Source organism: Cryptomeria japonica, chromosome 5 (assembly GCF_030272615.1).
Source record: "Cryptomeria japonica chromosome 5, Sugi_1.0, whole genome shotgun sequence".
NCBI lineage: Eukaryota > Viridiplantae > Streptophyta > Pinopsida > Cupressales > Cupressaceae > Cryptomeria > Cryptomeria japonica.
Genome location: NC_081409.1, coordinates 561,607,310 through 561,751,488, shown reverse-complemented (window position 1 = coordinate 561,751,488; position 144,179 = coordinate 561,607,310).

Genomic DNA, 144,179 nt, shown 5'->3' with positions numbered 1-144,179 from the left:
GTAATTACAAGTTTGGGCTTCATTTGCAGAGACAGAAGAACCCTTTTTATTTTGCAGATTTTGTGGTGGACCATGTGCATTCCCTCCACGGTCCCGATGACTTTTCTCCAAATTCATAGGGCAGATCTGTGTTAGTCTAATTAGCTTAGATTCAAAGTTATAACACAATCCTAAACTGGTAGCTCCTCATTTCACTCATTTCCTCTCTCTTTTCCACATAGTCAACAAGTCAACTTTCTCATTTACAAAAGAGGGTAAATCACACTTCAACCACTTGCAATCCACTCAGAATTCACATCCTTGTTTCCCTCAGATTTGGATCTAGAGGATTCAACCCCTCTTTTGAATGTAAAGTTCTTCCCATTTGAAAATCCTCCTAGTGGCTTCCTTTCTCTCTCCTAGGTGGGGAGTCACTAGGATCCAATTTTCCATTTTATAGGTTCAAATTGATGAAATATGTACTTGTGATATAAAAAAAGAAAATAGAATCATACCATACATAGATGTGTTGATTGAGTCTGATAAATAATCCTCTGATGAAGAGCATGATGTTCTAGATATGTTCATTGAATTAGTGAGTAGAGGGATGGAGAAGTGTTTAAAACAAAGTATACCATCATAGTCTATATTGTTAAAAGATTGGTGTAGAGTACACAATAAAAATCATCCTGAGGGCCAATGTTTCTTATGTCTAACCATTCTAGATAATATGAAAAGTAGAAGGACATGTTGACTCAAATTAGAACATTATTTGACACTGAAAAACTCTAAAATTGAAATTCAGGAAACACAGAAATGAAAAGAATATGAAAATGTTGAAATGTGTAAGGAATTACAAGAAGATAAAGTTGATGAGAGAAATATTAGAGAAACTAAAAGGGATGGATGTGACATGTGGACTTTAAATTTTGATGGATCAAAGTCTAAACAAGGTGTTGGAGTTGGAGTAGAGTTGATAAGTCCTAAAGGGAAATCTTCCTTAGTAGCATATAGACTCTAGTTTTAATGCACTCACAATATTACTGAATATGAGGCCTTGATACATGGTCTATTGTTAGCACTAAGAAAAGGTGTCAAGATATTGAAAGTGATGGAAGACTTTGATTTGGTTGTAAAGAAAGCAAGGAATCAATATGTGTGCAGGTACAAAAGATTATCGAGTTATAGGCACTGAGTTTGGGACTTGATATAAGGGTTTGATTTCTTTAATATTGACCAAGTCCCTAGAAAGTTTAATAAAAGAGTAGATGCTTTAGTTGTGGCTGCTAGTACTTTGGAACCATTGGAAACATCTAAACTAAGGAAATTTATAGTAGAGATGGTACATGTGCCTTCCATTCTAGATAATGTTACCAACCTACAAGTATTTGAGGATGACCATCACATCAAGGATTTTATCACCAATTCAGTATCTTTGAGGCATAGATTATAGATGAGACTGATCCTTGGGAAAAAGGACTAGAAGAAGGCTCTAGATATTCAAAAAGGAAATAATATTACTAAAGGTATAATAGAATTAGAGAGATTTGCCCAAAATAGAGGGAGATAAATGTGAACCATATAATCTAGGATCACCGGAAGACGTAAAAAATGTGTTAATTGGGAAAGTTTGTACTGAAGAGGAAAGAAAGGGCATAGTGCAAGCACTGAAATATTATGGGCATACCATCACATGGACTTGGGAAGACCTGAAGAAATATGATACATCCATCATAACTCATACTATTCCATTTAAATTTGACACAAAACCATTTTGACAAAAATAAAGACCAATCAATGCTCTTATAGAACCACTGATTCAGAAAGAAGTGTAGAAACTATTGTTAGCTTGGATTATATTCCCTGCTAGACATTCAACCTGGGTAGCCAATTTGGTTCTAGTCTAGAAGAACATGTTAGATAGTTCAATTAACCTGAAGACAACTGAGAGTGGGGGGGTGAATCAGTTGTCACCAAATTACCGGAACCTTAATAAATTAAAACTTTAATACCCGAACACATAAGATCAATATAGGAATACATAAACCAATTACTGAAATAGTGGATATACCAATTAAGCACAAACAAAAATTAGAGGATAGATACCAGCCACATGACACCAAGATTTGTATGCAGAAAACCCGATAAAGGGAGAAACTATGGTGGGAATCCTACCCACAGTCAGATAATACTTTATAGTAAGTATGTGTATAAATTTGTTAGTCAGTTCAAATAACCAGAAGACAACTAAGAGGGGGGGTGAATTAGTTGTCACAGATTAACGGAACCATAAGAAATTAAAACTTTAATACCGGAACCCAAAACATTAATACCAGAATGCTTAAACCAAATACTAGAATAACAGTTAAACCAATTAAGCATAAATAATAATCACAGAATAAATACCATCCACATGACACCAAGATTTATACGTGGAAAACCTAGTAAAGGGAAAAACCATGGTGGGAAGCCTACCCATAGTCAGATAATACTTTTGTAGTAAGTATGTGAAATACAATTGAGGGGCCTACACTTGTAGGAAGGCCAATAGCCTAGAGCGCACTGCACATCACAAAAGGAGTCTCACTGACTATAATAAATCCAGACTACAATCCGGAGAAGTCTTGAACTGCAAAAGATAGCATCTCCTATGCCTCAGTATAGTTCTCATTAAGCTCAATACCATAAGACTAAATCCTCTTACATAAACCAATTTGATCTCTAATGGTTGACCAAATCCTCTGCCTGAATGAAATTATATTATTCGCACATTACATATCTATTTCCCATTTCTATATCTCTACCATATGATCTACAATGAGATCTTGCATCATATATACAAACCCTCGGCCATAAAAAATCAGGTCGGCCACCAGACAATAAACTAATTACATAATTACAAAACATGTCAGCCTTAGGCCAAACAAATAATATCCAACACATAAGACATCCCAGAAACACATCGAGAGGTTCAATCTGCATGCTTCATTAAATTGGTCCATAACCTAGACCAATCGAGACCCAATATAGGTCCACATGCTACAACAATTATCTCCATTCGCCAAGTCTCGAACATGATCACCAACAAAATCTAAACAATCCACCAAAAGTTGTACCAACACCACTTATACAATTCATCAAAAGATCTTCATCAAAATATTTGCCGATGAAACCCTCGCCGGAACCAGAAACCAAGCTTCTAAGAAAACAGGATAGCATCCAATCACCAAACTAAAACCAACTTACTGAATATGAACATGAGTATCATTAATAAGCCAATTCCATAACCAAATCAGATTAGAGCCTACTAGATCATGTCTGATCCAAACCAACCAGAAACTACTCAACCTACCAAGACCAGAAGGGTATTGATAAAGCATCCAAATAGGTAGTGTTGGCATCAATGAAAAAACATCAATGCAACACATAATCAATTCTACCAAATGACCAACAATCTCCCCCTTTGACATTGATGGCAACACTAGATGTGAAATTCCATCTAAGTACCAAGAAATTCCAAACAAGTCTCCCCCAATGGAAGACAACCAGCAATCTCCCATGTACAAATGTAACAATGAAGTTATGAAATAAAGACCAAACTCCCCCTGTGAATGATATCTTTGTAAAGCTCTAAATTATACATATATCTCTCTCCCTTTCTTTTCCTTTTTCAAATCAAAATCTCTCCCCCTTTGACATCAATGCTAGAAATCTGACAAAAATATCAAAGCAAAAACATAAACTACTGAAACACAAAGTTGACTACTCCCCCTAAGAAGTAGCATCCCCACATCGGTGTCAGAATGAATAGTATCTCTGATAATACATATTAGACTGATTCCAAACCACATCAATCAGTTTTCTATCAGAGGGGCACAAAACCCTAATTTGTCTCTAAAGTACTCAAATGATTCCTTGGGCAAAGGTTTAGTGAAAATATTTGCAATTTGCTCTTTAGTGTTCACATAAACCAGTCTAACTTCATTTGCTTCCACCTTTTCCTTCAAAAAGTTGTACTTGATAGATATGTGCTTTGTCTTAGAATAAAATACCGAATTCTTTGATATATCAATAGTAGTAGAGTTATCACAGTAAATAAGTACCGGTCCATCACAATCCACCTTTATATCCTTCAACATTTGCTTCATCCATAAAACTTGTGTATAGTTAGTAGCAGCAACAACATACTCAGATTTAGCAGTAGATAAAGTACATGATTTTTTCTTTCTAATCCATGAAACCAACTTCTTTCGAAGAAAGAAAGCTCCACTGGAAGTACTTTTCCAGTCATCGACATCTCCGGCCCAATTAGCATATGTATATGCACATAAAGTAAAGTTATCATCCTTAGCGTACCACAAACCATATTCTAATGTACCTTGCAAGTATCTAAAAATCCTTTTCACTGCACTCTCATGGTTCTCTCTAGGATCACTTTGAAATCCTGATACAATACAAACAACATTCATTATGTCAGGCCTAGTCTGGGTCAAATAAAGCAGACCTCCAATCATAGATTTGTATCTTGTAGGATTTACTGGTGCAGAAACATCTTTCCTTGTCAATTTTTCACTTGTAGCCATAGGAGTACTTACCGGTTTAGAATCTCCCATACCAAATTTCTTCAACATTTTTTTAGCATACTTAGTTTGACAGATGAAAATACCTTTGTCAGTCTGAGTAATCTACAAACCTAAGAAATATTTCATCTCTCCAATCATAGACATTTCAAATTCTTTCTCCATATTCATAGAAAATTCCATGCATAAAATATCTTCACCTCCAAAAATAATGTCATCAATAAATACTTCAATAATCAGTATATCATCATCAGTGATTTTATAATATAAATTATTTCCAGCATTACCCTTAGTAAAACCAAGCTTCAAAAGATATTTATCCAACCTTGCATACCAAGCTCTAGGTGCTTGTTTTAATCCGCATAAAACTTTCCTTAACCGGCAAACCATGTTTGTATTGTCTGATAGAGAAAAACCACCAGGTTTCTCAATATAAACTTCCACATCAAGATCCCCATTCAAAAATGTGCACTTAACATCCATCTGATAAACCTTGTACTTCTTATGAGCAACATAGGCAAGAAATAATCTTACAGCTTCAATCCTAGCTATAGGTACAAAAGTCTCTCCATAATCAATTCCTTCCTTCTGAGAATATCCTTTAAAAACTAATCTATCCTTATTCCTTATAAATTGACCATCCTTATTCAATTTATTTCTACAAACTCATTTAGTTCCAATAACATTCTTATTTTTAGGCCAGGGAACCAAAGTCCATGTGTTATTTTTCTCAATCTGATCTAATTCTTCTTCCATAACTTTCAACCAATATTCATCTTTACATGCCTCAATTACTGATATTGGTTCAGCTTGTGAAATTAAACATACCTCATTAGTTGTCAGTATTCTTCTTGTCATTATTCCATTGTTCACATCCCTAATGATCTGATCTTTTGAATGATTCAATCTCACATACATAGGAGTCCTCTGACTCTCTATTCCTCTTCCCTCTTCTTCAATTACTGTAGAATTTTTTGATACTGTTGAAGTAACTATTTCAACACTCTATTCCGGTAAAGGTGCTACCGGTTTAGATATAATCATTTCCACTACCGATTCCTTCTCATAAACATTGATTTGACCTCTATTCATCTCATCTAGTTTGAAATTAGCCCTTTCCACAATCTCTTGTTATAACATCTATATGCCTTTCTTTCATTAGAATAACCAAGAAATATGCCTTCATCACGTCTAGGATCAAATTTTCCATTAATATCATCTCTCATGATATAACATTTACTACCAAATATTTTGAAATACTTAACTATAGATGTATTGCCAAACCATAATTCATAAGGTCTTATAGGTTTCTCCTTTGATATGTACTCTATTGAATGTATAAACCGTTGTGCTCACTGCTTCTCTCCAGTAGATATGAGGTAGAATAGCTTCCATCATCATTGTTGTAGCAACATACTAGATAGTTTTGTTCTTCCTTTCCACAACTCTATTCTGCTGAGGTGTCCAGGGAGCAGAAAATTGTCTCCTTATACCATGCTTCTTGCAAAAATTATTAAACTCACTGGATGTAAATTCTGTACCATGATTTGACCTCAAACATTTAATCTTCAATCCTGTCTCAGTTTCCACTTTAGCCTTAAAGATTTTAAACTTTTCAAATGCCTCAGATTTCTCCTTTAGAAAAGTTACTCACATCATTCTAGAATAATCATCAATGATTAGCATGAAATATCTATCACCTTGAAAACTTTTAACTCTACCAAGGTCACACAAATCAGTATGAATAAGATCAATAACATCATTAGATTTATCTTGTATACTCCTAAAAGAGTTTCTAACCTATTTACCCATTTGACATTCTTTACATACCAGATTATAGGGCTTCACAATCTTAGGTATATCTATAACTGCCTTGGTTGAACTAATCTTCACAATGCAATCAAAATTCACATGACACAACCTTTTATGCCATAGCCAACTCTCATCAATCTGTGTCATCAAACATGTCTTCTCACTAGATTTCAAATGAAATATATTACCTTATGTCTATGTACCGATTGCAATCTCCAAACTAGTTCTGTTAATGATTTTGCATTTTCCATCCTTGAACTATAATTGAAATCCCTTATCCATCAATTGTCCTACAATCAAAAGATTATGCCTTAAACCTTCAACATAATAAACATTATCAGTATTGTTCTTACCATCCAATGATATAGTTCCTATTCCTTTGATCATACATGCTTTGTCATCTCAAAATCTAACCAGCCTGCCATCATATTCTTGCAAAGATAGAAACTTTTCTTTATCTCTAGTCATATGATGTGAACAACCGATGTTAATTACCCTTTCATCCTTGTCTTCAATTTTAGCAGCATGTGCCTTCTCTTTAGGTACATTCTCTTCCAGTGCTAGAATATCTTTCTTGATAGCCAGGAACACCCATTGTCTAAACCACTAGCAGAGTCTTTTGTCAGTTCATCATCATAATCAGTAATGCCTTCCTTATCCTCTATGTAACATGATTTATCTTTATTTTTCTTGTACTTATACTTGTTCTGATATCCAGGGTTAGGCTTAAAAGATCTTCTAACTCTTTTTTCAAATCTTGAATTCCTTTCAAGACATCTACATGCAAAATGACAAATCTTATTACATGCAAAACACTTAAAAGGTGTTTTTCCTTCATACTTACTCCCTATGAGTCCTTTAGGTACTCTTCTAGCAAATAGTGCTTCAAGTTACTCAAATTATTCATCTTCTCTCTTCATATCATCCAATTCATTTTCATATAAATCTTTCCAACCTTGCTTACTGGTTGTTGATGTAGATGCATGAAAAGTAGGTTCAATCTTCACAACTCTAGAAGGTCCAAATTCTTCAAGCTCAAAAGCAGATAGTTTCCCAACCAAGGTATCTTTGTTGACCGATGTATTAGCCATTATTCTCAACTCATTAATAGTAGTAGCCTTCATCTTGTAAGTCAGTGGTAGGGCTCTCATAACTTTAGAAATAATTCCATCTTCACTTAGAGTTCCACCACAGCATTGAATTCCCATAACAATCTCATTTACCCTTTCCATGAACGTAGTAATCATTTCATCTTCTTCCATCTTTAGGTTTTTATATCTCACCTAGTAACCATCAAGTTTAGAAATCTTCACTATAGGGTTACCTTCATTAAGAGTCTCCAACTTATCCCATTTAGCCTTTCCAGATGATTTGTTGGTTAATATCATTATTTTTTGATCAGAAAGTGAACACAAGAGGGCTTCTCTTTCTCTACAATCATTATCAAGCTCCTTATCTAGGTGTGTTGGAGGAGGATTTCCAAATGCCAGATTATAAGGTGTGACACCATTCTGTGTGATCTCCCAAATCTCCTTGCCAAGACATCTCAGATGAGTCTCCATCTGAATCTTCCATATTGTGTAGTTTGTTCCATCAAGCCTAGGAATATCTCTCTAAAAAATAGCTCCAAATGAACTGGGTGAACTTGAACTATTAGTCACCATAGGATCTTCCTCAAGCAGTTAAGATTTCTGCAGAGAGGACCAAAGCTCTGACACCAATTGTTAGACAGTTCAAATAACTAGAAGACAACTAAGAGGGGAGCGGGGTGAATCAGTTGTCACAGATTACCGGAATCATAAGACATTAAAACTTTAATACTGGAAACCAAAACATTAATACCAGAATCCTTAAACCAAATAGTGGAATATCAGTTAAACCAATCTAGCATAAACAGTAATCATAAAATAAATACCATCCACATCACACCAAGATTTATACATGGAAAACTCGGTAAAGGGAAAAACCATGGTGGGAAGCCTACACACAGTCAGATAATACTTCTACAATAAGTATGTGAATTACAATTGAGGGCCCTACACTTGCAGGAAGACCAATAGCCTAGAGCACACTGCACATCACAAAAGGAGTCTCACTGACTACATACAAATTCAGACTACAATCTGGAGAAGTGTTGAACTACAAAAGATAACATCTCCTATGCCTGAGTACAGTTCTAGTTAAGCTCAATACCGAAGGACTAAATCCTCTTACATAAACCCAATTCGATCTCCAATGATTGAAAAAATCCTTTTCCTGAATGATATTACATTATTTGCACATTACATATCCATTTTCCATTCCTATATCTCTACCATATGATCTACAATGAGATCTTACATCATATATAAAAACCCTCAACCATAAACAATCAGGTTGACCACCACACAATAAACCAATTACATAATTACAAAACATGTTGACCTTATACCAAACAAATATTATCCAACACATAAGACATCCTGGAAACACATCGAGAGGTCCAATCCACATGCTACAACAATGATCTCCATGCATCAAGTATTGAACATGATCACCAACAATGTCTAGAAACTCCACCAGAAGCTACACCAACACCACTTATGCAATTCATCAAAGATCTTCATCAAAAGCTCTGCCGGTGAAACCCTCCCCGGAACTAGAAACCAAGATTCTAAGCAAATAGGATAGCATTTGATCACCAAACCAAAACCAACTTACTGAATATGAACATGAGTATCATGAATAATCCAATTCCATAACCAAATCATACCGGAGCCTACCGAATCATGTCAAATTTAAACCAACCAGAAACTACTCAACCTACCAGGACCAGAAGGGTGCCAAGAAAAGCATCCAAACATCTAGTGTTGGTATCAATGACAAAACATCAATGCAACACATAATAAATTCCACCAAACAACCAAGAAAATTGAGGGCCCTGAACTTGCAGGAAGGCCAACAACCTAGATCACACTGCTCATTACAAAAGGAGCCTCACTGACTACATAAAAATCTAGACTACAATCTGGAAGAAAGAGTGAACTACAATGATAGCATCTCCTATGCCTGAGTACAATTCTGGTTAAGAAAATTACCAGAGGACTTAATCCTCTTGCATAAACCCAACTCAATCACCAATGATCAACCAAATTCTCTGCATGAATGATTATTATATTATTTTCTCCAATATCATCCTATCATAGCCTACAATGAGATCTTACATCATATATATACAAACCCTCGACCATAAACAATAAGGTCAGCTACTAGATGATAAATCCTACTACATAAGTACAAAACATGTCTTCCTGAGACCAAAAAAATAATATCCAACCCATAAGCCATCCCAAAAACCCATCGAGAAGACCAACCAACATGTTACATTAAGCTGGTGCAAAACCTAGATACAACTGGACCCAATTTAGGTCCACAAACTCTAAAGCAATGATCCCAATCAGCTAAGTCTCGAACATGATCAACATCAACATCCTGAATCTCTACTAGAAGTTGCACCAATACCACTTATGCATAATATCAAAAGATCTTCAACAAATCTTTGCCGGTGAAACCCTCACCAAATCAACAAACCAGGCTTACTAGCATATAAGATAGCATCCGATCACCAAATCAAAATCAACTGATTGAACATGAATCTGAGTAGTATGAATAGAAGATCTAAGCCAATTCCATAAGTCAAAGCATACTAGAGTATACCAGATCATCATGATCTTACTAGCCAAGAACCAAACAACCTACCAGGACCAAAAGGATACCGGTAAAGCAGCCAAAGCAGCTAGTGTTGACATCAATGACAAAACAACAATGCAAAACATAATCAATTCCTCCAAATGGCCAATAGAATAATGGGGATATATGATTGTGTAGACTTTAGAAAATTGAATAGAGCCTCAAAGAAGTATACTTATCCATTACCATCTCTAGATGAGGTGTTGCAAGTTGTTAATGGTTTCCAAATGATGTCTTTTTTAGATGGATTTCCAAGGTATAATCAAGTTATGGTCGAAAAGTAGGATAGGCTAAAGACTGCATTCACTACTAAATGGGGAACATTTTCTTATGGGGAACATTTTCTTATAGGAGAATGCATTTCAGACTTATCAACATAAGGGCAACGTTTCAGTGATCTATGGATATTCTTTTCTAGGATTTAATAGGGAAGTACATCATATTATATATGGATGATCTTATAGTCTTTTTAAAGAATAGGGCAAAACACATACAAGATTTGAGAAAAGTTATAAAGAAATGTTAATAATATGGCGTATCATTGAATCCCAATAAATGTATGTTTGGAGTAACTGAAGAAAAGTTGTTTGGACACATAATTTTAGAGGCAAGGATATCCATCAATCCTGATAGGGTCAGTGCCCTGATGAAGTTACAACCTCCAAATAGTAAGAAAGAACTAAAATAATATTTTGGGAAGATCAATTTTTTTCTACAAATTTATAACAATTCCTTCCTTCTGAGAATATCCTTTACAAACCAATCTAGCTTTATTCCTCACAACTTGTCCATCTTCATTTAATTTAACCCTGAAAACCCATTTAGTTCCAATAACATTCTTATTTTTAGGTCTAGGAACTAAAATCCATGTGTTATTCAAGTTTATATTTGATCTAATTCTTCTTCCATAGCCTTCATCCAACACTCATCTTTACATGCTTCAATTACTGATACTGGTTCAACTTGAGAAATTAAACATACCTCATTAGCTCGCAATCTTCTTCTTGTCATCACTCCATTGTTCTTATCCCTAATGATCTGATCTTCTAAATGATTCAACCTTACATACTTAGGAGTCTTCTGAATATTTGTTCCTCTTTCCTATTCTTCGCTTATTGTTGAATTTTTTGATACTGCTAGAGTAACTAGTTCAACATTCTATTCTGGTAAAGGTGTTATCGTTTCAGTCTTGATAATTTCCACTGCTGATTCTTCCTCATAAATTCTAATTTGACTTCTATTCAGTTCATCCACCTTGACTTTAGTGCTCTCCACAAATCACTGCAATCTCTGGTTCTGATTAATTAAAAATAGGTTTTTGGTAGGAATCTGAACCTTGATTACATAGTAGGAAAAATAAAAAAGCATTAAAGTGACTAGAAATAACAGTGCCTCAACACCCATACAAAGATGAGATCCTAGAAAAACAAAAAGGGATCACAGTCAAAGAGAACAACACAAGACAACCAAAGGACAACACAAATACATCACCGAGACAGCACAAAGACAACACCAAGACAGCTAGATATTTCTTATAAGTTCTTCGGCATGAACCACCATCTACTTCATATTGACCGTAGAGTTCTTCATATCATCGAGCTCTTTTTCCTTGATGCCCACCTGTTTTTGGGTGTTGGTCCTTGTTCTCTTTTCATGACCTGTCTTCTCTATCTGTTCCTTCTCATCTTCCTTTCCTTTGATCTGAAATTTGTTTACCAGCATGTTAACATGATGAATAGTGGCCTTAAGGATCTGGAAATTTTGCTCAGCAATCTTCTTCACAGTTAACTCCATCTTATCTACTCTATTGACTAGGTCGTTCAAAAGACCTTTATCATCTCTGATTTCTTCCAGCTCCTTCACCTTCTTTTCTATTTCTAGAATTTTATTGACCATTGCCTCAATAGCTTCAGCCTTATTAATAGCCACCATTAATTCTTTGAAGTTCTCAGAGAGAGGCTTCTCACCTATGGTTTCCCTTTTGATCATATTGAGATCAGTCGCCAATTTCTTTCGCCATTTTGCTTATGACCTCACATAAACCCTTGATACTATCATTACCTATGGCTCCTTGGGAGACATTTTAATTGCCCCTATTGTTCTCCTGATCTTCATTCTACATTCTTTGTGTGTTTAGGTTCTCCCTGTACTCAGCTTCCTGCATTTCATCTTCCTCCTTACCCTTGTTCTTGTCCATTTTTTCAACCTCAGAGTCCTCATCAGAAGAAATAATAATCTTCCTTTTCACCTTATTTATCCCCTTACTGGTCTTCTTACTCATTTGGGTTTGCTTACCCATTCCCTTTCTCTTCTTACTCATTATGATTTTATCATCAAAAGACTCCTCCTCAAAGTCCGAGAGGTCAAAATCCACAACAGTTCCCTTGCTCTTTCCCTTGGTCTTCCCCATGTTGCTAAAATCTTTAAACTCACCCTCACTTTCAGAATAAAGATTGAACCCACTATCTTCACTTTCAGTTTCATCATCCTTAATTTGTTTTCCTTTGCTAATGGGTTTCTCAATAATTTTCCCTTTCAACATCTTATAAACTAAAACCATTAAACCCTAGTGCAGGGCATGATCTCTTTGAGAATCCTTCTACATTTCATGAATAGTATGATCCATAGAGCATGCAAGATGGTACAACAAGCTAACCTTATCACCATGGTGGAAGTGGTTGAGCAACACTAAGTGATTCCCATAGGCCCTTGTAAATATCCCATCCAGAGTAATGTAGTTGATAGTAGAAAATAACACAAACCTCCATGGCCTACAAATGTGCATAGGGGAATAGAAGGGATTATCAGCCTTAACCAATTTCCTTCTTTCTCCATATGTGACAGGAAACCTATCTGTGGCCTTGTTAGACACACTTCGATCTATATAAAATTTCATACCATCTTTCACCATACCCGTAGCTTCTGCAATGACATCCTCATCCACTTGCATCATCTGGGTGCCAACAAGAATCTTACCACTCTTCCAATTTTTTATGAAGTGCTTCATGACAGTAGGGTCTTTGCCACAAAGCCTTTCCATAAAAACATTCAAACCTCCATCTTGAAGAGTCTCTCATACTCCTTTGTTTTTCTTCCAATCTGAGCAAGAGGTCGGTTCAAACCTCTTTTTATTGCCCCCCATTTTATCCTTGAATTCCCAGTTCTTCCTTATCGCAACTTTGTTATTTTCTCTATGAAAAACCTAACAATTTTTTTATTGTTATGCCAAGCCACCCAGAATTCATGCCAAATAAATATGATATGACAGATAAAACAAGCCTCACCCCCGTTATGATCAATCCTATACAAGTGAGAATAAATCATTAGAGATTATTATTAGTTAAGACACGTTGTTTCATCTGGATCCGATCCAGTTCAATCAATGACTTCACCTCACACTTGAGATTACTCTCACCATAAAGGGTAATAATTTTGTCAGAGCTACAAGCCAGGTTGGCAACCCAGTCAGCATATTTGTTAGCTTCTCTATATGCATGTGTAAAAATACATATTTCAAAGGTTTTACTTATATCCTTAGCAGTTTCAATGGCATTGTGTATAGACCAAGAAGGAGGGAAAACATTATTCAAGCAGTTAATAATGTTCAGAGAATCTCCTTTAACCCACATGACTTTTGTGCAATTTGATTCTTTAGCAAGAACCAACCCCTAATAAGCAGCAATGGCCTCTGCAACATGATTGGTCTGGTGACCTATCATTAGAATAACATCTATATGCTTTGTTGTCATCATTAGAATAACAGGCAATGGCCTCTGCAATCTCTTGTTATAACATCTATATGCTTTTCTCTCATTAGAATAACCAATAAATATTCCTTCATCACATCTAGGATCAAATTTTCTAATGAAATCATCTTTCTTGAAATAATATTTACTACCAAAGATTCTGAAGTACTTAAGGTGTATTACCAAACCATAACTCATAAGGTGTCTTACCGGTTTCTCCTTTGATATGAACTATGTTGAATGTATAAACCATTGTGCTCACTTCTTCTCTCTAGTAGATATGAGGTAGATTAGCTTCCATCATCATGGTTCTAGCAACATCCAAGATAGTTATGTTCTTTCTTTCCACAACTCCATTCTGTTGAGGTGTCTGAGGAACAAAAAAATGTCTCTGTATGCCATGCTTCTCACAAAAGTTACTAAACTCACTGGATGTGAATTATCCACCATGATCTGACCTTAAGCACTTACTCTTCAAAGTTGTCTCAGTTTCAACCTTATCTTTAAATATTTTAAGCTTTTCAAAAGACTCAAATTTCTCCCTTAGAAAAGTAACCCACATCATTCTAGAATAATCATCAATGATTAGCATAAAATATATATCACCTTGAAATTTTTTAATTCTAGTAGGACCACAAAAATTAGTATGAATAAGATCAAGAACATCATTAGATTTGTCTTGTATACTCTTAAAAGATGTTCTGACCTATTTTCCCATTTGACATTCTTTACATACCAGATTATAGGGCTTCACAATCTTAGGTATATCTCTAGCTGCCTTAGTTGAACAGATCTTTACCATGCAATCACAATTCACATGACATAGCCTTTTATGTCAAATCCAACTCTCATCAATTTGTGCAATCAAACATCTCTTCTCACCAGAATTCAAATGAAATATATTACCTTTTTTTTGAGTATTGGTTCCAATCTCCAATCTAGATCTATTAATGATTTTGCATTTTCCATCCTTGAACTGTAATTGAAATCCCTTATCCACCAATTGTCCTACTCTTAAGAGATTATTGCTTAAATCTTGAATATAATAAACATTATCAGTGTTGTTCTTACCATCTAATTATATAGTTCCTCTTCCTTTGATCATGCATGCTTTGTCATCTCCAAATCTAACTAGACCGCCATCAAATTATGGCAAAGATAAAAACTTCCTTTTATTTCTAGTCATATAATGTGAACATCCACTGTCAATTACCCATTCATCCTTATCTTCAATTTTAGCAGCAAGGGCCTTCTCTATAGGTACATTCTCTTCCAGTATCAGATCATCTTTCTTAATAGCTAGGAACACCCATTCCTTTCCATTGTCGGGAGCACTAGAATAGTCTTGTGCTAGTTCATCACAGAATCACTCACACCTTCCTCATCCACAAAGTACCATGATTTATCTATGTTTTTCCTGTACTTATGCATGTTTTGATATCTAGGGTTAGGATTAAAAGATCTTCTAGCTCTTTCTTCAAATCTTGAATTCCTTTCAGGACATCTAGATGCAAAATGACCTATCTTATTACATGCAAAACACTTAAAAGGTGATTTTCCTTCATACTTACCTCCTACCAGTCCTTTAGGTACTCTTCTAGAAAATAAGGCTTCAAATTTATCAAACTCTTCATCTTCCCTTTTCATATCATCCAATTCCTTTGCATACAAAGCTTTCCAATCTTGCTTGCCAGTTGATGATGTAAATGCATGAAAAGCAGGTTCAAACTTCACAACTCCAGAAGGTCCAAATTCTTCAAGCTCAAAAATAGATAATTTCCCAACCAAGGTATCCCTATTGAAAGAGGTATCAGCCATTGTTCTCAATTCATTAATTGTAGTAGCCGTCATCTTCTAAGCCGGTGGTAAATCTCTCAAAACTTTAGAAACTATTTCATCTTCACTCAGAGATCCACCACGACATTCAATTCCCATAATAATTTCATTTACCCTTTCCATAAATGCAATAATCCTTTCATCTTCTTCCATATTCAAATTTTCATATCTCACCTGGTAACCATCAAGTTTAGCAATCTTAATAGTAGGTTCACATTCATTAAGAGTCTCCAACTTGTCCCATATAGCATTTTTTGATGATTTGTCAGTCAATCCCATTATATGCTAATCAGGAAGTGCACACAAGAGAGCTTCTCTAGATCTACAATCATTCTCAAGCTCCTTATCCAATTTTTCTGGAGGAGGATTACCAGATGCCAGATTAAAAGGAGTTATTCCTTTCTCTGTGATTTCACAAATTTCCTTACCAAGACATCTCTAATGAGTCTCTATCTGAATCTTCCATACTCTGTAATTTGTTCCATCAAGCCTAGGAATTTATCTCCGAAAGAAAGCTGTAGATGAACTAGATGAAGTTGAACTGTTAGTCACCATAGGATCTTCCTTAACTATTAAGCTTCTGTAGAGAGGACTAATCCTCTGATACTAATTGTTAGACAATTCAAATAACCGAAAGACAACTGAGAGGGGGGGTGAATCAGTTGTCACCAGATTACCAGAAGCTCAAGCAATTAAAACTTTAATACCAGAACACATAAGATCAATACCAGAATACATAAACTAATTACTGAAATAGAAGATATACCAATTAAGCACAAGCAACAATTAAAGACTAGATACCAACCACATGTAATGCCCCGCCAGAAACCCTAAAGGAAAACAATACAACTAGGCAACTAAAAGGATGTAATAATTTTTTTTTTTTAAAGATTAAGTGCATAATCATATCATAGCACGTTTAACAACACAATGGAAGTCTAACGTATTATTTCCTAAGGGTTACCAATGAAGACTAATTCGTAGATTATATTAATACTACGATTAATCCAATTGTTCAACTAATTAGGAAAATTAAATGCTTAAGATAAAATCTACACATACATCTAAATTCCTTAATGAAAGAATCAAAGTACTCCAATGCATTCCCTTTTACAATATCCATAAATACATGGTTTCCAATAATACCACGGATTACAAAGTTACAATATCAAGATTACATAAAAGTTTGATACAATGACCACTAGGTCTCAACTGAACAATGATCATGAACATGAGCTGTTACATGAACCGCGAACCTAGAAACACCAGCGAAGCCCTTCCTTGCCTGAAGATACATTCTAGAACATCTGATGAGAAGTTGCACTACCACCCAACCATGTGATCCCGAAATGGAACCACCCCACCGTGCTAGGAGATAGTAGAAAACCCTCAAGTAAGCAAAGTAAGATAAGTACGAAAGAACTACATGACTTCGCAAACATCCATGTGACTCAACTCACAAACACTAGTGACTTTAAGGAGAGAGTCTCATCGCATAGCTTAAGATGGATACCATGGTACAACCTCCATAGGTCCCAACCCCCATTCTGGGTTATCCTAGTACCCTCTCCTGAACCTTCAGTTCCAACTAAGTCTCATGTAGACCCTACCAATCCTTCCGTGAAGACAAGGTGGTAAGTTTACCATTCCAGCCCTACTCGTAACATTATGAGCCCTGTACTAGCACTCACATATGCAAAAGGTACATTATCTTAATTAATATTCATGTCACCCATCCCAAATCAATTATTAGGTTATCACTTTTTAACTGAATTTCAATGGGTTATCCTGTCATCCACTTCAGGCATGACCCCCGCTCGAAAGCCACTCTCTCTCATAGGGCACTACAGGAAAGGTCTCTCTCTGAGAACTCTATGGCGAAACAGATAGCCATACCTAATCCTGACAAATTACAGGTGAAGGATACACAATCACTAAGCCAAGATTGACCATTTGGAAAAAACACACAATGGCTCACATCAATAAGGTTATACAATAACACCTGACCAAGGAGATATAATAACATAGGACACAATGACAACTCAACCAGAATTGCAATAGAATTTAAACTTGACTGCAAACACCATTTACACAAGATCCTAATATAGGCAATCTTTCCTTAAAACAGTCAAATGCATAAATAGCTTGCAATTTAAGATTTCCAGAAAATAAGAATTACAACTATATTAATACAAATAAATCAATGTTATCATTTGTTGAGAAAAGAGGTAAATGAACCAGGACACATGGGAATATACAGAGCTTAGGCGATATAGACTTATAATTTTAAACCATAAGAAATGGATTGCACGTTAATGATTTCCTTTCATTATTTCCAAAAGATTAATAACACATATTTAGTAACAACTAACATATGCAGAATCATATATGAAATTGTTCATTATATATAAAGCTTCTAATTTCACACTTCCTTATTTCAAATAATAACAAAAATTAAAAGAGATTCCGACCTCTTTGTAAGCTTTAACTAGTTGAGAGACCTCTGGTGCACTTCCTCCAAATAGATCTACGCCTTCCTTGAACGCTTGCAAATCTATCTCCAATTTATCCTATCACTCTATTCTTAAAACAATTATCTTCCCTCTTTCTTCGATACTATAAGAGTATCTTCTCTATTCTCTCTCCTATTCTCTTCTTTCCTTCCAGAGTGTCTCATTTCTCCTTGCTTCAGAAAATCCCCCATCTTCCTATCTTCCATCTCTATTTATCCTAGTTTTTCCTACGATCTCTCCCCATTCAGAGGCTCGGTGATTGTCATTGATTTGGAGTCTATTACTTGAGTCTTTGTTTAACTCTTCTCTCATTTCCATGTCCAACAGAGATGGCCATTCTTAATACAAATTCTATTGTTCTCATGCATGATTTATCTATGCATTAGTTTCCTATTGTTGACTATCCTAGAATCATGGCACCACGTGCCTGTTATCTCATTACTTGCTGCAGCTATAGCCACCGATTGAGGTCTAATTCTAATGTGGATATACTAGTCGATTCTATTTCTATGTGGAATAAAGAGTTATCTATAGTTTAAGGTGTACTTCTTCTCTCATCACCGTGGATACTATAGAAGATTACTCACTCCATGGAGAGGTTGGCAAAGTGAAAGGTAATCACAAACACTTAAGTGTTTGTCTTTAGTGAGTTCCTTGTTTAAGCTACCAAGTCGATGGCCACGTTTCCATGTTGATACTACTCTTAGTTCTACATTTAGTTGATAGCCTTTGCATAGTTAAATGCCATAATCTCCATGATAAAACCTCTAAATTTTTGCATCTAACTAATGGTCTATTCCTATGTGCTAGGTTTGCATTAACCGATAGTTTATGCCTAGGTCTGAGTTAACCGATAGTCTAATCGGCCACCCAAATTGCCATGCAGCATAGTCACTATCTTATAACAACTAAACCGGCCACCTTTCTAATAAAATATATATAACATGCGACTATATTATAATTTGCAAAGTAAATATTAAACTTAAACATTTAAATAAATAATATAATATCATAATTTATGTAATGCGAATATTCATAAATACATTTTATGAATAATCATGTTTGTAGCATAAGACGATGATTGCATAAACTTAATTTAATTATTCTCCTCAAAATATATATGTATTTATGTGATTGATAGAATCAAAGTTATTAACTACCATGTATATCTAACTTGCATCAATATAAAAATAAAACGATCATTAAAATCCAATCATTCAACTTATAAATAATCATATTAAAAATAATCAATATAATTAAACGTTGAGCCATATTTACCTACTATATACATGTATATGATCGAGTCCTAGTATATATACATAAAATATGTACAAATATTGTTTAATTTTGAAAACCAAACATTAGTTATAGTTTCGGTGATTCACATATTTCTACACAAAAGACATTAAATCATAGTCACTTTTTAATTCACATTATTAACAGTTTTTCACTAAAATTTTAAAAAATAAAATTTCTAATATCATGCAGCTTGCAACTTAATTTAATAATTTCTTTTAATTAATTAAATTTATAATCTCAATGCATAAAATACATAATTCCCCAAACATACCAATAATGAGATAACTTCATAAATTTATTTAATTAATTAAAACCACTAAACACACAAACTGCACAAACCTCAAGCAAATACTCATAAAAGATCAAACAACAAAATACGAAGGCCGAACAAACTGATAGGATGACCAACTGATGACACTCACATGAGTGTAACTAAATAAAATAGGGTCAACTACTATATCCTCCACTTCCATCAAAAAATATAAGGCATGCTCAGACCTGTGAAGCCAGGTGGAGACGATACCCCGTACCTACCCGGTACTTGTACCTGCAATATCCTGCATCACCGAACCACACATGCATATATACAATATATAAAACATAGCATACACACCGATGAAGGAGAATCATGGCATTCCCTATCTCACCAAAATAAGTGAAGGAAAATCATCCCCTTGCATCCAATACACTCGCAGACACACAACCTATAATTCCACATTGCATAGATAAAGTAAAGTGTCAGTACATAGCAATAATCCATAAAATGCCATAAATCACAAGTACTGAAATACTGCAAATAAATTATGCATCCCATATCCAGATAAAGCATGAAATAATGTCATATAAGTCTAAATAACAAATCATGGTAATGTATCCATTGAAAACAACAAATAATAAAATATGAGTCCAAACAAGTAGGAGTAGTACATTCTCCCCCCCAAAACTAGGCTTACTCCTAGAAGCCTAAAAAAAATAAGAATACAACTCTCTCATCTTTGCTGCATCCTCCCAAGTTGCTGAGGTCTCATCATTTGGTTCCCATAGGACCCTTACCTGGTCAATGGTGCAACCCTTGAAGATCAAATCCTAAAGCTAAAGAATGCGCATGGGCTCCATGGAAAGCTGCCCATCCTCGACCTATAAAGAGTTCCAATCAAGAACATGTGTCACATCAGGATGATAAGGTCGAAGAACTAAAACATGAAAGACATCATGGATGTGGGATAGACTCAGTGGCAAGGCAAGATGGTAGGCAACAGGTCCTATCCTCTCAAGGATCTCAAAAGGGCTAACAAACCGAGGCGCCAACTTAGAACCCTTTCCATAACAGATTGGACTCTTCCGCAAACGCACTCTCAAAAACACATGGTCACCAATAGTAAACTGATGATCTATCCTATGAGCATTTGCATACTTCTTCTGCCTATCATGTGCCTCTACCAAATGCTCACGAATTCTCTCAACCTACTGCTCCATCTCTCGAACAATATCCGGTCCTATAAGAACCCTATCCTCTAGTCGATCCCAACTCAAAGGAGTGCGGAAAGGATGAACATATAATGCCTGAAAGGGGGACATACCTATTGAGCTATGATATCCATTGGTATAAGCAAGCTCCACTAGATAGATATAATCCTTCCAACATGACTGCTGGTCCATAACATACATGCGAAGCATGTCCTCCAAAACCTGATTCACTCTCTCTATCTGACCATTTGTCTCTAGGTGATAAGCTAAAATAAATTTCAACTGAGTCCCCAAAGTATGCTGAAGTGAGGTCCACAATGCTGAGGTAAAGACAAGATCTCTATTAGAGATGATCTACCTTGGAATCCCATGCAATCTAACTACGTCTTCCAAGAAGACTCGTGCCACCACTGCTGCCATATAGGAAGCTCAAATAGGAACAAAATGAGCAACCTTAGTCAGTTTGTCAACTATGACCATGATGGCATCATTACAACGTGAAGAGATAGGCAAACCAACAATTAAATCCATGGAAATGATATCCCATTTCCAATCCGGTATCAAATTAGGCTGTAAAAGCCCTGTTGGGTGTTGATGCTTTGCCTTCACTCACTGGCACTCTAAACACTTTGACACAAAATCAGAAAAGTCACATTTCATGCCAGCCCAATGATAAATTTGTCTAAGATCTGCGTGCATCTTCTTGACACCCGGATGTGCCGAATAAGGTGCATGATGGGCCTCAGTCATGATCAAGACATGAAGACCCTCCAAAGAAGGTACATAGATCTGTCCATGGTGACAAAGAAGTCCATTTGTCTCAAGATTATATCTAGAAAATCTACCCTCTAAAGGCCTTCTGAACTCTATCACGACTCTAACATCCTGATACCAAGTATCCTGAGGAAGAACTCTGAGAATCCTCTCTCTCAAGTCTACTCCAAGGGACAATGTTGAAACTTCATGCCGCCTATGACTCAAAGCATCTGCCACTACATTCTCTTTCCCCTAAATATAACAAACCTCAAAATCATTCTCATAGAGGAATTCCATCCATCTCTATTGTCTAGCATTCAAGTTTGGCTATGTGAAAATATACTGCAGACTGTGGTGATCACTATGTAGTTCAAACCGACGCCCCAATAGAAAATGTCACCATCTAACCAAAGCATGAACTACAGCTGCCAACTCTAAATCATGAACTAGATAGTTCAACTCGTGGTTCTTGAGTTTGTGAGACTCACAAGCAACCACACGTCCATCTTGCATAAGCACTGCACCTATACCTTCCAAAGAGGCATCTGTGCATACCATAAAATCTCTAGATGGATTAGGTTTTGCCAAAATCGGAGCACTGACAAGGAGTTCCTTGAAGGTATGAAAAGATGACACACACTGTTTTGACCAAACAAACTTCTTCCCTTTCCTCTGAAGAGAAATGATCGAGTGTCCTATCTGGGAAAAGCCCTAAACAAAGCGACGGTAATATCTAGCCAAACCCATAAAACTCTGAACTTCTACAATGTTGGTTGGCACTGGCCAATCAACAATGGCTTGGATCTTTGAAGGATCCACAGATACACCTTCTCCTAAAACTATATGACCAAGATAGTTCACCTTAGACTAGAAAAAGTCACACTTTGCCAAATTAGCATAAAGTTGATTCTCCCTCAAGCACTGCAATACGTGATGTAAGTGACCTTCATGTTCTTCCATAGTTCTAGAATAAATCAATATGTCATCCAAGAACACAAGGACAAAATGATCAAGGTAGGTGCAAAAAACCCCATTCATGAGGCTCAATAAAAATGAAGGCGCGTTCATCAACCCAAATGGCACCACTGTGAACTCATAGTGACCATAACGAGTACAAAATGTTGTCTTATGAATATCTGCATCTTAAATGCGCCACTGATGATATACAGATTTCAGGTCAATCTTAGAGAACACCTTGGCTCCCTTTACCTGATCGAAAAGATAATCTATACAAGGCAATGGATATCAATTCCAGATGGTTACCTTATTCAGCTATCGGTAATCAATGCATAACCGAAGAGAACCATCCTTCTTCTTAATGAAGATAACAGGCACACCCCAAGGAGAAACACTAGGACAAATGAATCCCTTGGCCAACAATTCCTCTAGCTGCAACTTCAACTCACTCAACTTCTGAGTAGTCATCCGATATGGAGCTCTTGAAATAGGTTCTGCACCAAGAACCAAATCAATGTGAAAGTCTATGTCTTGCTTCAGAGGCATGCCAGGAATATCCAATGGAAACACATCAGCATACTCTCGAAGAATAGGGTGACTATCAAGAGTGATTTCTCGACTCTCTGACTCATCCACGTTCTCAAGAGTAACTGCAAAAAGTTGACACCCTCTACGAATGCACCAATTAAGTTGCATAGTAGAGATCATACGTAAGGATATTGGTCTCTGAACTCCAATAATCTCCACTTTCTTACCAAGGTCATCTAAACACTCCACTGTCTTCTTGTGATAGTCTACATGAGCACTGTGAGAAGATAGCCAATCCATCCCCAACACAACTCCATAAGAACCCAAAGGAATGACTTGAAGGTCAACTAAAGTAACTATGGTTCCTAGATTCAACTCACAACTGGGAACAAAGGCATCTACAGAAACACAGACAACTATAGCCAACTCTACTTACCACCTATCCACCTGCTTAGAAGACACAAGTCCGCACCATTTTATAATAGACAAAGAAATGAAGGAATCCAAAGCACCGAAATCAAAAAGTATAGAGATAGGGATTCCAAGCAACATACTTGCTACCTCCATAACTATACCCTGATGATCAGCTTAGCGGTTATCCACCGCTGCAAACACTTTGTGGGACCTCCCTGCATCTCCCACTGTAGGATCTGATGCTACTGACCTCTAACTACCTATGTTGTGGAAATACTAAGGGCACTGCGCAGCTCTGTGACCAAACTGCCCACAAGAGAAGCAAGCTCCTCTATTACCTATCAGTCCACTAGACTGTTGAAAACTTCCCTGGCTAGGGGTGTGAGATGCACTTTGCGAGGATTGGCCTATAGGGCCCTGTTCGCCCCTCTACCAGTTCTTGTTCTTCTTATACTAAGCATTGCCACCCTTCTAGCCCTAGAATTATTTCAGTTTTCACGGTTGTTGTTGTTTTAGTCAACCCTTAGCGGGTGCCTAAGGAGTCCTAAATGGTGCAGCTGATTGGGACTGATTACCATGAGCTCTATTCCCACTAGAAGGTGCACTCCCTATCTACACACTCATCTAACCACCAAGTGCATGGCTAAGGTTTAGCTCTACCAATCTGGCCTTTGCCACGACTATCTCCATTGAAGTTGGCTCAAACACCCTAACACCTCCACTAATGCGGTCATTCAAACCCCTCAGGAAGTGTTGTACAAGCATAGCCTCATCATTACCAATCCCAACATACTACTTGAGCTCATAGAACCTGTGCTCATACTGGCCTACTATCATAACATACTAAAATAGAGCATGGAACTCATCTGCCCAAGTCTGCCTCCACTAGGGTGAGAGAAACCATGCCCTGAATCTCTCCAGAAATAGCTCCCATGTCATAGTGTTAATGTACACACTGATCTTCTCCTCCTCAAGTCTCCACCAGATTGAAGCAAAGTTTTTGAGACACATAATAGCACATCTTGCCTTTGTGTTGCTACTATATGGCAACATAGCGAAACACCAATCGAGACCGATAAGCCAAGTCTCTGCCTCAAGATCGATACCCATACCATCAAAGAAAGGAGGGTTGGACCTCATTAAGTCCTTTATGTGACCCAAAGAAGTTGGATCTCTGTTAACTTTAATCTCCCTCCTCCTGGGTGATCTCTCTCTCTCTCTCTCTCTCTCTCTCTCTCTCTCTCTTCTGGAACTGGCTGATCAACCTCAAGCCTGGGGCCTAATCTAGCAAGAACCTCCTGAAACATCTGTCTCAGCTCTTCCCTTTTGGGAACCTCTTCTTCTCCATGTTGTGAATCCTGTTGAACAGACTGTTCCAGGTCAACATTCACATGAGCAGGTGGTGGTGAAGGACTATGATGATCAAAACCACAGCCTCGTCCTCCACCTCTGCCTCCACCTCTGCCTCTATTGTGACCACCCATACGACCACCTCCCCTAGTTCTCCTAGCCCTAACCTAGCACTACAAAAGAGAAAACGGTTCAGATCTATGGCAAGGACAAACAAGGGAAACACAAACATTAAGACCTAAGCAAAAAGGTCAAGCTGAATAGGCACACTACAAACCCAGAGTACCCAGTGTTGAAACTTATGCTCTGATACCAAATGTAATGACCCACCAGAAACCCTAAAGGAAAATAATACAACGAGGTAACTAAAAGGGCATAATAATTTTTGGTTTTTTAAAGATTAAATGCATAATCCTATCATAGCATGTTTAACAACACAATGAAAGTCTAACGTATGATTTCCTAATGGTTACCAATGAAGATTAATTCGTACATTATATTAATATCATAGTTAATCCAATTGTTCATCTAATTAGGAAAATTAAATGCTTAAGATAAAATCTACACATACATGTAAATTCCTTAATGAAAGAATCAAAGTACTCCAATGCATTCCCTTTTACAATATCCATAAATACATGGTTTCCAATAATACCACGGATTACAAAGTTACAATATCAAGGTTACATAAAAGTTTGATACAATGACCACCAGGTCTCAACTGAACAATGATCATGAACATGAGCTGGTACATGAACCATGAACCCATAAACACCAATGAAGCCCTTCCTCACCTAGAGATACATTCCAGAACATCTGATGGGAAGTGGCACTACCACCCGACCATGTGATCCCGAAATAGAACCACCCCACCATGCTAGGAGATAGTAGAAAACCCTCAAGCAAGCAAAGTAAGATAAGTATGAAAGAACTACAAGACTCTGCAAACATCCATGTGACTCAACTCACAAACACTAGTGACTCTAATGAGAGAGTGTCATCGCATAGCTTAAGATGGATACCATGGTACAGCCTCCATAGGTCCCGACCCCCATTCTGGGTTATCCTGGTAACCTCTCTCGAACCTTCGGTTCCATGGCTCAAAGAGGAATAAAATGGTTACAAACCCATTTGAGAAAAATGAAACACAGAACTTGGAAAATCAGGTCTACGATTCTCAATTTAAACAAATAAAAAAAAAATTTCTAGACTCAATCAAAAATTTGTTAGATTTTTTTATTGGGTCCAACAAATTTTCTATTTTATTTATTATATATATACATGTGTATGTATGTATGTATGTATGTATGTATGTATATGTATATGTATATGTATATGCATATGTATATGTATATGTGTATGTATATGTATATGTATAGAGTTGTGTATTTGTATTTTACCCGATGATCAAATTAGTCATTTATTTAGTCATTTATAACTATGTTGCAAAAAATGACTAGAATTTGGTCATTTTTACTTCTCGTGACTAAAATTTTTAGTCACCTGATCATTTATTTGCCATATTTCTACTAGTGAACCTTTAGAAAGGCTCATTGTCTTACAAGATTCGAACAACAATCTGGATTACATGAACTGATGAAATAGCATCTCCTAATGCCTAATTACAGTTTCGGTTAATCACATATATTGAAACTCTACTCTTTCCAATTATTAACACTCTTTCTTATTCTTTCTTAGTTCTCCTCTATTATTGAAAAGATCAATTCAATGTTCACCACATAGATACATCTCACAAATGATTATTACATATATTTGAAATCATCAACCTATATTTTTGTTGGCAAGAGACATTGTATAAGTATAGATAAGTGTATGGGAGTTCTCATTGATGGAAACCTAGCTCAGAGATTCCATCCAGATTGTATAGATTCATCCTATCATAAGTATTAAGTCAAGTTTTGCTTGTCTAAAAGGCAGAACAGTATTTCATAGTATGAGAGTATCTTGAGTAGATATTCACTTTGGTTGAACATTTTCTTTGTGGTGCTACAGCTAGCTTGTTGGATATCTGGAGTAGCTTATTCCATAATCTTAGCATCTGGTGTTGTCTTTCATACATTATTGAAGATCCGGTATTCGACATTTCAAGAAGAACAGTGTTATTTGGCTGACTAGTGATGTAACACATTGTGAGGAATTATTGGAATTCTTTTGGAGATGGATTTTGTGTTCCAGGTTGCTTGGTTGACATGTGGGAAGTGTGTAGTCAATTTGTCTTGGTGCGCATATCCATTTGTGATCAGATTTCGTCGACACATCTTACATGTTTTATATTTTGTAGGTGTTCTTGAAGCTAGCTTCTTGGTGAGATTAATTTATGTTGCTGATATATATAAAATATTGGAAAGTCCATTTTGCATATTAGAGACTGTGCGAGTGTTGTGTATGTGTGCAGTTCCATGTGCGCAATTGAAGGTTTTTTTCTTTGGATTAAAGAAGATCAACATAACATAGTAATGAGTCTCAAAGCAGTGAGATAGTTGTATTTTGTGCTTAAATCAAAACTATCTCCGGAATTTATAGATGCTAATTTATAGTTCAATCTTGTTGTTACGTTTTATAATTCCTTTGTAAGGTAGTGAGCCTTTCAGGTTGTAGCCCTTAATGTAATTTGAGTAGTGAGCTCTAAAAAGTGTACCTAAATGCATGTACATTCCTATATAAAATTTTCACATACTTCTAACAGAGTATTATCTTACCGTAGGTAGGATTCTGACTGTGGTTTTCCCCTTGACCAAGTTTTCCACATATAAAATGTTGGTGTTATGGTGGTATTTTTGTGTGTGTTTTTATTATTCTTATCTCTCTTATTTATTTGCATTAAATGGTTTAAAGAATTGGTTAAGAAAGTTAAAGTTTCATAACACTGATTCACCACCCCCCCCCTATCAATGTTCATTGTTTCCAACAATTGGTATCAGAGCCTAGTTCCTTGGAGGAAGCCTAACAACTTGAGGAGGATCCAAGAAGGAGAATCAATGTTTTTTGGTAGTCTTAGAAAGTAGTTGGTTGTTGCTCTGAAGATCTTGATCATTCACAAAATCAGAACCGACAAGTGAAAGAAAATCTCAAAGATGCCGAAGAATACATTGAAACATTGAAAGATCAGTTGAACAAGTCAAGGGAAAAGAGAAAGGATCTTATTGATCAGCTTAAGCAGAAAGAAAGTCAAAGAATTGATGAATAAGTCTTGAAGGAGAATATGAAAGAATGTGATAGACTTGCTAAAGCCAATACAGTCTAGAAGAATGAAATGGAAACCACTGTGATAAGATTGACAAAAGAGATTGAAGAAAGGAAGAATAATGAGGATAAGCTTGCTTAGTCCCTGAAAGACAAATTTGAAGAATGTTGTAGACTCAAGAGTGAGAATGGACAACTGAATCTTGACTTGCAAGATGCAAGACAACATGACGAACATCTTGAAAGGCAAATCATTCTTTTTAGATATGATCATGATATTACAAATGAGTACAAGGATAAGTTCAGGGTCATCTCGACCAATCTTGATGAGATGCTTTCTAGTCAAAAGAATACTAATGATACAGAAGGTCTTGGATTTGAGAAAGGTGAAAGCTCCAAGTCAACACAATAGGAAAACAACTCAAGAAAGCCTCTGGTAAGACAACCTAATGCTCACAAATTCAATGGTAACTATTTTGTTTGTAATAAATTTGGTCATATGGCTAGTCAATACAAAAACAGAATGAACAATAATGGTCCATCTTTTATCGATCAACATTTCAAGTGAAATAAGTATGGTCATAAGGAAAATGTATGTAGAAGTGGGATGAATAACTTTCAGGATAGGAGATATGTTAAATGCTATGCTTGTGGAAGATTTGGATATATTGCTAATCAATGTAGATCAAGGAAAAATCAAGGAAATGTCAAACTTAATCAAAGGAACGATGTTGTTTGCTATAATTACAACAAATCCAGTCACATTGCTAAGTTTTGTAGAAGCAAGAGTGCAAACAAGAAGGCTCTAGAAGATAAGAATAAGAATGCAAAGTCTGATGAGAAGGGTCAAGCAAAATTTTAAGAGATCAGAGAGAAAATGAAGAAGACATGGGTGAGAAAGAGTAACTCAGATGCATGAAATGGATCCGTACTGAATTTAGGCACTACAAATTCCTCTGGGAATTAGATTATAGGCTCTAACTTAAGGGGAGTTTTGAGACCAATCCAATTCTCCTTGTTAGATGTTGGTTCTGGATGATTGAAAGTATGTTGGAAGCTATGATTTGTCAATGCAGATATTTAATGATGTATTTCGGAAATATTTGAACCAAACTGAAGGTTCACAGAAGAAAATTCTGTGAATGCAGGGTATCCAGAAGTGTTAGGGCTAAGAGAATTTATTATACCTAAAGGCTAGGTATGTGGTGGATAAAAAGTGACCCATCCTCACATTTCTCACTTTACATTCAAAGAGAGAAAGAAGTAGAGTGTGGTCAAGGTGATTCTTTGAGATTCTGAAGAAAAAAAGGGGATTTGTCGAATAGATCTTGCATCCGGTTGAAGATTGAAAAGGTATTTCTCTAAACTAAGAACTTTTTCAGTTTGAAACCTAAATTTTTGGATATGGCATCAACTGGTGTTGCGACCCCACTTGTAGTGTATGTAAATTAATGAAATCAACCAAACTTCAAGAAACACCCCTAAAATTCAATGGAAGACAATCCAAATAGGACATTTTCATCGGTCCCATATGGATTTTTACATGTGGGGGACATTAGGGTTTACTGTCACTATAATATTGAAGAACTAGGGAATGCCCAAATGTTGAAACTATACATAGATCATATGATTGATGGAATGGGAATCTTAAAACCAGAATTCAAAGCACTTGAGGAAAAGGGTTTCGCACAATTTGTGAATTTTCTAGTTTTTGATAAACCTGAGTGGGTTAGATATATCTTGAGCATAATGCATGATGAGCTCATGTGGCTTGACAAACCACACAAGATCGCGAAGATAGAAATCAAGGCGGTGACTTCTCTGAATTTGACTGGTGAATTAACTTATCTAAGAACTATGAAAAGCCAGACAGTAACAGATGTAATACCCTAAAATGGTCATCTAAACCATAGGCCCCTAATCTCGACTACATCACCAAGGTCCTAACCAAAGGCAAATTCAATCAATCATGAGCACCCAATTAATTAATTCTCAATCATCAATGTCACATGGCAAATAAATCATTCCATATTAATTAAATAATTATTTAATTAATTAATCATTCCAAGAAAATTATTTTAATGAATTATCCTATTTATCCAATTAAATATCCTAGCATATTTAACTAATAAATCAATTTTCCATTAAATCATTAAAAAGGGAATTAATGGGAAAAAAGGAATTAATTTAAAAAAGAATTAAAATTGAGAAAATAAATCAAAATGGAATTAAATTGAAAAATCTCAGAAAAGCAATTAAATCAATTGAATATCAAAATTGAACAAAATATGAGATAAATTAGTTTTTCTGATTTTACCTTAAAATTAGTTCAATTTCTTTTAAAGCTGAGAAAAGAAGCTAATCACATCAATTCACCTGGATTGTGCTTCCTCTTGGAGAATCTTTATCGCTCATCATTGATCAATCTTGACCATTGGTCTCTCTCCAGATTTTCTATAAATTCAGGCCCTCATCTCTCATAAAAAAAACCTGGAGATTATTGTTATTATGTTGTTTTTCTCTAGGCTTATTGAGATTTGTGCATTGAATATATTACATATTAGTTATTGCATATTTAATATTCATTCATATTGCTTAAAATCATGTTAGATTAATCACACATATCTAGCTTAATCTTGCATCCATTTAGCTCAATTTCATACTCATATAGATTAAATCCTTCATTTAGGTGTCATCTAGTCACTGGTTTTGCATATAAAAATCTGAGAGAAAAAATAAACTCACATCTACTAGAAGACAATAGGTCTCCTTGTAATGGTTTCATTATTCACTAATTATTTATTTACTAACCATGCATCTAATGACTTAATTGAAGTGTTGTGTATTGAGATACAGATACAGATATAGATACAAATCCACTTTTCACACACACATTTTTGGTGCCCACTATGGGGCTCAAGAATTCAATTTTTGGCCTTGCATATCTTTATTTTATTTTTTAGGTTTTTTGTCTGTACAGCCTCTGCAAAAGGTCGTACAAGTTTTTTGCATTACAGGACGAGTTCTGATATTTATCGTTCAGATCTATAGGAACCATCGTACAAGTTTCTTATTTATTGTCTTCTTTTGGGGTTTACTCATTCAGCTCAGTGAGAATACTATGTTGGAATCCAAGAACACTAAGAGGGGGGGGGGGGGGGGGGGGGTTGAATCAGTGTTTTACCAGAATGATCAATTTTAACCTTATTAAAACATGCATATACCAATCGGTATACCAATACATACAGAATTGAAAGAAGTAAAGCAATCAATAAGACAATCACATAAATGAACACCATAACACACATGATTATATGTGGAAAACATCAAAGAGGAAAAACCATAATGGGATTTGTGATCCACAATATCAATTCATTGGCCATATGAAGAGATATTATAAAATATAGGGGCCTGCACTTGCGGGAAGGCTTATAACCTATAGCACATTGCTCAATCACAAAAGGAGCCTCACTGACTACATACAAATCTAGACTACAATCTGGAGAAATGATTGAACTGCAAAGATATCATCTTCTATTCCTGAATAGAGTTTCGGTTAAGATATGTTTGTTACGGTCTGAAACCCTAAACCCTTTACTGGAATACCCCTTACATAAATATTGTCACATACATGATCTCTCTGATATATTTCACATCCATACCCTATTCATCACATATCAAAATGATCTAACCAATTGACCTATATACTCTTTACAATTCATTATGCCTTATGTCAGCTTACAAAGATATTCACAATATGAACATACATGTTGGTTAGTTAATATAAATATATGAATATCAAAAACAATTGTTGATGTTGGATCCAAAAGATGTCGGCCTCCAATACAAATAACATGATTCTAAACCATGTCAGCTTGCATTGTTGGTAACCTAAGAATTCCTTCCAACATGTCAGTTCTAGTGTCGGTGTCAGTGAAGTGCCTGTCGGTACACAACTAACCCAAAACATGAAGCCGAAATAAACTGCCATGTTGCCATCAAAGATAACATAGTGAAAATAACCAATTGAGTCTCAATTGCCAACAATCTCCCCCTTTGGCATTGATGGCAACACTCATGTGAAAAATGGTCATGGTTTCATCTATCGGTTTCATCCTAAACCTGCTCCCCTTGAGTTGAATATTCATCTAAACAAAAATACTCCATATCTCCCTCTAATGTATACAACTCCCTTTTCTTTTCTTTTTTACATCTATATCACTTCCCCTTTGACATCAATGACATCAAAATTCCAAAAAGAATACCAAAAATAAAATACTGGGATGAAGAATGAAAGATACTCTATAATGAATATCACAAAAATACCTTATCAGAGCTGAATATGTTTGAAAATTTCTGGATAGGCCTTGTCCAAAATCTCTAGATAAGTATCACAACCATATTTGAAAATGTTAGAAATAGATACAAGTCCATTTAGCATATGGGCAAATGTCTCTTTCTCATTTAACTCTATCGGTTTGGGATTACCAACCATATCTATACACTCCTTCTTATGTACACTAAGTGAATCCAATCAGAGACTCACCAAACCTCTGATACTTCTAGCTCTTCATATGATTTTGTCTTTTTATTTCTCAAGAGCAGAAACCTGGGCTTCCAAAACCAAAATCTGACCATCAATGGATGTAGTCATTGAATTCAATCCATCAAAACAATTGGCTATACCTACAATTTTCTCCTGAGTTTCCTTAATCTTCTTATCCAAATTAATTGTAAGACAATCTGTGTTACAAAATACTCTATAAATGTACATTGCTTTAAAGAATTATCTATCAATTTCAACTTTTCATTAATTTCCCTCCTTTCAGACTCAATCATTTGATCAAATGTATCTCTCTTTGCCTGTGTGAATCTCTCCAGTGCTTGATGGTTTGAAATGTACTTCAAGGACTATAAATCCTTTGAAATATGTTCAGTGATTATCTTAAGCTTGCTAGATGGGCTCGCTTCATTGCCAAACTTGCACTCTGGGACTAGTCTATGCAAAACAGTGATAGACTGATCAATAATATATTTATCCATAGATCCCTCCTTCATCATTTTTTGTGCAGCCATCATCATGAGTTTAGTAGAATTCATCTCGGTTATGCTTTTCTTTTCAACCTACAAGGTGTCAATTGACAACATTGATGGACTCGGTACCGATTCCCTATTGGATTCTCATTTCTTCTCCTCTGATGATTTATCGGTGGCTTTGCCATTTGGTGCAGTCTCAGTAACCGTCGGTTCCTCCCTAGGAATTGTAACCTCATCATGTACATCAATATCTGGAGGACTGTTGTCCTCAACATTAGTATCATGTATATTATCAACCTTTACACTCTGTGTATTTGTCGGTATCTCAGCATTTTTCTGTACATTTGTATCTACCGGGGGCTTAATTTCCACTATCTTAAATGTTTTTCAAAATTGAGGGTGAATTACCCATAATGAAGTATCTGTCTTAGATTCTGGTGAAGTGTAAAAACCATGGTTCTCTTCAAAGAACTTAACCCATGCCTTGTGGGTCCTCTTGATTATCTCATTTACTCTTCATAACATAAGACTGATTATTCTATGTTTGTTGTTAAAGATTTTCCTATCTACCACCTCAAGTGTCTTATCCATCTCCTCTAGAATAATAGAAACACAAACAAATAACAACTCTTGTATCTTTATATGCTTGTCTTCTTGCATTGTTGATAGTCTTCTAGCATCTAACATATCATACAATTGTGTTAGTATTTGGTTTTCAATTTCTATCAAGGCTTTCTTATAAATATCCAAATATAACAAAATTGCTTCCTCTACTTCTCTTTGTTCATCATTTTCTAAACATTCATAATAAAATTGTGCATTCTTTAACATACCATCTTTAGTAATCTCATCAACTCACTCTACACAAGTCTTTGGTGGAATGATAGTTACATTACCAGATTCAATTGCCAGATCAATGTCATCCTTCTTCTTCCTTCTTCCAGTATTGGATGGGGCTGAAGGTGATTATTTTGGTGCTTTCTTCTGGGTCGGTACCCTCATAGTAACTTTCCTAACCAGTTGCTTCTTGGCCTCTACCTTGGTTTCTTCAATGTTCTTCCTTATTACCCTTTTGAATGCCAGGGGTGTGTAATCTTTAGATGTAGATTCTGCTACAATAGGCTCAATGAATATTTCTGGTTCTTTTCTCTTCCTATCTTTCTCCAGGACAACATCAATCAATTCTTTGATTTCCTATGAAACCTTTTCAAAAAACTTACTTGCCTTTCCTTCCTACTTCTCTATCTTCTTCTGATTGAACTCATTTTCAACCTCTTGTGTCTTATGCTTAGTAGTGCCAAAGGTTTTTAAAGTTTCATCTATCGATGCATCAATTAGCATCTGTGCATAAGTATCAAGAATATGAGCATCAACTTCGTAACCCATCTCCTCATTCCAGATCTCCCGGGGTTTGACCACTTCCATGAGTGTTTCATCTTTTTTAACCATGAAGCATATGTCGGTTGAGTATTTCTCAACAATGTGATTTGAAACCCTCATCCTAGAATTCATAGCCTTTTGAAATACTTTAAAATATCCCCATAGTTTTCCATCTCTTTGATTACCCAATGAAGCAATTGACTATTTCAGTTGCCTCCCTACCAGGATATCAAATGCGAATTCTCTTCCCAAAACTGGGAGTCTAATTGATGAAAAATAACATTAAACAGACAATTAGGTTACCATACCAGAAAGTTCCCTTCTTTCCTCCTTTAATATTTCCTATGTTAATCAATAGTTCATCTAATATCCAACCACATATATCCATCTTCTCATTCTCTCATCATTTTATAAGCTACAAAAATGCAAGAGCTAGAAACAGAATTTAGTCGGTTTGATTGTGTTACCTTCTAATCGATGATCATGCATCTAAATCTGATGTATGTATCAATGGTAGTATTGATTCTTATTGACCGTCTGTCTGATGTTGCGCTGGTAATCTTATTAACCTGATCATTTGAAATTTTCTTCTTCGGATGTTGTCCAACTTGTGGTAAACTGGTGATTGCCCTGATGGCCTCCTTTGTAATCTTATAAGGTCTATCTAATGAGATAAAATCTCCATGCACTCTTCTCATAACATACCTAACAATTTCATCTTCGAATTCCTGAATATCAAGAACGCTGGTAAACTCTAGATCAACAATATTCTGGTATTTAGGTTTAATCTTTCCAGAGTCTCCCATTAACTCATTCATGTACATGCTCTTGATATCACTAGTTCCCAAATCCTCCATATGATAGTGGATACAAGCTCTTACATCTTTGACATACATAACTCCTTCTGGGACATGGGAAAAGCACCAACCAAATCGTCCAGGGTAGCCACATGCATATATCGCTTGAAGATTGGCCTAGGACGGTCCTTGACCACAACTACAGTCAGATTTGCAACAAAGATAGGAACAAATGTTGATCCCACTTCCATGATTGAATATAAATACCTTTGAATCGATGTTGGTGAAAAACCCTAAAAACCTCTTCCAATCGCTAGTGAAATCGCTCATCAAGATATCGGATGGCACTGAATCACCCTTAATCGCTCTGAATCTCTCTTAATGCAAGGTGATAAAAAATGAAGTAGATTCAACCTTTTATCCTCCAAGAAAAAACCTAATCTATCATTGACATCAATGACTTCTGGTGAAAGATACCGGATCTTGAACAAACATTTCCATATCAGATAAGCATCTCCAATATGTATAATATCTTCCTGAACCTCTTCTCGGGGAATATGCAGTATCTTCATGAATTTTGCCTACCCCTAAGGCATCTGCCTTAGTTACTAGTTGAGCTTCCTATTGGTGTAGGAACAACCTCCTCTGTCAGATAAGTAACTAAAGCCTTACCATCTACAGATTGTTCTTCAAACTTGCTGACCCATCTCTAGGTATGATCTTGTCAGATTTCATTAACCTTCTCTTTTCCTTTCTCATTTGATCCTCCATTACCAACCAGTGGATTTATGCTTCTACAGAATTTAGCAATATGTCCAACTTCATTACTTGCATAACATGTAACATTGTTCTTTTGAATTACTTTTCTAAAACTGGTATAATTGGTTGACCTGCACTGATTAGCCATATGTCCAAATTTTCCACACGCATAATATTTTACATTCATTCTATAATCTTTTGTCTTATGCCCATACATATTACATTTAAAACATTGACTGGGAGCAGAATCAGGGTTCTGATTTGCTCTGTTTCTACATTGCCTAGCCATGTGACCAAATCTATTACAAACAAAACATCTACCATTAAATTTATAAGCATTAAACTACCTTACCGGTGCCTTATGGTTTTGATCTTCATTTGCAATACTGGAACTCTATCCTTTCTCAAATCCAAGTCCACTGGAATCTCCATTATGCCTTTGTCTCTTCAATAACTCATCTAGATGTGTTGAACTAATCTTGAATTTTTCTTTATACTCACTTGCAATAGTCAAATCATCTCTCAAAATTGTCATTTGTCTCTCAAGCTCTTGTTCATTACTCTGGGATTGTGTTTAATCGGTTCTCAACATATCAATCTCATGAACCAACCTACCTCATTCTTCAAATTTGTTCTTCAGAGATACAACAAGATTTTCTTCCTTTTTCTTTCGGTCTTCAATCTCCTTAGACATTCTCATAGTTATAGCTTTCATTTCATTTCTCATGACCGTGTTCTCCTAACTCAGCTTCTGACATTGTTCCTTAAGTGCATCTTTCTCTTCATCATCCTGATTTTATAAAAGTTCCTTCCTCCTAGCTTGAACAAATGATAGCCTCTCCTGTAGGATAATAATGAATTCCTTAACAGAATTCAATTCATCTTGTAGCTTTAAGTTCTTCATCCTTTTAGCATCATAATCTTCAAGTACCATCTCAAGTTGCTTTTCCAAACCCATATCCATGGATTCCGGATTCAGGATTCAGGATCTCCCTTAAGCTGTTAAAATTCCTCTAAGGCACAAGGCTCTGATACCAATTGTTGGGATCCAAGAACATAGAGAGGGGGGGTGAATCGGTGTTCTACCAGAATGATCAATTTTAACCTTATTAAAACATGCATACAACCTAGAGCACACTTCTCAATCACAAAAGGAGCCTCACTGACTACATACAAATCCAGACTACAATCCAGAGAAATGATTGAATTGCAAAGATAGCATCTTCTATGCCTAAATACAGTTTTGGTTAAGATTTGTCTATTCTAGTATGAAACCCTAAACCCTTTACTGGAATGCCCTTGACATAAATATCCTCACATACATGATCTCTCAGATATATTTCACATTACATAACATCCATATTCGCATCCATACCCTATTCATCACATATCAAAATGATCTAACCAACTGACCTATATACCCTTTACAATTCATCATGCCTTATGTTGGCTTGCAAAGATATTTACAATATGAACATACATGTCGGCTAGATAACATAAATACATGAATATCAAAAATAATTGTCGATGTCGGATCCAAAAGATGCTAGCCTCCAATACTGATAACTTGATTCTAAACCATGTTAGCCTGCATTACCGATAACCTAAGAATTCCTTCCAACCTATCAATGCCCGTGTCGGTGCCGATGCCAGTGCTAGTGTTGGTGCCAGTGACGTGCCTGTCGGTACACAACTAACCCAAAATATGAAGCTGAAATAAACTACAATGTTGCCATCAATGACAACATAGTGAAACCAACCAATTGAGTGTCAATTGCCAACATACTTGTTCTTCTCTGTGAATATTGTCATATGAATTTATGAGTTGCTCATTCTATAATTAGTATCCTTTTAGGGTTTTCTAAACTTGGCTTTGAATTTCAATGACACTAACCCTGAATTGTCTTCTGTCTGCTTGAGATTTTGACAACCTAACTCTTTCTCTACAGATCGCTTTTCGAAGAATTTATCAAATCAAACTCACGCATGTCAAAGAATAAAAAACAACATGACTACTGATGTGTTTGTTTCGCAGGTTGCCTAAGGAGAATCGACCAAATATCATGTATTCTTTAATTCATTTTTAGGCACTTAAATTGCTATTTGGTTGATGAAAAATCTATCTTTTGTGCTTGAAGAAAAGTCTAAGAGGTAGGAGAGTATGCTCTTGTCTACACACACAATCAAAAATCTAGACCCTTGAAGTTATTTCTAAGTTTGATATTTGTGTACCTTTAAGTGGGCCTGTCACAGTCGGAAAAATTAATCACCTTGTGAGAACAACCCAAGTGAGTATAGCTAAACCCAAACATTCCAACTCACTATAATAAATAGGCCTTTCGACGTTAAAGAAGATCAATTTTGCATGGACATATGCTGATATGCCAGGTCTGGATCCTGACCTCATAATACATCATCTTTCTATCGCTCCCGAAGTTAAACCTGTTAAGAAAATATTCTAAAAAATGCATCCTCATGTTTTTTATTAAGAAAAAATAGGTTTTATGGGACCCGAAACCCTATTACAATTCGAAAGATAAGCATTAAAGAGATGAAACAAAATAGCTGCAAACACCAGCACAAAAACCAGCAACAAAGAAAAAGATAGCAAGAAGCCAACAAGAAGTTGGCTCCAAACCCAGCATTACAAATTACTTTAAAACTTTAATAGATTCCTCAGCATTTTGAACCAAGAGAATCATCACCTTGGCCACTTCCCTCAGGTCATTTTTTTACTCTCTCAGCTAGCTATCTTTTGTATTGATCTCCATCCCAATAGTGTTCTACCTTGTTCGGCACCTGGGAGTCTGGTGGGTGGTGCTGGAAGTTGGAATATCATCAATAACAACAAGATTCTTTTCCTGATTTTTCCTTTCGAGATGATCCACCAAAGCATTCATGTTCTGTGATGAGACTTTGAGGACCTTGAGACTATGGTTCATGAAGTTTTTTAGAGCCTTCTCGATACGGTCGACCCTGGAGTTGATATTGTCTTTATCCTCTTCAATCTATTTTTTCAAGGTTCTTATAACATCCTCCAGGTGTTTCAAATCCCCTTTGATCAAATCCTTTTCCAGCCAATCCTCCATCTCGATTTCCTCATCAGCTTCACTGGTTTCCGTCTCATCATTCTTTTTCCCATCGTCCTTAATCAACTTATTAGTCTTGTTGTCCAACTCCCTCTATTTACTTTGCATGCTGGTAATGTTGTCAACAACCCATTTCTGGAAGTTGAAGGTCTCCAGAGCACAGTTACGGGTGGTATTCAGGATGGTGTTCGCAAAATCCCTACCCTGTTCCATACCCATAGAGTTAGCATTGTCATCCTCCTTAGAATTTAGAGCCACATTCCTGTTGTTCGATCCCATAGGGTTAGAGTGAGGGTTTTCAAAGTTACCCCCATCATCCTCTTCACCAATGTTCTCATCCTTTTCATACTCCATATCATTTTTAGATTCCTTACCCTTTTCCTCCTCCACATCACAGTGCACCTCCGTGTCCACATTATCTGTGTCAGCTTTCCATTTTTTGTGGGTAGAAGCACTAGGCTATTCTGAATCCGAATCTTAATCTTTGCCGCTCTCAGAGATATGTGCATTCATGATCAGAGGGTCATCATTGGTTGCCCTAGTCTTGTCCTTCAGATGTTCATAAATGAGCAATATAAGCCCCTGATGGGCTATAGGGTAGGATTTTGGCTTTTTAGCATGGTCGGCAAGACTCTCATTTAGAGAAGATGCTAAATAAAAAGGCAGGGAAATTTTGGCCCCATGACGGAAGTGATTCAAAATAGCAAAGTGATAGTTATAAATTTTTGTAAATCTATTGTCAACAATTAAATACTCCATTAAAACCCTTAAAACTTTTTGCCAAAAGGGCTTTTCCTGCTATGGAATGTAATAGGAAATGTTGCCTTTCTTCACAAGCTGTCACTTCTCATCCTCCGATTTCAGGAAGATTTTGAATGCTTCAGCTGCATACTTTTGATCCCTGTAAAATTTAGTGCCCTCCGTCTACAGACCCGTGACCTCGGTGACCAGGTTCTCATCAATTTGCCATATCTCCGTGAACAGGGTAACTCTGTTGTTACTCCAGCCTCTGGGAAAACCATGAGAGATAGAATTTCTGCTTCCGTGAAGCTTTTCCATATAGTTAGTAAAGCCATATCTATGAAGTCTTCTCTAGACTTTTCTTTCGCTCTTCCAATTTTCACGTCCTGGGGGTTCGTTCCTATTTAAATTACCACCCATTTTGAGCTCTAGGTAGAAGTACCAGCAGCCATAATTCACAGTCCGCAGATGAAACCCCAAATGCTTGTAAATTCTAGAGTTACTGAATAGAGACTCTTTTGATGTTTTGAAACTTATGTTTATGGCTGCACAAACCTGGCAATTATGATTATAATATTTCTCACACATATGATCATGGAAATGATGCCAAAAAGCACTCATTAACTGGCAGTTCATCCACCCCCAAAATCTATCTTTGGAAATCGTTCCCCAAAAAACAATCATGATATTAACTAGACCCATTGATACGATCAAAATATAATTGCTCTTTAACCTCCCTTTTACAATGAGTTTCTCCAATATAATTAACATCATTCTGTAACTTGACCCCTTCATTAGCTAAGAGGTCTGCCATCTTATTCCCTTCTCTTAGAGTATGAGTTATGCTAACACTAACATAGTTATTTAACAAATATTTTGCACTTTTAACTAAGTTAGTAATATTTCAAGAAATAGAGCTTGTACCTTTGAGGGCTTGGATGATGTTTAAGGAGTCCCCTTCGAGCCAAATTTTTTTGAAGTTGAATCCCTGAGCAAGCTGGAGGATTTTTAGCATGGCCAAAGCTTTAGCCACATGATTATTTTGGACCCCAAAAGGAGAAGCAAAAGCTACAATGCAGACTCCTTGAGCATTTCTGATAACTCCTCCACCACTAGACTTCCTAGGGTTGCCCTTAGCCACCCCATCAAAATTCACCTTTATCCAATCATGATCAGGAAAGTGCCAAACAATATTATTCTCCTATTCTTGTTGTCATTTCTACAGATTTTATGTATTAGGTTCCATTCAGTGAGGATATATTTTTCCATATCATTCATATCAGTAATAAACCATTGCTTATTGTTCTTGTGAGGAATATTCATGTTCTCTTTTATGGCCTTGCAGATTTTTTCAAAAACCACCTGAAAGCTACACTTAGCTTCCCTAAATATTCTATTATTTCTTTCTTTCCAAATGCCCCAGCAAATCATGGGGAGGGTCATGGACCAAAGGTTCTTGATAAGCTGGCATTTAGTGGGGAAATTCCATTGCTAGATAATATCCTTGATACTCCTGTTCATAACCCAGCTAACTTTCCATTTTTCCCACATTTTACACCAAATTTCCCAAGTAAAGGTGTAATGGAAAAAGAGATGATCAATTGATTCTTCCTCTTTCTGGCATAGCTCACATCTATTAGGGAATTTACAACCTCTTCCGACCAAATTATCAAGAGTAAGGATACTATTGTGAGAAGCAATCCAAAAGAAAATATTGACTTTAGGGATCAGGATGTTGTTCCAAACTTTACTCCAAACGGGATTACTAGTCTGAGAAAAAGTGTTTTTGTAGGTTGAAGCAACCATAAATTCACCTGTAGGATTACTTTTCCAGTGAAAAACATCATCATAGTCTTTGTTAAGGGAAAAGGATAGCAACTCCTTCTGGAGTAAGGAAAAACTAGAATGAATAACATCAAGCCTCACCCATTTGTCCTCCTTCCAGTAGTCACACACCATAATCCCAAACCTCCTTTTACATTCCTCAATAACTTGACTGATGTCTTGATCATAAAGAGCTTCATTCTTCATCCAAGGGTCCTCCCAAAACCTTATTTTGTCACCTTTTCCAAGGACCCATCCAGCTCCAGCTTTGGCCACTTTTATAGATTTGATAATACTATTCCAAATGAAGGATCCAATAGGAATATCTTCAGAGTCAAGGACCCCTTGGATAGGCTAATTTTGAATATATTTATTAAACCATATTTGATTCCAATCTTTCTTGGTATCCTAAGCTCTCCATAACTGTTTAGCTAGAAGAGCTTTGTTAAAAGTTTTTAGAGCTTTAATCCCCAAACCTCCTTTGTTCTTTGGTCTATAAACTTTGTCCCAAGCAACCAAGGATATCCTCTTTTTTTCTTAACCTCCTGACCATAAAAATCTCTTCTGGATTCTTTCCAATGCTTCAACAAATTTAGCCGAGATACCAAATAAACTGAGGGCATAAACAGGGAGGTTCTGGAGAGTAGCTTGAAGGAGCTGCAATTTTCCTACCTAAGATAAAATAGAACCTTTCCATCCAGCAAGTTTTTTGCTGAATTTATCAATGATCATATTTCAAAAGGAGTTTGGGGGAGTTAAACACAAGGGAAGACCCAAAATAGGTGGAAGGGAGCATGTCCACCTTGCAACCAATAATTTTAGCAATTTTCTGTTGTCTTAAAACCGGAGTATTCATGAAATATATAGCCGATTTGTTCCAATTGACTTACTGACCAGTAGCCAAAGCATAGGAATTAAGAGCATATTTGAAGGCTTCAGCTTCCCTAATAGAAGAATATCCCATTAGGATAGTATCATCAACAAACTATTGATGAGAGCAAAAAACATTAGCAAAGGAAGGTTGAAGACCTTTGATTGTTTTACTCAATTTTAGGTTGTGAATCAATCTACTCATGCTCTCTACCAAAATAGTGAAGAGAAGAGGAGATATAGGATCTCCTTGTCTAATCCCCCTTGACGTTTTAAAGAATTTTGTAGGACATCCATTAATCAAAATAGAGAACAAAGGAGTGGTGATCATCTCTCTGATAATTTTGGTTATCTTTTCATCAAATCTAAAAGCCTCCATGATTCTAAAAAGAACATGCCACTCCACTCTATCATAAGCCTTTGCCAGATCCAACTTTATCAAGAAACCTTCTTTTTTAGCAGAATTGAGGGAATGAATATTCTCATGCACTAGAATGATAGAGTCCAAAATCTGCCTACCAGTAACAAAACCTTTCTGCTCCTCAAAGATGATGAAGGGGATAATAGCCAAAATTCTACTGGTCAAAACTTTAGATATGATCTTATAGAAAGAGTTACATAGACTTATTGGCCTAAATTTTCCCATAGAGTTCGCCCCAACAACCTTAGGGATTAGGGAAATAAATGTGGAGTTGAGTTCCTTAAGGATTCTTCTAGCTCCAAAAAATTATTTGACCGCATTAACCGTGTCTTCTCCCACAATATGCCAGAATTCCTAGAAGAAAAACATAGGGAAACCATCAGGACCCGGGGCTTTATCCCCTTGAAACGAAAAAGCTTTTTTAATTTCTCCAGTAGATGGGATAGCAGATAGGGCCTTATTCTAAATAGGATTAATGATCTTAGGAATGATATTAAGCAAATTGTGTTGGTGGGTATGGTCAATGTCCTTGCTACTAGTGAGGAGTTGATTGAAGAACCTGGCAGCTTCATCCCTAATTTCCTGCTTATTAAGAAGAGTTTTGTCCTCTACAATAAGTTTAGAAATTCGGTTCACTGTTTTGTGGTTTAAAGAGGTCATATGGAAAAATTTAGTGTTTCTATCCCCAGCCTCCAGCCAGATCACCCTAGATCTCTGCCTCCAATAGATTTCTTCCCTAGAAATAATGTTGTGGAGTTTGACTAGAACATCATCTTCCATGGCTTTGGAATACTTTATATAGCCATCTTTCTGAATTGAATTTTGGATCTGTTCCAACTCCTCCTTTATCTTTTTCTTAGAATCAAAAATATCACCAAAGACCTTCTTGTTCCATATCTTAATGTTGATGGATATTTTAAAGTTTTTTGGCAACTTTATACATGGCAGTTCCATTTACATCAATATTCCACCAGTTAGCAATAGTTTTTTCAAGATTAGGGTGGGAAATACACATCTTTCCGAACCTAAAAGGGAAGCTCTGATTTTTCTTAAAATTCTCAGCAACAAAAGAGATGGGATAAAGGTCTGAACCAATTCTATTAATAACAAAAAGGGAGCATCTATGCGAAAAAATCCAATCATTAGTGACAAGGGATCTATCAAGTCTTACCTAAATGAGATCTTCACCATCCCTTCGGTTAGACCATGTGTAGGATGCCCCATTAAGATCCATATCAATCAGAGTATTGATATTAATAAAGTCCATCAAGTCAGATCTGATGTCTGGTTGAGCATGAATACCCCCATATTTATCAATGTCTTGCAGAGGAGTATTGAAATCTCCCATCACAATCCAACTGTTCAAAGGGAAAGATTTTCTTTTTAGTTGAATTTTATCCCAAAATTTGCTTCTAGCAGATTTGGAGTTAGGGGCATAGATATTAGTAATAACACATTCCTTTCCATCAAAGATGCATTTAGCTTTCAGGGATAAAATATTGCCATCAACATCAATCATTTCTCTAGAGATGGTTTTCTTGTTCCAGAAAATTGCAACCCCTCCAGATGCTCCATTCGAGCTGCTACCACAAACTCCTCCACTTTTAAAGAAGTTTAATTTCTCCACTTTCTCTTTACTCATTTTGGTTTCCTGTACCAGGATAATATCTGGATTTTGATCTTGAATGAGGTTCCATAATATATCCTATTTATTGAGACCATTTAGGCCTCTGATGTTCCAAGATATAACCTTCATTTGGAAGCCTGAGGGCAAGATTCCTTTAGAGTTCGCTGCCTCCCATCAGCTATAATTTGCTTGCTCTCCTGGTCCCTATGCCATTTCATAGTTTTACATCCCTGTGGGGATCTTGAAGCACCAAAATCAGCCTTAGACCTAGTTCTAGTTTTCACCCCATTAAGGCCTCCTACCTTCTTAGTTTTTATTTTCTTTCCATTTCCTGTTATGTTTTCTTCTTGTTCCACTCTAGTCTCATCTTGCATATTACTCCATAGTTCTCCTCTTTTCTGGGATGATGTAGGCATTTCAACTCCAATATTCTGGAATAACACATTTAAATTTACCTGAGGCGATCCAAATTTGTTGCTCCTTCCAAGTTTAATTTCATGTTGTTCAAATTCATCTAGGCACTGTTCATCATTTTTTGATATAGAATCTTGAAAGACCTCATGATGAGAGTCAATGATATTCTCAATCTTCCCATCTTCAAGTGTCTCTTCATTGATTTCATTCTCCTTCTCTTGTGTCTGTAGGGCCTCAAAGCTATTGACTATTTTGATCTCAAACTCCCTGATTTCATTCTTTTTATTCTCCTTCATAGGGGGATTCTTAGGAAGGTCAATTCTATCTCCTTCTGATGGTTCTGGTATATTGACAGAGCTTCTACTTATTCCTTCTAGCTTGTTACCTTCTTTGTTATTATTCTTTTCTTTCCAGACCTGTTTGTGGGTATTTGTTATCACTAGTTTTTTAGGGTTGCTGGGACAAGCCTTAGCCCAGTGACCAGCTTTTTTGCAAGAAAAGCACACAAAGGGGAGTGATTCGAACTCTATTGACTATTCCCATAATCCAAGTTTGGAGCTGATATCAATAGTGCTAGCAAGGTCCATATTCTGCGAAATGTTGACACAGATATGCGCATAAACCAATCTCTTGCAAGTTGTTGTTATTGGATCTATCGCAACAAGCTCCCCAAAGGAGTTGGAGATTCCTGAGAAAACATCCTCCACCCAGTATTCCATCAGCAAACCTAGCAGCCTTACCCAAACCGGAGCAGTTTCAAAGAAAGAGTCATTGAGTTCCATGTTAGGAGACCATTTTCTCACAGATAAAGAAGATTTACCAAACATCCAGGGACCACCACTTAATGCAGCTTCCATATCTTCCCCACAAGAGAATGAGAATACAAAAAATCCTCTAGGCAAGACAAAGACATCAACCTGACCTTTCATTCTCCATTTTCTCTTAATAAAAGACCTTACATCCTCAATATTAGGTCGAGGTCCAACAAACTTCCCCACTAGAGAAAAAGCCATTAAAGAGATGCTATGATCGATAACTAAATCAGGAATCTCAATAGCAAGTTTACCCATTTTATTATCTGATATATCTTTCACAAAGGGGAAAGACGATTTACCAGTCGGTTTTCTAGATGCTTTCCTTGAAAAAAGACTACTCCAAGGTTTGGAAACTTGCCCCTCCTTGATATTTTCTGAGTCAACTTTCACCGTCTTAGGGCTCGATTGTTGGGAATCTTTCAACTATTTGCAGTCAGGGAGAGGGTCTCGTAGCCGTGGGTCCCCATCCTGTCTCCCATCCTCATCATCCATTGCTTGTCCTTGAGCTGCAGTGGATTTAGAACCAGAGGATCCAGCCTCATTGTTCCCTCCATTTCCTAATTTCAAATTTCCACATGCAAACGTTGTTCCCTCCATAGTTGGTTCTCTCTAAAATTGTATGGTTTGAACCAAGGATGTAAGCTCTATAGGAAAGAAGCCCCACCATTTCTCCAAGGCTCTCCCCATGGACAAACATGCTCCATTGTCAACACGATAGAGACGAACCCATGGGGTTTGAACCTAGGTTGTAGGCACTACAGGCAAGAAGCCCCACCATTTCACCAAAGGGTCATCCCCAATATTGTATGGTTTGAACCAAGGATGTAGGCTCTATAGGAAATAAGCCCCACCATTTCTCCAAGGTTCTCCCCATGGACAAACATGCTCCATTGTCAACACGGTAGAGACAAACCCACGAGGTTTGAACCTAGGTTGTAGGCACTACAGGAAAGAAACCCCACCATTTTACCAAATGGTCATCCCCTAAATGCATCCTCATGTTGCATTACTTGTTAAGGCCGAGTTAGAAAAATTACTAAAATATGGATTCATCAAAGCAATTGATTACGATGAGTGGATATCTAATATTGTACCTGTTTCCAAACCTGACAAATCCATATGTGTTTGTACAAATTTTAAATATTTAAACAAAGCTTCTCCAAAAGATGATTTTCCACTGCCCAACGTAGACATGATAGTGGACATGACTGGTGGTTATGAAATGTACTCTCTAATGGATGGTTTTTTTGGACACAATTATATCAAAATTGCACCTGAGGATCGAGAGAAAACAATGTTCACTTGTGCATGGGGAACTTTTTGCAGGAATGTAATGCCCTTCGACTTAAAGAATGCAGGCGCAACTTATCAAAGAGTTGTAACAACAATTTTTCTTGATATGATGCACAAAAAAATATAGGACTATGTCGATGATACTCTACTCAAATCTATGAAAAGATCAATGCATCTATCATAATTGGGTCCAATCTTAGACAGGATGGAAAAATTTAAACTCAGATTAGGTCCCAAGAAATGTGCATTTGGAGTCACATCTGGCAAGCTCTTAGGATACATTGTTTCAGGGAAAGGAATTGAAGTAGACCTAGAAAAAGTTAAGGCTATCATGGACATGCCACCTCTAAAGAATGTCAGTCAAATGGGGACTCTACAAGGGCAACTCCAATCCATAAGACATTTCATCTCACAACTTGCAGATAAATCTCAACCATTCACAAAATCTTTACGGAAAGGAGTTACCTACAACTGGGATGAAGACTGTGAACAACATCTAAAGTAAATCAAGGTATATCTTTCTAATTCACCTATATTAATGCCACCAATTCAAAACAAACCCTTAATACTCTACATATCAGCTACTAATACATCATTGGGGGCACTCTTGGCTCAACAAGATGGGAATAAAAAGGAAAGAGCTATATATTATATCAGTCAAACATTGGTATCCTATGAGATGAACTATACTATTATTGAAAAAGTTTGTCTGGCATTGGCCTTCACATCACAAAAATTAAGGCATTACATGCTAGAACATTCTATCAAACTGGTGGCTAAGATAAATCCGCTCAAATATCTTTTGAGCAAGGTAATGCTTACAAGGAGATTGGCTAAGAGGGTTATGATTCTAACAAAATTTGACATTGAATATATAGAATCCAAAGCTATCAAAGGACAGGTCATTGCAAATCAACTTGTTGATGCTCCGCTTGAACACAATCAACCTTTGCACATAGAAATTTTGGATGAATCCACCATGCACCTTACTCAGCGATCCTGGAAAATATTCTTTGATGGGTATTTTCCTCAACAAGGCTCTGGTGCTAGAATCATTTTTATCACTCCTCAAAGACATTCAATCCCAAAGGCTTACAATATCCTCTTTCCTTGCACAAACAATATTGCAAAATATGAAGCTTTGGTAAATGGAATCAAGGTAACTATTGAATGGAAGGTTGTTGAGCTACACATCTATGGTGACTCTCAGCTAATAATCAGCTAGATCAATGATATATATCAAACTCAAGATGAAAAACTAATTCCCTACAAAATATTGATTGATGACTTTAAGAAATACTTTACTTTTGTATCATTTCAACAGATTCCTAGATCAACAAATAGAGAACCAACTGCTATGAATACATTGACATCTATACCATAGCTAAAAGAGTTTGAGTAGCGCTATGAATTCCTGGTGGAAGAGCTTCATTATCCTGTTTATGATTCCCCGGGGTCCCAGATGGTTTGTTCTACCATTGGACATGACTTGTCTCGCTATAGTCATATCTACTCTTACTTACTTGACCAAATTATCCTTAATCACCTTATCCGTAATGAGAAAAGAAATTTGATCTGAAATGCTTCACGGTATGTTATCATTGCTAATGATTTGTACAGGCAAGGTTTGGATAGTACTTTGCTTAGGTGTCTAGAGCCTGAAGAGTCCCAACATGCATTATCTAAAGTCCATGAAGGTATTTGTGGATCTCACTCAAACGGTCTAACTTTAGCTCAAAAAATGCTAAGGGTTGGATACTATTGGCCAGATATGGAAAAAGATGCTATTAAATTTGCTAAAACTTGTGAGAAATGTAAGCCACATGGGCATCTCATACATGCTCCAACCAAAGGGCTAATACCTTTTATCACATATTGGCCTTTTTAGCAATGGGTGTTTGATCTCATCGGCCAAATCTATCCTGCATCCTCTAATGGACACAAGTTTATCATAACTGCTACTAAATACTTCACCAAGTGGGTTGAAGAGGTTCCTCTAATCAAAGCAATTGGCAAATAGGTAGCTATTTTTATCCTTAACTATATCATCTGCTAATATGGAATACCTTCTTTGATTGTGGCTGACAATGGAGGACAATTCAAAAACAAGGATCTAGATGAGCTCTGTGAAAATTTCAAAATCAAATAGCATTGGTCTTCTATATATTATTGTCAAGGTAAGGGCTAGGCTGAAGCATCTAACAAAAATTTCTTGACTATCTTACATAGAATGATCAACAAATCTAGAAAGGATTGGCATTTGCAGCTCAATCCAGCATTGTGGGCTTATCGAACAAGCATCAATACACCTATAGGAGATACACCTTTTACTTTGGTATATGGAGCTTAAGCAGTCTTTCCTATAGAGGTGGAAATCCCTTCTTTGAGAGTTTCTCTGCAAGCTCTTGTCACTGATGAAGATCACAAAATATCTAGATTGCAAGAACTCGAATTGCTAGATGAATGTTGACAAGTGGCATTTGATCATCTACGAGCTTATCAAAAGAACATGTCTAGAGGTTATAACAAGAAATTTTGACACAGATAATTTTAGGTTGGTGACCTTGTTTTAAGAGAGAATCCTAAAAATCAACAGTTTCAAGAACAAAAGGGGAAGTTTGAACCCAATTGGCTGGGTCCCTACATTGTTATTGCAGCCTTTGGCTCTTGTGCTTATCAACTCTCAACATCGGAAGGAGACAAGCTCTGTGAACTGATCAACACCATCCACTTGAAGAAATTTTGCACCTAGCATTCTCTACTCTAGCAATCTGTACAACTAAAATGTCCTGAAGAAATTCTTAAAAATCAGAAAAAGTCATGAAGAAATTCTAAAAATCGGAAAAAGTCCTGAAGAGATTCTAAAAATTGGAAAAAGTCTTGAAGAAATTCTAAAAATAAAAAAAATACCTTGGTGAAAACTTGGTAAATGAGCACCTTGGTAAATAGGCGCCTCTTGTACTCAAGCACTTCATCTATCAATGCAAAATTTGGCATTTCCTGATTTATTTCCCTCTTTTTGCTTGTCTATATCCTTCAGTTTCTTTTGTGACACCTTTGCTCTTCTTGGAACCCTCATGGCTTGAAACCAATCAACATTTTAGTCTTAGGGTACTCAACTGGTCAATTCAAAGGTCCTAAGCAGTTCAACTAGTTCATCTTTCTGTCAGTAGTACCAGGTCATCCAATCTAAGTAAGTCACCTATCTCCTATCCACTACTGAGTTTTACCACTGAAAACTATTTGTGCTATGATTGAAATTTTCTTTGAATGTTGTTTTTTAACTTGTTTTTCGATTATTATTCCCTCTGAGTAACTTGAGGAAGTCTATCTTGACTAAGAGGTGCAAGGACTGGGGGCCTAATACTTTTTTTTGATTTTTGCTTGTGGGGATGATTTCGATGATCTGAAAACATCTCATAAGTTGGGTGTCTGTGATAAGTTCCTTCACATCAAGGTGAAATCACCACACATACCTCGACTCCGTTTATTTGTATGCTACCGGGAGGTTGGAATAATTTCCTTGCCTATTTTGAGTAATTTTCTTTATTATGCAATCCAAATGCATGCTTAATCTGTCCTAGGATATGAATGATACAAGGGTCATTGCGGACAAGATAATTGATATTGCATATAACAAGGAACTCTGCTTTGTCTAGTGTGTTTGCATGGAGGTAACATTCAGATCATCTTATCTCTTTATGTCTTGATGCTTATGATGACATAAGGTCATGACATTCAGGTCATCCTTGATCTTCGTCCTTTGATGCTTATGTCTATTTCCAACATTGTAAAATGGTCAGTGATGATAAAAAGCAAATTAAAATCATGTGACTCGGTCTTAGTTTGCATATGTGTCCTACTTTGCACTCATACTATTGCATGAAAAATAAAAAATAAACATTTACATTCTGATCTTATCATTGTTATCATTTATTGCATATGAAAAAGAAACAAAAACATTCATATTCATCTGCATTACACACATACATACTGAAAAGAAATCCATTCATATAGAACAAAAACATATAGAAAGACATCTCATAAATCATCTCATATCAATAACACAAGTGCAATACAATCAAATCATGGCCACATGTGTATATCTCATCAAATATCAATGTCAAAGGGTACAAATTATATCAACTATCATATACATTGTCTATCAGAGTAAGAAATATATCGAGTATGAAAATGGGGTACAAAATCTAGGAGACATCTAAAAATCTAACTCTTCGCCTCTCCGTCATCGCTTGGAGGAGTAGGTGGTGGCTGTCAAATAGGGGCATCATCCTATTAAGGTGCCCTTTCTCCCTTTGACCATGCCATATACTGCAAATAAGGCACAACCGACCTATCTGAATTAGTCCATGTACCTACGCTGGTGTGTCCTCCCCACCCTCATCAATCTGAGGTGCTTTCTCTCCTAGGTCTATGAACCATGGGAATAGATGTCTCAAAGAATCATCTATGTACTCTGAGGTCACCCCCGCATCAACAATATCCTCTAGGTAATCCTAGCACTATGACTGGAGGCCTATCATCTCTTGTACAGGTGAAGCGTATGATAACTTCAGACCCCATCCCTTCCTCTCCTCATCCCTGAACTGAGCATAAGTAGTAAACTCCTAAGATATAGCCTATACTCACTCATGTTGCCTCATCACCCAGCTAACAACAAACTGCTCATTCACCATCTGTGATCTCCCAATGAGTGGATGTGTCATGAACATCAATCTCTGCTCACACCTCTAGTCATCTCACTCCTCTAACCCCTTTTATAGCCTCTAGAGAACTGCAATCAAATCATCCAGTTGAGGTCTCCAGAAACCTATCTTGCCTAGGTGGGGCTGCGTCAGGTAACCTAAATATTAGCACATAATGGGCTAATGTTCCAATCTCGAATTATCCACCACTAGCCTACACATTGCGATATTCTCCCATGCCCATATCTATAAAACAAGAACTCCTACAACCATGCTCTTCATATCTAGATATGTGATCTTGTGCATCTCATGGTACATGTGTGTCAGCAAGCAAGATCCCCAACCTAATCTACTAGGTTGAACCACTAGAATCTCCAAAATTCTACCCTAGCCACACAAGAATCCCTTCTGACGTTAGTCTGGCATAACAAAAAATCCTATCAACCCAACCAACACACAAGAAATGGGAAATCTCCCTCCATGTCTGCTCATCAGGTCATCCCACGAAATGTATTGGACTATCAAACTATCATTCTGGAAGACCCTGCATAATGTTGTGATCCCCACCTGTGGAGATCAATCATAATCTAGTCTACACACTAAAAAAAAAATCCTCATAATCCTATATACATTCTCGGGTGTAATAGTCATCTCCCCGGTAGGCAGCTGAAACTTGTTATGCTCTGAGTTAAATCTCTCCACTAATGCACTCAGTGATCTAGGATTCACATGAATATTTGGCATTTGCAATAAGTTTCCAAAACAACATGCCTCAATATAAGCCCTCTGAGCATCTAAGAGTTGTCTAACTAATCTCATGGTTGATGGATAGGTATACCAAAACTGTATGTCTGACAAGCTAACCTGCAAAATTGAATGAACACTCATTAGTACACAATACAAATTGAGTTAGAAAATTGTAAAAAAGTGCCCATGAATCCAACTACTCCATCACGGAAATCAAAATTTCAAGTTTCAATGCTAAAAAGGTTCAATGTTTTTCAAACGAGTAAACATAGAGGGGCAAAAAATCATACAAGTAAAGCCCATGAATAGTATGAGTAAACTCTATGATACTGCTACTACTACACTGATGCATAGAAAAACACCTACCTAACTCCAATAACCATGTCTCTACCTCTATGCCACTGCCTAAACCATCAAAGGTAGGAGGATGAGTCTTATTCAGATCTTTGATGTGACTAGCTGCAAGCGCCTCCTGATCCACCTTCATTCTCCTCCTAGGAGAATGTGAACATTCTCTCTCCCGATGCTTCGAATGACTAGATCCCTCCTAGTGGTTCTCCTCCTGTCATAGTCCTAGGCGACCAAGAAGCTCCTGAAGTAGGTTCACCAACTATGGAATCAGATCATCTCTAGGCTACTCCTGCTCCTATTCCTCATGGTGTGACTCTTCAGAAACCTCAGGGTGAGGGTTCCTACAAGTACCCATTTAACTAGCATGACGATAATCTCTACCCCTAATAGGCATCTTGTCTAAGCAAAAGCAAAGGAAGCTATAAGCTAACATCTAAGGGAACTCTAACAAGAGAATAAATAGTAGGGATAAAACCACTGGGCTACCCCATGCCAAATGCTAAAATGCACAATGGGCTCAATCGAAACCAGAGTACCTAGTGTTGAACATGGGCTCTGATACCAAGTTGTAATGCCCACCAAAATACCCTAAAGAAACTAAACAACAATATACAAATGAAGATTTAAAAAAATTAATTAACATCTAATAATAGGTAATGCAACATATAAAATCTCCATCTATTTATGTTCATTAACCAATTATTCAATATGAACATACATCATTGCTCATTTCATCAAATAATGCATGCAGAAATAGCACAACATCAATAATCTTTCTCTAGGGTACTTTAACATCATTACTTAATTCATTTCCACAATAACATACTACACACATGATAGGTATATTTCACCTTCATTAATGCATCATATTCTAATTCTTTAACCATGAGATATGCAGCCTACAGCATTAATTATTCCTCATGATATGCATAATTTCCTTTCTACCAATGCACCTATGTGAATCATTCCTATTTACTAGATCCAATCAACATCTTTTAACATATTCACTTATTAATCTACAAATATCCCTCCTTCAAGATTATTTAACATTCTAACTAGCCTCTAATCATTCCATAAATTTATACAACTAATCCATAATGAAATTCCATTCTATTCCAACTATAATCCACTTATTTCCATGATTCATAAGATCACACCTCTACAATAGTATAAATACAATATACCTAAATTCCAATTTCCAACAACAATTCATTTTACAAATAGGAATACATTAAATACATCATGAGCATAGCTCTTTCTACTACAAGATTCCATCTACTATATACAAGAATGTTACTTTACAGGCATTCTATCTTATCCATTACATAAATCTACTACAAGGTACATCCATAGTACATCATTAAGAAGAATCCACATCCATGCAAGAAGAATCCAAGAGAACATCCCAATGGCTAAAAGCACCAACCTCTCGACCATGTAGAACCAAAGGAGCCACCCCCTGTGCTAGGAGATGACACAAAGTCCCAACACACACTCTAAACCTAAGCTGGCACCTATAACCAAGGAGACTAACCACACAAGGACTCTCAAGCAAGAACTCACACATATAATAAGAATGACTCCCAGAGGCACAAAACTCATCAAGACATAAATGAATCCAATAAGCATAATCATAAATCATAAAGGGGAAACACATGTAGGAGTGGAGCGTCATCACATGCCATCCTCATAACATAATAACATAATAACACAAGGCACTAGCCTGATGGACATGTGGAGCCATCTCAACCTATGAGAGACTAAGGGAGATTATATTACCATCTTCATGACCTTCTCATGCTTATCCTAAAACACCCTCCCTGGGACTAAGTCATGAGGCAAAAATCAATTTATCATCTTATTAATTAATCTAACTACCTAACCCATCAATTATTAGGTTATCACTTATTTACAAATCACGAAAAACTCCAATGTGCCTTGGTGGTCTAGACTTCATGCATCCTTACAAGTAACCTCATGCAAGCCTATCTCTCGTTACCCCGGTCATCACAAGGAAGCCCACTCCTCCTAACATGGCCCAACAATAAATCACAAGAGGCTCTACCAATGTAATTACATGAAAATAATACTCAATGCAACCAACAACTCCCACACATACTCTTACAACATAAACAAGGCTACAACAACATCGATATAGCAAAATGAGCCTCTTGGCTAGCAATAAACAAAGGCATATCAAGCCATCAAATGCTCCCATGAAATAAAAGATAACATCACAGCAAGGCATACTCACTTGTTGGTCCAAAATAGCATAGTAATAATCTCAATCATCCATGGCCTATCCACATGGAAGAGAGTCTAATATATTCACAATGCATAGAGAAACAAATATACCCAAAACTATCCAAATGCATCAAAACTGATCAAACCCAAAACTGGGAAATATTAACAGACCTCAAATAAAGCCTCTAGTACAAAAATCAATTTGGAAAAATACCTCAAAATGACCAAAACTGAGAAAATACAAAACACAGATAGGTTAGCCCTTTTGCCCTGCAGGACAACACTTTTACCAAAAAGAACAATGCTTATGCATTCTAGAATCACGCATATGCATCTTAAAACAACGCTTATGTTTCTAGATTCATGTTTATGCTTTCTGTGACAATGCTTATGTTGCGTAGAGAATTAGAAATGCAATACAGAATAGTGCAAATGCAATACAAAACAACACTTTTGCAATACAGAACAATGCTTTTGCACAATAAGACAACGCTTTTGCACAAAACTTATGGTAAACTTAGAAAAATTTTGGGTAAAATAATAAAATCCGGACTTTACAAAAGGGCTCGAAAAACATATGAAAAGAGACGCCCAGAAACAAGGAATACATAGGTATAAAGACAATAAAATATCTCAAACTATAGACCAAGATTTAATCAAATATCTTCATGGCATAAAGAGACACAACTTCTGCAAAAATCATAGAAAATCAAATGAAGACACTCCCAAACAATCACAACTGAGGACTCACAAAGGGAAAACCAATCTACTCTTATATAGACAAGGATTAACCAAGGATCTTCACAACCATTTTCATAGAGCCATGAAATGCCATACACAGGAAAACTAAAAAACATATTTTCCAACAACTATACAAAACCCAAATAATATAAAGTTCCTCCCCAAATATTAACCTTCAATAATATTAAAAACTATAGAATAAATAATACTTCAACCCAGACCCAAAACATTGTAGACATAATGCATACACAGAGAAGCCATTGAAAACAAAATGCAAAGTGAGAACTCCAACCTACAACTTTGAAGTAATGGATTGAAGCTGAAGAAGAACTCCAATAAGCCAAACCAAATCCAATCCAAGCTCCAGCTAAAACCAAGAAGAAAGCTTGCTGGAGAATTTTCCAGAGAAGAGCCAACCAACCTGAAAAACCTCACGGGGATGAGAATAAAAAGGAACAATAATCCAAAAACCCTAGCCTCAATCTCAGCCAATCAAAATATTCCATTTTGGAGTATATTTTACCAACCCACCATATAATATAATTTATTCACCCATTTTGAATTTAACCAATAAGAGTGAAGGGTAGGTAAAGTAAATAAAATATACTTATCCAGCTAAGTGGGATTGTTTTTATTTCTTTATTTAATTTAATGTGTTCATACCCCACTTAGGAATAAAAGTCAAACTATTCAATAAATATAAGTTGTAAATAAATAATTCAAATGTGGATTAAAATCAAATAACCCAAAAGCCAATAAAATAAATTAAAGAACCAAATAAATGTAAGATATCAAATAAATATCAAACCATAGAAGGTCAAATAAATAATTAAACATTAAATTACCATTAAAGATTAAATCACAAATATTAAATAAATATTACACAACAATAAGGCTTATCAAATATTGGTCTCCTGGCGATCGAGAGCTCTGCAATTTTTCGCGGGTTATGGAGGACAACCATCGATTAAGTTCATGGGTAGATGTGGCCTGGCAGGATCTGCCACATACCCCGCAGTGGGTTTTTACTAGAGGCCGTTGGGAAGACAAAGCTTGGCACATTAGCAAAGCTGGGCAGAAGGGGTGGTTTCGGCCTGTTTCTCGATACTTTCAAGTTTTTTTTGGAAGCCAGGGTAACTCTTCTCGATGGTAGTTTTCTAAACCTAATTCTACTCGTGGCATGTATTCTCATGGCAAGGAGTTCCACCATCAACCCATTTCAAAACTAAAATGGGGACATATTCAGGGTGTGAAATGAACATTTGCACAGGTTGTGGATTCGGAAAATGGGGTTAATCTGCCAAGTGCTTTACATTCAGCAAAATAAGTGGAGAAAAATGTACTCTCAAACCCTAAGGTAGCCTCTCCAGATAAGGAAAAGGTAGGTACTCCCTTGGAACCCATTTCGCCATCTCCAGCTTGGGTGTTGATTCCCTATATTGATTTGTCAGGATCTTATGTTGATAAGAAAGCACATTGCCTGCATTTGAATGCTATCTTGGGGGAAATCTGGGGGGATCAATTGGGTTTGTCTAAGCTTCACAATAAATTAAAAAAATGGTGGGAAGATATGCACTATTTTCAGTTATTATTAGCAAATACCTTCATTATTGTTTTTGATTCACCTCTAGTTTGCGCTAGGGTATTGGGTTTTGTACATCACTGGTTTGGAAAGCATTTATTTTCTATTTCGGCTTGGAAACCATTTTTTATGCCTACTTGGTATAAAAAGAAATTAATCCCTTATTGGTATGGTTTACCAAAGGTTCCTTTTGAATTTATGGACCCTGATGTTCTGCAACAAATTGGTAATTCTTTTGGCACTTTTCTCACATCCAAAATGGATTTTTCGAAGAGGGAGGTTCTACTAAAAATTTGTGTTTTGATTAAAATTGGAAATGTACATCCCCGTACATGCAATATCAAGTCTCGGGATGGGCTATGGAATCAAAATATTCAGAGTTTGGACTCTAAACTTCTTCAATCCCCTCTTCTTTTAGATGCTCCGTTATTTATGGATTTTAAGAAGCATTGTCTGATAGATGAGTCTGTTCCTAAGTCTTCTCCTGCATTGTTGTCTGTGGGTCAGTCGGGTGTGAATAATCTAAGTCATACCCAGAATAACCCTATGGAAAGGGTATCTCATCAGCCCCCTATTCAGCCAAGCAGTATTGTTTCACCAAATTCTTACATGGGGGGTCTTGAGTCTTTGTTACATCCTCAGAAAGTTGTTTTCAATTTTGATCTAGGTTTACCTTCTGCTTTGAATTCTTCTGATTGTGGGTTACATTCGAATCATAAGAAAGCTAATGTTCTGGCTTCTAACTCAAAGTCTTTGGATCCTCCTAAGATGGATATACTTAACGAATCTATCTTTCAGGTTCTTGTTGTAGAAGCACCAGATGATTCAGCTTTAATTACTGAAATTCAGAACCTTGCTTCTTTTCCTTTTCATCAAGGTCAAGTTAATTTAGATAAGGAGGTGAATTTGGATTTTAATAAGATGCCTAAAGTAATTATGCCCGACATAGAATTGGTTCAACAAGTAAATGATCTTTTTTATTAAACATGACCCTTAGTTGGAAGGGGAAGTCACGGATAGGGTTATCTGGGCAATTGATAATGACTTAGGAGGGATTAACTCATCCCTTCTTATTAATATAACAACTAACCCTTTTGAGATTCTAGCCTGTAAGGATTTGGGATCTGTCAATCTAGTTGTTTTAGCTTCCCCAAAATCTGTTAAGAACTTGCCAATTGTCCAAACTTCTTTGGTCTTAACTCCATCTATCGGTTCTCCTAGGCATGGTAGACCCCCTAAAAGGCTCAGAATCAACTGGAAATGAATGCAGGGATACATAAGACTTTGTCCCTCTCTCCTGGTATTGGTCAGGGGAGAAAGACTATTTCTTTAGGTAGACCAAAAAATTCTAGTTCGACTCTATTGATGGGGAAAAAGAAAAAGGGGAAGCACCCGATGACTAGTCCTCCTGTGACTAAGTCAGGGGCTGTAAAGAGAAATTTATAGTGTCGCTTTGGAGATAGCAAAAAAGCTTTGGACATTGAGAAGAGGGGAGCTTCAGCCTCCCCTCGAGGACAATGAAGATTATTTCTTGGAATGTTAGGGGCTTAAATACCCCTAGCAAGAAACGCTTGATTAAATCCCAGATGGATTTAATTAAGTGTGATATTTTTATGTTGTAGCAGACTAAATTTTCAAAGGTTTCTACTGATGTGATCTTTTCATCTTGGAAAAGGTGGAATTTTGTTTCTTGCTTAGCCTGTGCAGCTTCAAGAGGTTTAGCATTATTATGGAAAAATTACAATATTGATGTGAAGTTAGTAACATCGGCTGCAAATTGGATGTAGTTTTTGGTTATTAGTAAGATCTCTAAGGTTAAGGTTTGGTTATTCAATGTTTATGCTCCCTCTGGGATCCAAGAGAAAAGTAAGTTATGGTGTGATTTGAAAAGGATTGCTTCCCCCTTGAAGCAGGGGTCTTTAGTCATTTTTGGGGAGATTTTAATGCAATCATAGATTCAACTGAGAAAAGTGGAGGAATTTTACCGAATAAGAGAAATTTGGAAGACTTTGGGAATTTTATCTTTGATATGGGTCTTTTTTATTGTAAATCTCAAAATGGGATTTTTACTTGGACTAATATGAGAAGGGGCTTTTCTCAAATAGCAGAAAGACTAGACCATTTCTTGCTTTCAGAAAATTGGTTAGAGTCAGATTTTGAGTTTTTCTCCTCTATTCTGCCTCTGTCAGGTTCTGACCATTTTTCGATTTCCTTAACCATTTTGGAGGTTAAAGCTTCTTTTAAATTTGAACCCATGTGGTTCAGGGATTATTCCTTCTTACCCCTCCTTAGGAAATGGTGGGACACTACTCCTTTCTGTCCAGGGTCTCGTATGTTTCAGATTGTCAAGAAGCTCAGCTTCTTGAAGTTTAATATTAGAGAGTGTAATTCTTCGCATTTCAAAAACATTTTTCATGAGAAACAGAGAATTAAAGTTATGATTGAATGTCTAAATAGGCATGTGCTTGATCATGGTATGGTCCACATGTCTTTGATGAATTAAAATCTTTAAAATCAGAACTTGAGGAAGTATTAGCTACGGAAGAAACATATTGGAGGCAAAAATCTAGAGAAGTTTGGCTCTCAGATGGGGATAGAAATACAAAGTTCTTTCACTCTTCCACTAAGCTAAAAAAAAGAAGATATAGGATTTCTTGTATAGAGGATCCCAGTGGCAAATTGCTTACTGAATCAGAGGACATTGCTTTAGAGGCAGTTAACTTTTTTAAATTATTGTTATCCTCAGAGGGTGGTTATTTTTTGAATGATTTTATTTATGGCATTCCCTCTTTAGTGTCCCCTGAGGATAATAGGATGTTGATGTCTCCTTTTTCATTGGAAGAAGTCAAATGTGCAGATTTTGGCATGAATCCAGATAAGGCCCTGGGGTCAGATGGGTTTACCCCTTTATTTTTCAGAAGTTTTGGGACTTTGTGGGTAATGATGTCCTTTTGGATCTTGAAGAGGATAGAAGAAATAGGTCAATTTTAAAAGAACTTAATACTACGTTGATTGCTATTATCCCTAAAAAAGAGGTTACTAAGACTTTTGCTGATTTTCGTCCTATTGCTTTATGCAACACTTTGTATAAATTTTTTACTAAGGCAATTTCCCTTTGGTTGGAAAAAATCCTTCCCAAAATTATCTCTTTAGAGCAAGTTGGCTTTGTGCCCTGTAGGGAAACAATGGAGGGAGCTATTGTGGCTCATGAGGTGTTGCATTCTATCTCCATTCAGAAGTTCTCGGCCATGATACTTAAATTAGACATGATGAAGGCTTATGATAGGGTTGATTGGGGGGCTTTAGGTCTTGTTCTTGTGAAGTTAGGGTTTTCTAAGGCTTGGGTCAAATGGATCAATGCTTGCATCTCTTCTACAAGATTCTCAATTCTAATTAATGGTTCCCCTTGTGGGTTTTTCCCTTCTTATAGAGGGTTGAGGCAGGGGGATCCTCTGTCCCCTTTTCTATTTATACTTTTAGCTGAGTCCTTTAGTTGGGCTATTAAGGTTGCGAAATTGAAAGGACTTTGGAAGGGGGTTGGAATCCCAGGGGTTCCAGTTTCTATCTTACATTGTTTATTTACGGATGATACTTTGTTATTCGGTTAGGCTTCTTTGAGGGAGGCAACTACTATAAATGGAATTATTCAAAAGTATGCAACTTTCTCAGGACAAAAAGTTATTATTGAGAAGTCAAAAATATTCTTCTTCAATACATCACAGTTAATTCAGCATAGATTGCAGTCCTTTTGGGGTTTTGTACCTAGTAACCTCCCACGTATGTACCTCGGTATACCTTTCTTTATTAAACAAGACAAACTAACCTTTTGGGATAAGCTTATTTCTATTATTTCAAAGAGAATATTCTCTTGGATTCACAAATGGTTAAGCCTGGCTGGGAAAATTATTCTTATTAAATTTGTGTTGAATGCAGTTCCCATTTACCTTATGTTAGTGTTAAAATCCCCAAAATCTGTGATTGTGAGATTGCAGAACACTCTTAGGTCCTTTCTTTGGAGTAGTAATACAGATGGAAGGAAAAAACTCTCCCTTCTAGCCTAGGATAGAGTCTTTTTGCCTAAGGATCTTGAGGGTAGAAGTATTAGGAACTTGGAAAATCAGAATCTGGCCCTTGGAGCTAAGTTGTTTTGGAAGTTGTATGAGCATTTTGATTCTTTTTGGGCACAAATTATGTTTGCAAAGTACTTAAATAATGGTCCTAGAGAGTACATTTTTTAAATTTCAAATTTACCTTCAGGTTTGGTAATGTGGAATTTTATTTGCAAATGTAGAAATGTTATCTTGCCACATCTCTCTTGGATTGTTCATAATGGGAAGAAGGTTAGATTTTGGGATGAGGTGTGGAATGGTCACACTCCACTACGAAATATAAGGGATTGGTCCCCTCTGATATTTATCCTTTCTTCCCTTTGGGGGGTCTTTGTGGCAGACTACTTCGAGATAGTATATAGTGGAAATCTTAAGATGGCTAAGTGGAAACCCATTGATTTTTTGGATGTTGATCAAGATCTTAAAATGCATTTTGCAAAGGTTTTAGGTGAAAGAATGATATTCATATCTGATTCCAAAGATGAACTTGTTTGGACAAAAAATATCTCTGGTAAATATATGGTCAAAGATGGATATAATTCCCTTATGTCTGTGAAAGATTTATCTTCTTGGCCACATAAAATTCTTTGGCATTCAGCCTATTTGCCAAAAGCTGGGGCTTTTGCCTAGTTAGCAGTTCAGGACAGGGTCCTTATAGGCATGTGCTTGGATAGGCTTGGTATCACTGTTGTTTTTCATTGTGTGTTATGCAATAAAAAATTGGAATCATCCTCCCATCTTTTCCTTCACTATGATTTTTCATATCAATGTTGGCAATGGTTGTTTGATAAATTGAATTTGACTTTTGTTATAGGGAAATATCTTATATCTCACTTTAGATCCTGGCCATTACTATTTGCCTCATCTTTCTATGCTTGCCTTTGGATTGTCTCTCCATCTATTTTAATTTGGAATATTTGGTTAGAACAAAATAATAGGATCTTTAAAAAAATAAGTTCTTCTCTTGAAGAGATCTTGTTGAAAATTGAATCTTCCATTTCGGAAGTTGCCTTGTCTCATATCTACAAGAACCTAGAGAATCTTACCTCTTTCTCGCATTGGGATAGTAGGGTGTCTAGGGTTTGGAAGTTGTTATCTATCATGCCTTCTCATGGGTCAATTTTGAAAAACAATGATACCATTTTAAACTTAATTTTGATGGTGCTTCTCGCGGGAATCCTAGCTTGGTAGGGGTAGGTGTGGTGATTTTTGATCATCATACAAACTTTGTTCGGGCTAGGTGCCATGCCATTGGGCATACGAATAATAATTTTGTAGAGTTTAATGCCTTGTCTCTAGGCTTGGACATGGCTATATCCCTGGGAATTAAGGATCTTGTAATTGAAGGGGATTTGATGGTGATCATACAGAGTGTTATAAAGAAGAAATCTAATTGTTGGCAATTACAATATGTTCTGGATCTAATTTTACAACAATTAGAGTTTTTTTATTCCTTCTTGATTTCTCATTGTTACAAAGAAATAAATAGAATTACGGATTTCTTGGAAAATTTAGCTATAGACAGTAATGCCAATTTGCGTAATGTAAAAATGGAAGAGATTCCTGCTTCGGTTCTAGAATATATGCACTAAGCCTTGGGGTTCCTCCTTTTATATGGACATTTTGAAATTTTCCTGCCCTTCTTCCTTTGGAGGCAGTCATGTTTGTTGGATTTGTTCAGGTGGCAAGTATGCTTTGTAGGTAAGAAATTCTTTTAAGCTATAAAGTATGGTTACGATCTGGCATAGGTAGCAAGGGTGGTTACCTTTCATGGTTTAAGGGTGGTTACCTTTCATGGTTTAAGGGTGGCGGTCTGTCAGAGAGCATGCTTGGACATGGTCTTTTCACTTTGATTTTGCACAAGTGCTTTATGTGCTTGGATTTCTTTATGTTGTACAAAGAGGATGATTATGTGTAGCAATCTGTCATGGTATTCATGATGTGATCATGTTTGGGTAAGCATTTTATTAAGTTGTATTGGATGGGATCTTTTGTATTGCTTTTCTGCCGCCTCCACCATGAGAAGTTTTTGGATATTTATTTTTCATTTATGTTGTTATCTCTCACGAGTTTTAATCTTTCTCATTGCCTTTACTTGTAATCATGAAGTGGTATGGTTCTTCTTGCTCACATTTTTGGTGGCTGTTGTCTTTAAAAGCCGATAGATTTTCTAAACCCTGCAATAGGCTTTGTCTTATTCTTTATGGGATTTACATATGTCAAGTGCCTCTGCTCTTTCATGATACAAGGTTATTGTCAAATACTAGCTTGAGGCATCCAATGAGGATTTAGGAAACAGCTCTAAGATGCTTGGTAAAGTGTTTCATTTTTTTCTCCTTAGGTGGATTTTGAGGTACGTAGGTTGGTGGGAAGTCTCTGGTTGCAGTCCAGTTCTAATTTTTTTGGCTCTGAGATTTTGTCTCGATTTCTCACTGTTTGCCATCACATTTTTCTTGATGAGGGTTTACTCCAACTCTTGGTTTCTGTGTTCATTCCTCCCTCGATATGCACTTGGGAGCTTGTTAGGTCTACACTAGATAGTTATCATTTTGAGTTGGGCTCTTTTTATTATGGGGGCTTTCTTCCTCGTTCTGATCTTTTAGACAATGGGAGGTGTGGGGAATTATTGTTTGAATTGAGAATGGGTTTAATATGTGATAGATTGAGGGATACTCTAAGATCATTTGAAATCTTACTTGATTGGGTTCCTTCTCAGTTTGTGGATAAGGCATTGGTTGTGCTTATGGGTTTACATTCGCTGCTCTCTTTTGGATTTTTGGCTTCAACACCTCCATTGCTAGAATTCCCTTTGCAAATTTTCCCTCCTTCGAGCAAGGACAAGGAGCCTCCTGTGGAGAGCTCAAGCTCTTGGTTTCTGACTTAATTACTCTATGCAGGTATCTTTTGGTTAATATCTTTTTGATGTAGGTTTTTAATTGTTGAACTGTTTGAATTTTTGCAAGCTTGAGAGGCTTTGTTGCGACCTGGTTATTTGCTATGAGTCTACAAATCAAATTTCATGGTTCTCTCTCATTTTTGGCTAATGTCTGGACATTTGATATGTATATCTATAAAGCTATGTAATGGGTGGGTGTTTACAATTTGATTTTGTAATTGGGACAGTCGGGTTATTTAATTTTTTGCATTTTTGGGCCATGACCGAAAGTTTTCTTGCGGGTTCTTTCCTACCAATATGCCCTTTGAACACGTTGTAAACAAAAAGATTCAATATTAATAAAATATAGTTTAGTGGCATATCCACTTTTATCAAAAAATTAAAATAAACGTTAATTAACAAATAAATAAAAATACCAAAATTAAATATTCAAAATATTCAAAATTAAATGCATTAAAAAAAGCATTACCAAGTATAAAACTACACATCAAGAGCCACATAATTACTCTAACATACACAAGTAAATCAACCGGCATAAACTGAACTCACAATACCAAAAGACCAAGCTTACTAACTGACATGGTGAATTATGCCAAGACGCTGACTACTCACAGTGAACAACTTAGACCTAGAGTATGTGAGGGAGCTCATGCCATCTCTAAACCACATAAGCCATTGGAACTAAAGACACACATAGACCTATTAAGCTAGGTGGAGTCGATGTCTGGTACCTACAAAATCCTGCAACCACAAAATGACAATACCACATATACATATATAGAACAAGCAAGTGATAGAGAATCACGATGACACATCCCGCTCACAATGAGTGATGTGAAATCATCTCTATCACGAAGACAGTCAAACACATCTCATAAACATCTCATCATATGTAATCATGAAGTAGGGTTAGCGTAATCATAATCATCATCAAAACCATGATAAATCTAATCTATCAATAATCCATCACATAGTGAGCATATAAAATCCATCGAGTACATATATCATCAAATCACATGATCAATCATGATAGTACCAACATCCATATAGATAATCAAAATAGCATATGTCCAATAGTGTCTAACATCAATCATAAGTCATTGAAGCACATGACTAATCATCATCCAAATCATCAAAATATAGTCTAGATAAGTCTATCAAGCATAATATAAAAGTCAACTCTAGTCAAAATAAGTCAAATCAAGGGTGGGCACTACAGTTGGTCTCTCTCTAGATTTTCTATAAATTCAGGATCTCATCTCTCATAAAAAAAACCTAAAGATTATTGTTATTATGTTGTTTTTTCTCTAGGCTTATTGAGATTTGTGCATTGAAGATATTACATATTAGTTATTGCATATTTAATGTTCATTCATATTGCTTAAAATCATGTTAGATTAATCACACATATCTAGCTTAATATTGCATCTATTTAGCTCAATTTCATACTCATATAGATTAAATCCTTCATTTAGGTGTCGTCTAGTCACTGGTGTTGCATATAAAAATCTGAGAGAAAAACCAAACTCACATCTACTAGAAGGCAATAGGTCGCTTTGTAATGGTTTCATTATTCACTGATTATTGATTTACTAAGCATGCATCCAATGACTTAATTGAAGTGTTGTGTATTCGGATACACATACAGATACAAATCACTTTTCACATACACAACAAAAGCAACCGGTTCACAATTTGACAAAATGGCAATGACAATCAATGACAATCGAATATGATATCAAATTTGCATCAATGGTGATAGGATACAAAGTCTATCAATCTAGCTAGGATAGTTTGGTATCCAATATGGCCATCTATGCTATCTAACAAATCTTGAAGGAGGATAAGATGTTTGACCTGTGTGAGGTTCTCTAGAGTGAGCTTTTGAGCAATCTGAAGAAAATCAAGTAAGACAAGAAACATGTGCTCAAATTTGGCACTTTTATTATCTATCTATACTTCTTTATGAAAGAGATTCTGAGAGTAGGAAATGTTAAATGGGCCTATGACAAGCTGGTGGTTGTGCAGATAAAAGAGACAATTCAGGGTCGAGGAGATTTACAAGCACATAAAGGCATACTTTTGGGATACTTCAAGACCTTTCAAAGAATGATTCAAAGCAGAGAAAGGATTCCTAAAGAGATAGTTGAGAATTTTCAAGATACTATCTGCTTTATGGTAGACACTAACCAATTCCTTATGAAAGTTATAGAGCCAAGGAATTCATGGAATGCTCATGGGGTATAAAGTCAAAGGTCATGTACTTGAGGCATATGATCAATACCTATTGAGAAAATCAGTGGACAAGTCTGAGGAGAGATTTGACACATATACAGAAAAGATCTTGAGTCTGTATTCTCAGTTCAAGAAACCTGAGATACAAAAGAAGGTAAGGAAGGAGGTGGAGCACCTAGCCGAGACCATGGGGATCACCAAGGATGTAGTCCAAAGATCCAGAGAGAAGAACATCTTGAAGGATGAAGATATGGTCAAGTCCAAGGTAGTCTAACCAAAAACCCCTCATCCTAAGCCAAGGCAGACAAGGAGTTTTGCACCCTCCTCCAGTTCTCAGAAGGCATCCAATTCTCATAAGTCTCGAGCCCAGCCATATGGTGCAATACTAAAGAGGAAGAAAGAGAAACCACATAGAGTTTATGTGATAGCCCATGTAGAAGAAGAGGAAACAAAATCTGATGAAGCCGTAAAAGAAGTAAAGAAAAGTACTAAAACTACCAAGGTTGTCAAGAAGAAACCATTTTGTGAGGGGCAGCCTAGTAAGAAGGAAAGAGATGAAGCAGAACAATTAGGAATAGCACTCAATAAAGTAAAGGAAGCAACAACTAGACAAGGTAATCTCAAACTACTTTCCCAATTTTATGATCTATTGGATGACAAAGGGAAAAGATCATTGGAAGAGGCCATAGTTGTATACTTGAATAAATATAAGAGGGCTCTCATTGAGATTGTGTCAAAAGTTCCCAAAAGCTTATACGATCTCTTAGATTTAAGGACAGAGATAGCTAGATTAGAGGAAGAGAGGATAAGGGATTATGTGTTAGTGCAAATTTTCTCGGTAATTGTTAAAGTGAAAATAGATAGAATTCTTAATGAGAACGAAGAAAAGTCCAAGAGAAAATCAAGGGTGAACAAATTAATGATTGGGAAAAATGAAGAAGTCCACAAGGAGACTGAAATTTTTTTGAGGGAAATTCTTTCAAAGTATCAATATGAGGTGATTCCTGAGAAATATTAGGAAGATGAAAATTCTAATTCGGTAATCCTATGAATGCCATCCCTAGGATATGAGCCAAAAGTTGTTGAACCAGGAGAAAAGATAGCCCAACATCTTGGCGTAGATGCTCAGGAAAATGTAGAATTTGAGGATACTGTAGTTGTGGAGGCAAATGTAAGTCAGAAGGAAATTGATACAGTTGAGGAAACTAAGAACCCTCCGGTGGTACCTATTGAACCTAAGACGGAAGCAGAGAAGGTAGTGGAAGCAAAGAAGGGAGAAGAGGAAATAGAAAGAAAGGTTGAGCAAATTTTAGTGGCAAGAGACACTATGGGATCCAAGAAGGGGAAGCAAATCATGAGTGACACAAACTTCACCCAAGGCCCCATGAACCTTGACTCTCTATCTGTTGTCCAAGCACTCAAATTGGCTGCACTTTCTAAAGCCAAAGCAAGTGAAGACTTATTGAAATCTCACATAAAGAATAGTGAGGTGATATCATTGGCAATGAGTGTTATTGAGAAAAAATTTCCATCTTTCAAACAAGACTCATCTGACACACCCTCTAGTAAGCTAAAGAGTTTTCTTGAATCAGATCATTCTCACTTTGAATCATTAGAGAAATTTGTTGAGGCAAAGGTTCTAGGAAATTTTAATGCTATGAGGATCAAGACAGTTCTGAAAATGATTCAAGGAGATAGAAAAAGTTTGATCACCTATGTTAAAGGAATTCAAGATGCATTGGTTGAAGGAGGAAGAGTATAAAATTCATGCCTCTTATTTCTTAAGTTCACTACTAATGTTGACAATAAGATAAAGGAGTGTGAAGCACACTAACCAACCTTTCCCAATCTTCTAATCCTCGGTCTTTTTTTGCAAGCAGTAGAGAAAATCAGCTACTATCTCTACTTGATTAAACGAAGAGTCTGAGTCAAGAGAAGGATAAGATTGTAGGAAGAGTGGGAGAGATAAAGAATCTAATCACTCCCTGGTTATACACTTTACTAAGTAGTTTGAAGGATTCTCATAATGTATTAAATAAAAGTGCTCCTACAAATCTTAGGGCAGCATAGATGCATGCATATCTATTCAACATCCTCATATATATTTTGGAAAATCTAAGGAAGGGATGGGATGACCATTTAGAATCATTGAAGAACATTTTTGTAGATATCTTCAAATTTTTGTAAGTGTTGAGAAAATTTTGATATGCAGATATTGACCTTTGTCATTGATGTCAAAGGGGGAGATATGGAAGTGAAAAATGGTGTACAGTCTCAAGGGGAGTCTATAGAAGTATTTATTTTTGCAAGTTTTCAGTATATGACATTTTTGGTTTCACACTTAGTCATTTTTCACTAGATTTTACCATCAATGCCAAAGAGAGAGATTTTTAGAAAGAGACATTGCATAAGTATAGATAAGTGTATGGGAGTTGTCATTGATGGCAACCCAACTCAGTGATTCCATCCGGATTGTATAGATTCATCCTACCGGGAGTATGAAGTCAAATTTTGCTTAAGTCTAAAAGGTGAAACACAATATTTGACAGTATGAGAGTATCTCGAGTAGAAATTCACTTTGGTTGCACATTTTGATTTGTGGTGCTATAGGTAGTTGGTTGGATATCTAGAGTAGCTTATTCCATAATCTTAGCCTCCGATGTCTTTCATGCATGATTGAAGATCTAGTATTTAGCATTTCAGGAAGAACAATGCTATTTAGCTGACTAGTGTTATTTGGCTGACTACTGATGTAACATATTGTGCGGAATTATTGGAATGATTTTGGTGATTTATTTTGTGTTTGAGGTTTCTTAGTCAACATACGGGAAGCGTGTAGTCAATTTTTTTTTGTCCACATATGCATTGGTGATTTGATTTCACCGACACATCTTACGTATTTCATATTTTGCAAGTGATCTTGAGCACGACTTGTTGGTGAGCTAAATACATTGTTGCGGATATATATAAAATATTGGAAAGTCCATTTTGTGTATTTTTAGGTCAGCCTATGTCTCAAAATAAATTTAGGGTCTCCTACATAAAGCCTTCATGTCCTCATTTGAAGGATCTAAGATCTAGAGATTGAAGGAGACTCTTCTGAAGTGAAAGTGCAAGTTATATGAACTCTACAATAGAAAATCAATCATTCATCAAATCTACATCAAACATTTTCAACATCCATTAGGAGCTTTAAATAAATTAAAGAATAATAGGAGATCACTGACTGTTGATTGGCTTGTACCTCTCACTTAGGGTTTGGTGTGGTTTCATGTTATTTTCATGTCTTTGCATGAGCTTCAATTTCAAATTTACATTCATGCTTTATATCTCTTAGTTCATTTATGATTTGAAGCATTTGCATTTAAATTTACATTTACAAGCATTTAGGGTTTTTCTCTCCAAAGTGTAGGGTAGAACTCTAGATTCTTTATCACTCTCATTTAGGATCTTGCATACACACATGATTATTACACACACATTTTCAATACATTATCGGCTATTTGTGGAGGTGGAAACCACCAAAATAAGGGTTTTGACTAAGGCAAAACCCTATATAGCCACGTAGATACCCTTTTTCACTTTGTGGGTGCAGGTAAAGGAATTTGGCACACACACATTTTTTAGGACTAATAAAAGACACAGATATAGTCACAGTGCCATAATTTAATCTCATATTATAGAGACCAAAGTGTGGCGCCCTAGGATAGGACCAGGGCGTGGTGACTTGGTCCCTAGGGTTTTGCAGATTTTTGTGCTAGATCTGTATCTCAAGCCCTCAGGACCCCATATCTAGAGCTTTAGCTTCCTATCAACATAGGGACCAAGGTGCCCATCACCCTGGTTTTGCCCAATCTGCATCAAATTTAAGCAGTAGGTGCACCATTGAGTTCATTTTTTAGTCCTGCTTTTAGTATATTAGTTTCAATTTAGACAGAATCTACATTTTTAGTGTATGTGCGCTTCGTTTCTCATCTCCTAGAATAGTTGATTGTGACATCATATTTTTCATATCTACTCTTCATTATAGCAAAAGAATAGAAACCCTAAGAGATATTGCTTGACTTTCTCTTCTCTACAAGACGTAGTCAAAGTGAGATAGCTCCCTAAGCTCTTTCATATTCCACTCTATGTACATGAGAGTTGGATTAGGTCTTAGTTACTTGGTTCCATTTTTATGCTCCACATTTTGGTGAACCCGATGTGAATCCAACCTTATTTAAATTTGCATATCCTAGTTAGATCTAGTTAGTGCATCTTTCTTTTCATTCAAAAAAAAGAGAGTACATTGTATGCATTGTGCATTTTAAGTTTTGTATGCATTATCCATTTCAAAAATGTTGGATCTTTATTTCCAAGACTTTCATTCCTTTTATAATGCATTTTCTTATGATGATTATGAGTTTAGTAAAGAAGAACTAGATGAGGCTCTTGATGAGTTTCTATACCCTAAACCATCTAAACCTACATTTTGCTAAAAGCTAATCAACCTTGTTACTATGGCATTTTGTAGTCATGAGAAAGATAAGTTGAATGGTTCTTCTCATGAATAAATTCCTATAAACTCATCCTCTAAATCTAGTAACATGGTGGTTTATAGCAATCCCCTTTATGAGGACCTATCTCCTTTTGAATCTAGAGACAAGCCACTTAATAGATATGCTCATGCTATGTTGGATGATGCTATTAATGATTTTATGTCTTTGCCAACCTCTTCAAACAAAGAAGATACATCTAAAAGATTGATAAACATGATAAATGTGAATGAACATAGCAAACCTCTTTTTGTGGTTAAAGGTGCTTTCCCTTATTCAACATCACAACCACTTAACAAGCCTCTCCTTATAGTTCAAGGTGGCTATAGTAATGATCTTTTTTGCACTCCTAATAAACCTGTTATCACTATGAAAGGGGGATATCCCATTAAGAGTCCTTATGAGTATGCTAAACAAATAACTAGAGAGAGTTATCATTCGGTTGCTCATACCTATAACACAAGAAACAATAGGCAACCTAATCCTCTTCTAGTTATTCCAACTTCACTTCCTAATCCTCAACCCATTCCTCTTCAAACACCTCATATCTCACAAGCTCTTGGTAAGGAGTATGATCTCATTGAACAACTCAAGGGGACTCCTGCCAAGATATCCCTTTGGGATCAGATTCAAACCTCCTCAACATATCATGGAATGTTACAAGATGCCTTAAAAACTTTAAATGTCCCACCAACAGTGACACCCAATAATATGGCTTCCTTGATTGACTCCATGACAACACCTAAAGCTCAAATTGTGTTCACCCAAGATAAGTTACCTACTCGTGAAGTTAAACAACAATATGATCCTCTTATGATTATTGTTCTTATCAATGGAAATGATATAAGATGAACCCTTGTGGATAATGGCTCTAGCCTTAATGTTTGTAGTGTTAACTTGTTGCATAAGATTAATGTGGACACTTCTCTCATAAAACCTGATTCTCTTACTATCTGTGGCTTTGATAATGTGGCTATATCAACATCAGGCATCATAACGTTGCTTTTTCAAGTAGGACCGGTTACCTTATCTACACCTATTCATGTCATGTCCAATAATTTGACCTACAATATGTTGTTAGGAAGACCTTGGATTCATAACACACAAGTTGTCCCATCTACTTTGCATAGGCAAGTCAAGTTCATTTATAACAACAAGATGTATACCTTGTTTATCGATACCAATCTCCCAGATTGTTTACAAACATTTGCTTCTAAGTCTTCCTCTACTAGTTCCTCTCCAACTACTTTTGAAGTCCCTTCCAGCATGCCTTCTCCTCCTAGCACTTCCTTTTCTTCCAATACTCATATTCCTCCTAGTAATCCTAAGTGTCCTGAAAAGGATTATTCTCAATCCAAATCCCCTCTCGTTGATGTATTTTTCCCTGAAAAGGTACTCTTGGATGATGATTGGGGATCTTTAGAATTTAACCCTACCTATGTAGGAGAATATAAAATCCCTTTGAGAGAATCTAAGGTCGAAGAGTAGAAGGATGAGGATGAACCTAAAAAGCAGCCCACTTTGTCCAAACTATTGAGCAACAACTTTGTGACTGCATCTAATTCTATACGTTCACCTATTTCCACTCCAATTGATTTTGACATTCAAACTCATGAAAATCCTCCTTCCCTTACTAAAATGGCTAACCTATATGTTCCTAATTTCCATATCTTAGCTAAGAATGGATATAACGACAATGGTTGTAGTTCTCAAGAACAAGGGATCAAAGTTCCTCTAGAAAGTAACTTTCATGAGACATCTTTTGGACTTGGATACAATCCCCTCAAACTTACCAAAGCCTCCACGAGACCATCTATTAGTGTTAATGGCATTTCCTTCTCTTCTAAACCTGTTTCATTAAAGCATCCTAAGTATATTAATTCTGATTCTAGTGTCCTTTCTTTGTATATTTTTTAAACTAATGATTCCTTAACTAAGTTTCTAGGAGCTTATGATAATTTTCCTCATTACCACCATAACCATGGGTTTCCTTATTGTTTGAATGTGGAAGCATACTTTGGGGAAGATGTCAAATTAGCCAAAAATAACAATGAGATGATTAAGGATGTAGTGCCCCTCCCTAATTCATCATGTCTTTTTGTACATCAAAGGAATATATTGATCTAGCTTAGTCTATTTTATGATAATTTGATGGTATCATGTTATGTACTAAGCCTATCTCATGATTGTATTGGATATGAGGATGGATCTATATTTGATGATTTACATATGTTCATTATTCATGATGGATCATATTGCTTATGGGATTTTGATGACATTATGATTACGCTAACCCTACTCTATGATTATGATGACTGAGTTGATGCTACCGTCTTTGTGAGTTATCTTCTAGTGTCTTCATGATTAGAGATGATGTAATACCACTCATTGTGAGCACGATATGACATTGTGATTCTCTATCACTTGCCTGATCATTTATGATGTATATGTGTTGTATATATGTTGTATTGTGTTTAGTGGTGGATGCTAGATTGCAGGTACCAGACATCAACTCCACATAGTCTCATAGGTCTGAGTTGTCTGTATCCCAATGGCAAGTTGTTGGAGATGGCATGTGTTTTCCTCTCATACTCTAGGCTTAAATTGATACACTTGTCAATTATTGTCTTGGCTTGAGTCGTTGGTCTGCATCGTGCGGTATGTTGTTCAACCTTATGTCAGGTTGCCTTGTGAGTTTGCGATTATTTATTAATTAATAATTAATTAGTTTATATAGTTCCTTTAGTATTAAATTAAATTAATGGATGGCATTAATATTTGATATTAATGTGTTAATTATTATTATTAGATAATTATTATCCATTAATATTTATAGTATGGATTTATATTTTATTGGTTATTTGGAATAGTGGAAATAATTAATCAATTACTACATATAGCCCATTGGTGTAAATTATTAAATAATGGTTAGTATGAATACTATATATATATATACTAGGAATTAATTAATAATTAATTGGTGAAATTATATTATTTGAGTATTTAGGCTTATCGATACATGCATTTATTTATTGATTATTTATTTCATTATTTTATATGTATGTGGGAGATATTTATAGTATTGAGTTTAAATTATATTGCCTAGAGCATTAATATGTAACTTTACATTTAATTATTTGTTTATTGTTTATCTATTTATTTATTTTTGGCTCATCTATTTATTGGTTATTTATTATTTATTTATTTATTTATTGTTTAATTAGTGGATGGGTATTTATGTTTGTCCGTACATTTATTTATTTATTTATCTTCTTTATTGTTTGTTTATTTATTTATTTATTGTTGGGTTATTTATTGTTTGTCTAATTATTTATTGCTTTGGTTATTTATTTATTTATTTGCATTATTATTTTATTTATTTGTTATTATTTATGTACCTACCCCTTGTTATGATTGGCCCCCTTGGGAGTTACGATTGTGAGGATAATATTACATACTTGTTTGTTTATTGTTTTATATTATTTATGGTTTTATATTTAATTGGAGCATTTATTTATATTGTATTTAATCAATTTTATTGGTTTTAATTTATTATTATCGTTTATTATATTACTATAATATATTCTCTTCTTACATAGTAAATAAGTTTCATTATATTTCCTACCTACCATTAATTGTTATTGGTTAAATATGTAAAATATTATATAAGGTGGGGTAGGTAAGATTTATTGGTTTTTAGATTATTTTCATTGCCCGACATTGAGGCTATGTTTTGAATGATTTTCTATTTAAATGGCAACCTGTGCATTTTGTTAGGTTACCATCTGGATAATTTACTTGGCTTGTAGATAATTTTGGTTGAAGGCTTGGAGTATGGATTTTGGTTTTGGATTGTTGCGCTTCTTTTGATTTCTCTTTCCATAACTTCAATTTCTAGGTTGGAGGATCTTACTTTTGAATTTTATTTTTATTTCTTGTCTTCCCCATGTCTGCAAACAAAAGATTGTTTTTCGGGAAATGGGAAAAATATTTGTATAGTTTATAGTTAAAGAATGAAATATTTCATGGGTAAATTTATATTATAAAGTTTTGACTATAGTATTTGGAATTAATATTTGGGAATTTCGCCATTGTCGTGAATGGTCGGCAATGGGATTTTTGGTTCTATGATTTGGCTTCCTGTGTGTGTGGTATTTCATTTGGAATCTGGGTTTTATCTTTGTCTAGTGAATTTCTTATGGCATTGGAGGTTTTGGGAGTGTTATTGGAGCTTATTGTATTCTCATGAATTATTCTGTTGGAAGTTTTATCAGGAAGTCATGGAGCTTCATTTTGTGAAATATTTCATGTTAGTCTATGGTTTTCTATGTAGTTTATTTCATCTTTTTTCTTATGTTTGGGCATCCTTAAAGTTTGATTTCGAGGCTTAGAACTTTTCCTGTGACTTTTATTCTGAATTCGTATCTCTAGTATTTCTGTGTAAATTTTCTGAGAATATCATATGCGCTAAAGTTTATATTCAATGCACTACTTTATATTTCATATGTGTAGTTTCATTGGTTTAATGCACCTTTCTGTTCATCGTATGTGCTACTTTGTGTTTCATATGCGCTAAATGATGCTTCATATGCGTTTCAAGAATTATTGAATGTGTTGTCAAAGTTTGTATATGCGCTGCACAGTTAATCATATGTGCTACTCTGCGTATCATATGTGCTAGTCTATGTAATTTTGGTGTTTTTCTTAGTTTGCTTATATGTGATGAATTTTTCGGATCTGTCCTTGTACTACAGGCTTGTATTGAGGATTTTTTATATTTTTCCTATATTGTGCTCTTTCATATTTGATGTTTTATTCTGATTTTATGCTCTAGTGAGTTGATAAGCCTTGTCATAAAGGTTTTTATGCTTCTCCAACATGTTGATAAGTTATGTTGTGAGGTTTATTTTATTTATTTTTCTCTAGCGAGTTGATAAGCCTTGTTGTTGAGGATTGCTTCGTCTTTATGGCAGATTTTGATTTCCCATCAGATGGCTCTGGATTCATTATCTTGCATTGAGGCTCTTGAATGATATTGTTGGCTATGTCTTCTTATGTGTTGTTAAGGTTTCTTCTAGATGTTTCTTTGAGCCTCCTTGTTGCTATTGTTGTTTTGGGAACATGTTAGGGGGAGTGGGCTTTCATGTGATGACTAGGGTCATGAGAGATAGGCTACTAAGAGGTTCCTTATAAGGATGCTTAGAGTCTAGACCGTCAGGGCACATTGGTTCAGTTTTTCCTTATTGTAATCAACTAATAACATTAATAGTTAATTAGATGGGCTAGGTAATTAGGATTCATCTAATCAAGATAATTAATAGTTGTGAGCCACAAGACTTGATCCTAGGGAGGATGTTTTATGATAAGCTTGGGAAGGCCATTACGATGGAAATTCAATCTCCCTTGTTTCTCTCATAGGTTGAGATGGCTCCACATGTCTATCAGGATTATACCTTTTAGGGTAGCACTTTTATGATTTGCAGGATAGCATGTGATGACCGTCCACCCCTACACGTGTCCTTTGTTTCATTTACACTTAGATCTTGATTGGTTGGTAGGCCTCTCGGAGTTTATATTTGTGTTTGCCTTGTGATTGATGTATGATTATATACTGTTGTAGTGCTTGAGTTTTTGAGTCTCTTTGGTTGTTAGATATCAACTTAGGTCTCAAGTGTGTGTTGGGACCCTGTGTCATCTCCTAACATGGGGGGTGGTTCCCATGGTTCAACATGGTCAGGTGGTTGATGCCTTCTTCCATTGGGCTTTCTTTATTAGATTCTTCATGCATGAATGTGGATTCTTCTATCATGATATCTTATGGATGAATATTGTAGTAGATAGATGTATTTGATCTTATGGCACTTGTTATATATATATCATGTAAATGTTATAAATGCAGTAGAAGAGTAATGCTCTTGATATATTGGATATATGTATGTAATGGTAGATGTTATCTTAGGACTTGATTATGATTGGTGAAAGAAAACATAGAGATTTATTGTAATGTATCTTGTAGCTTGTGGACTAGTAGTGGATTGAAATCATTGTAATGATTTTGTTGTAAATGAATATTCGATATGTGTGTAGTATTTATCAATACATTAAATGAATGTTCTTAATAGAAAATTTGGTATTCCTGGTACGTAGATATCTCTAGAATATGAATGTGAATGGGTGGTTGTTAGGATAAATGGTTAATCTTAAGGAAATGAACTAGATTACATTAGTTGATGTGGGATGCAGTTATGACCCTAGTAGGAGGATAAGTATGGATGTATCTTGGTGTATTTTGTAATAGAATTTTGAAATGGAAAATAATGTTATTGGAATTATGGTTGTGCATTTGGTATTGTGTGTGTGATATTAAGGAATTAGAAATGTGAATAGAACATATTTCTATTAAGTAAATCATGATGGGGGAAGTATATGATCATGTTGTAATTTTAATGTAAAAAGGGAATTAGGAATATTTGGTATTGGTGCTCTAAAATGAACTTAATTGGAATGGATTAGTTAAAATTGTAATGGATTGCATTCCATGATAGGTAGTTAGTAGATGATCTTACTTATGTTGCATGGAAATAATAAGTAGTAATGGATATGTTATGTTTTGGATTAGTAAATGGTCATACATATATGCATAAAAGGAGTAGGTGATTATGGTACTAGGCTGCATTACATAGTAGTAGTGATCATGATAATAATTGCTTGTGATGATTTCATAAGTAATGACATTGAGATACCCTAGGGATATGGTAGTGATGTTATGTTGTGTTTATTCCACTTGCGTAATTTGTTTGTATGTATGTTATATGATCATGAGGAGTAAGTGTATATTGTGTTAATGGATGTTAAATGAATATGAATAGTTAGTTGTATATGTTTCATTAATAGATGTTTTTTTTTAATTATCTCTTTTGTTAGTAGATTTTGGTTTATTTATCTATGGTATTTTGGTGGGGATTACAAAGGAGTTCCCTCAACAAACTAATCTCCTTATAATTGATACCAATGACATAAAGATGGATCCTTGCAATGAAGATAAAATTATAAAGATAGGGAAGTGCCTAACTAATGAAGAACAAAAGGAATATTCTGACTTACTATATATTGAATTCTCTGAAATATTTACTTGGATATACTCTAACATGCCTATTATTTATCCTAAGATTGTCACTCATAATATTGTCCTAATTCTTGATGCTAAACCCGCGAAGCAGAAGATAAGAAAAATGAATCCCAAAATAGCTTTGCTTGTCAAAGCTGAAATTGAGAAATTATTGGATGCAGGATTCATTCACCCTATTGATTACTCTCTTTGGATTTTGAATATTGTCATTGTGGCTAAAACAAATAACAAAATTAGGATGTGTAATAATTTTTGAGATCTCCATAAGGCTTCCTTAAATGATGATTTTTTGCCTCCCAACATCGACATGATAGTAGATTCTACTGTTGCACATGCCTTGTTGTTCTTTATGGATGGATTCTCAAGATATAATAAAATATTCATTAATCCTCAACATCAATTTAAAACTGCTTTCACCACCCCTTGGGGCACGTTTTGTTGGGTCATGATGCCTTTTGGATTGAAAAACATAGGCGCTACCTACCAACGTTCTATGACTTATCTTTCATGATTACATGCATAAGATCTTAGAATATTACATTGATGACATCTTAGCTAAATCCATACTCTGTCTAGACCATGTTAAGATCCTTCGCCCGATCTTTGGAAGAATTTGTTATACAACATGCACTTGAACTCATGAAAGTGTGTTTTTGGTGTCGATAGTAGAAAACTGTTAGGATTCATAGTCTCATATCGTGTTATTGAGGTGGATATGAAAAAGATAGATGATATAGTTAACATGCCACCCCCTAAATATATTTCCCAATTGAGAATTTTGTAAAGAAAGATACAAGATATTTATAGGTTTGTGTCACAACTTGTGAATTGGACCTTCCCTTTCACTCAATTGCTCAAGAAAAATACCACCTTTCATTGGAATGAGGATTGTCACCAAACCTTTCAGGATTTAAAATCTTCTTTGGCCAGCCCTCCTATCTTGTAGCCTACTTATCCCACTAAACTATTTCTTTTATACATAGTTGATTCCTCTCACGCTCTTGCAGCCTTATTGGCACAACATAATAGTGATGGTAAAGAAAGTGTGATTTATTACATAAGCCGCACTCGATTATGAAGTTCAATATGCTGCAATAGAAAGGCAATGTCTTGCTCTTGTTTTTGTGACCCATAAGTTGAGGAATTACCTTTTGAATGCTAAGGTTCATGTTATCATTAAAATTGATCCATTGAAGCAAACATGAAAATTGATTGAAAAAACTATCGACAGATCAAATTTCTCAAAAGAAAGTGCTCACTCAATTCGCTCTGGAACTCTGAAATACTCTAGAGATTCACTCTCTTGAATACTTGATCATTGTGTGAAGAAAATAACTTAACTTCCCCTTTTATCATTGTTAACCCTAATTTTCTATTGTAATAAATACTGTCGGTTAGGCTTGACTGGTTCACATGATTTGCAAGTGGATTATGGTAAACCATTGAAATCTCCTCAGTATTCATCTACAATAAGAATCTTCTGATTACAAACCTAATCTGGGTTATCTACATGATCTTCAATAATTTGCCTACCCTTAAGGTTGAGTGCCTTAGTTATCGGTTGTATCTGCTGCTGGTGTAGGACCTGATGACTCTGCAACTTGTTCCGTCAGTGGTGTATCAGATCTTCTTGCCTATCTCATCTCATGTTGTTTCTTGACGTCTTCCACTTTTTCTTTTCCCGTGTCATCTACGTTTTGTTGGCATTATGTGAACTGGTAAGAGGACATAATGACATTGTATGTTGTCATTGATGTCAATATGTTGTAGATGTGTGAACCGGCATATGTGAGAACTGGTATAACACTGTGAACCGACATTTGTGCCAAAGTGAAGCGGTGTGCTTATTAAAAGGTGAACCAGCACATGGAAGCGTTGAATGACTACCAGTTCATAGTCTCAACTTTAGGGTTTTCACTTGAAGTGCTTCAAATCTGTGTGGCTCAACCGGTGACTTTGTGCGATGAGTTAGCATGAAAACAAAGAACAATATCATGTTGTCACGTAAGCCCTATGTACATGAAGGATTGTGCATGAAGAAGATCTTTCCTATCTACCTCAGAAATATGAGAAGACTGTAAAACGGTGATAACGTGTGATGGGTTATTAGCCGCCATGAAAATGACAGAAAATGAACGATGGAGATTAATGCAGCATCCTCAATGGTGAGGATTGAACCGTTTGAATTCCTTAACCTATTAGGTTTAGGGTTTAGGGTTTATGCTACCGACCTAACTATTTTCTATACGGTCAATGTTGTGACTCTTTCTAGTGTTGTTGCCAAAAGTTGTGTGAGTATCCAAGAGAAGGGATACGTAATTCTTGCCAGACCAAAAGGAGAGAAGCGATACCTATAGAGTGTAAGTGGATATGCATTGGCATTGAGTGTTGTTACCAGATCATTTTAATACTTGTTGATCTCTAACCACCTCAATAGTTGGAAAATCCCTTAACAGGGTAGCTTTAACTGGCTTGCTGAAAATCCTTTAACAAGGTAACTCTAAGCTATTGAGTTTGAAGTCCTTTAGCTATTGAGTTCTTGAAATCCTCTAACAAGGTAACCTTTAACAGGGTTTAACCCTTAATCAGGTATTGTAGCCATCCCTTAACTGGATGATCTCTAACAGGATCAGTTCTTAGAAGAACCTATTGTAATGTCTCTAACCAGACAAGGCTCCTAATAGAGCGGACTTTCAAAGAGTTCAAAAATAGCTTGTGGGTATTCATCCCACCGTGGTTTTTCCCAATTTTCCACATGAAAAATATGTGTGTCATGTATGATGCTTTTATTTTCTGATGCTTTGCTATTGTTTGTTTATCATATGATGGTTCTGTGTATTATGCCTGTCAATAAAACATGTTGAACTAGCTGTTATTATGATCTGATGATAGATCACCTGTTTATGCATAAGGATGAAATTGTAGTGTAGTATCAAGTTGGGTGAAAGGCTAAGTGAGTAACCAATTAATGCTTGTCTCAGACATTCTTAGCTTTACCAATTGCACTCTGTTTTAGACCGGTATCTCTGTCTACCAGTCTTTTGAAGTGTTTGCTATCAAACCAATTTAAGATTGTTGTTTTATTGCTTGTATGGATTCACCCCCCCTCTCAGTACCAGTTTGGTACTATCTGCTCATCATTGAATTATCAATTGGTATCAAACTATCCTCCAAGTCCTCTGAGTTATAAGCTTAACCACTTGAGGTAAAGATCCCAGTCAAATGATGAAGAGGTAAGGTCCAAAGTTTAACAAGGAAAATTTTAGTATTTGGAAAGACAGGATGAAGATATTCATCAGAAGCATGGGTGCTCAACACTGGAGCTATGTTGAGAATGTCTATTTTGCCCCTACCGGTACTCTCATCGATGACCAAAAGAGAGAGATACAAGAAAATGGGCAAGTCATGGAAGCCCTAATTAGTAGTTTATCTAACATTGAGTTTATTGATGTTCAGGACAAGATAAATCCCAAAGAGGTATGGGATGCTCTTGAAAATATCTATGGTGGTGATGAACATGTAAAACAAGCTAAGGAAGATAGCATGATAGGGAAGTTTAAAGATATGTGGATGGTTGAAGATGAGACTATTCAGCAGTATGGAATAAGAACCAAAATAGTTGTTGGTGATATCAAGAGTGCAGGTGGTAAAATAGAAGATTCCACTATGGTAAGGAAAGTCCTAAGATCCCTATTGTTGGTCTATGCAATAAGGGTTGCTATTATTCAAGAGTTGAGATCAATAGACAAGACTAAGGTATCCTTGGACTCCATCATAGCGAAGTTGACAACCTATGAGCTAAATAGTTTTGATGGCAGTGTTCAAAAGACTAAATCATCTTTTAAAGCCTCTACTATACCATCCAGAAAAGGAAAAGAAGCTAGCACTAGTGGTGAACCAAGACAGAGCAGAGAAATGGATGATGGGGAGATTTTGATGGCATTTGAAGCTCTCCTTGCTAGGAAAATTCCTAAAGGAACCGGTAAATACAAAGGTAACCTTCCTTTGAAATACTTTTCTTGCAACCGGATAGGACATATTGATGTAAACTGTCCTAATGATGACAACAAGGACAAACTAGAAAGGTTCAAGAAATTCAAAGGAGGAAACCAGAGAAATTGTTTTGTGGTAGTTGATGAAGGTGTCATAGACGAAGATTCAAAGGATGAAGAAAATGAGTATATTGTGTTTGTTGCTGTTAAAGATGATGTGTCAGACAAGAAGGCTTTTGTCTCCCAGTTTGATAATTCCAATGAGTGGATCATTGACAGTAGCTGCTCTCACCATATGACTAGTGACCGGAGCAAGTTTCTATCCTTGGAGGAGTATGATGGTGGTGTGGTTTGCTTCGGCAATGATACACCATGCATGGTCAAACGAAGAGGGTCCATCTCTCTAAATGGAAAGAATAGTGCTGAAATGGAAAGAATAGTGCTGAAATGGAAAGAATAGTGCTGAATGAAAGTTGCCTTACTCTGGAATTCAAGAATGGAGTTTGCAGAATCAAAGGAAAAGATGTTGAATTGGTGGCCACCAGTGTGTAGACCAAAGGTAACCTATTTCATTTGAATGCAAATATAAGTACATGTCTTATGGCTAAATTTGATGATAGCTACATATGGCATAGGAGACTCTACCATGTAAACTTTGATAACATTGTAAAGGCCAGTAAGATCAAGGTAGTTAGAGGGTTGCCAGTATTAAGAAAACTGGGTAATACCTTGTGCAGAGAGTGTCAATTAGGGAAAATGTCTTCCTCAACCTTTAAAGGTAAATCTTTCACTACTGACAATTTGCTTGATCTTGTGCATACTGATTTGTGTGGTCCTATGAAAACTAGAAGTGTGCAGGGTGATAGGTACTTCATGATTCTCACTGATGACTGCTCAAGAATGATGTGGGTCACATTCTTGAAAGACAAGTCTGAAGCCTTTGTAAATTTTAAAGCTTTTAGAGCATTAGTGGAGGACGAAACCAGTAAAAGGATTAGGTGCCTGAGAACTAATCAAGGAGGGGAATTCACTTCCAGTGAATTCAACAAGTACTGTGAAGAACATGGCATCAAGAGGCAATTGTCTACCCCCCAGACTCCATAGCAAAATGGCCTAGCAGAGAGGAATAACCGGATTGTGGTTGAAGCAACAAGAACCATGTTGATTCAAAGAAAGGTAGCTCACACCTTTTGGATAGAAGCGGTGAACACTGCAGTCTACACAATGAACCGAGTACTCATCGAGAAAGGTAAGGATAAAACTCCTTATGAGTATTGGACTGGTAAAACACTTGTGGTTAGCTACTTTAGAATGTTTGGTAGCAAATGTTACCTCAAGAGAAGTGAACACCAGAGCAAATTTGATGCGAAATGTGATGAGGGAATATTCTTAGGATATTCCACCAAGAGCAAAGCTCTCAAGTGTTTCAATAGCAGCACTCAGAGAATTGTGGAAAGCATCAATGTAAGAGTTGATGAAACCTCTGAGAAAACTGAGGAAACCAGTATTAAGCAAGTGGTAAGTGAACTGGTTGCAACCTTCTAGGAACCAGTTGTTAGTCAACCGAATACCAGTAATAGTGTTCCTACACCGGCAGATGTAGATGCTAATACTGATGGAGATGAGGATGAAGAAGAAAAGCAAGAGGAATCTATCAAGACCATTCCTCGGTATGTCAAGTTGAATCATGATCCTAAGCAGATCATAGGAGATAAGGATGTAGGAATCCTTAAAGAAGAAAAGTCAGAGAAAACTCATGCATGATCTCTGAACTCAAGCCTAAAACATTCAAAGAGGAACATAAGGATGAAGACTGAATCAAGGCAAAGGAAGAGGAACTTGACCAGATAGAGAAAAATGGTACATGGTCCTTGGTACCCAGACCAAAGCACAAAAATGTCATTGGTACCAAATGGGTCTTCAGAAATAAGCTGAATGAGGATGGCACAATGATTAGAAACAAAGCCAGACTGGTGTGCAAAGGATATGCTCAAGAAGAAGGAGAAGAATATGGTGAAACCTTTGCTCCTATAGCTAGACTGGAAGTAGTTCGTATGCTTCTAGCATATGCAGCTTTTAAAGGCTTCAAAGTATATCAAATGGATGTGAAATATACATTCCTTAAAGGTGTACTTGAAGAGGAAGTGTATATAGAGAAACCAAATGGGTTTGCCCTATCTGAAGATAGTGACATGGTGTGTAGGCTACATAAAGTCTTATATGGTCTAAAATAGGCACCTAGAGCATGGTATGAATGCCTGCATTCCCATCTTGTGAAGATTGGATTTGAGAGAACAAGTGAAGATAGCAATATCTACTTGAAGTCTAAAGGAGATCAGATCCTGATCTGTGTGGTATTTCTTGATGACATTATCTTTGGTGGGGATGACAAGATGATTCATGAGTTTGCAGATGAGATGAAGAAAGAGTTTGAGATGTCACTCATAGGGGAGATTAAGTTTTTCATTGGACTGTAGATCCAATAGATGAGAGATAGAATCTATATCACTCAGTCCAAGTATGTCAAAGTGGTGTTGAAGACCTTTGGCATGGAAGACAGCAAACCGGTTGGTACACCGATGGTGACTGGTTGTAAACTATCCAAAGAGGATGACTCAACATTGGTTGATGAGAAGGAATACCAATCAATGATTGGTAAATTGCATTATGTAGTGCATAGCAGACCGACTATTGCACATGCAGTTGGCATTACTGCAAGGTTCTAGAAAAGTCCAAGAGAATCCCACTTGGTTGCAGTCAAGTAGATTCTTAAGTATTTGGAGGGAACTGTTGACTATGGATTATGGTATCCATATAGCAAGTATTTCAACTTCAAAGTGTTCACAGATGCTGATTGGGTTGGTAATGTAGATGACCGAAAGAGCACAACCAGTGGTGCATTCTTCCTTGGTGGTAGACTAGTCTCTTGGATGAGTAAAAAATAGAGTTGTATCTCTCAGTCTATAGCGGAAGCAGAGTATGTTGCAGCTTTCATGAACTGCACTCAGACAATTTAGATGAAGCATGTATTGAATGGCTTCAAAGTCCCTGTATCTGAACCGGTAAGTATATTCTGTGACAATACTAGTGCAATTAATATCTCCAAGAATCCAGTTTTACATTCTAAAACCAAGCACTTTGAGCTTAAGTATCATTTCTTGAGGGAAAAGGTTCAGAACAAAGAGATTGCACTGGAGCATGTGTCCAGTAAGGAGCAGTTAGCAGACATATTCACCAAGCCTCTCCCAAAGACTACAGTTACACACTTAAGAGGTGAATTAGGAGTACTACCCCTTCAGGAGGTGAACTAAAAGCATATGCTCCACATCAGTCTGGTATTGCATAGTCAAATTTATTTTGGATTGATGTGTTGAAGGATGCTACTCCTCAGGGGGAGCAGCATAATGGAACAGGGAAGCTTGTGGCTCCACTTTGGCATTGTTGTCAAAGGGGGAGAAGATGTGAAGCGGAGAAGATATCTGTAGAAATTTGGGGAGAAGAAGTGAAGCGGAGAGATATCTTTGTATATTGCCATCAATGCCAAAGAGGGAGATTGTTGGCATTATGTGAACCGGTATGAGGACATAATGACATTGTATGTTGTCATTGATGTCAATATGTTGCAGAGGTGTGAACCGGCATATGTGAGAACCGGTATAACACTGTGAACCAGCATTTGTGCCAAAGTGAAGCAGTGTGCTTGTTCAAAGGTGAACCGGCATATGGTTATGGGAACCTGCACATGGAAGCGTTGAATGACTACCGGTTCGTAGTTTCAACTTTAGGGTTTTCGGTTGAAGTACTTCAAATCTGTGTGGCTCAACTGGTGACTTTGTGCAATGATTTAGCATGAAAACAAAGAACATGATCATGTTGCCACATAAGCATTATGTACATGAAGGATCGTGCATGAAGAATATCTTGCCTATCTACCTCGGGAATATGAGACGACTGTGAAACAGTGATAACGTGTGATGGGTTATCAGCCGCCATGAAAATGGCAAAAAATGAACGATGGAGATTAATGCAGCATGCTCAATGGTCAGGATTGAACCGTTTGAATTCCTTAACCTATTAGGTTTAGGGTTTAGGGTTTATGCTACCAACCTAACTATTTTCTATAAGGTCAATGTTGTGACTCTTTCTAGGGTTGTTGGCAAAAGTTGTGTGTGAGTTTCCAAGAGAAGGGATACGTGATTCTTGCCAGACCAAAAGGAGAGAAGTGATACCTACAGAGTGTAAGTCCAGAAGGAAAAGAGGAGCTTAAGTGGATCTACATTGGCATTGAGTGTTTTTACCAGATCATTGTAATACATGTTGATCTCTAACCACCTCAATAGTTGGAAAATCCCTTAACAGGGTAGCTTTAACCGACTTGCTGAAAATCCTTTAACAGGATAACTCTAATCTACTGAGTTCGAAGTCCTTTAGCTATTGAGTTCTTGAAATCCTCTAACAAGGTAACCTTTAATAGGGTTTAACCCTTAATCAGGTATTGTAGCCATCCCTTAACCGAGTGATCTCTAATAGGATCGGTTCCTAGCAAAACCTATTATAATGTCTCTAACCGAACAAGGCTCCTAACAAAGCGAACTTTCAAAGAGTTCAAAAATAGTTTGTGGGTATTCATCCCCGCCGTGGTTTTTCCTAGTTGGGTTTCCACGTGAAAAATATGTGTGTCATGTGTGAAGCTTTTATTTTGTGATGCTTTGCTATTGTTTGTTAAGCATATCATGGTTCTGTGTTTTATGCCTATCAATAAAACATGTTGAACTAGCTGTTATTATGATCTGATGATAGATCACCTATTTATGCATAAGGATGAAATGGGTAGTATCAAGTTGGGTGAAAGGCTAAGTGAGTAACCGGTTAATGCTTGTCTCAGACATTCTTCAGGGGCTAGTGGTAGTAAGGCAAAGTGTCAGCTGGGAAGTGGAGTTAGCTTCAGGGGCTAGAGTGTCAGTGGATTCAGAGGTTAGGGGATGTCCGCTCCAGATTGGTAATACCACCACCTTAGTAGACCTTAGAGTTATGCCACTCGGATCTTATGGCATCGTACTTGGCATGGATTGGCTTTACGCCCACAGAGCCAAGATGGATTGTCGCTTGAAAAAGGTCGAGTGTGAGGATGATCATGGTGCTCCCATAGTAATCACTGGGATTCAAAGACCCGTGTCTCTTCGTATGATATCCGCTATGCAGCTTAAGCGGAGCATGCGGAAGGGATGCCAGTTGTTTGCTATCACAATCAGTGACCGAGAGGAAGAAAATGAGAAGGAGCCTTCCATAGATGATCATCCCATCCTTGAGGCATTTGCAGATGTGTTTCCTGATGAGCTACCCGGTATGCCGCCCAGCAGAGAGATTGACTTCCACATAGATTTGGTACCGGGAGCCAAGCCGGTTTCGAGAGCACCTTATAGGATGACCACTCATGAGCTTAATGAGCTCAAGATGCAGCTAGAGGAACTCTTAGAGAAGGGTCACATCTGTCCTAGCGTCTCCCCTTGGGGTGCACCAGTCATCTTCGTGAAGAAGAAGGAAGGATCCCTTCGGTTGTGCATAGATTACAGGCAACTGAATAAAGTAACCATCAAGAACCGCTATCCCTTGCTGAGGATCGATGACTTGTTTGATCAGCTTCAGGGTGCTAAAGTATTTTCCAAAATAGACCTGAAGTCAGGATATCATCAGTTGAGGATTGTGGAAAGTGATATCCACAAGACCGCGTTTCGTACCAGATATGGCCACTACGAGTTCACTGTGGTCCCATTCGGCCTTACGAATGCTCCAGTTGTATTCATGAGTCTCATGAATGGGGTATTCCGCACCTTCCTCAACCGATTTGTGATAGTGTTCCTCGACGACATATTGATCTATTCCCAAAATGAGCAGGAGCATGAGGAGCATTTGAGGCAGGTTTTGCAGTGTTTGAGGGACAACCAGTTGTTCGACAGTTTGTCGAAGTGTGCTTTCTTTAGATCAGAGGTCAAGTACCTAGGGCATGTTATATCCAGTGATGGGATCTCAGTTGACCCATCAAAGATTAGAGCCATCATGGATTGGCCGGCACCTACCAGTGTGACAAAGGTCAGGAGCTTCATGGGTTTGGCAGGGTACTACAGACACTTTGTTGAGGGATTTTCCAGAGTTGCACACCCCATCACATCCCTCCAGTGAAAAGGGAAGAAATTCGAGTGGACAGAGAAGTGTGAGAGGGCTTTTCAGGATCTAAAAAGGGCACTTACTAGTGCACCTATTCTTATTGTTCCAGACCCCACGGCCGACTTCATGGTATGCACAGATGCTTCCTTAGATGGATTGGGAGCAGTTCTTATGCAGGAGGGTAGGGTTATAGCATACGAGTCTAGGAAGCTTAAGACTCATGAGCTTAACTACCCTACGCATGACCTAGAGCTTGCAGCAGTTGTACATGCACTTGTGAGGTGGAGACACTTCCTTTTAGGTCATCACTTCGAGCTTCATTCGGACCATCAGAGTTTGCAATACATCTTCACCCAGCCTAACCTTAATGAACGTCAGAGGAGATGGATGGAGTTCCTTTGTGAGTATGATTTTGATGTTCATTACATCAAAGGAAAGGAGAATGTGGTCGTAGATGCCCTAAGTAGGAGACGACATGAGGTTTACACCATATCAATGAGCACAGATTTGAGAGACCATATTTTGCAACGATTGCCAGAGGATGATTGGTATCTAGAGGTATGTCAGAGGATCTGAACTCAGGAGGCCCTAGAAGGGAAGTTTGTGGACTACTCTTTGGAGTCTGATGGTTTATTATGCCATAGAGGGTGCATCTATGTACCCTCTCCTGGGGGATTGCGAGATTTCATTATCATGGAGGCTCATAGAGCTCCTTATGCAGCGCATCCCGGGTTTAAGAAGATGCATGTTGACTTGAGGCAGTTATATCATTGGCCAAGAATGCAACAGCTTATCGCCGAGTTAGTAGCCCGATGCCTTGAGTGTCAAAGAGTTAAGGTGGAGCACCGCCATCCAGGTGGGTTACTCCAGTCCCATGCTATACCAGAGTGGAACTGGGATACTATATCCATGGACTTCATCATTGGTCTTCCTATGTCATCTTGTCGCCATGATGCTATCTTGGTGACAGTTGACAAATTGACCAAAGTAGCCCACTTCTCACCAGTCTGGACTACCTTCACAGCTCCAGCAGTGGCACAGGTGTTCTTGCGAGACATTGTTAGGCTTCATGGTGTCCCACGCAAGATTATTTCTGATAGAGATTCTCTCTTTACTTCTTCCTTTTGGAAGGCATTACAGGCAGCATTGGGCACCAAGCTCAACTTCAACATAGCCTATCATCCAGAGACAGATGGGCAGACAGAGCGGGTTAACCAGGTGTTAGAGGATATGCTTCGCATGTACGTCATGGATCATCAGACCCGATGGGAGGAGTACCTGCATTTAGTAGAATTTTCCTATAATAATGGGCATCACACTTCTTTGGGGATGCCACCTTTTCAGGCTTTGTACGGCAGACCATGCAGGACACCTTTGAGTTGGGACCGTATTGAGGATAGAGTGGCCATAGGCCCTGAGATGGTCCGTGATATGGAGCAGCAGGTAATCCTGATTAGACAGCACCTTAGAGAGGCACAGGATAGGCAGAAGAAATATGCACATGCAAAGAAGATAGACCGGAGTTACATGGTTGGGGACAAATTTTTCCTGAGAGTGCGACCGCATAAGAGTCCGATCCGCTATGGAAAGGGTTCTAAGCTCGCACCTCGCTTTGTTGGACCTTTTGAGATCCTGGAGAGAATAGGACCAGTTGCTTATCACCTAGCTTTGCCACCTAGCCTGTCACGCATCCACGATGTATTTCATGTGTCAGTTTTGAGAAAATATATCTATGATGAGTCTCATATTTTAGATTAAGATGCCTTGCAAGTGGAGTCGGACGGGTAGCTAGCCTTGGAGCCCATTCGCATTTTGGCTTGCCGGACGTTGGCCCTTCGAGGTCGAGAGCTGGACCAGGTTAGGGTCCAGTGGGATTGCTATGATGAGGTCAAAGCTTCATGGGAGGATATAGCACGTATGAGATCATAGTACCCTCATCTTTTTGATGAACTCCAGGAGGATGTTCATGCCTAGAGGGGGAGGCTGTGAGGCCCTACCCCGATCCATCCTATCTCTTTAGCTATTTTCATTTTGGAACTATTTTAGATGCTAGTTTTGACACACTATGGATAGAGAACTTTACATGGTCCCATGATTTTGGTAACATTGATATATATGGATGCTTCATTTCTATGCCTTGTAGATTATAGAATATTATATGATTCTAGATTAGGGTAATATTGTGATGATGCAGGTTATTATCTAAATTTCAGAATTTGTTATAATGTTAGAAAAATGTTTGCATATCTTATAGATGGATCAAATTTTGAGGATTATAATAAATTGCTTTGATTTGTGATAAATCGTATTTTATAATGACGAGCCTTTGCAGAATGAATGTATTGTATTCTGATTATGTGTTATATATTATATGAGGTTATTTGGGAAGTACTAATGCTTTAATTGAGATGTGCAGGAAATTATCCATGTGACCGTGGAAATATTATGGAGAATCAAGCCTAGGCCAATGTGCGTTAGTAAAACCAGGGGTTGTCTATTTGGAGAGACAACACCCCGTATGTACTGTATTTTATTCGTAAATGTAAAATGTTGCATGAGTGTAAATGGTATTTATTGGATTGTTTAAATTGTGTAAGGGACAATTGCCATGTGTGTATTGTGATGTGGAATTATTTTGTAGTGTCACTTGACACCTATGTAGTATGTTGTGTTGGCAATTTGTCATGTCACCTTTTTGAGAGTTTTATTTTTTGTTAATTGTTATATCTCCTAATTATCCTTGAAGGAACCAAGAAATCTAGGTTAGAGAGCCACAAGGAAGGTCAACTCAGAGTTGACCCGTAGGTTAACTTCAGGTGGACTTTCTGAAGGTCGAATCAACTCCTAGAGTCAATTTTAGAGCTTTTCTATTAGGCCTCATGGGGTACCTATGGGTGAAGGCCAAAATTGGCCATGTGTCTTTCCCTTAGGACTTGTTTAACCACCCAAAAAAGTGGTTTTCCCAAGATGGACGAATTCCATCTATAGGAGTGCCATCCTTGGTAGGATAACCTTCTTGGAGATAGTAATCCCTCTTCCCCATTTTCCATTTCCCTTCTCTAGGTACCTAGGTTAGGGAGGATGTAAGACCTAGGGAAGACCAATCCAATGGGGGATCCCTCACTCTATCCAAGAGGTTGGAAGGAGTGAGAGAGGCCTTCTTAGGCTAAGAATGGAAGCTTAGTGAGCTAATCACCCACTCTCCATCCTTGGAGATTTTTGGGAAAAACTTTGGAGGAAAAACCAGTTTTAGGAATAGAGGAATTTGGGGGCCAAGAAATTGCAGAAAGTTGTGTGGATTGGGCAGCTCATCTCCAACTAAGTCTAACATACCTATTGGCAGATTAAGGTTGGTTGTATCCTCTTTGTTTATGTTGTTTAAATTGTTCCTTCTTTTGAAAGAAATACTTGTGAAAAGAGTTGTGTATATGTAGATTGTTGTAGAAAAAAAAAAAAGAAATGTAAGCTTCATTTTTATGTTTTTTTTTTCTTTTTGTTTATGTGTTCTTGTTTTGGGAGTGTCCAAGATCTCCTACTCTTGGGGGAGTAGGATGATCTTGGGGTGGAAGAAGCATGACAGCCTTGGGTGAGAGGCTCTCCTTAAGGAGAGTGATCTCAAGGGTGTCCTTTGTGACCCTTGTTGCATAGCCTTGTGTATGCATTTGGGGGTCATAAGGGGAGAGAATATGGCTTTGAGCCTTTGGGGGGCATAACGTGTGTGGGATGAATCTGTTGTGTATTTTGTGTTGCCATGAGGTGGCTTGGGTTGTATTTTGGCTGCAGTCTCCCCAATGGTACTTGGTCCACTTCCACCCATAGATTGATCATCACAAAATGTGGTGAAAGTGTAGCTTGGGATGGGAAGATGTATGTTTGAGTAATTGCCCTATTGTTGTGTTGTATGCTTGTTTGTAACCTGTCTAGAACTTGATTCTCCTAGCTCGGGGGTGGCTTCTGGTAAGCCTAGGCTGGGAGGTGAGCATCCCATGGTCACAGTCCTAAATCTTACATGCAGGTGGCTTGGGAAAAAGACTAGGAGTTGCAGTTGGTTTGGTTGCAGATATTTCAGATTCAGATTTCTATTTAAATGCAGTAAAGCAAAGAAAGAAAATGTAACTTTATGATTTGTAGCAAAAAAAAAAAGAAAGAAAGAGAAAGTGCATATGTAAATATAGGGTTTAAGTTGATTCTTCTTTTCTGTTTAAATAAATGTATTCTTTTATTCTCTGTGTAAAGATTAAGAAAAGGGAAGACTGGTTAGATTATTCACCCATTTTTATATATGGGCTATTGTAACTTATTATTCTGGAAGGCAATGTAATTTTTATTTAATTTTTGATGTCTATGATGTTGCTATAGACTACATCTAAATCTGGTCTGTTAACTTGTTTAGTTACTGCAAAATTAAAGAAAAGGAAAAAAAAAAATGCATTAGGTTTCATGATTTACTTGCATAGTTCAAATTACTGTTATTTTATGACTGTTAAAAAAAAAGAGAACTAGTATTTTTATTGCTGTAGAAAGTAGTATGTAAGACTGCTAAATAAGAAGATAAACAAGACCTATTCTTAATGCTGTTAGAAGACTAAGAACAGAATGTTTAATGGCTAAAATCTCAAACCATATAAGGGTTTTCAGCCCTATTATTTCAACATTTATTTATATATATCTATAAATATATAAGTATATATATTGAAAAATATATACCTATATATATATATAAATATATATATAAACTGCTATATGTGCATACCCCTGCAACAACAAAAGAAGAGATGTATTCTGAACTTGTGCATCCCTGTTACAGAATATATAAAAGATTATATACTGCTATGTTAAAAATAATTCAGAATAAACTTCCTAATCCTAACCCTATATATATATATATATATATATATATATATATAAAATATATGTATAGACTTGAAACATGACAATGGAGTTATACAAATACATATATAAAAATATGTATATTGATTTATAAATATATATATATATATATTTACCTAATGATAAATTTAAAAAAAAATAAAAATATATCATTAAAAAACAAAGGGATCGTAGCACTGGCCGAACCAATGTGTGTAAACACAGTGGACAGCTCTCGGGCCGCGCCACTGTGTTTACCCACAGTGGACGGCACGGGAAATGCCGAACCACTGTGTGTAAACACAGTGGATGGCGCTTGGGCTGCGCCACTGTGCTTACCCACAGTGGACGACACGGGAGGTGCCGCCACTGTGTGTAAGCACAGTGGACGGTCCGCGACCGCCACTGTGCTTATACACAGTGGACGACACCGCCGTCACTGTGTATAAACACAGTGGCGTCCGGGAGAGCCCCGCGCCGCCTCCTCCACTCATCCCCCCCCCCCCTCTGCGAAAACCACCGCCTTCCCATGGCTGCCGTGCCCTAATCCGCCTCCGTACCTACACTCATACTAAACAAAAAAAAGTAGTATAATAATCCCTAACCCATTTCGGGTTAGGGTGTAAATTAATAAGAAATTTAAACAAAGGGTAAATAAAAAGAAATGCAACCCTAACCCAATTTCGGGTTAGGGTTGGCATTTTTAAATAAAGGATTTCTTTATTTAAAGGGGAAAAAAAAAATTAAAATTAGAGAGGGGAGTTTATTTAATGGGAATTTTAAACTTTGATTTTAATATATATATTTGGGGTTATTTTAATAATGGAATTATTATATGTCCATTTATTCTTTAGGGGATTAAAATTTTAATATAATAGAATTAAAGGGATTTAAAAATGAAGGGGTTATTATAGTTGGATACACCATACATTAAAACCATTAATTTATTTAATTAATCAATAGATTTTTCCCAATATATTTGGACGTTAGGAAAATTTAAAAGGAGAAATTGTAGAATTAATTTTATGGACCATAAGCCCTTGGTGACCAGTTTGGGCCGAATTTAATTAAATCATCATAATTAAGGGGTTAGAAAAATTAGAATTGGCTTTAGCTTATTGTCGGTCTTAGTGGGCAAATGACCTTATAGAAATTCGAACCCTCATCGGTTGGATTTAAATAATAAATTTTACATGAGCATCAATTAATTATTGGTATTCTCATTATATGAATGGGAATGATTAAACTCACGAAGATAACCAATTAACCTTTGTTTTTAATTAGCGACAACTTGAGTTAGGTAATTGAGCTAGCCAATAATCCATGATACTAATTTAATCTTCACTAAACTAGTCGCTCGTTCGAGTTGGTTAATTAACCCAACCTTAGTAAACTATTTTATTCTCACCCTAGATAAGACAAAACTCTAATAAAGTTAATATTATTATTAGGATATATTGCGAGTTCTTGATATCAAAAAAAAATTTGTTGTTCCATTTTTGTGCCCTAAAGTTTGGGCACGACAACCTCTTTTGTCATTAGCATCTCTTTGATTCTTCAACAATTCATCAAGTTTAGCAAAGCTATCCTTTAACTTGTCCTTGTACTCATTTGCAATAACTAAATCATCTCTCATGATTATAATATATCTTTCAAGTTCTTGTTCCTTGTTCAGGCACTGGATCAACTCAAGTTTCAACATATCATTCTCATGAGTCAATCTATTGTATTCCTCATATCCATCCTTAGACACTTGAGCTAGTTTTTCTTCATTTTTATTTATGTCTTCAGTCTCCTTGAACATCCTCATAGTTAGGGCTTACATCTCATTCTTCAAAACAACTTTCTCCTGAGTAAGTTTTTAACAATGATCCTTCATAGCATCTTCCTCATCATTGCTCTGATTTTGCAATTGATCACAAAGTTCTCTTCTCTTAGCCTTGACAACTGAAATATTTCCTTACAATGAAATGATGTATTCATGGGCTTGCTTCAATTCATTTTTTAGTTTATTGTTCTCCATCTATTCATTATTAAAGTCCTCAAGAGCAAGTCTAAGTTGTTGTTGCAAACTGGTTTCCATTGATTCCAAATTCCAGATATTCCTCAAGTATTTAAACTTCCTCCAAGGAACCAAGCTCTGATACCAATTATCAGAGTCCAAGAACACTGAGAGGGGGGATGAATCAATTTTCTGTTGGTAATGTTAGTTTTGAACTTATTACTTATTAACAAGTTAATAGTAAATAAAATTAGAATGCATACAGAAATTAACACAATGAAAGGCAACACCATAACACTAAGATTTATACGTGGAAAACACTACAAAGGGAAAAACCACGGTGGGGCTGATACCCATAATATCTATATACTTGATCAAGGTATACAAATATTACATAAGAGGGTCTGCACATGCAGAAAGGCCAACCACCTAGAGCTCACTACTCAAACACAAAATATATGAAGTCTCACTGACTTACATAACACTACAAAGTGTTTACAAATGAAAATGAACTTATAAATAGCATCTAACCATGTTGGATAAGTTCTAGTGAATGCTCTGATACTCTATTATTCAATTGATTAAGTTGGGCATGTGAAACTGCACAAAGTCGCTTCCAATCGCATACCAAAACTCATTGAAATATTTGCAATCAAAAGCTTGCATACCATCGAACATATATGACCTATCATTCAAGTGATCGTCTTAAATATCCATCTAACTTATCCATGTCATCTTCAATGAGAAACATACACAATTCATCTATCGGAACATAATAAAAATCAAACGTAAATCCAATGACTATGTTTGCCATCACACATTACTATCAAAACCCATGAAGAGATAATCAGGACCAAAAGGTTTCCTTAGCCAAGTCCTATCCATTACCAGGTTCCATATACATTACCGAGATCTGGACATGTTACTAGGATCATGACTTAGTCGGGTATGAAGTGAATGTCGGTGCCAGTGTAAAACAATGTGAATACCAATACCGGTTAAGTGCACTGTATACCGATTAACCAAACTATGAAACCATTTACCCTGAGATGATGAGTTACCATCAATGACAACCATAATGTCATGAATCTTACCAAATGAGTGTCAATTGCCAATAGTGTCATCAACACAACAATTTGATTCATGCCCCTCCACAAGAACTTAAGTCACAAGTGGCCTCTTCGACCTTTTCAATGTGGGGCTTGGATCTTATTGGAAAAATTTATCCTCTTTCATCCCAAGGGCATACTTTCATTATAACCGCTACAAATTATTTTACGAAGTGGGTAGAAGCAATTCCTCATCAATCCACTACTGCTGAAGTAATTTGTGAATTCATCTTAGATAACATCATTTCTCGATTTGGAATTCCTTCCACTTTGGTATCTAACAATGGGAGTTTATTCAAGAATAAAGATGTGAAGAAATTTCTCGAGAAATACCATATTCAACATCGCTTTTCCAGATCCTATTATCCTCCATCTAATAGCCAAGTTGAGTCCTCTACCAAAATCCTTGAACATGTTCTTCATGACTATAAACAAACATGGAAAGGATCAGCACACACAGTTGACCTATGCCCTTTGGGCCTACCAAACAAGTGTTTGCATAGCTACAACTGCTACCCCCTAGAATATTGTTTAAGGTGCTGATGCTATTATGCCTTTAGAGTTAGAGATCTCCTCGCTAATTTCTCTTAAGGGTATAGTTGATGAAATTTTTTATCAAGAACAATGCCTTCAATAGCTTGAAATGCTTGATGAATGGCACATAAATGCTCTTGGGCATATCCAAGCATATCACAAATCATTGGAGAAAATCTACAAGGATAAGGTTATTCAACTTTCCTTCTCAGTGGGAAACCTCGTGCTTTATGAGAATCAGTGTAATGTGCATGCCTTACCTAAAGAAAGAGGACAATTCAGCCCAAAATGGCTAGGACCATATATCATCGCTGAAGTCTATGGGCAAGGTGCCTAGAAAATAGCACATGTGAAAGGTACACCTCTTAAGGAGCCCATAAATTCTATGCATCTTCTTAGATAGTATGCCTAATCTTTTATTTCCTTTTCTTTTCCTTTCTTCCCTTTTTCCCAAAATTGTATGATATGGTAGCATGTCTTCCGTAAAGTATGTAGTATTAAATTATTAATATTTGATCTATATTGATTCATTCATGACAAACATGTTTTAAATTCTTGGTTGTCTTGAATTCATTATTTAAAGATTTAGGAATCTACATTTCTATGTGTTATTTTATCATTATATTTTCTTCATGCGTTTGGAGTTAGGATACATCATGTTGTGTTTAATTAAACCCTTTATTAAATAACATTAGTCCTTAATTTAAACACATTTCTTTACATCATCAATGTTGTATTTAATTAAATACATAGTTATTTAATTAGATCACACATGTATCAATTTAATCATGAGGTATTGAGAAATCAATCACATGAGAATTAGATTAGACATACATATACATTTCCAAAATTGTTACTACTACATACAAAATGTGGTCTTTTCTATATCAACACTATCTACGGTTCATGGCTACCCAATCCCTCAGGTCCCTATCATGGTGGTCCCATGGGTGTATAATAGGATGAGGACCGTGAGTGACTCCTCGAAGAGCTCCTCCGATCTCGATCCATGACTATGCCTCGATACATGGTTGACTCTACCCGGGACTCTACTAGCTCACGATGTAGTCGCTCCCCCTCTTCTTGTTCGATCTCTACCTCTATTCTAACTGAATCGAATAGACCCTCATGTACTTGGTACTCATCTAAGGTCTATGCATGATCTATGAATACTGAGATATGCATGAAATAGTGACAATGTTAGATAGGGTCTACTGGATAAGGGACCACCACTCATGTACTTCAAATATACAAGAGCAAATAAAAATCAAATCAGATATAAATCATAATTAAAATCCAAAGAAAACTCAATTACATGTGTTGCGACCATATCTAATCTAGAGCCGCTACCCTCTCCATGCTCGTAGTGTCTCTATACTCCAGTAGGTGGTGTTGTAGGATATGATCAGTGTAAGCTCGAGGTGGATCTCCTAATATCGGCTCCCTCTCCTTTAGCTGACACTTTTGGTGGATCTAGGACTATGGTGTCATCCCTAGAGTGATGGGGAATCTCTTCCTCCTCTTCCTCTTCCTCTTCTCTCTTCTCCTCCTCCTCCCCTTCCTCCTCCTTCTCTGCCTCTCCCCCTTCCTCTAGATCATTGTCCTCATCATCCCCACTTGATCTCCCTCCCCACCGATATCTCCATCAACTCCTTCATCATCATCATCACATCTCTAACATGTTGTTCTCCCTCCTCCTCTCCTCTCTCATCCTCATGATTTGTTGTGTCTCCATCACTCAGGTCCTTAGATGTCTTATGATCCTTTCTAGTGGAGCTAGTTGATTGCCTCCATGGACAAGGATTACCCATCAGATAGTCTAAAGGAAAAATGGCTCTCAGGTAAGTCTTGACCCACCATGTGATGTACATACGGTGAGCTCCCACATCATCATTAAAGGAGCCCATGACATCTAGATTAGAATCATTTGATTCTTTCATTTCAATCTCATCACTGCAAGGCCTAGGAACTGCTCCCAATCTCATAATAACTTAAGAATGGCGTATATAGATTGGCACATCTAATGGAATGCCCTGGTCTATGCCAAACTATCGCTTGAACCATTTGAAATAGAATGGGACTACAATATGGTTGTAGTGCCCCTCGATGTAGCAGTTCCTCTGCATAAGGAAAACTTGACTGTGTTGGCCTGACCATGTGGTCATGCATTGGTATGGCCTCCAGTGATGACATCTAATCTCAATCTATTAATCACAATCATCCAATGCAACAAGTCACCATTCTACTATGGTCTAGTGAGCCCATATGCATATACTCTAGGGTCATCTAAGCCAATATCAACTGGTACTCATGCTGGCCTAGTGTATGTGATAAGCTCGAGCATCCAAACCTATAGAAGTGTGTATGTCATCAAACTACATCCCTCTTCGTATACATAATCTCCTAAGTCATGGTAGAGATGGGCTAACTTGCTATGTCCCTAGGAGAACATTCTCCATCATTCATCCAGTGGTCGAATATCATAAGTGATACCCCCATGCATGTTACTACCTTGTCCATCAAGGCATATGGCTAGCCCAACTATGGCTATAATGAGTCTCCTCATGAGTAGAATGGTGTCCATAGGATTGTAGTAAGTAGTTAATCATAATTCATCCTCTAGTCTCATTGGGCATTACCCACCCAATGTTGTAAATCTATTCTCTCATAAAAGAAGATGGTGTACAAAATTTCTGATATCTCACCATGCATCCTTTAATGGGAAGCCACAGTATGTGGTACACGTCCTTAATCATAACCATCATCTCTCCCATCGGTAGGAAAAATGTGGAGGTGTCTATGTCCCATCTCTCCATGAGTGCCATAAGAATCACTAGATAGAACTTTGTGGATGGCATGTTGCATATGTACCATAACCCTACTACCTTAAGAAACTCTCTATCATCCTAAGACAATTGGGGAATCTGACTCTATAGATTAAAATATGTATGTCTGATAGTGTGCTCTCACATATAGGGTAGTTTCTACAAAAATCAAACAATCGATATCATTCTCTCAAGTTCTGAGAGTTCTACCTCTGACTTATGACATGAAGGCTACTGCTATCAATGAACTCCAGACAATGTCAAGTACCCATGTGACCAAAGATACATTACTTGGGAGATTCGCTGCATTTGAACTAGAAGAACTTGGAGATCAGAGTGTTGCTAAAACTGAGACTGCATTTAAAGCATCTGCCTTCGGTAAGAAGAAGATAGATTGGAAGGAGACATATGCTAAGGATATGGAGGAAATTGAGAGAGAAGAAAGAGAACTTGAAGAGCTGGAAGCCCTAATTGCTAGAAGAATTCCTAAAGGAAGGGTTGGAAGTAAGTATGAAGGAAAAGTCCCTTTTAAATGTTTTTCATGCAGTAAAATTCGTCATTTTGCTTCTAGATGCCTAGAAAGAGCTGCTAGGAATCATGAAAGATTTGTGAGGAATTATAAGCCTAATCCTGAATATCAAAGAAGACCTAGATTTAAAAGGAATAAAGATAAATCATGTTATTATGCTGGTCATGATGATTTTGGTATTTTTGATGATGATGATGATGAACCTATGAGTGGATCCTGTAATTGTGCCTCATCTAGAAAAGATTGGGTATTTATTACTATCAAGGATGATTCTTGGGAACCTATCATTGAAGCAACTCATATTGAGGAAAAGTCTTTAGTTGCTAAACTTGAGGAAAAGGATGAATGGGTCATAAACAGTGAATGCTCACATCACATGACTAGTGACAAGAGAAAGTTTTTATTATTGCAAGAATTTGATAGTGGATTGGTCAAATTTGGAGACAACAAACTGTGTATGATCAAAGACAAAGGAACAATATCATTGGATGGTAAGACTAATACTGATAGTATTTATTATGTTGAAGGCTTGAAGCATAATCTTTTAAGTGTAGGTCATATGGTGGATAGAGGATTTCATTTGCAATTCAAGGAAGGAAAATGTAAGATCATCAATAGATCTAGATTGGAGATTGCTTCCCAAACTCAAACCAATGGAAATATCTTTCATTTGAACTCTGGTGAGAAGGCTTGCTTGATTTCTCATATTGATGAAAGTTGGTTATGACATAAGAGGATGTGTCATGTAGATTTTGATTACATAGTGATGATTAGTTCAATACCGGCTGCCAAAGATTTTCCCAAGATTGTTAAACCTCAGAATCCGGTATGTAGAGAATGTCAGATAGGTAAGCAAGTTAGAACTTCTTTCATCTAAGTATGTTGGAATTTGCATGAAGATTGTATTAATGAAATTCTACCTTGTCATTGATGTCAATTAATCGGTAATGATGTTGTTATAATGTTTTTTTGTAACTGATAGGAAGGGCTAGTGAAGGGAACTGGAACTGGTAGGTGAATTTGTGGAGGAAATCGGTATTGCTATGAAATGGAGAGTTGAACCGGTAAACCCTACCTATTGATATGATAAACCCTAATAGATGAAGTTTGGTGAATCGGTTGTATTGGTTGATGACCTAATGATGAGCGGTAAATATTTTAACACGTATGCTTGTTGTATGAGAAGAGTTTCAAATGGTTTTTGGCACATAGAGATAATGGTTTTTTATCTTGGGAACAAGGAAGTTCATTGCATGTAATGTAAACCACGTGATGAGTTATAGTATTTGATAAAGTGGTGATCAACGAGCGGTCAAGGTTATCTTGAATGATGTGAAGTGATTGTTATGTAGTACAATGGTCATACTTGAACCGATTTGTTTGTAATCTCTATGAGAGAATTAGGTTTGTGATGTGTTATCAACCTATTGTTTTGTTTATAAGGTCGATGAGTTGTTTTGTTGAAGAGTTGGCAATTTGTAGTTGAGAGTGAGAGTGTGGTTACTGAACCAGATGATGTATTTTTAGTATGTGTAACGGCAGATATGAGCATGAAAAGGATCTGAACAAGCAAGTGTAGTGTTATTCAAATAGATCAGCAAACTCCTATTGTTTTCTATCAATTACAACATTCAAATCCCCTAACCAGGTAAGCTCTAACAAACTTAGTGTTATTAAAATCCTCTAACCAGGTTATCCATTAGCTTGGATTTTAAATCCTCTGTCGAGGTTACTCCTTACAGGGTATTGCTTCTAATAGGGCATTATAGTCAATCCCTTAACTGGGTGGTTCCCAACAGGATTTGTTGTTATTAAGACTTATTGTAAAGCTTTAATAGGCTTGGATCCTAACAAGGTGAACTTCAGAAGAATTCAAAATACATGTGGGTATTCATCCCCACCGTGGTTTTTCCCATTTGGGTTTCCACGTAAAAAATATTGTGTCAAGTGGTGAATGTTTTTCTGGTTATTTTTACTATGGTTGAATTGATTAACTGCTAACTCCACTTTGATATATTATGTTAACTGGCAGCAATCTGAAATATGTTTTAATTTTTGTTAGTAAAGTATTTGAATGATTCAGTTAAATGGTTTGTGAGTTTCAAAAATGTTTTACGATTAGTCTATTATAATAGTCAACTGGTTTAACTTGTCAGTAATATTGCATTTGAAGTTCAGTGTTTAAACCAATCAGTTTAAAGTTTTCTTTGATAGGTTTTTTTAGAGATTGGTGAAATTTTATGTCAGTTTTCTATTTACTGATTCACCCCCCCCCTCTCATTAGTTGACTAGATCCTTATTCTTTCATCATACCATCAATTGGTATTAGAGCATTACAGGTCCTCTAAGGTCTAAGCTTAATAGCTTGAGGTAAAGATCTTGTAGAAAATGATGAAGGAGGGTCTGAAGTTTAATAGAGAGAACTATAGGATATGGAGTGATAGAATGAAAATTTATATCAAGATTCTAGGAAGGCAATATTGGGAACATGTTGGTACTCAATATGTTGCATCTAGTGGAATTATGGCTGATGATCAGAAGAAAGAGAAACAAGAAAACAATCAAGCACTAGAGGCCATTATCAGTTCTTTATCTGATGCAGAGTATGTAGATGTCCATGGTCTGGAGACTGCATATGAGGTATGGAAGAAACTTGAAGAGATCTATAGTTGTGATAAGCATGTGAAGACTACCAAAGAAGAGAGTCTAAGAGAAAAATTTGATGACATGTGGATGGCTGAAGGTGAGAATATACAACAGTATGGTCAATGGATCAAAGAGATAGTTGGTAAGATCAAGAGTGTTGGTGGTAAAGTGAAAGATACCATAATGATTAGCAACATGTTGAGAAAAATTCTACCGGTCTATGTTATCTAAGTTGCAGCCATTCAAGAGCTAAAATCTATTGACAAAACTAAGGTAAACCGTGACTCTATCATTGGTAAGTTTACTGCTTTTGAATTAAATGGTTATGATGGTAGTGTTTAGAAATCTGAATCAGCATTTAGAGCTTCAATTTCTAACCCATCTATGAGGAAAATTAGAGATGTCAGTCACAACTATGAATCTAGATCCAACAAAGAAGTTGATGATGAAGATAGTTTGGTTGAGCTTGAAGCATTGTTGGCCAAGCGGTTGCCTTGAGGTACCGGTAAGTACAGAGGTAAATTAACTTTGAAATGTTTTGCAAGCAACAAGATTGGACACATTGTAGCTAACTATCCTAATGGTGACAATGAGAACAAGCATGAGAAGTTTAAGAAGTACAAGGGAAAAGGCAAAAGAGATTGTCTCATTGCAAATGACGGTGGTATCACTGATGAGGAATCTAAGGGAGATGCTAATGAAGACATTGTTTTTGTAGCCATTGAAGAGGAGACATCTAATCAAAAAGCATAGGTTTCTCGCATGGATAATTTTGATGATTGGATCATTGATAGTGGTTGTTCACACCACATGACTGGTGACCAAAGAAAATTTATTACCTTGAAGAAATTTGATGGAGTTGTGAGATTTGGTAATGACTCATCCTACATGGTAAAAGGTAAGGGAACTATATCTCTTAATGGAAAGAGCAATGTAAGTGATGTCTACTGGATTAAAGATTAAAGCACAATCTTTTGAGTGTTCCACAACTCAATGACAAAGGATATCCATTGGAGTTTAAGAATGAAATGTACAAAATCTATGGAAGAAAAGGTGAACTGATTGCAACTACCAAGAAGACTAAAGGTAACCTATTTCACCTGAATCCTAAAGTCAAACAACTATTTAATTGCAAAAATAGATGATAGTTGGCTTTCGAATAGGATATTTTCTCATATAAATTTTGATAACATTGTTAAAGTGAGTAAATCTAAGACAGTGAGAGGTTTTCCTCAGTTGGACAAACTAGTTAATGCTCTATGTAAGGAATGTCAATTGGGAAAGATGACATCCTCAAATTTTAAGAGAAAATATTTTTCAGCAGAACATCTGTTAGATTTGGTTCATACAGACCTCTATGGACCAATAAGGACCAAAAGTATTCAAGGTGACAGATATTTTATGATCTTCACCGATGATTGCTCAAGAATGATGTGGGTCACATTCTTGAAGGATAAAACAGAAGCATTTAGTAAGTTCAAGGCATTCGGGGCCTTAGCTAAAAATGGAAGTGGCAAGAAGATAAAGTGTCTGAGGACTGATCAAGGTGGCGAATTCACTTTTGTGGAATTCACTAGATATTGTGAAGAAAATGGTATCAAACGGAAACTTTCTGCACCTAGAACACCACAGCAGAATGGTATTGTAGAGAGGAACAACTGATTAGTTGTTGAAGCTACTAGAATGATGTTGATATAAGGAGGTGTAGCAAAAACTTTCTGGAGAGAAGTTGTCAGCACAACTATCTACACTATGAACTAGATATTGGTAAAAAGATGTAAGGATAAAACTCCTTATGAATACTGGTATGGTAGATCACCTTATGTCAATTATTTCAAGATATTTGGCAGGAAGTGTTTTATTAGGGGAGGTGACTATGTTAGTAAGTTTGAGGCTAAAAGTGATGAAGGCATATTTCTTTGTTACTCCACCAAGATTAAGGCCTACAAATGTTATAACAAATGGACACAAAGAATTATTGAGAGTGCTATTGTTCGAGTGGATGAGTATCCTGAAGTCTCAGGGGAAACTAGTGTGGAGAAAAAGGATGAAGATCCTTGCATTTTGATTTTGGAACCAAAACTGGTGAAACCTGAAACTGGTAAAGAGAATGTTGTTATACCAGTTCAACTAGAACAGGTAGATTCAGAAGAAGAAGATGACAATGAAAAAGAACCTGAAGATAATGATCATGTTATTCTAAGGTATGTGAGACTCAATCATAATCTTGACCAGATTATTGGAGATAAGGATGTTGGAATGTTAACTAGAAGAAGAACTGGAGAGAATTCTTACATGATCTCCACTATTGAGCATAGAAATGCTAAGGAAGCATTTGGAGATGATCATTGAATCAAAGCTATGGAGGAGGAGCTTGATCAAATTGAGAAGAACAACACGTGGACACTAGTACCCAGACCAGTAAATAAAAAATGTTATAGGTACTAAGTGGGTATTCAGGAATAAACTTAATGAAGATGGTGTAGTAGTCTGCAACAAAGCTTGATTGGTTTGCAAAGGTTATGCACAAGAAGAAGGAGAAGACTATGGTGAAAATTTTGCACCAGTTGCTAGACTAGAAGGTGTCGGGACTTTACTTGCATTTGCAGTATATAAGGGATTCAAAGTATATCAAATGGATGTGAAGTCAACATTATTTAATGGGATACTAAAAGAAGAAGTATATATTGAGCAGCCAGATGGTTAGGCTTTGACTGATGAAAAAGATATGGTATGCAAATTGCACAAGGCACTATATGGATTAAATCAAGCACCGAGAGCATGGTATGAGAGGCTACATTCACACCTGATGAATATAGGTTTTCAGAGAACCAATGAAGACAACAACATATATCTCAAATCTGAAGGAGATAAGATACTGGTTAGTGAAGTGTTTGTGGGTGATATCATATTTGGACGCAATGATGACATGACCAATAACTTTGCAAAAGATGAAAATGAGTTCGAAATGTCTCTAGTGGGAGAGATAAAAAATTTCATAGGCTTGCAAATACAGCAAATTAAGAGTGGTATTTTCATCACACAGTCTAAGTATGTGAAAGAGGTATTGAAGACATTTGGAATAAGTAACTATAAACCAGTTGGGACACCAATGGTTACAGGTTGTAAATTGTATAAAGAAGATCAAGCCACATCTATTGATGAAAATGAGTACAAATCAATGATTGGGAAATTTCAATATGTTGTTCACAGCCAACTGGATATAGCTCATGCAGTTGGTCTAGTTGCCAGATTTTAAAAGAATCCTAAGAAAACACACTTGATAGCAACCAAGAGGATATCTAGATATTTGAAAGATACTATTGACTATGGATTATGGTATCCATATGCAGGTAACTTTGATTTGAAGGTGTATACAGATGCAAACTGGGTACGTAATGTTGATGATAGGAAAAGCACAACTGGCGGAGCATTCTTTCTTGGAGGAAGACTTGTTTCATCGAGTTGCAAGAAGCAAAGCTATATATCACAGTCTACTACTGAAGCTAAGTATGTTGCAACTTATATGAATTGTACCTAGGCTATCTGGATGAAACACATTCTAGAAGGATTCAAGTTGAAGATTTCAGAACTGATAAAGATCTTATGTGACAATACCAATGCCATAAATATTTCAAAGAACCTTGTTTTGCATGCACGAACCAAGAATATTGAATTGAAGTATCATTTCTTGAGACAAAAAGTGCAGAGTAAAGATGTGATATTAGAGCATGTTTCTATCAAGGAGCATCTTGCAGATATCTTTACAAAACCTTTGCCTAAGACTAATTTTGAGTATCTTATAAGTCAGCTAGGGGTTGTACCCCTACATAAGGTCAATTGAGAATGATGTGGAATACATCAGTCACGGAGTTACTTGCAGAATTTTAGAGAAGGATTGGTGTAGAGTGGAGTTATTCCATAGGTGGAGCATCAAGTTGTAGGTTGTTGATGCTGACCAGTGAAGTTTGGCATTGCATGTTTTACTTTCACTTTGGCATTGTTGTCAAAGGGGGAGAAGAACTATATGATTATAGAAAAGAAGAATTGTATGATTGACAGGGAGATGATCTATAACCAGTTACCAGCTGAAGACATGGAGACTTAGTTGAAGGAGAATACATGGTAAAATATAAACCAGGATTCCTATTCACAATCATAGAAATCAAGGGTATTGATACTTGTATTTCCATCAATGCCAAAGGGGGAGATTGTTGGCATTTTTATGAAGATTGCATTAATGAAATGTTATGTTGTCATTGATGTCAATTAACTGGTAATGATGTTGTTATAATGTTGTTTTATAACCAGTAGGAAGAGCTAGTGAAGGGAACTGCAACTGGTAGGTAAATTTGTGGAGGAAACTAGTATTTCTATGAAATGTAGAGATGAACTGCTAAACCCTACCTGTTGATATGATAAACCCTAACCAATGAAGTTTGGTGAATTGATTGTATTTATTTATGATCTGATGATGAGCAGTAATGATTTTGACACATATGCATGCTATATGAGAACAGTTTCAAATGGTTTTTGGCGCATAGAGATAACAATTTTTATCTTGGGAACGAGCAAGTTCATTGCATGTAATGTAAACTGCATGATGAGTTATAGTGTCTGATGAAGTGGCGATCAAGGAGTGGTCGAGGTTATCTTGGATGATGTGCAGTGATTATTATGTAATCCAACAGTCATACTTGAACTGATTTGTTTGTAATCTCTATGAGAGAATTAGGTTTGTGATGTGTTATCGACTTATTATTTTGTTTATAAGGTCAATGAGTTGTTTTGTTGAAGAGTTGGCAATTTGTAGTTGAGAGTGAGAGTGTGGTTGTTGAACCAGATGATGTATCTGTAGTATGTGTAAAGGTAGATAGGAGCATGAAAAGGATCTGAACAAGCAAGTGTAGTACTATTCAAATAGATCAGCAAAACCCTATTGTTTTCTAACAATTACAACAGTCAAATACCCTAACTAGGTAAGCTCTAACAAGATTAGTGTTATTAAAATCCTCTAACTAGGTGATCCATTAGCTTGGATTTTAAATCCTCTGCCAAGGTTACTCCTTACAGGTATTACTTCTAATAGGGCATTATAGTCAATCCCTTAACTGGGTGGTCCCTAATAGGATCTATTCTTAATAGGACTTAATGTAAAGCTTTAACAGGCTTGGCTCCTAATAGGGAGAACTTTAGAAGAGTTTAGAATACTTGTGGGTATTCATCCCCACCGTGGTTTTTCCCATTTGGGGTTCCATGTCAAAATTATTGCATCAAGTGGTGAATATTTTAATGGTTATGTTTACTATGGTTGAATTGCTTAACTGCTAAATCCACTTTGGTATTTTATGTTAACCGAAAATAATCTGAAATATGTTTTAACTGTTGTCAATAAAGTATTTAAATGATTCAATTAAATAGTTTGTGAGTTTCAAAGATGTTTTACTATTAGTCTATTATAACAGTCAACCGGATTAACTTGTCAGTAATATTGCATTTGAAGCTCACTGTTTAAACCAATTAGTTTATAGTTTTCTTTGAGAGGTTGTTTTAGAGATTGGTGAAAGTTTACGTCATTTTTCTATCTACTGATTCACCCCCCCCCCCCCCTCTTAGTAGTTTACCAGATCCTTATTCTTTCATCATACCATCAAAGTATACATGATAAATCTAATGAAGTTCTTGACCTTATTCATACTGATTTGTGTGGGCCAACAAGGACTAAAATATTTCATTGTGATGGATATTTATATTACTTATTCATGAATATTTTAGAATGATGTGGGTTACATTTTTGAAAGAGAAATCTAAAGCTTTGGAGAAATTCAAAATCTTTAAAGCTATGGTTGAGACTGAGATAAGACTAAAGATAAAATGCTTAAGATCAGATCATTGTTGTGAGTTTACATCCAATGATTTCAAAAAATTTTGTGAAAGGAATGGTATTAGGAGACAACTTTCTGCCCCAAGGACTCCAAAGCATAATGCACTACTGGAAAGAAACAACAAAATAATTTTGGATGTAGCAAGGATAATGATGACAGAACCTAGATTACCTGATATCTATTGGAGGGAAGTTGTAAATACAATGGTATATACTTTCAACAGAGTATACATAAAAGGTGATACCGGTAAGACTCCTTATTAATTATGGTTTGGTCATACTCCTACTGTCAGATATTTCAGAACTTTTGGAAGCAAATGTTACATTAGAAGAGATGATGCATTCGGAAAGGTTGATCCTAGAAGTGATGAAGGAATATTTTTGTGTTATTCCACTAAGAGCAAAGCATAGAGATGTTATAAAAAAAAGAGTGTTAGCAATATCGAAGAATTGATTATGTGTTGTATTGATCTTTATCATTGATGTCAATGCTAACTGTTATGGTTGGTTACCGATAGACAGGTTTTGGTTACCGGCACTAGCTATTATGGTTGGTTACCAACATATAGGTTTTGGTTACCGACATAGGTTTAAGGCTCTACTTGTAGAGATTTTAATGGTAATCTTTGATAGGATGCATAAGTGGTGTTGGTGTGGCTTTCAGGATGCTCAAGATGTTCTCTGATCATGATTCAACTAGGTGGAGACATCGCTTTGGTGTGGTGGACCCAAAATAGGTCTGGTGCATATCTAAGTTATGGACTGGTATCATGTTAACATGTTCTCTACATGTTATCAGGATGATTTATGGATTGGATAATGTTGTTTTGGTCTAAAGCCAACATGGCATATCATTGTAATATGGATTTATGTAATGATCTTATTGTAATATCTTTAAGGTGGCCGACCTAATTGGTTTAGGCCTTAGGGTTGGTATAAGTTGTTGTAAGATCTCATTCTAGATCATGTATGGTATGGCATGGAATGTAATTTGAGAATATTGTAATATCATTCAGGTAGAGGATTAGGTCGATCATTGAGGATCGAATTGGGTTTAAGAGGTCAAAGGCCTCCGGTGTTGAGCTTAACTAAGACTATAATCAGGCATGGAAGATGCTATCTCTGGCTATTCATTCTACTGGATTGTTGTCCAAATATCTTGAGGTGGTTTTAACCTCTCTGTAGTTAATGAGACTCATTTTTAATGAACAATGCACTCTAAGTAGTGTGCCTTCTTGCATGTGCAAGGCCCTCATTGTATAACATACTTTCTGCAAAAGTATCATCTAACTATGGGTAGGCTTCCCGCCATGGTTTTTCCCTTTCTAGTTTTTCCACGTAGAAATCATGGTGTTATGTGGTATGATACATTTCATTGATTATCTATTTTGTTGTTAAGTTGTATTGTTTACCGGTATCTGTTCTTCTCGATATCTATTTCTGCTTTACCGGTATTTAATGTTTATGTGCTCTAGTTTAAGGTTGTATAGTGGATTAATTATTATAATTTGTTAACAATTGATTCACCCTCCCCCCCCTCTCAATTATTCACCGGTTATCCTAACCATTGGTATCAGAGTTCTGGTCCTCTTTTGCAGAAGCTTAACCGCTTGAGGTAGATCCTATGTCAACTAATCCACCGGCAACTATCTTCAGACGAGAAATCCCTAAGCTTTAGGGAACAAATTATGGGATATGGAAAATCCGAATGGAGAATAATCTTAGTTGTCTTGGCAAGGATATTTGGGAGATCACTAAGAAAGGATAAACACCTTATGATCCAGCATCTAGCAATCCTACTCCTGCAGACTTAGATAAAAGTATTGAGAATGATTGCAGAGCTCGAGAAGCCCTCCTGTGTGCACTTACTGATCAATAGATCATGGGACTGACTGATAAATCATCTACAAAGATTATGTGAGACAAATTGCAAACTCTAAATGAAGGTGACCCCGCTGTCAAAATTGATAAACTTGATGGCTACCGGGTGAGATATGAGAACTTGAAAATGGATGACAATGAAAGAATTGCTTCATTTCTAGAAAAAGTAAATGAGATTGTCATGCGAATTCACTGTTGTGGAGGATATTTGAGTGAATTAGTTTCCAAAGTCTTGAGAGCCCTTCCACTGGCTTACAAGATGAAGACAACTACAATTAATGAGTTCAGAACAATGGCAAACACTTCAGTTAACAGAGACATTCTAATTGGGAAATCATCTCCTTTTGAGCTTGAAGAATTTGGACCTTCTAGAGCTGCAAAATTTGAACCTTCTTTTCATGCATCATCATCATCATCTACTAGAAAGAATGATTGGCAAGCCTTATATGCAAAGGAATTGGAAGATATGAGAAAAGAGGATGAAAATTTTGACCAATTGGAAGCCTTATTTGCTAGAAGAGTACCTAAAGGACTGACAGGAAGTAAGTATGAAGGAAAAGCACCTTTTAAATGTTTTGCATGTCATAAGATTGGTCATTTTGCATCTAGATGTCCGCAAAGGAATGCAGGATTTGAAGAAAGAGTTAAGAAATCATTCGAGCCTAATCAGGACATATATAAATTCAAGAGAAACAAACAATGCTACATAGCAGATGAGGAAAGAGTAACTGATGACTCTGAGGATGAACCGACAGAAGACTCTACTAGTGGATCCAGCAAGGGAAAGGAATGGGTTTTCTATGCCTTAAAGGAAGATGAACCGGAACCAGCTATCAAGAATGAAGAAAAGGCCCTGGCTGCAAAAGTTGAAGATAAGGATGAATGGGTAATTGATAGTGGATGCTCACATCATATGACTAGAGATAAAAGGAAATTTCTATCCTTGCAAGAATACAATGGTGGTCAAGTAAGATTTGGAGATGACAAAGCATGTATGATCAAAGGTAGAGGTATTATTTCTCTGGATGGTAAGAATAATACTGACAATGTCTATTATGTAAAAGGTTCAAAGCATAATCTTTTGAGTCTTGGTCAATTGGTGGACAAGGGATTCCAACTTCAATTCAAGGATAGAAAATGCAAAATCATTAACAAGACTGGTTTGGAGATTGCTACCAATATTTAGACTAGAGGTAATATCTTTCACTTGAATATTGGTAATAAGACATGTTTGATTTCTCATATTGATGAGAGTTGGCTATGGCATAAGAGGTTGTGTCATGTTAATTTTGATTGTATTGTTAAGATTAGTTCAACTAAGGCAATTAGAGATATACCTAAGATTATGAAACCTCATAATCCGATATGTAAGGAATGGCAATTGGGAAAGAAAGTTAGAACTTCTTTTAAGAGCATACAAGATAACTCTAATGATGTTCTTGATTGATTCATACTGACTTATGTGGTCCAGCAAGGACTAGAACCTTTCAAGGTGGTAGGTACTTCATGCTAGTAATTGATGATTATTATAGAATGGTGTGGGTGACTTTCTAAGGGATAAGTCTGAAGCTTTAGAGAAATTCAAGATCTTTAAAGAAAAAGTAGAGACTGAAATTGGATTGAATATCAAATGTCTAAGATCAGATCAAGGCAATGAGTTTACTTCTCATGAATCTAATAGTTATTGTGAGACAAATGGAATTAGGAGAGAATTATCTGTACCTCAGACTCCTCAGCAAAATGGAGTGGTGGAAAGAAATAACAAAACCATTTTGGATGTAGCAATAACCATGATGATGGAAGCCAAATTTCCTCACATCTATTGGAGAGAAGCAGTGAGTACAACAGTCTACACATTCAATAGAGTTCACATCAAAGGTGAAACCGATAAGAACCCTTATAAATTATGGTTTGGACATACACCTATTGTTAAATATTTTAGAATTTTTGGAAGTAAATGCTATATCAAAAGGGATGATTCAATTAGGAAGTTTGATCCTAGATGTGATGAAGGAATATTTCTTGGTAATTCTATTCAGAGCAAAGCATATAGATGTTATAACAAAAGATTGTAGAAAATTATGGAAAGTGCAAATGTGAAAGTGGATGAGCAATACAAAAATCAATCTATATCGTATGATAGGGAACCGATAGTGGAAATGATCATAATTGAACCGCTAATGCCTTGACCGGTACAGGACACTGAGACAGTAACACCGTCACAATCTAGAAACTCAACTGTGACTGATGATCACATCAGTGAACCTAAAATTTAGAGGACACCAAGGAATGTAAGCTTAAATCAGTCTAAAGATCAAATCATTGGAGATAGGAACAAGGGAGTTATGACAAGAAGAAGACTGCAAAATGAAGAGATGTGCCTTATTTATCAATTTAAACTGACATCTATTATTGAAGCTTGTAAGGATAAAAATTGGTTAAAAGCTATGGAAGATGAATTAGATCAGATAGAGAAGAATGAGACTTGGACTTTAGTTCCCCGGCCTAAAAATAAGAATGTTATTGGAACTAAATGGGTTTTCAGAAATAAACTGAATAAGGATGGTCAAGTTATAAGAAACAAAGCTAGACTGGTTTGTAAAGATATTCTCAGAAGGAAGGAATTGATTATGGTGAAACTTTTGCACCTGTAGCTAGAATTGAAGTTGTTAGGTTATTTCTTGCCTATGCCGCTTATAAGAACTATAAGGTTTACCAAATGGATGTTAAATGTGCATTTTTCAATTGTGAACTTGAAGAAGAAGTATACATTGAACAACCTGATGGATTTTCACTTATAGATGACAAAGATATGGTTTGTACGTTAAAGAAAGCATTATATGGATTGAAACAATCTCCTAGAGCTTGGTATGTAAGGTTGGATAAATATCTTTTGAAATTTGGTTTTACTAAAAGTAGTGCTAACAGTAATTTGTATTACAAAATTACTGATGATGATATTCTTGTTATTGAAGTATTTCTTGATGATATCATTTTTGGAGGAGAAGATAAATTGTGCATGGAATTTGCTAACAACATGAAGAATGAATTTGAAATGTCCATGAATGGTGAAATGAATTTTTCCTTAGGTTTGCAGATTACTCAAACTGACAAAGGCATCTTTATCTGTCAAACTTAGTATCTAAGGGAATTTTGAAGAAGTTTGGTATGGATAATTCCAAACCGGTAAGTACTCCTATAGTGACTAGTGACAAATTATCTATCAAAGATACATCTGCACTGGTAAATTCAACAAGGTATAAGTCTATGATTGGTGGCTTGTTATATCTAACTCAGACTAGACCACACATTATGAATGCAATGAGTATTGTTTCAAGATATCAAAGTAATCCTAAAGAAAATCATGAATGTGTAGTAAAGAGGATATTCCGGTATTTGCAAGGAACAACAAAATATGTCTTATGGTATTCTAGAGATGATAACTTCACTTTATGTGCATATTTAGATTCAAATTGGGCAGGAGATATTGATGATAGGAAGAGTAATTCTGGTGGAGCTTTCTTTCTTGGAAAGAAACTAGTTTCATGGATCAACAAAAAATAGTCATGCATTTCTTTATCTACTGTAGAAGCAAAATATGTTGCAGCAGAAACTAATTGTACACAAGTCCTATGGATGAAGCAAATGTTGAAGGATATCAGGGTAAATTGTAGTGAATGGTAGTTATCTACTATGATAACTCTGTAGCTATTGACATGTCTAAGAATCTGGTATTTCACTTTAAGACTAAGCACATATCAATAAAGTATAACTTTCTAAAGGAAAAGGTAGAAGAAAAGGAAGTCAAATTGGTTTATATGAACACTAAAGAGCAGATTACAGATATATTCACTAAACATTTGTCTAAGGAATCATTTGATTATTTGAAAGACAGGTTAGGGGTTTCTGCCCCTCTGATAGAGACTTGATTGTTGTAGTTTGGCATCAGTCTGGCATGCATTATCAGAGATATTATTCATTCCAACACTGATGTCTAGTGCTACTACTCAGGGGGAGTAGTCAGCTTTAAGATTCAGGGACTTACATTATTGCTTTGTTATTTTTTTTAGATCTCTAGCATTGATGTCAAAGCGGAAAAGATAGTGATGTGAAAAAGAAAACTTTAGAACTTTACAGAGATATTATTCAAAGGGGAAGTTTGTTGGTTGTCTTCCATTGGGGGAGACTTGTTTGGCATTTCTTGGTAATTAGATTTTTTTACATCTAGTGTTCCCATCAATGCCAAAGGGGGAGATTGTTGGAAATATGAAAGAATTGATTATGTGTTGTATTGATGTTTTGTCATTAATGTCAACACTAGTTGTTACAGCTAGTTACCGAGAGACAAGTTTTGGTTACCGACACTAGCTGTTATGGCTGGTAACCATCAGACAGGTTTTGGTTATCAGCATAGGTTTAACGCTCTACCAGCAGAGCTTTTATTGAGAATCTTTGACAGGATGCATAAGTGGTGTTGGTGCGGCTTTCAGGATGTTGAAGATGTTCTCTAATCGTGATTCAACTAGGTGGAGACATCATTTTAGCATGGTGGACCCAGAACAAATCTAGTGCCTATCTAGGTTATGGATCGGTATCATCTTAACGTGTTCTCTACACGTTATTGGGATGATTTATGGATTGGATAATGTTGTTTTGGTCTAAAGCCGACATGGCATATCATTGTAATATGGATTTATGTAATGATATTATTGTAATATCTTTTAGGTGGCCGACCTAATTGGTTTAGGCCTTAGAGTTGGTATAAATTGTTGTAAGATCTCATTGTAGATCATACATGGTATGGCATGGAATGTAATGTGTGAATATTGTAATATCATTCAAGCAGAGGATTAGGTCGATCATTGAGGATCAAATTGGGTTTAAGGAAGAGGTCAAAGGCCTCCGGTGTTGAGCTTAACTGGGACTGCAATCAGGCATGGAATATGCTATCTTTGGCAATTCATTCTACTAGATTGTTGTCCAAATATCTTGAAGTGGTTTTAACCTCTCTGTAGTGAGTGAGACTCTTTTGTAATGACAAGTGTGCTCTAGGAAGTGTGCCTTCCTGCATGTGCACGCCCCTCATTGTATCACATACTTTCTATAGAAGTATCATCTAACTATGGGTAGGCTTCCCACCGTGGTTTTTCCCTTTTGGGGTTTTCCACATACAAATCATGATGTTATGTGGTATGGTTGCATTGCATTGATTATCTATTTTGTTGTTAAGTTGTATTGTTTACCGGTATCTATTCTTAGTGGCATCTGTTTCTCCTTTACCAGTATTTAATGTTTATGTGCTCTGGTTTAAGGTTGTATAGTGGATTAATTGTTATAATCTGTTAACAATTGATTCAACCCCCCCCCCCCCCCTCTCTCTCAGTTGTTCACCAGTTATCCTAGCAAAGATTGAATAGGATAATGGAGAGCATATATGTCAAACTGGATGAGTGTGGCAGTAATCAGATCAGATCATTTGAATATGGACCAAAAGATGAATTTATCAGACTTGAACTGGTAATGCAAGAATCAATTTAGAACAATGAACCAGTAACACCAATAGCATCAAAAAATTCAATAGTGACATATGAACAGCAGAATGAGTCAAAAAATCAAGAAAATTCAAAGACTCCTTCGTATGTAAAACTAAATCATTCTAAAGATCAAATCATTGGAGATAAAAGGAAAGGTGTGATGACTAGGAGAAGGTTAGTTGTTGAAGAGGTATGTTTAATTTCTTAAATTGAACTAGAACCATTTATTGAAGCAAGGATGAAAATTGGATAAAAGCAATGGAAGAGGAACTAGATCAGATTGAAAAGAATAAGACATGGGAACTACAAACCTAGACCTAAAGACAAGAACATTATTGGAACTAAATGGGTTTTCAGGAATAAATTGAATGAGGAAGGTCAAGTTGTAAGGAACAAGTCTAGATTGGTTTGCAAAGATTATTCACAGGAACAAGGAATTGATTATGGAGAGACTTATGCCCTGATTGCTAGAATTGAAGTGGTAAGACTTTTTCTTGCTTATGTTGCACACAAGAACTACAAAGTATATCAGATGGATGTTAAATGTGCATTGCTGAATGGAGATATTGAACAAGAATTTTACATTGAGCAACCTAAGGTATTTTCCTTATCAGAAGTCAAGGACATGGTTTGTAGATTGAAGAAATTTTATATGGACTAAAACAGGCCCCTAGAGCATCGTATGCTAGATTGGATAAGTATCTTTCAAATCTTGGTTTCAGTAAAGGTAATGTTGATAGTAACCTATATTACCAAATTTAACATGATGACATATTGATTATTGAAGTCTTCATGGATGATATCAATTTTGGAGGAGAATAAGGTCTCTGCATGAAATTTGCTAATGATATGAAGAATAAATTTGAAATGTCTATGATTGGTGAGATGAAATTTTTCTTAGGTTTGCAGATTACACAGACTGATGAAGGTATTTTCATTTGTCAAACTAAGTATGTGAAGGAGTTACATAAGAAATTTGGACTTGAGAATTCTAAACTTGTCGGTACTCCTATGATAACCAGTTACAAATTATCTAAGGATGTTGAATCCCTGAAAGTGAATCCAAGAAGATACAAATCAATGATAGGTGGTTTGTTGTACCTAAGTCATACTAGAGCTGATATAATGAATGTTGTTTGTCTTGCTTCTAGATTTCAGGCAGATCCCAAAGAAACTAGTGATATTATTGTCAAGAGGATATTCAGATATTTGGTAGGTACAACAAACTTTGGGTTATGATATCCAAATAATGATGACTTCACATTATGTGCATATATAGATTCTGATTGGGTGGGGGATGTGGATGACCAGAAGAGAACTACTAGAGGTTCATTTTTTTTTAGGAAAAAGTTGGTTTCATAGCTTACTAAGAAACAATCATTTACTTCATTGTCTACAGCTGAAGCAGAATATGTTGCAGCTTTTACCAACTGTACTCAGATTTTATGGATGAAACAAATGTTAAATGATATAAGGGGAAGTTATGATGAGCCTATTGCTATTCATAGTGATAATGTTGGCATTTTTTATGTTTATGTTGTGATTGTCATTGATGGACACACACTTGTATTGAGATCCCCTTTATATGTATGAGCTCATGCTCAACTGGTATTTGTTCCAACCGGTATGTTGTATTCTAGTCTTTAGACTAGTAGTGATTTTGTAGAATGTGTTTCCTGGTCTGAAGCGGCATGACAACCCCAAGCGGTTGGCAGATCACAAGCGGTACGAGGGAACAAAGCAGCACAACACATTCTTACCAGTCTTCATTTTTGTCAAACCGGCAACCGGTATTTTGTATGAACCGGCAATACTCTGTGATGAGTTACCAACCGGCATTTTGTGATGAGTTACCAACTGGCATTTTGTGATGAGTTACCAATCCACTGATTGTTTGACGGTGCCGAAACATTAACGGTGATTCCTATGTCGTGTTACTAAGTATGTCTAGGTTCATTGAACCTAGGAAATTGTAAATAAATCCTATTGGACCAACATGAAATCAGATTCCTTTAAAAGGACATCATGTCTAGGGTTTTAGGTTGTTGCAAAAGGGTTAATGTTGAGCTAGGGTTTAAGGTGGATGTGGAGTTCTTGGAAGAGTGATCTTATCTGAGAGGATCGATTTGTAACTAAGAGAGAGATAGAGAAGACTGAACTAATGCTGGAATGCATTAGCTATGAGCAATACTGGATCTAACCAAGTAGTTTGTGCTATTAGATAGATCAAACACTTGTTGATTACTCACATCTTGAACAAGTCAGTAGCCCCTAACCGGGTAGGCCTCAAAGCCTTTGTAAAATCCTCTAACAAGGTGGTTCACACATGTGAATCTAAAATCCTCTAACCTAGTAGTCTTTAATCAGACTTATCTCCTAATAGAGATTGAGATTCCTAACAGGATCTATTCTGGTGAAGAACATTGTAAGACCTTAACCGGTCTGGTTTCTATTATGTAGATAGTGACTTGTAAGTTCCATCTCACCGTGGTTTTTCCTAGTTGGGTTTCCACGTCAAATATCTTGTGTTATGGTTGTATTGCTTTTGTGGGTGAATGTTTTATTCGCATTTTAGTTTGTATGTGTGGTAACCGGTTTGACTGTCAGACTGCTTTACCGGTTTATCTTTAGACTGTGTAAGTGTTTTAGTGCATAGATTTTTGGCATACTAATTCACCCCCCCCCCTCTTAGTATTCATCAATTGGTATCAGAGCCAGGTTTTCTATAAGTTTAACCACTTGGAAAGAGATATGGGGGAATACACCTTGAGGGAACTTACTCAACGGCTCAATAATTATGAGCAAGCCTATGATGATCTTATGGTCAAATACAAGGCATCTCAAGCAAAAAGAAGAGAACATGCAAAAAAGATGATGGAACTATCTGAAAGTAGTTATGAAGATGAAGCTAACATGGAAGCTATGATTGCTGAAGTGAATAAGCTGAATGATTCAAACTCCAATCTGAGAAAGGAGTTGGAAGGACTGACTATTCGGTTCAGTTAAGAGCTTGAGAACTGGAGAAAAGGTGAAGATCTGGTAAAAGACAAAGATCATGAGATCTCCAAGTTGAAACATGAGATTAGTGCACTAACTGCTCACCTTCATGAGAGTAGAATGGAAAAACAAGACATGCAAGGAGAACTAAACATTGCCATCTCTGAAAATGCAAGTCTTATGGAGACAAACACTACTATTTCTAAAGAACTCTTTGAGTCAAAGGAAATACTTGCTAAGTTTGGAAAAAGTACAGTCAAGCTAGAGCAAAAGCTTGAGTCATCTAGACCGGCAAAGAATACCAATGGTCTTAGTTTTTCTGGACATGAGGAAGGAGAATCCTCAGGAACAAATGCTGAAGCATCAAAGAAGCAAACGACACTCAAAGGAAAAGGTAAGCAAAAATTCAAACCTGTTTGCTTTAACTATCTTAAAGAAGGACACACTGCCAATGTATGTAGGAGCAAAGCCTACAATAATTTTCCTTATTTTATCAACAATGTACCTAGATTCAATAAGTTCAATGGTCATTGTTATGCATGCAACAAGTTTGGGCATAGAGCATTTGAATGCAGGTCTATAGTGGATAACACTAGAAGATATCCTCAGAGGACCCAAGGAACTGGTCCTGAATCTTTTAGGAATCGGAACCAGAACTAGTTTCATGACTTCAATCATCAGTCAAGAAGTGGTGGTCATCAAGTGGCAACCAGATGGAGAGAAAGTTGTATGATCTATCATGGTCATGGTCACACTGCTACAACATGCAGAAGGAAGATTGGAAACATGTACAATGGACCTTGGAGAGCACCTGGACTTGTTTGCTATCACTGCAACAAACCAGGTCACATTGCAAGATTCTGCAGAATTAGAAAAAGTATATTTGATGATATACCGGTCACTCAGGAAGGAGAAATAGATGTTGAAAAAGTTCAAGGAGACATGAAGAAAACATGGAAGAAGAAACCAACAATGTCAGAAGAGGAACTGGTTTCTGCACCTAGTGTGGAAATATCAAAACCAACAAACTAAGCCTCAAAGGCTTAGGGGGAGTAAATGGCGAAATGCTTTTGAACCCCCGGTTAACACTCGGAAAAGACCTTAACTGGTATTCTATACTTGTCGCTTGGCAGAAGACCGGAAATGGTAAAAAGGCAAATTAGGGTTTACGACCTAATAGAGGAGCATTAATAATGGTACGTGAGAGACATGTATAAATGCATTTTTCAAATCATTTCCCACTATCTATTTTTTAGCGAAGAAAAGTTTTCAAGTGCAGAGCAAAGAAAAGGTGATTTGAGCTTAGATTTCAAGAAATTGGATAACTTTCAAAGAGATTCAAATCTAGTTTGCAAGCGGTAGTGGAGAACTCAAAGTGGCAATTTGGCATCCGACGGAGAGTGAAGTAAAGCAGAATCAGGAAGCCCTAAATTCGCGTTTGAAAGGTATTTTTTGTGTTCTTGAAATACTCTTCAATGGTTTATGCATCTCATACCAGTTCAAGCACATCCATTGAGTCAGAAAGTTTCATTCAGAGGAAGGCCAAGTATAATGCTTTGTCACAAGTTCCAGCTGGAGTCATAGTCGAAGAAGGAATTTCAGATTATATTGATTGCAAGATAGAAGACCTAGGGTCCTTAGCCATTCATACTCAATTAGGTCTATTTTGAGGAAAGGACAAAAGGATCAAACTGGAGTTCAGTATCTTAGAGAAGAAGAAACTCCATAATGCGGTATACTTTCTGGAAGACTTCACAGAGGATCACATCAGGATCATCTTGAGCAGAGTCCATGGTGACAAGATGTACCTGGAGAGAACGCATGATATCATGACTGAGGCAATTCATACAGTCACTGGTTTCTGCAACATAGGGGAAGTGCTAGCCCTAAGAATGGTAAGCAAAACGGAAATGACCAAGCTCACCAGTTCGACAAGTGATTCACAAGGTATGACAGTTAATCCTATCAAGGATGAACTGGTAAAATACGCCTGCATGGTGATAGGCTACAGAACATTCTCAGCCAGCAGGATTAATTCTATATCTGCTGCAGCGATAAAGGTCGCTTAATGGATGATTATAGAGGATAAATCATTTGACATATGCACCGGTATGCAGAGGTAACTCCTGTTAAATCTTAAGGCAATCAAAAGGACAATTCACTGAGATTTAAGTTTAGACAACTACTGGTAGGGTTGTTTTTCTATTTCCAAGGCTACTTTCTGGGTGTAGGAGATGTCCAGTGGTCCCCTGATCAACCGATAACCAAGCAGATAAAGGAAAGTGTGCAAGCCATTGGAACCGGCTACCCTGAGGTACTGAACAAATATTTTGATGAGTTCAGAAGAAAGATGAGTCAGAGGGTACAAATCTCAGGTGACATAGTGAAGAAGTATGAAGATGACATCTATTTCACTATTCAAGTGGACAAATGTCTAATGGAGGCTGTTGAGCCTAGAATGGAGGAAGTGGAGCCTATGGGCTATGAAGTCATGTTTGACATGCTAGAAGGGTATGCTTCAATCCTTATTGCCTCGCCTCTTGATCCAAAGGCTAAGTGAACTAGAACCTACTTGGAGAGGATCACACCGGTTGAAGAACCATCGGTGAAGAAGAGAAAAGAACCGGCAGCTAAGAAAGCTAAGGCAGTGCCTACAACATCCGTACCAGCTACCACTATGACTCCAAGAGTGACCAAGTGGTCACCGGCAAAGAAGAAACTAGAGGTAACACCGGCAAAAGTCTTCGAAAGAAAGAGGAAGACTAAGGCAAATGAATCGGACTCCGAAGAAACTAAGTTTGATGAACAACTAAAGAAGGCTAGACAGACCAAGAAGATGAAGAAGAATGAACCGGCAACATCCACACCGGTAAATATAGATATCTCCTCTTACAAACCTTTGACACATTGTCAAAGAATAGTAAAGAATATTAGGAGAAAGTTACTTCATGATTTAATAGATTATTATGATGAATTCAATAGTGAAGAAAAAGATGAAGTATTGCAGGAAATCATTCTTTATTTATGTAAAAATGACCAGTCACCATCAGAGATTAAATCTCAGACATTGGATTCATTATTTAAATCTTTGGATAACAAATGGCGCATTGCCATTGAAAAGGAAAAAGAGATTAGGGAGAAAGTTTTTGCATAGTACTTCCCCAAACTCTCAAATTCAGAATTATTTGATGTATTGGATCAAAATAAAGGTCTCTTCTTCACAAGGAGAAGAAGACTCTGGTTGTTGGAGGGGAGAGTTGATGATGTAGAAAAGGATACACATCAACACATGGCCCATGCTATCAGCTTTCACAAAGCTCGAATGGCCAACCTCCAAGCGGAAAAGGAACTGGTTATTTCCAAACCGGATGAGGTTTTTGATGAGGAAGGAAACCTGGTGGAGGAACCAATCGACACCATAGATTTCGATGCCCTGGATATAGAAGATGTCACTTAGGACATACCTTCTGAGGGAGCTGAACAGGGGCAATAAGCTGATCAGGGTGGTGAAAAAGCTGTGGACACACAGCAAGTGGCAAAAGAATAGGAAGAGAAAAAGAAGAAGGATGAAGATGAGAAATAGAAAAAAGAAGAAGAGAAGAGAAAAGAGGAAGAGGAGAAAAGAAAAGATGAAGAGAAGAAGAAGCAAGAAGAAGAAAGGAAGAAGAAAGAAGAAGAGGACAAGGAAGAAAAGAAGAAGAAGGAAGAAGAAGAAAAGAGAAAGAAGGAAGAGGAAGAAAAGAAGAAGAAAGAAGAGGAGAAGAAGAAGAAGGAAGAGGAAGAGAAGAAGAAGGAAGAGGAAGAAAAGAAGAAAAAGGAAGAGGAAGAGAAGAAGAAGAGGGAAGAAGAAGAAAAGGAAGAGCAGAAGAGGAGAGTAGAGGAGAAGAAAAAGGAAGAGGAAGACAAGGAAGAAGAGAAGAGAAGAGAAGCAGAAAAGAAGAAAGCTGAAGAAGCCAAGGAAGGAGAAGCAGCAAAAAGCTCTCAGGTGGAGACTCCAAAGGCAACCAAAAGTCAACCCTCACTGGTTGATCTATCTAGACCTATCGATCTCCAATCTGCAAGTGAGTCGGAGCTTATGTAGAGCATCAAGGTTTCTCAAGAACACCTTAAGATCATTCACAGGAAAAAGGAATAGGACATCATTCAGGCAACTGTAGACACACTTACCAGTTTAATCCTTGGTATTAATCTTCCTGACACTGATTCATCACTAGCACAACTCAAACTTTTGTGTACTATAGTGGATGATCAGGTGCAGGTGTAACGTAGAAATTAGGAATCATCACAAGACAAGTAGATCAAATCAAAACATTAAACATGATAGCTCAATCAAAGAAATACTCATTGCAATGAACCTAATCACAATGCACATTCAATAGAGGTATGAAAATGAAGCATTCAAAAGAAAACATTATGCAAACCAGACTCAAGACTGAATACTCCTTCCATGCGGCTCCATTGTTGTTCTTTCCTCTTCAATAGTTTTGTGGATCTCACCTACAAGTGCTCTCACAATTGAAAGCAAAAAGCTCAAGAGTACTAGAACGAAAATTCAGTAGTTTGTTAGCAATTTAGAATTCATGAAGTGATTGGAAGGGGTTGAAGATTCGAAGGGTTATTAGAAGGGTTATTAGCTTTGATTCAAGAAAATCATCCAATTTATAGAAGAATTAGATAAGTGACAAGATTGGCATGATGCAATTCAAATAGAAATTGCAAATCAATATGTTAATTATGACAAATTATGCACTTTCCATGCATAATTTGATTGATTGACAATTTGATGACAAATTATGACACATTCTATGTCAAATTGATTGATTATCAATTATGACAATTTCATGACAAATTGACATGCCATTCCCATGGAATTAGGAGATGAATTAGGAGGGAAAAGGAATTAGAAATTTGAAAAATTAGGAAAATGAAATTGATGACAAATTAGGAAATTGGAATTAGAAATTGATGAAAAATAGGATTTAGGAATTAGTGAATTAATTAATAATTTTTCATTTATTAATCAATTCACAAAGAGGAATAATTAGCCAATTAAATAAAGATTTAATTGTAATAAGAAGACTTAGGATTAATAAATAATTTAGTAATCCTAGAGGAAGAAATGGCGAATTAGGTTAAATGACTAAATCATAAAACCCTAGAAGACGAATTAGAAATGCGAAAATGACAATAAGGTCTTGATTGAAGATAATTAATGTCATGACTTGATTTTGATAAATGACCAATGCGATAAATGATTTGATTGAGAAATACGCCAATTGACATGATTTGATCCAAATTGACACAATTGAGACGGATAATGATTGATAGTGAAATGATGACAAATCGGTTGCAAAATGACAAAATCGACAAGAGGACAAGAATCGACAACAAAATGGATTGCAAGATGACAAGATCGAACATGACAACGGTCGATGACAAATCGATCGTAAAATGACAAGATTAAAGGATTGATGATAAATTGACAAGATTGATAAGAGGACTAAACCCTAATTAGGATTAACGATGTCCAAAATGATGACAAATGAATACGCACATTGATGCGACAGAGTAAAATTGATCAAAATCATGACTGGATAATATTGTTGACAAGACCAAATTCGAGGACGAGATGATTGAAGAATGTAGAAGAATGACTCGATGCTCGCAAATGATAAAAATCAAGTGCGTGACATAGGAGAAATGTTAATGCGACGCAAAAACCTAAAATGAGGCAATGCGCAAATGTTAAAGTATGACCTCGCAAGCGTTGACCATTTTTAGGTGTCTACAGCAGGGTCTAGAAGAAGTAGTAGAGGCCAATGTAAAGAAAGAGCACCAAAAGGCTCTTAATGTTTCTCTCATGAAGAAATTAAATGAGCTTAGGACTGAACTGCTAAAGGATCAAAAGGACATAAGGAGTGCCTTGGATGAGGGAAACTTGCTACTCAGCAAAATCTGTCAACCTCATCTGTTCTATGATGATGTGCTAGCCAAGAAGCAACAACTTCAAATGGACTTATAGTCCTACTTAAGCACATTCAAGACTCCTTACGACTCCTTTGTAGCATATGCGCAAACCGTTCACTGGTTACAGATCTAGTCAGCCAAGATAGAGCAAGAGCTCAACACAAGGTCTAGGGATTTGCAGGAGCTTCAACTGGTATTACTTCCACGACTACAAATTCTCCAGAAATGCTATCTGAACCTGGATGCCCTAATAGTCACACAAGAATTGAGCACAATAGATGCCATGGAGGAACAGGTATCACAAATGCAGACAGAGAAGGAAGTGGCGACCTCCTTACTTGAGTCCTGGTCTCTTTCCATGAAACAATTTTTGTAGGACTATAAAGTGGTTTTTGACAAGTATTATTCATTATTGTCATAAACTCTTATATATATATATGGAAATAGGTTTTTCAATGGTACTTTGTCATTGTTGGCAAAGGGGGAGAAGTATATGGTTTTAAAATTTTGAAATTTTCATATATCAGGGGAGAAGTATATCAGAGGGAGAAGTATCTGTTTTGAAATTTTGATATATGCTATATGCTCTGATGATTATGCTCTGAATACAAAATTTATATACACTCTGTTGATTAAGGGATAGTGTATATGCTTAGGGGGAGCAATTTTGTTAATGGCAAGTTTTTGTTGTAAAACACTTAGATGTCAAAATTTTATTTTCCTAAGTGTTGCCATCAATGCCAAAGGGGGAGATTGTTGGCATTTTTGATGTTTATGTTGTGATTGTCATTCAAGGACACACACTTGTATTGTGATCCCCTTTATATGTATGAGCTCATGCTCAATCGGTATTTGTTCCAACTGGTATGTTGTATTCTAGTCTTTAGACTAGTAGTGATTTTGTAGAATGTGTTTCCCGGTCTGAAGTGGCATGACGACCCCAAGTGGTTCACAGTTCACAAGCGATACAAGGGAGAAAAGTGGCACAACACATTCTTACCAGTCTTCATTTTTGTCAAACCTGCAACCAGTATTTTGTATGAACGGGTAATACTCTATGATGAGTTACCAACCGGCATTTTGTGATGAGTTACCAATCCACCGATTGTTTGACGGTGCTGACACATTAACGGTGATTCTTGTGTCATGTTACTAATTATGTCTAGGTTCATTGAACCTAGGAAATTTTAAAGAAATCCTATTGGACCAACATGAAATCAGATTCCTTTAAAAGGAAATCATGTCTAGGGTTTTAGGTTGTTGCGAAAAGGGTTAATGTTGAGCTAGGGTTTAAGGTGGATGTGGAGTTGTTGGAAGAGCGATCTTATCTAAGAAGATCGAGTTGTAACTGAGAGAGAGATAGAGAAGACTGAACTAATGCTGGAATGCATTAGCTATGAGCAATACTGGATCTAACCAAGTAGTTTGTGCTATTAGATAGATCAAACACTTGTTGATTACTCACATCTTGAACAAGTTAGTAGCCCCTAACCGGGTAGGCCTCAAAGCCTTTGTAAAATCCTCTAACAAGGTGCTTCACACATGTGAATCTAAAATCCTCTAACAAGGTAGTCTTTAATCAGACTTATCTCCTAACAGAGATTGAGATTCCTAACAGGATCTATTCTGGTGAAGAACATTGTAAGACCTTAACTGGTCTGGTTTCTATTCTGCAGATAGTGACTTGTGAGTTCCATCTCACCGTGGTTTTTCCCAGTTGGGTTTCCACGTCAAATATCTTGTGTTATGGTTGTTTTGCTTTTGTGGGTGAATGTTTTATTCGCATTTTGGTTTGTATGTGTGGTAACCGGTTTGACTGTCAGACTACTTTACCAGTTTATCTTTAGACTGTGTAAGTGTTTTAGTGCAAAGATTTTTGGCATACTAATTCACCACCCCCCTCTTAGTATTCATCAAATAATACTATTTCTATTGATATGTCAAAGAATCTGGTATTTCATTCCAAATCAAAACACATTTCTATAAGGTATAATTTCTTCAAGGAAAAGGTTGAAGCAAAGGAAGTCGGATTGGTTTATGTGCCTACTAAGGAACAAATTGTAGATATTCTAACAAAATCATTGCCTAAAGATACTTTTAAATATCTCAGAGATGAGTTGGGGGTTACCAACCCTCTGGAAGAGACTTAGAGATGCAGGAATTCATCAATCTGCTAAGTTTATCAAATATTTTATTTAATCTAGATTGATGAAGATGGTGCTACTACTCAGGGGGAGTAGTCGGCTGTTTGGTTTAGTATTGTTGGTCTAGTATCTGTCCTTCTCCATTGATGTGAAAGGGGGAGAGGTGGTATTCATGTGAAAATCAGTCATATCTTTGAGGGAGATTGTTGGCATTCCTTGGCACTTGGATGTTTTTCACATTCAGTGTTGCCAATGCCAAAGGGGGAGATTTTTCGCAATATGATGGATTTGGTTAAAGTGTTGTCATTGATGTCAACACTTTATCCTTGTTGGAGACTATCCTGATTGGATCTATCTCGGTTATTCTTGGTGATCTTCTTGGTTTTGGATATCATTCTAAGTCGGTATGATCAGATCTTTGGATTCAGTTTTGGATGCTTATTCTGGTTGGTTACATACTTTCTATATTTTGTTGGTTCATGATTTGGTTCTTTGGTTGTTGTCACTTTTGGTATTTACCGGTATCGGCTAATTTCTGGTTTTACCAGCTTGCCTCTTCTATCCTAGTTAGCTTTACCGATATGCATTATTTGGTGGCTAGGTCAGTGGATTTTCGGTCTAGCTTATGGAATCAGTCTCTATAATGATGAAGGTGTTTCTTCATTGTGTTCTGAGTATTTGGTGACTTTGCATTTGATGGTGTGTTTTTATGATGGTCCTATTTAAATCCGGTTAAACTTCCTATTATTTCACTAAGTGTTTCTACCAGTTGGTGAATCGTGTTGGATTTTGGTCTTAGCGGAATCTCCGACGGATATAACTGTTTGAATACTTGATTTAGGTCCATGCTATGTAATGTAAATCATAATATTGGTCCAGTGGTATCATGTGATGTAATTATTATAATTATGGGTTTATGGGTTTAGGGTTTAGTCGACCTTATCAATAAAGTTGAGGATTTGTATTTATCGGTGACTTATTCATAAGATCGAGATACTATGGTTTTTGGGATGGTTATGTCTACATTATTAGAAGAATGATTATGTATGAATAAATTCATATCATTCAAGTGAAGGTTAGAAAGGATTTTTATTGCAGAGAAGACATTAATTCTTAACCGAGACTATATCAAGCATTAGTGGATGATACTTTCACAGTTCATTTCTTTCTAGATTGTAGTCTGATGTTTATGTAAGTCAATGAGACTTCCTTTTGTGATGAGCAATACGCTCTAGGTTGTGTGCCTTTTTGCAAGTGCAGACCCCATTGTAATTATTCATAATACTACTGTAGAGTATTCATCTGATTGTGGGTAGGTTTTCCCAACATGGTTTTTCCCTTTCTGGTTTTTCCATGTCAAAATATTGGTGTTATGTGTGTTGTGTTTTTATGATATATCTTTTATTGCGTTGTTCTCTAATATAACATTTATAACTGAATTGATTGTTGTACTTGTGAGTAAACTGATTAACCCCCCCCCCCTCTCAGTTTATTTATAGTATCAAATCATTCCAACAATTGGTATCAGAGTGAGGTCCTATCTACAGAAGCTTAACCACTTTAGGAGATCTGATGGCAACTGCATCAAGTTCTACATTCAATCCTTACCAAAAGGAGAGTCCCAGATTTGATGGTACTAATTACAAAATATGGAAGGAACGAATGAAGATTCATCTCAAATGTCTTGGAGCTGAAGTTTGGGAGATAGTGGAGAAAGGGTATAGACCTCATGATCCTATTTCTGGAACATCGGCACCTGTTGATGAACGAAAGAGAGTTGAAAATTATGTGAGAGCAAAAGAAGCATTGTTAAGCGCCCTATCTAATGAAAAGTTATTGAATGTCATAGAATTGGAGAATGCTAAGCTGATCTAGAAAAATCTTGAAACTCTTTATGAAGGTGACCAGGCTATGAAAATTGTAAAACTTGAAGGTTTTCAGGTAAGATATGAAAATTTGAAGATGGAAGAAGACGAGAAGATAAGTTATTTCATGGATAGAGTCAATGAGATTGTCATGGGTATCAAATGTGGTGGTGGATCAGTTAGTGAGGATGACATAGTGTCAAAAGTTTCAAGAGTTCTACCTTAGGCTTATAAGATGAAGGCTACTGCTATCAATGAACTTCGAACAATATCAAGTACCCATGTGACCAGAGATACATTATATGGGAGATTGATCATTTTGAACTTGAAGAACTTGGAGATTAGAGTGCTACTAAAACTGAGAGTGCATTTAAAGTATCTTCCTTCGGTAAGAAGAATATAGATTGGAAGGAGATGTATGCTAAGGATAAGGAGGAAATTGAGAGAGAAGAAAGACAACTTGAAGAGATGGAAGCCCTCATCTCTAGAAGAATTCCTAAAGGAACAGCTGGAAGTAAGTATGAAGGAAAAGTGCCTTTGAAATGTTTTTCATGCAGTAAGATTGTTCATTTTGATCTAGAAGCCCAGAAAGAGCTTCTAGAAATCATGAAAGATTTGTGAGGAATTATAAGCCTAATCTTGAATATCAAGCAGACCTAAATTTAGAAGGTGTAGTCACACAAATCTGTCTAGCTTAACTAAATAAATATTTGCTATTTATTTGATTAAAAATCTACTAAACATCAATTAATTAAATTAATATTTAATTAATTCATCTCCAAACATTCTTCTATTAATTAAATAAATTATTCAATCTATTTTAATTAATTCATTAAATCAAATGCCAATCAATTAAATAAATAAAATCTATTTATTTAATTAAATCCCCTTTTTCCTCTTTTAAATAAATTAAATAAAACATTTATTTAAAATCATTATCCCCCCCCACTTGCATTTTCCTACAAATGCAACTTGCACACATTTATTGAAATAAATGAATTTTTATTTCAATAAAATCCTATTTTCCCTCACCCACCAAATCCACTTGCAAAATCTAATCCCCTTCTAGATTCTTCTAACCCCTTCCTAATTAGCCTAATCCATCCCCTAATTATTGTCACATTCCTAAGCAAAATGGAGTCACTTCTCAAAGACTCCAAAGTCTTTGAAAAATATTAATGCTTTGTGTGTTCAACAAATTAACCCCCAAAATCTTCCAAGACCACTAATGGCTCTTACATGACCATTTATGGCTCTTACATAACCATTTATGGTTATTTCAAACTTGTCTCCCCAAACATTTATTGTTTTGACCATACTCATCCATTTCACATTTGCACAAGAGTTTATCCATTGGATAAAAGCTTTATTCTTTGAATAAAAAGTTTATTCATTCAAGTAACCTTGACTCTAAATCTCAAAGTCATATCAAGCATTTAATGCTTATTCCCTCCCCTCTCAAACCTATCTCACATTGACACTTGTCATCCTGGGATTGGGTTGAAAGCCCTCACATGGATTTGAAATCATTCAATCCCGACCCTTGTTGAGATTGCTCAATCTCAACCATCCATTGCTCCATTTTTCCTATAAATAGAGCCCATTCCTTCATACTCCAGATCCTGAAAACTTGTATGCATTTAAGCTATAGGCATTTTAAGAGAGCATTTTAGCATAATTAACTAATATCTTGTCATTTTGGATAAAATCAATCATTTTAGCATCAATAGCTTAATATTAGCTTTTCATTTTACATTTAGAGCAATATTACAATCTCAATCCTCCATAAGCATCCATAGTGCAAAAAGCTGCTGAGAGCTACACTATTTTGGAACTTGGAGAGGAGAGGAACAAGGGAGAAGGAGCTAAGACCATGCTAAGAGGCATTTGGAGATGCCTCATTATCTTTGTTTCATTAGTTAGATATATTAGCATGATTTTAGTGTCTATCTTGATATGCCTATTTAGATTTAGTTTTTGATTGAATAACACTAACGGTTTCTTGTGTGTTTTGTGTTGTTTATCTTAGACTAACCTTGTCCACTTTGCAGGGCATCATTTGGTGAACCCGACGTGAATCCAAGCACCAAAAATATCATCTTTTTAGCAAACTAACATGTCTGAATGTTGAAAATGTCACACAGGTTGCGCTTTGGTGCTATTGAACATGTTTTAGCGCTACCGACACTTATTCTTTTAGCGCTATTGCTCTTACAATAGCGCTATGGTCTAAAGTTTAGCGCTTTTAAAACTATTTTGGCGCTTTTGTCATTCTTTTGGCGCTATTGACAATATTTCAGCGCTTTTGCCTCTCTGTCTTTCCCATTCTTTTAGCGCTTTTGAGTTAAATAGCGCTTCTATTTAAACGCAGACTAGCGCTATTGTAACAGAATGTTGTAAAACTCACCTTGTAACAGAAAAATTGAAAATCTTAGGCTTGTGGAAGCCCCCCCTTGGACATAGATTTTACTAACAATTTATTGTTTATGCAGGTTTTAAAACTCACCATTAAAAATCACAAATTTTCCTTTGGTGCATTAAAACTTGAAACAAAGAAAATTTTCGTGCTTTCTAGTTAGGGTCACTTGTCTTTGGTGCTTTAAGAATTGAACAAAACAAACTTTATTTCTTGCAAGTTAGAAAAAAAACTTCGTTTTGGTGCTTAAAATCAACAAAACAAAAATTTATTTTCTTGCATCAACTTAAAGAAATTTACAATCAACATTTTGTTTTGGGCAATCTAAAAAGAACAAGCCATTTCTATTTAAGCTCAAGAACAATTTTACTTCAAGCAAAGACGTGTTTTTCATTAAGTTGACCAGAATTTCCAATTTCTAGATTACAAAACACATTGCTTTTGAAGTTAAAAAGAACACCATGGCTATTGGAGCAACATCTCCAAATAGTTAGATCACATTGCAATGACAAGTTAAAAGGAACAAGTGAATTTTGTGTTTGGCACGCTTGTGCAAAAGGTCGGTCAAGTGGTCCCACTTCTAACACACACTATCCTCTCCCTTGGCTTTCGTGGTCCTAGGTGCAAGAGAAAAGTGTTAGTAACACTCAAATTTTATCTTTTTAAGAGAGGCCTGCCAAGGGATCGATACTCTTGGGAATGACCTCGAGCGGTAAATCCTTCGAGCCGCTATAGAAATCAGGTGAGAGCGAAAGCTGTAGCCTTGGGTATAGTTGTTCCTATAGTGTAACTGGCCGAAAGGACAAATGGGCCCCACCACCAGTTACAAGGCTCTTAAGTGAGTCACTGCAGAATGAACTTATGTCCAAAAACATCAAACATGACTAAACACCTTTTAGTAGTATCCCACCTATTCTATTGATTGAGGATATTTGCGATATAATTTAGTGCAAGAGCATAGATGGTTTTTCTCCCAAGATACTCACCATACATATTTCCTTGACTAGAAACATAGCTTTTTGAAAAGTCACTTGTGGCTTGATGAGAGTGGTGACTCCCCCATCATAGGGATCATCTATTTGTTATGCTCATGCAAAACTTAGTATATCACATCCTTACCTACCACGGCGGGATTCATAAGGTATGTAGTACCAAAGTCGAAGAAATATCAAGATGTGGGCTAAATTTATCACAACTGGCCATTTGACCTTAGGGATAAAAAGTGTTTGAAGTGTGTTCGTTTTAAAGACCAAGTGCAAATTGAGCCAACTTCAGGCTTTGGAAATACACCTTAAAATACATCTAAAGGAAGGGTCATAAACAAGTCCAAGGATTGGGTTGATCTAGACCCATACTCATTTGTGCCTTTGAGGCTACAATCTTGTGTTTGTGTGTTTGCTTTGTTTTCTTGTTAAAGAAAAAAAAAAATCATCAATCACTTTCAAAACAAAGTATTCATCCAACCAAACATTTTTCAAAACAACCAAACACATCAAAAACAAAGCACAAATAACAAAGAGTCAAAATTTTATGACCATTCTTCACATCTTGTGAAAGAAGAAGCGTCATCAGAATATCAACTTAAAAAGAAGACTATTAAGCTCAAAGGCTTTGATCAAACAAAGGAAATTCTTCTATATCAATAGACAAATCTTTGTCTCCCATAGATTTTTCTTGCATCACATGCGTCTCTACCTTCAAGGTAAAACAAACCAATTTGATTCAGAGACATTGAACCGCAAAGCTTTTATGCAATATAGAGCTTTGAGTTATCACAAAAACCAAGGAGGTAAGATTAATCCCAACTTTTTCCCAAATGTCTGTATCACCTACAACGTAGCTCGAGAAATACCACCAACACCCAAAAGGGAAGAGGTAGAGTTTGTCCCATTTGTGACACAAAGTTTTTATTGAAGTAGAAAACATTTTCATCCATCATCTTTTTCATACATCATCACTTCATCATCAATCCATTCCAACTCTCAAAACATTAAGAGGTTCTTGCTCCAAATTCTCTTTTTAGATATTTCTTGAATCAAACACATCACATCACTTTTTAGATTGTTTCTACATCTAGGATAAGCTCATCCTAAGAGACACATCTACGCAGGTTAAAACTAGTTCATGAGTGAATCCTCTCATTACTAGGTAGTTCAAATCTATAACACATCTCAGATTTCTCTACACCTTATCACATCCAACCTTATCAAAACAAGCAAGCAATTCAAAGAAGGAATTTCGGTTACATCTACCTTAAAAGTGCTAGAGATCCACATGCAACACAAATCACCAATCATCAATCTTTCATTTCATCAACAACTCATCATCATTTTCACTCAACTTCAACAAAGACTCATAAACAAAATGGCTCAAACCCAATCACGGTCAAGGCAACGAGAAATAGAAATAGAAGAAGAAGAAGAGGAAAATCTCAATGAATTCCAAGAAGCACTTGAAGGAAATGCGAATGACGAAAACCCAAGTACCCCTACTCCTGCAAAAATAGAAAGGGCTCAGCATAACCCTCTCTTTAACAGACTGTTTGACGAAATACTCAGGAGCAATGTGGATGCTCACTTTTTAAAGCTCGCTCAAGAAGGAGCAAAACTCCCCTCTGACTTTGATCTTGCCCAATTAAGACAAGCATCAGAAAGACAAAGTCATCATGAAGAGGAAAGAGGTAGAGATCCCATCAGATATAACATTCCTCGAGGTAACCCACCACCTCCTCCTCCAAATGAAATGGAGATGTTGCGGCAACAAGTCGAGAATCTCGCCCAACAACTTCATAGTGGTGTCAAGACTAACCAATTCTCACTCAATGACATCTGTCCCTATCCTTTTGATAGGAATTTTTATATGCCACCCTTTCCATGAGGATTCGAAACACCCAAATTAGAAAATAATAGAGGAAAGGGAGAACCCCGTGATCATGTCAGAGAATTTCATTCCGCTTGTCTTGAAGTAGCATATGAAGACACATACCTAATGCACCTTTTTCCCCAAAGCTTGGGAGGAACAACCACGTCATGGTTTTCCTGACTATCAGGTGGCGTTAGAACATTTGAGGAACTCATCCAGAAGTTTCTAGCTCATTACTCTCATAACATTGAACACGACATCACCATGGCCGATCTGTGCAACACCAAACAAAAACCAGGTGAACTATTCTCAGTATTCCTGCAATGATGGCACCAAATGTCTAGCAGACGTTCTCTTCAGTTACCTAAACGAGAACTAGTGGAAATATTCATTTCCAACTTAAACGAAGAAATGGAATTTCACCTGGATGTCAAAGACACAGACTCTTTTAATGATATGATCACCAAGGGTTTGAAATGTGAAAGGGCACTTATCAAGAAAGGACTCATCAAAATCTTTAATGAACCAAAAGATGGTCCTCACCCACGCTTCGATAGTGATAAACCAAGCTTCTAGAATAAAAACAAGAATACCATCAATGATGGGGTTGTGGATGCCAGGACTATACAAAATGCACAACCTATGGTTCGGTTTGCAGGACAAAATCCTCCACCTCAGAATAACACAAATGTTCCTTCCAATCAACGTCGCATCACCTCTCATGATGAACCAAGACCTCGTCAACAAAAGCAGAAATGCAGATACACTCCCTTAGGGGAACCCATTGAAACAGTATTGCAACAACTCATTTCTCAAAATTTGGTCACTCTACCTAAACTATCAAACTATGAGCCTCAGGTCAAACCCACATGGTGGAGAGATACTGAACACTATGAATTTCATCAAGGAAGAGGACACAAGACAAGTAATTATCACCGATTAAAAGATCTTATTCAGGATCTTATTGATCGAGGAGAAATTGAAATTGAAGGACATGACCCAAAAACAACGAATAATGATCATCTGATGTTCAAAAATCCACTTCCAGGTGAGGCACTGATACCACTGATTATACACAAGCTGCGTATAATTACACTGTAAATCACCTGTATGATGCCAATGAACAAGTTGCAACTATAACCTTCAAAAATCCCAACTCAAATTGCAATGTTGTTACACGTCGCGGTAAGGTTACCATAAAGGCAGCTCCACAAGGCACCACCTCCATCCCAAAGCAGTACAATCTTGTGGAACAATTAGACAAAACGCCTGTGCTTATATTCATTTTAGAACTTTTATGCCTATCACCATCTCATAAAACTATCTTGGATCAAGCACTCCAAGAGGCGTTAGTCCCTGCAAATCTGAATACAGACCAATTTCAAGCCATGGTTGGAAGTCTAAAGGCATCACCTTGTCTCACTTTTTCCGAAAGTGACAACTCTTCCTTCCAGCAACCTCATAACGCCTCACTCCACATCGAAGGATTTATTAACCAGCATAGGATCAAGCGAGTCTTGATAGATAATGGAGTAGGCCTGAATATTTGTACACTACAGTTGGTCACAGCATTGGGATATGCAGTAGAATCAGTGGATCCTTGTAAGAAGATCACAATCAAAGCCTATGATGATGCAGAGCGGTCATCCAAAGGAGTTGTGGTACTACCAATCCGAGTGGGCCCTGTGGTAAAGCACATCATCTGTCAGGTTCTGGACCTTCCTCTGCCATATAATCTATTGTTAGGGAGACCCTGGATACATGTCATGCAAGCCGTTCCATCTACCTACCATCAATGTATCAAGTTCCCACATAACGGTGTAGAGATCACAATCCTGGGCGATGCAAATCCCTTTGCATATTGCCATAATATCAGCCATCAACCAGAGATTACTGTTCCTAATAATAGAGAAGCCATTTCCTCCACATCATATGTAAGTCCCGTCTCTCTTGCCAGTTCAAACACCACTATACCCAAGCAAGAAAAGCTTAAGATGAAGATAGCAGAGGAAGGTCCTGGGGAATACAACTTGAGTCAACTCTTTTGTGTGGGACAAATGCCCACTTCTCCTAGAACACATGGTAAACCACAGCAGGTACTCCAGCAACCACTAGTCACGCCAACATGTGCTTTGACACTGTTCATCCTTGGAAAGAGTCAAGAAGAAGAAACCCAAGATTAGGACTTAGCGGACTGGATCTATAAAGATCCCATCACCACCGATATACCGCAGGTTAAACTTCCTACAGATCAGTATGGCAAAGGTCTCCTCATTATGCAAAGAATGGGGTATGATGGTCAGAGTGCTTCGGGATATTGCAAACAAGGATGACATGAACCTCTGCTACCAGAATTAAAGCCCAAAGGTAATATAGGCCTAGGCTTTGAAAAGGAGATATTCCCTAAACTCAAATTCAAAGGAAAACCCAGCAAACCATTATGTCAGCCTACTGTAAAAAGGACACCTTTCATTATCAAAGCAGCCTCAAGCACCATCCCAACTACCCCACCGAGGCTCAAAACCCCAACACAACCATCTACAATACCAATCATCCCACCAAGTGAACCAGTAATCCCATCAATAGTACCATTAGCAGCAACAACTGTATCGGAACCCGTAGCAGCATCTATGGTACCAACAGTTCCAACAGAAGCCACGGAGTCAATATTACCGATACTCCCTGTACCAAATCCTTTAAACCCCATCAACCTTCCTGTAGCACCAATCACTACAAAGGTACATCAACCAATCACACCTACAGTATTTAACTCCAAAGACATCCCAGTATGGTATAGTAATCAGATGCTGGAAAGTGACTCAGAGACTGACTCACATGAGTGGGAATTTGATCCTGTAGAGCTTAACACTTCAAATGAGGAAGACACATCACCACCTCTGCCACACAAAGACATCCCTATTTACAGAGAAGCACAGATAAAGACCACTTGGGTTCCTGAACTAGAAACATCTTCCACAGACCCTACGTCTCATCCTATGCCTGATTCTGACAGGGAGAGTACCATTAACGACCTTCACCATAACGTCTTAACCCTCACTGATACATCTAACGCACTTAACCTAATCGATGAAGTAATGCCCATTATCCACCCTGAACTCATCGAATGGAACCAACCAAATCCCCCATGTATTGACTTCTTCTAAAATTATGAGGCCATCATTGACTTTTTGGAATTAAGGGATAACCTACCAAGAGAGGATCACAAAGCTGGATTCGCCATCGAACTTAATAGCGCAACATACTTCGAGGCGGATGCCAAACCTTTCAGCTGCAAAAATATAACAATAAAACATGGATCTTCCAGTGAAAACCACACTGTGGCACTGTTTGATCTGACAAAAGTAAAAAGAAAGAGCGTATCCAATGGTGAAAACCTCTCTGAGGCGCCTGAGGATGAAGGGTTTGACATTCTCCCTGCTAGTACACAACAGGAACAATCAGCGATTCTCATCGAGGAAACCAAAGAATACAATGTGGGGACTCCTAAAAATCCTCATCTCATACATCTGGCATCTCTTCTCACTCCAAAGGAACAGCCTAAATTTATAGAGTTCTTCCAGAAGCATCAGATCAACTTTGCATGGTCATATGCAAACATGCCTGGGCTTGATCCTGATTTATTCATGCATCACCTTACCGTAGTAGAAGGAGCCAAACCTGTCAAGCAAAAACTTCATAAGATGCATCCTCAAATTGCAGTACTAGTCAAAACCGAACTCAAGAAACTCCTAGATGTTGGTTTCATTAGGCCAATTGATTATGCAGAATGGATCTCCAATATTGTGCCTATCGGCAAACCAAAAGGGGGCATCCGCATTTGTACCGACTTCAGGGATCTAAATAAGGCATGTCCTAAGGATGACTTCCCCCTACCAAATATAGAATTCATAGTGGATCTGACAGTAGGACATGCCATGCTTTCACTCATGGATGGTTTTTCAGGATACAATCAAATAAAGATCGCACTAGAAGATCAACATAAGACAACCTTCACCTGTCCATGGGGCACATATTGCTGGAATGTGATGCCTTTCGGTCTCAAGAATGCAGGAGCAACCTATCAAAGAGAAATGACCACCATCTTCCATGACATGATGCATACTATGATGGAAGATTATGTTGATGACTTACTAGCAAAATCACTTACCAGAGAAGGGCATCTCCGCATCTTAGATAAAATCTTTGATAGACTAGAACAATACCATGTTCGACTCAATCCAAAGAAATGTGTCTTTGGAGTTACCTCCGAGAAGCTTCTAGGATACATTGTCTCAAGCAAAGGCATTGAGGTCGATCCAGCAAAGGTTAAGGAAATCATGGACATGCCACCTCCAAAGAATATCAGTCGGCTAAGGACATTACAAGGACGGCTTCAATCCATCTGAAGATTCATTGCACAATTGGCTGATAAATGTCACCCATTTACACACCTGCTACACAAGAACATCCGCTTTCAATGGGATGCCAGATGCCAGCAAGCATTTCAGACGCTTAAAAACTATCTTATGAATCCACCATTGCTGATGCCACCAGATCCAAGTAGACCGTTGTTACTCTATATCTCAGCAACAAGTACAACATTGGGTGTACTACTGGTACAACATAATGCAGAAGGGAAAGAGTGTGTTGTGTACTACATCTCTCGCACACTGGTGGGCTATGAACTCAATTACACCCCTATTGAGCGAGCTTGCCTAGCAGTAATCCTGGCAGCCACTAAACTGAGGCACTATCTATTAACACACAAAGTACAACTCATTGCAAAGATTGATCCACTCAAGTATTTACTCAGCAAAGCAGCATTGACAGGCCACATGGCCAAATGGGTAATGATTCTAAGTGAATTTGACATCGAGTATGTGGACCATAAGGGTATCAAAGGTCAAGCTATTGCAGATCAGTTGGCCGATGCACCTCTCATAGGCGATCATCCTCTCATTTCCAATTTTCTAGACGAAGAGATATTCATGATCACAACAACACAACCATGGAAATTATACTTTGATGGTTCATACACTAGGCATGGCTTGGGGGCAGGCATTCTATTTATCACACCTCAAGGTGATAGCATCCCAAAGTCTTACAGGCTCACATTTCCATGCACCAACAACATCGCAGAGTATGAGGCCTTGATCACAGGACTCAGGTTAGTCGTACAATGGAAATTACAAGAACTACAAGTATATGGCGACTCACAACCGGTCATTCGACAAGCAACTGATGAATATCAGACCAAGGATGATAAACTCATGCCATATAAGCAAATGGTGGACAATCTAAAGACATCATTTACTACTATCACTTTTGAGCAGATACCAAGAGATCAGAATCAAGCTACTGACGCTATGGCTACCATCGCATCTCTACTAGATCTACCACAAAATTCAACACGCTACGAGTTCTTGGTCGAATAGCTTTGGATTCTCGCTTATGATATCCTTGAATCCGAAATGATATGTCGCCTTGTCGGTTCTGAATCCCCATGGTATGGTGAATTTTACACCTATCTCCATGATCACACCCTTCCTCCCAACCAATCAAATAACCAACGTAAAACCTTCATTCGCCAAACTGCTCGATATACCATTATTGCCTAAACCCTATACCACCACGGTCTTGATGGTACTCTCCTTTGATGTCTAGAACAAGGTGAGATAACAAAGGATTTGGAAGAAGTCCATGAAGGCATTTGCGGGACTCACTCAAGTGGTCCGTCACTAGCCAAGAAACTCCTGCGCAATGGATACTATTGGCCATTTATGGAAAAGGATTCCTACTACTTTGTCAGAAAATGCAAGAAATGTCAAGTTCATGGTGACCTGATACATGCACCAGCCCAGGAACTACAACCAATCACAACACCATGGCCTTTTTGTCAATGGGGCCTTGACCTTGTGGGTAAGATTCATCCATCTTCATCCAATGGCCATAAATTCATTATTACCGCCACCGAATATTTCACAAAGTGGATCGAAGCTATTCCACTTACTCAAGTCACTGGCAAGAAGATCGCCTCATTCATCCTCAACTACATCATCTGCCGGTATGGTGTGCCCATGTCCATCATCATAGATAATGGTCTTCCTTTCAAAAATCAGGATGTCCGTGAACTTTGTGAGAAATTTCATATCCAACACTGCTTTTCCACTCCCTATTACCCACAAGGCAATGGTTAGGCCGAAGCATCGAATAAAAACATATTAAGGATCCTAAAGAAGACGGTCAATGATGCTGGCCATGATTGGCATGTTCAACTCAATCCGGCGCTATGGGCATATCGAACTAGCATTTGAACCCCTACAGGTGCAACTCCTTATTCGTTGGTCTATGGTGCAGAAGCTATCTTGCCTATTGAGGTCGAGATACCATCATTATGAGTTTCCTTGCACAATCTCATCGATGATGAAGCATATAGAGTATCCCGTCTTCAGGACTTAGAGTTACTTGATGAGAAGTGACAAGCTGCATACAATCATCTCAAAGCCTATCAGCAGCGCATGAGTAGAAGCTACAATCACTGAGTTAGACCTCATACATTTGAGGTAGGTGATCTCGTTCTCCGAGAAAATCCTCGCAACCAACCAAATAGAGAACATCAGGGCAAGTTTGAATCAAACTGGCTGGGCCCATATGTTGTCACTACTGTATTCGGGTCCGGGGCATATCAGTTGGCTACATCAGAAGGAGAACCGCTCACAGATCCAATCAACAGCATGCACCTCAAATGGTTTTATACCTAAGCTGAACAGAGCATCAAGCTCCCCTGCATACCAAAAATACCAAAAACATCTAGATAAATGACCTGAAGAAAATACAAAAACACCAAAAAGAGTAAGAGAAAAATCATGCATCCAAACGGTGAACAACCACTCCGGTGACACCTTGGGTAAGTACGATGGTGAAAACCTGGCAAACAGGCACCACTCGTAAAGGCTATGGCTCCATTGTCTTTCAGACTTGTTGCGATCACATCTACTTCATACATACATCCATCCATCCAAAACCATGGCTTGTTATTCATCTGCAATTATGATAGTACTCCAATGCATCTTGCATCCTGCTTTTTCATAGTCATGTCTAAAAAAATTGGGGGCAATGCCTTTAACCTATTGATGGAAGTGGATTCTACATTGTCTTATGATTCATTAAGTTCTTCATTCAAACAATCATCAAAATCCAAAAAACATTCAAAACTGTTTCACAAAAATACCAAAAACATTCAAAACAATTCAAAATCCAAAAACATCAGAAAACATCAAAAATCACACAAAAACATGACAACACCTTGTACATACTCATCCATGCAGATACCAAAGCAAGCATTGACAAAATACTCACATGATGACCACTTATCAATCGACCATATAATCAACATCAACACTCAAAACTGTCTTCAACAAGGATGCATCCTTCCTTACCAAAACAAAGACAAAAGTGACGTTTTCTTTGACAAGAAAATTATGTTAAGCTATCAAATACTTGGTTGATTTGTGAGTACAATCATTCATTTATCTGTATCAGGATCTTTCAGCATTGTTTTGTATTGTTCGCGCATTATTTCTGATGAAGATCTAGGGCATGTACTAATGGTGTCTACGTGGGAAGTTCACCAAGCTACGTGATCTTATGCCAAATGCAGTCATGGATCATTATGGCTTGCTGACTACAGCGTATACCTCGACCATATGAGCATGAACCATTACCAAGGATCCTTATTCTTTATTCTTTATGCATATACTATTTGTTTGCAGGTGCAATGCTCATTCTTTGGTTCCTCCTCATCCAAATTGGATAAAGGTTTTATCTCTTAGTACGGTATGCACTTGTCTCAGGATATGATCAGCCTAAGATCAAGGAGGACGATCCAAGTCATGCATGAACGGCGATAATCCTTGTCTGTTCCGCAAGCAATACTCTGGTCGACTTGACCCTTATATCAAGTCGTTTGTATTAACTTGCTATATTAAAATCCATGTAAGGAATACTCAGGTCATCTTGAATCATTATGTCAAGATGCTTGTATTCTCTTCCAACATTTTAAAGCTCAATGATGAAAATAGAGCATTATGGATCGTCATTTCATCTCATCTGTTTATATATTGCATTCCATTGCATATCACCCATCCATTCACTCATTCATATATAGGCTTTTTATGCAAAAAGTGACCATTAAAAGTTGGTCTTGGATACAATCACGACCGAGTACTCTGATACATCATCAATGCATCATGCAAAGTCTCAAAAACCTTGCATTCCTCATGGTCATATCATCATCGCATTTAGTTGCATCTTGCATTAAGTACATTCAAGTCATTTTTCACTTAAACATTGCATATAGTTCATTTTGGACATTAGTTTTCATTAAAACATTTGCATCATTGCATCAATCATACATAATTAGATTCATTCATGGGATTAAATTGTCTTTGATTATATTAAGTCATTTACTAGGCATTCCTTTAGTGTCAGTTATCCATCATCATTTTATTATCCTTTATCATTTATTATTGTACACATTCATTTATCCATTTAGTGAAAAAGTGCATTCATTCATTCATTACTACGTATCTTATTATGCTCATTTTAGGATTCATTCACGTTGCATTCATTATCCTCTTTTTAAATTGCATTAAGGTACAATTATTAAAACATTAGTTATAATATCATCACATTATCATTTGTACTTAAATCATATTTAAAGCATTTAGAATCATAAAACCATTTGTTTCCAAAACACATTGGTTCATACCATTTTATAAATATCCATTATATATGTGCATTCATTTAAACATTATCATATAAACATTTGTACTTTACATTTTGTTTATCCATATTACATTCATCTAAAAACATCTAGATGCATATCCATACATAATGTCATTCATTCAACCATTGCATTAACATCATCACATTAATCATCTCATCATTATATCAAAATAGGAAACACCAAAATCATGTTCATAAATTATTATAAGCATACATCATCATCATGGAATTACATATATAAAGCATTACGTCAAAAATCAAATAAATCATACATATATAAACCTACATTCATATGTCAGTATCCAACATCATAAATCATCATAAAAACATGCATATAAGAAACATCTCATCAAATGCATACATGTACACATATCCATCTAAGCCATAACTCATCATCCTGCATAAACATCCATACATAATCAACGGCATATCATCTCATATATCAGAGTACAATGAAGTCTACAAAATCGGCTACCAAGAGCCATCCAAGATACAGTGCAAAAATAAAACAATGATACAATACATATATGCAAAAATGCTCTCTCAAATGCCACTATAGCGAGATGTTGTCCCAACACCTCCACCTGCTCCACCACTGGTACCCACACCACCTGATCCATCTCTCCGTAGAGGCCTCATCGAACCACCACTCACTCCTG